General features: G+C 46.2%; 2 non-coding genes and 1 pseudogene across 2 annotated transcripts; 1 reads left to right on the plus strand and 2 right to left on the minus strand.

The window, feature by feature from the left end:
* The first annotated feature begins 9,073 nt into the window (after positions 1-9,073).
* On the plus strand, positions 9,074-68,189 carry LOC139235454 (zinc finger protein 420-like; annotated as a pseudogene).
* A 1,860-nt stretch (positions 68,190-70,049) lies between these two features.
* On the minus strand, positions 70,050-70,141 carry trnay-gua (transfer RNA tyrosine (anticodon GUA)). The gene is given in 2 exon segments: positions 70,050-70,085; positions 70,105-70,141. It is a non-coding gene; the product is annotated as a tRNA-Tyr (tRNA).
* Position 70,142: 1 nt separating this feature from the next.
* On the minus strand, positions 70,143-70,305 carry LOC139235736 (U1 spliceosomal RNA). The gene has a single exon (XR_011588496.1). It is a non-coding gene; the product is annotated as a U1 spliceosomal RNA (small nuclear RNA).
* Between the last annotated feature and the right edge of the window lie 73,874 nt (positions 70,306-144,179).

Below are 144,179 nucleotides of genomic sequence, written 5' to 3' on the forward strand. Positions count from 1 at the left end.
CGTGTCAGGCACAAGTTCCCCCAGGTCCCGTGTACTGCAGCAGTTTGCAATTTTTTTCCATTAAATAATAACTTGCTCTTTCATTTTTTCTGCCAAAGTGCATGACCTCACACTTTCCAACATTATATACCATCTGCCAAATTTTTGCCCACTCACTTATCCTGTCTATGGCCTTTTGCAGATTTTTTGTGTCCTCCTCACACATTGCTTTTCCTCCAATCTTTGTATCATCAGCAAACTTGGCTGCATTACATTCGGCCCCTTCTTCCAAGTTGTTGATATAGATTGTAAATAGTTGGGGTCCCAGCACTGATCCCTGCAGCACCCCACTAGTTACTGGTTGCCAACCTGAGAATTAACCATTTATCCCAATACTCTGTTTTCTGTTAGTTAGCCAATCCTTTGTACCTGCTAATATATTGCCCCCAACCTCCTCAACATTTCCTCATAAGTCAACCCCCTCATTTACGGAATGAACCTTGTGAACCTTCTCTGAACTGCCTCCTCTCTCCTCCACTGAAGATGCTGACTCTGTCTGGCTTCAGTTCTAAACTCACTGGTTCCCATCCCTCTCCTCACCTGAAGGTGCTTACTCTGGCTGGGTTGAGTTCTACACTCACTGGTTCCCCTCCCCTGAAGGTACTGACTCTGGCTGGGTTGAGTTCTACACTCACTGGTTCCCCTCCCCTGAAGGTACTGACTCTGGCTGCGTTCAGTTCTACAATCTCCTTCCCCTCCCTCTCCTCCCCTGAAGGTACTGACTCTGGCTGGGTTCAGTTCTGCATTCACTCGTTCCTCCCCTGTAGGTACTGACTTTGTCTGGGTTTAGTTCCACACTCACTGGTTCCCCTCCCTCTCCTCCCCGAAAGGTGTCAGCTCTGGCTGGATCAAGTTCTACAATCACTGGTCCCCTCCCCTTAAGGTGCTGACTTTGGCTGGAATCTGTTCCAAACTAACTGCCTCCCCTCTCATCCAATGCAGATGCTGAATCTGTCTGGTTTCAGTTCTGCACTCACTAGTTAACATAAGAACATAAGAAATAGGAGCAGGCATAGCCCATACGGCTCCTCGAGCCTGCTCCTCTATTTAATACGATCATGGCTGATCCGATCATGGACTAGAGTCCACTCCCCTGTCCGCTCCCCATAACCACTTATTCCCTTCGCGTTTATGAATCTTTGTTTCTGTCTTAAATTTATTCAATGTCCCGGCTTGCACAGCTCTCTGAGGCAGTGAATTCCACAGATCCACAACCCTCTGCGAGAAAAAATTTCTTCTTTTAAGTGGGCGGCCCCTTATTCTGAGATTATGCCCCGTAGTTCTAGTCTCCCCATTATCAGTGGAAATTCCTCTCTTCATCCACCTTGTCAAACCCTCCTCATAATCTTACACATTTCGTTATGACCACCGCTCATTCTTCTGAATTCCAATGAGTGGAGGCCCAACCTCAACCTTTTCTCATAAGTCAACCCCCTCATCCCTGGAATCAACCTTGTGAAAATTCTCTGAACTGCCTCCAAAACAAGTATATCCTTTTGGAAATATGGAAACCAAAACTCCACGCAATATACCAGGTGTGGCCTCACCAATACCCTGTACAACTGTAGCAAGACTTCCCTGCTTTTATACTCCATCCCCTTTGCAATAAAGGCCAAGATTCCATTGGCCTTCCTGATCACTTGCTGTACCTGCATACTATCCTTTTATGTTTCATGCACAAGTACCCCCAGTTCTCGCTATACTGCAGCACTTTGCAACCTTTCAACATTTAAATAATAACTTGCTGTTTAATTTTTTTCTGCCGAAGTGCATGACCTCACACTTTCCAACATTATACTCCATCTGCCAAATTTATGCTCACTCACAGCCTGCCTATGTCCTTTTGCAGAATTTGTGTCCCCGCCTCACACATTGCTTTTCCTTCCATCATTGTATCATCAGCAAACTTGGCTTCGTTACACTAGTTACTGATTGTCAACCCGAGAAGCAACCATTTATCCTGAATCTCTGTTTTCTGTTAGTCAGCCAATCCTCCATCCATGCTAATATATTACTCCCAACCCCGTGAACTATTATCCCCTCCCTGTCCTGTCCCCCCTGAAGGTACTGATTCTGGCTGCGTTCAGTTCTACACTCACTGGTTCCCCTCCCCTGAAGGTACTGACTCTGGCTGGGTTCAGTTCTACACTCACTGGTTCCCCTCCCCTGAAGGTACTGATTCTGGCTGGGTTCAGTTCTACACTCATTGGTTCCCCTCCCCTGAAGGTACTGACTCTGGCTGGGTTCAGTTCTACACTCACTGGTTCCCCTCCCCTGAAGGTACTGAATCGGGCTGGGTTCAGTTCTACACTCACTGGTTCCCCTCCCCTGAAGGTACTGACTCTGGCTGGGTTCAGTTACAGACATTGACATCATTCACTTTGTTCCTGCACCAAGATGGCCGCACATGCGCTCTGCTAATCACTGAATCAAAATAGCGGAGCGCTGAACCTGCCTTCCTGCACGAAGATGGCCGCCGTTAGCCTGGGCCTGTGACCGGGAGAAAACCTCGAAGCTGCAACCACCGATATTCCGGATATTATTCCGGGCTTGCAGCGGGCACCGGTTGTTTATGAAGCCTCCCCGGCTCCCCGCTGGTCCATTACTCCGCTCTTTCCCACTGAAAATGACACTTCTGAGGAGGCTGTACAAAACGTTTTGCCGCCACCATTACACACGCCGCGCATGCTCCAAACACAGCCAGGGCCCGCGCCTGCGCACTGAGCTCCTGTAGTCTGGGTGCAGCACATTCTCCCCCGCGGGGCATGCTGGGTACATAAGACCATGAGAAATAGGAGCAGGCGTGGGCCACCCCGACCCTCGAGCCTGCTCCCCATTCAATAAGGTCATGGCTGGTCTGATCATCGGCTCAGCTCCACTTCCCTGCCCACTCCCCAGAACCCTTCACTCCCTTACCACACCTGGAGACCTGTGCACTGTTTTGGTCTCCTTCTCTCAGGAAGGATATCCTTGCCTTGCTAAGATACAGAGTAAAGCTTCCTCAACACTATCCCACGAGACATTCAAGGGGAGATATGGAGTATATCTCCCTCAACCTGTCCCATGCTTTCCAGAGTGAATACTGCATTGGTTAGATAATGAATAAAACTCACTCTACACTATCCTATCAAACACTCCCAGGATAGGTACAGCACGAATTAAATATACAGTAAATCTGTGCCAAAGGAACTGTACCCCAGTGAGCGTCAGTGCCAGAGGAAACTACAGCATGGGATAGATACAGAATAAAGCTCACTCTACACTGTTCTGAACAATCCCAGGGCAGGTAAAGCACGAGTTAGATGATCATAGCTGGCCCCTCGAACGAGGATGATTTGCTTCCACATGAGTTCACAGATGTTTCAATGAGGGACCCAATGTTCCAGTCCTGACCTCCAATTGAGGAGGTGGAAGATGCCTATGGGTGGATTGTTTTTAACGTGTGGTGACCGTTGCACACCAGCCACGACATGGGCATGACAGAGCTAGGATTGGTCCAGTGGCAAGGGTTAATCAGGATTACTGGAGACCTGTTTTGCTGTACGGAGCTAGTGTGCACAAATATAAGTGTGGGCTGGTCCGTGCTGCCCCTGGGCTCTCGCCTCTTTTGCGCCCGGTACCCTCATTCGCTGCACCTCCGCCACGATCTCTCGCCACTCCTCCACCACAAACATTCACTGCACCTCCGCCACGATCCCTCTCCGCTCCCCCTCCAAAAAAACACTCGCCGCACCTCCGCCACGATCTCCTGCCACATCTCTGCACCAAACATTCACTGAACCTCCATCACGATCACCCACCAAATCTCAGGCATGCTCCCTCATCACTCCTCTGCCCCGATCACTGGTCGCAAGTCCAGCACAACCTTCCATGTTCCTCTGCTGTACCAGGGCCCTGCCGATGCTCCTGCCCACGCTCCAAGTGGCAATCTGGGCCCTGATGATGTCACCCAGTCGTCTACCTCGAAGCCGTCACACATTTGTGTCAGCTCACACTGAAGCTGCAGTGGCTCGCTCCTGCTCTTTTTATAGCCCCAACCTGTGGAGATGTTCTCTCGCAGGTTGGGGTGGCCCACGATATCCTAGAGCCCATTGGTCAATCTCTTTTTATAGCCCCAAACTGTGGAGATGTTCTCTCGCAGGTTGAGGTGGCCCACGATATCCTAGAGCCCATTGGTCGATCTCTTTTTATAGCCCCAACCTGTGGAGATGTTCTCTCGCAGGTTGGGGTGGCCCATGATGTGATACATGGGTTAGATACAGTGTGTAGAGCTCCCGCTACTCAACTTTGCCACATTAAATACTCTCAGGTGAAGTACAGCACGGTTTAAACAGAGAGTAAATCTCTCTCGACACGGTCCCATTAAACAGTCCCAGGGCAGGTACAGCATGGGTTATATCCAGAATAAAGCTCCCTCAACATTGTCGCAACAAACAGACGAGGGCTGGTACAGCACATATGGAGTACATGTCCCACAAACACTCCAGGCAGGAACAGCACGGGATAATTACTCCCTCTGCACTGTTCCAATAAAAAAATCCCAAGGCAGGTAAAGCACAACTATTTTGTTGTTGATCTGCAAATCAAGTGCCCCCTGATTAAAGCTGGGGCGGGAGGGTGGGGGGGCACTATAACCAACAAAATAAACCAATTAAACTTTGGACAGTAAACTTAAATCAAATTAAAATTTGGTTGCTGGGGGTGATGATGCACTCCAGTCACTCCGGCTGAGGAGCTCCTCCCGGAGTCACAGTGCACATTTCGTCCTCCAAGGGGTATAACGGATATGAGTAGGTACACAGTAAGGATCCCAATACACTGTCCCATCAAACTCTCTCAGGGCAGGTACAACATGGATTAAATACAGACCAAAGCTTCCGCTATACAGTTCCCAGGGCAAGTACAGTACAGGTTAGACACAGAGTACATCTCCCTCTAACGTCCCAGGCATTCCAGGGCAGATACAGCATTTATTAGATATTGAGGAGATCTCCCTCTATAATGTTCAACCAGACATTCCCAGGGCAGGTACAAGACAGGTTAGATACAGAGGAAAGTTCCCTCTACACTGATCTATCAAACACTCCCATCACAGGTACAGCACGGGTTAGATACAGAGTAAAACTCCCTCTACACTGTCCATCAAACACTCCTTGGGCACGTACAGCACTGGGTACAAACAGAGTAACATTCCCTCTACACTGTCCCAGAAAACATTCCCAGGGCAAGTACACAAATGATAGATACAGAGAAAATTCCCTCTACACTGTCCTATCAGCCACTCCACGGCAGGTACAGAAAGGGTTATAATGCAAAGTAAATATCCCTCTACATTGTCCCATTAACCATTCCCAGGGTAGATAAAGCACAGGTTAGATACAGAGTAAATCTCCCTCTACACTTTCCCATCAAACACACCCAGGGCAGGAACAACACGGGTTGCATATTGAGTAAAAATCACTCTACACTGTCCCGTCAAACACTCTGAGCGAAGATACAGCACAGAGTAGATACAGAGAAAAATGTGCTCTACACTATCCCATCAAAAACTGCCAGGGCAGGTACAGCAGGGGTTAGACAGAAATGTTTAGGCTGGATGTTCCAGAATTGAGGGCTGGGCAACAGAAGGCACAGCCACAAAAACCACCAATGGTTGAACAATTATAATCAGGGATACTCAGTAAGACTGATATCTCATGGGCGGGAGCGGCGGGCGTGGGCGTGTTGTGGAGGCAGTGTGAGCGAGAATTTTGAAATCAAGGCGTTGCTTCACTGGAAGCCAATGTAGGTGAGCGAGCACAGGGGTGATGGGTGAGCTGGACTTGGTGCGAGTTAGGACATGGGCAGCCGAGTTTTGGATCAACACTAGTTTATGTAGGTCAGAATGTGGGAGGAGTGCATTGGAATAGTCAAGTCCAGAAGTAAAAAAAGGCATGGATGAGGGCATCAGCAGTAGATGAGCTGAGGCATGAGCGGTGATGGGCGATGTTGCAGAGGTGGAAATAGGCATTGTTAGTTATTTTGTGGATATGTGGTCAAAAACTTATTTCAGGGTTAAGTATGTCACCAAGGTTGCGAACAGTCTGGTTCAGGCTCAGACAGAAGTTGGGGAGAGGGATGGAGTCGGTCACTCGGGAATGGAGCTTGTGGTAATGATGATTACAAATATCAGAATATTTCACAGGCTATCACGTGCAAAATGTGTGGATGAGTTTTTAATATTCAATTGGTTTCAAAAACAGGTTAACTGATCTACAAATTAACGGATTTCAAATCTTATGCAAGACAGTTCAATAAAGGGATGGTTCAAAAGATTTCAGCTGAGTTTAAAGTGAGACACTGCAGTTAAGTCTACTACAACCACAACTCATGTATGCAAATGGAACAAGTTTTGGGGTTTGATATGCTAGAAAGCGAACTAGGTGAGAAGTGATATAAGTTAGATTAAGAAAAAGCCCTAAAAGGGAACAGTCCATAACAGAACATCAATTAATCTCCTCTGATCATGGAGGAATCAAATATTCAACAAACTGTATTTGAAACAAAGATAATTTATTCAACATTTATAGAGGGTATTAATCTCCAGCTTTACAATCTATATTAACGACTTGGAAAAAGGGACTGAGTGTAACATAGCCAAGTTTGCTGATGATACAAAGATCGAAAGAAAAGCAATGTGTGAGGAGGACTGAACAAATCTGCAAAAGGACATAGACAGGCTAAGTGAGTGAGCAAAAATTTGGCAGATGGACTCTAATGTGGGAAAGTGTGAGGTCATGCACTTTGGCAGAAAAAAATGGCGAAAGATTGCAAAGTACTGCAGTACAGCAGGACCTGGGGATACCTGTGCATGAAATGCAACAGGATAGTATGCAGGTACAGCAAGTGATCAGGAAGGCCAATGGTATCTTGGCCTTTATTGCAAAAGGAATAGGGTATAAAAGCAGGAAAATCTTGCTACAGCTATATGTGAGGCCGCACCTGGAATACTGCGTGTAGTTTTGGTTTCCATATTTATGAAAGGATATACTTGCTTTGGAGGCAGCTCAGAGAAGGTTCACTCGGTTGATTCTGGGCATGAGGGGTTTGACTTATGAGGAACGATTAAGTAGGTTGGGCCTCTACTGACTGGAATTCAGAAGAATGAAAGGTGATCTTATCAAAACGTATAAGATTATGAGGGGGCTTGATAAGGTGGATGCAGAGAGGATGTTTCCACTAATAATGGGGAGTCTAGAATTAGATTGCATGATCTTAGAATAAGGGGCCGCCCATTTAAAAGAGAGATGAGGAGCAATTTCTTCTCAGAGGGTTGTAAATCTATGGACTTCACTGCCTCAGAGAGCTGTGGAGGTTGGGCCATTGAATAAATTTAAGACAGAAATAGACAGTTTCTTAAACGATATGGGAATATGGGGGCATGGGGAGCGGGCGGGGAAGTGGAGCTGAGTCCATGATCAGATCAGCCATGATCTTATTGAATGGCGGAGCAGGCTCGAGGGGCCGTATGGCCTACTCCTGTTGCTATTTCTTATGTTCTTATGTTCAGGTATAGAGGTTATTAAGATAACCAGAAACAAACAAGAGCTGCCAGAATGAACATGGTTCAGTGCCCAATGCAATCACAGTACATCGTGTTCTAGTCACAAATGCAATCGTTCTCCTCAACCTATTTAAAACTGAGATGAGAAGGAATTTCTTCTCTCTGAGGGTTGTAAATCTCTGGAATTCTCTGCACCAGAGAGCAGTGGAGTCTGGATCATCGTATATATTTAAGGTGGAGATAGCCAGATTTTTGAGCGATAAGGGAGTAAAGGGTTCTGGGGAGTGGGCAGGGAATGGAGCTGAGCCTATGATCAGACCAGCCATGACCTTATTGAATGGGGAGCAGGCCCGGGGGTCTGGGTGGCCCACTCCTGCTCCTATTTCTCATGGTCATATGTACCCAGCATGCCCCGCAGGGGAGAATGTGCTGCACCCAGACTACAGGAGCTCAGTGCGCAGGCGCGGGTCCTGGCTGTGTTTGGAGCATGCACGGTGCGTGTAATGGTGGAGGAGACGCGTTTTGTACAGGCTCCGAAGAAGTGTCTTTTTCAATGGGACGGAGCAGAGTAATGGACCAGCGGGGAGCTGGGGAGGCTTCAGAAACAATCGGTGCTCGCCGCAAGCCCGGAATAATAACCGGAATATCGGCCGTTGCAGCTTTGGGGCTTTCTCCCGGTCACAGGCCCAGGCTAACGGCGGCCATCTTGGTGCAGGAAGGCATGTTCACGCCGCCAATTTAATTTACTGAGCAGTACAGCGCATGCGTGGCCATCTTGGTGCAGGAACAAAGTGAATGATGTCAGTGTCTGGAACTGAACTCAGCCAGAGTCAGTACCTTCAGGGGAGGGGAACGAGTGAGTGTAGAACTGAACCCAGCCAGAGTCAGTACCTTCAAGGGAGGGGAACCAGTGACTGTGGAACTAAACCCAGCCAGAGTCAGTACCTTCAAGGGAGAGGAACCAGTGACAGTAGAACTAAACCCAGCCAGAGTCAGCATCTTCAGTGGTGGGGAAAGAGGGGAGGGACGGAGAGGACCCAGTGATTGCAGAAATGACCCCAGCCAGAGACCGCCCCATCAGGGGAGCAGAGGTAGGGGAACCAGTGAATGCGGAACTGAACACAGCCAGACTCAGCATCTTCAGGGGAAGTGGGGAACCAGTGAGTGTCGACCTGAACCCAGCCACAGTCAGAACATTCAGGGGAGGAGCGGGACGGGAACCAGTGACTACAGAACTGAACCCAACCAGAATTGGTGGTGAAAACTGGGAGTGGAGGAGAAACAGGCTAGAAATGTGTGTTTATTTGGATTTCAGCGCTGCAGGAGGGACAATGTGTGGGACAGGGATTTACAGCTTTGGAAGAACAAGAGAGGAAAGAATGTTCAATGGAAACTAGATGTGTCTATCCTGAATTTGTGTCTTGTACTGACAGTGATGAGTTTTGTTATCTTCTTTTACAGCGTATTAGAAGGGGAGATTTTCAGACAGGAAACACAAACCAAACATCGTGTCAAGATCTGATGGAGTCAATCGATTCATCAGGACCCGAATATCATCGGCCTTTGAAAGTGGAAGGAGAAATGTTTGTCTGTTCTGACTGTGCGAAAAGATTTCAAATATCTGTGTGACTGGAAAAGCACCGTGTTCCAGTGCACTGCCTGTGGAAAGAGCTTCAACCAGTTACACAGCCTGAAGAAACATTGCACCATTCACAGCGGGGAGAAACTGTAAACGTGTTGTGTGTGTGGGCGAGGCTTCAACTGATCGTCCAACCTGGAGAGTCACAAGGATACCCGCACCATGGAGAAACCGTGGAAATGTGTGGACTGTGGGAAGGGATTCAGATCACCATCTGTCCTGGAAATTCATCAACACAGTCACACTGGGGTGAGGCCGTTCACCTGCCCTGAGTGTGGGAAGCGATTCACTCAGTCATCCGACCTGCTGAAACACCAGCGAGTTCACACTGGGGAGAGGCCATTCACCTGCTCGGAGTGTGGGAAGGGATTCACTGCATCATCTAACCTGCTGAAACACCAGCGAGTTCACACTGGGGAGAGGCCGTTCACCTGCTCAGAGTGTGGGAAGGGATTCACTTGTTCATCCAACCTGCTGAAACACCAGCGAGTTCACACTGGGGAGAGGCCGTTCACCTGCTCAGAGTGTGGGAAGGGATTCACTTGTTCATCCAACCTGCTGACACACCAGCGAGTTCACACTGGGGTGAGGCCGTTCACCTGCTCGGAGTGTGGGAAGGGATTCACTCAGCCATCCATCCTGCTGACACACCAGCGAATTCACACTGGGGAGAGGCCGTTCACTTGCTCTGAGTGTGGGAAGGGATTCACTCAGTCATCCCACCTGCAGTCACACCAGCGAGTGCACACTGAGGAGAGGCCGTTCACCTGCTCGGAGTGTGGGAAGGGATTCACTTGTTCATCCAACCTGCTGGCACACCAGCGAGTTCACACTGGGGAGAGGCCGTTCACCTGCTATGAGTGTGGGAAGGGATTCACTTGTTCATCCCACCTGCTGACACACCAGGGAGTTCACACTGGGGAGAGGCCATTCACATGCTCTGAATGTGGGAAGGGATTCACACAGTCATCCAACATGCTGACACACCAGAGAGTACACACTGGGGAGAGGCCGTTCACCTGCTTGGAGTGCGGGAAGGGATTCACTCAGTCATCCACCCTGCTGAAACACCAGCGAGTTCACAAGTGACTGCAGAAGTTGGATTCTGCTGTTATTGAGGCTGTTAATCACATCCTGACTGAACCATGTTCATTCTGACAGTTGTGGTTTGTCTCTGTTGATGTTAATAACCCTGTAACTGGGCTGGACTTTAATATTCTGGATATATTGCTGATTGTTTTCTCGGGGCTGCAGTGTCCATTTAAGAAACACTGTTGGTTATCTTTCCCCTTAATTCAGCAATTCTCAACAGAAATTTAGTTTGCAATAAAATTATGAACTTTTACTTTAATCCTAAATTGATCTTTGGTACAAAATCTACAATAGTGTGTGAAAGTTTCCAGTGAATAAAATCTCCAATTGGAATGAGCTTGCTGACAATTCTTAATGACTTGCTCATTACACACAGTGGCCCCTCCATATCCACCAGAAAGAAGGGGAATAGGAATTGGTGGGGAATCAGTGTACCCAAATGTTGTCCTTCCCATCTGGGTGTGTCAATCCTCTCGGCACGAGAATGGAGACAAGTCCAGACCAAAACTGTGCGCAGTAGCCCAGGTGTGGTCTTACAGTTGTAGCAGGACTTCCTTACTTTTAGACTCCATTCCCTTTGCAATAAAGGCCAGCTGTACCTGCATGCAAACATTTTGAGTTTCATGTACAAGAATCCCCAGATCTCTCTGTATAACAGCATTTTATAATCGTCCACATCTAAATAATAATTTGCTTTTTTTTCCTACCAAAGGAAATCACCTGATATTTTACCACATTATAGTCCATCTGCCAGATTTTTGCCCACTCATTGAACCTATCTATATCCCTTTGTAGATTCTTTGCGTCCTCCTCACAACTTGCTTTTCCACCTATCTTTGTACCATCGGCAAATTTGGTTATGTTACACTCGGCCCCTTCATCCAAGTCATTAATATAAATTGTAATTAGTTGAGGCCCCAGTACTTATCACTGCGACGCCCCACTAGTTACTGTTTGCCAACCTGAAAATGACCCATTTATCCGGACTCTCTGTTTTCTGTTAGTTCAACAATCCTCTATCCATGCTGATATATTACACCCAACCCCGTGAGCTCTTAGCATGTGCAGTAATATTTTGTGTGGCACCTTATTGAATGCTTTCTGGAAATCAAAATATACAACATCAAGTGGTTCTCCCTTATCCACTCTGCTAGTTACATCCTCAAACAACTACAGCAAATTTGTCAAACATGATTTCCCTTTCATAAAACCATGCTAACTCTGCCTAACTGCAGTATGGTTTTCTAAATGTCCTGCTAGTACTTCCTTAATGATGAACTCGAGTATTTCCCACTGACAGATGGTAAGCTAACTGATGTATAGTTTCCCGCTCCCTGTCTCCCTCCTTACTTGAATAAGCGTGTTACATTTGCAGTTTTCCAGTCCACTGGGACCTCTCCAGAATTCAGGGAATTTTGGTGGATTACAACCAATGCATGCACTATCTCTGCAGCTAATTATTTTAAGACCCGAGGATGCATGCCATCAGGTCCAGAGGACTTGTACACCTTTAGTCACATTAGTTTGATTAGCACTTTATCTGTAGTGATAGTGATTGTTTTAAGTCATCCCCCCCAACTCCCCCTCCGCAATAGCTCCTTGGTTAGCAACTGTTGGGATGTTTTTAGTGTCCTCTACCGTGAAGCCTAATACAAAATATTCGTTCAAAATCTCTGCCGTTTCCGTGTTTCCCATTAGTAATTCTCCAATGTCATCCTCTAAGCGAGCAATGTTTACTTTAGATACTCGTTTCCTTTTTATATCCCTGTAGAAGCTCTTACTGTCTGTTTTTATATTTCTTGCTAGTTTGCTCTCATCTGCTATCTTCTCTGTCTTTTTCATTTTTTAGTCGTCCTTTGCAGGTTTCTAAAAATATCCAATCCTCTGGCCTTCCACTGTCCTTCACAACATTATCTGCCATTTTTTCCAATTTGATACCATCCTTTACTTCCATGACGACACTTGTTGCACACGTGATTGACCAGGACACGAGAAGTGTGGTTGCTCCACAACGACAGGGTTTCATCTGTTTCAACAGAAACAACTACACTGTGTTACTTCCTGAAATAATCCCCGCTGTCTGGCCTGAATGAATCCATGTCACTACCAAATGCTGCAATGTTTCCTCCACCCCACAGAGTTCCATCTGTTTAAAGCCACGACAGAAATGTCCCATTCCCTCCTGGAGTTTGACGGACATCAGCTTTAACAATGGGGCAGAGTTTCAGCCAATGAGCGAGATCCAGACCCAGCCCCGCCCACTGCGGGGCTGCAAGCCCCACCTCTCGTACACTGTGATTGGTTGGAGGATCAACCGCCTGCCTGGTCTTCCAGCCCCGCCCCCACTCTCCCTATTGGTCGGGAGCTGCTGTCAATCAGCCAGGCAGTGTGAGCTGTGCATTCACAGTGGGTGAGTCAGCAGGTGAGAGATGGGCAGAGGGAGGGAGCGGGTTAATAAAGAACGCGATTATTTGTACTGCCAAAATGGCCACCACGCTGCACCATTTGTCTATGATTGGTCCCTTGGAGGATAAGCCACACACTGAGATTTCACTGGAATGTGTAACTGGAACCACCCATCCCAAGGTCTCACTGACTTTGCAAATTGTAACTTGATCCACTTTGAATTCCTGAAGTGACAGAGGACAGAGCTCCCCATAAGATAGCAAGGGCCAGCCAAAGTACCTTGCCCCCATCCCAATGCATGCCTCCCCCAGCCGAAGTGCATTACCCCAGTCCCAGTACATGCCTCCCCCAGCCGAAGTACATTACTCCAGTCCCAAGATCTGCCTCCCCCAGCTGAAGAGCTTTACCCCAGTCCCAATACATGCCTCCCCTAGCAGAAGGGCTTTACCCCAGTCCCAGTGCATGCCTCCCCCAGCCGAAGTACATTACCCCAGTCCCAGTGCATGCCTCCCCCAGTCAAAATGCATTACCCCCATCCCAGTGCATGCCTCTCCCAGCCGAACTACTTTACCCCAGTCCCAATACATGCCTCCCCCAACAGAAGGGCTTTACCCCAGTCCCAAGATATGCCTCCCCCAGCTGAATGTCTTACCCCAGTACCAGTGCATGCCTCACCCAGCAGTAGTGCCCGACTCTAGTCCCATTGCATTTCTCCTCCCGCCAAAGTATCTTACCACCGTCCAAGTATATGCCTCCCACAGCCAAAGTGCCTTACCCCAGTACCAGTATAAGCCTCCCCCAGTTGAAGTGCCTTACCCCAGTCCTAGTCGATGCCTCCCCCAGGCAAAGTGCCTTACCCCAGTCCCAGTATATGCCTCCCCCAGCCGAAGGGCCTTACCAAAGTTCAAGTGCATGCCTCCCCCAGCCGAAGTGCCTTACCTCAGTCAGAGTGCATGCCTCCCCCAGCCAAAATACCTTACCCCAGTCCCAGTGCGGCCTCCCCCAGCCAAAGTGCCTTACCCTAGTCCTATTGCATTTCTCCCTCATCCGAAGTGTCTTACCACCATCCCAATATATGCCTCCCACTGCTGAAGTGCCTTACCCCAGTCACAATGTATCACTCCCCCAGCTGAAGTGCCTTACCAAAGTTCAAGTGCATGCCTCCCCCAGCCGAAGTGCCTTACCCCAGTCACAGTGCATGCCTCCCCCAGGTGAAGTGCCTTATCCCAGTCCCAGTGCATGCCTCCCCCCAGTCCCAGTGCAACCCTCCCCCAGCTGAAGTGCCTTACCCCAGTCCCAGTGCATGCCTCCCCCAGCTGAAGTGCCTTCGCACAGTCCTAGTGCACCTGCCCCCAGCCAACGTGCCTTGCCCAAGTCCGAGTGCAGGCCTCCCCCAGCCAAAGTGCCCTACCATCGTCCCATTGCATTTCACTCCCTGCCGAAGTGTCTTACCACTGTCCCAGTATATGCCTCCCCCAGGCAAAGTGCCTTACCCCAGTCCCAGTATATGCCACCCCCAGCCAAAGTGCCTTACCCCAGTCACAGTATATGCCTCCCCCAGCCGAAGTGCCTTACCCCAGTCCCAGTGCAGGCCTCCCCCACTCGAAGTGGCTTAATCCAGTCCCATTGCATTTCTCGCTCATCCGAATTGTCTGACCCCAGTCCCAGTATATGCCTCCCCCAGCTGAAGTGCGTTACACCAGTCCCAGTGAATGCCACCCCAGCCGAATTGCCTTACCCCAGTCCCAGTTTATCCCTCCCTCAGTTGAAGTGCCTTACCGCAGTCCCAGTGTTAGCATCCCCCAGTTGAAGTACCTTACACAAGTCCCAGGTATCCCTCCCCCAGTTGAAGTGCGTTACCCGAGTCGCAGTGTATCCCTCCCACAGCCGAAGTGCCTTACCCCAGTCCCACTGTGTCCCTCCCCAGATGAAGTGCTTTACCCCAGTCCCAGTGCATGCCTCTCCCAGTTGAAATGCCTAACCGCAGTCCCAGTGTATGCCTCCACCAGTTGAAGTGCCTTACTCCAGTTCGAGTGCACACCTCTGCCAGCCGAAGTCCCTTACACCAGTGCCAGTGCATGGCTCTCCCAGCCAAAGTACCTTGTCCCAGTCCCAGTACCAGTATATGCCTACACCAACCGAAGTGCCTTAAACTAGTCGCAGTTTATGCCTATCCCAGCCTAAGTGCCTTACCCCAGTCCCAGTGCACACCTCCCCCAGCCGAAGTGCCTTGCCACAGTGTGAGTGCATGCCTCCCCCAGCCAAAGTATTTTACCCCAGTCGCAGTGCATGCCTTGCCCAGCCGAACTGCCTCACCCTAATCCCAGTATATGCATCCCCCAGCTGAAGTGCCTTATCCCAGTCCCAGTGTATCCCTCCCCCAGTTGAAGTGCCTCAGCCCAGTCACAGTTTATGCCTCCCCCAGTTGAAGTGTCTTACTCCAGTCCCAGTGTTAGCATCCCCCAGTTGAAGCACCTTACCCCAGTCCCAGCACATGTGTCCCCCAGCCGAAGTGCCTTACCCCAGTCCCATTGCATGCGTCCCCCAGCCGAAGTGCCTTACCCCAGTCACAACATATGCCTCCCCCAGCCGAAGAGCCTGATCCCAGTCACAGTGCATGCCTCCCCCAGCCGAAGTGCCTTACCCTAGTTAGAGTGCATGCCTCCCCCAGCCGAAGTGTCTTACCCCAGTCACAACATATGCCTCCCTCAGCCGAAGAGCCTGATCCCAGTCACAGTGCATGCCTCCCCCAGCCGAAGTGCCTTAATGCAGTCCAAGTGAATGCCTCCCCCAGCCGACGTATCTTACCCCAGTCCCAGTTTATCCTTCCCTCAGTTGAAGTGCCTTACCCCAGTCCCAGTGCATGCCTCCCCCAGGTGAAGTGCCTTAGCCCAGTCCCAGTATCTCCTTCCCCCAGTTGAAGTGCCTTACCCCAGTCCCAGTGTTAGCGTCCCCCAGTTGAAGTGCTTCATCACAGTCCCAGTGTATCCCTCCCCCAGTTGAAGTGCCTTACCCCACTCCCAGTGTTAGCGTCCCCCAGTTGAAGTGCCTTACCACAGTCCCAGTGTATCCCTCCACCCGTTGAAGTGCATTACCCCAGTCGCAATGTATCCCTCCCCGAGCCGATGTGCCTTACCCCAGTCCCACTGTATCCCTCCCCAGTTGAAGTGCCTTACCCAATTCACAATATATGCCTCCCCCAGCCGAAGTAGCGTTTCTCAGTGCAAATGCATGCCTCCGTCAACCAAAGTACCCTCCCCCAGCCAAAGTGCCTTAAACCAGTCCCAGTGTATCCCTCCACCAGTTGAAGTGCCTTACCGCAGTCCCAGTGCATGCCTCCCCCAGTTGAAGTACCTTACACAAGTTCCAGGTATCCCTCCCCCCGTTGAAGTGCGTTACCCTAATCCCAGTGTATCCCTCCCCCAGCCGAAGTGCCTTACCCCAGTCCCAGTATATGCCTCCCCCAGCCGTAGTGCCTAACCCCAGTCCCAGTGCATTCCTCCTCAGCCAAAGTGCCCTAGCCCAGTGCCAGTATATTCTCCACTGGCCGAAGTGCCTTACCCTATTCCCAGTGCATGCCTCCCCCAGTTGAAGTGCCTTAGCCCAGTCCCAGTTTATGCCTCCCCCATTTGAAGCATCTTATTCCAGACCCAGTGTAGCCCTCCCACAGTTGAAGTGCCTTTCCTCCAGTCCCAGGGAATCCCTCCCCCAGTTGAAGTGCCTTACCCCAGTGCCAGTGTAACCCTCCCTTAGTTGAAGTGCCTTACCCTGGTCCAGTGTATCCCTGCCCCAGTTGAAGTGCCTTACCGCAGTCCCAGGGTATCCCTCCCCAGCTGAAGTGCCTTAGCCCAGTCCCGGTGTAAGCCTCCCGCAGTTAAAGTGCCTTATTCCAGACCCAGTGTATCCCTCCCACAGTTGAAGTGCCTTTCCTTCAGTTACAGTGTATCGCTCCCCAGCCAAAGTGTCTTACTCCAGTCCCAATGTATGCCTCCCCCAGTTGAAGTGCCTTACCCCAGTGCCAGTTTATCCCTCCCCCAGCCGTAGTGCCTTACCCCAGTCCCAGTGCATGCCTCCTCAGCCAAAGTGCCCTACCCCAATCCCAGTATATGCCATCCCCAGCTGTAGTGCCTTACCTCAGTCCCACTGTAACCCTCCCTCTGTTGAAGTGCCTTACCCCAGTCCCAGTTTATGCTTCCCCAGTTGAAGTACCTTGTTCCTGTCCCAATGTATCCCTCCAACATTTGAAGTGCCTTACCCCAGTCCCAGTGTATCCCTCCCCAGCCGAAGTGCCTTACCCCAGTCCAAGTGTATCCCTCGCCCAGTTGAAGTGCCTACCCCCAGTCCCAGTGCATGCCTCCCCCAGTTGAAGTGCATTGTTCCAGTCCCAGTGTATCCCTCCCCAGCCGAAGTGCCTTGCACCAGTCCAAGTGTATCCCTCGCCCAGTTGAAGTGCATTGTTCCAGTCCCACTGTATCCCTCCCCCAGTTGAAGTGCCTTACCCCAGTCCCAATGTATCCCTCCCCCAGTCCCAGTACATGTCTCCCCCAGCCGAAGTGCCTTCTCCAAGTCCTATTTCCCTGCACCACCTGCATGGAATGATTCGGGCCAGGAGGGGGCGGGGCTTGCCGCTTGTCAATCACAAAGTGCAGAACCAATAGTTTCCTGGGTTAATAAACCCGGGGAGTGAGAGGGGTCACACAGCCCGAGTGTGGGCCCAGGCCCGAGAGACAACACTCCGCACCATCCGCTTCACACACACCCGGGCTCGTCCCCAGGCCCCGAATCACAGCCTGCAGACCCCGTGTTTACCCACCGGTTACAGACACGGTCAATGAGCGTCCGGGGGAGTGGGCTCAGCGGCCATCATCTTGGTCAGGGCGGGGCGAGCAGGCTCAGCGGCCGCCATAATGGTCAGGTGGCGGGAGCGGGCTCAGCGTTCGCCATCTTGGTCAGGGTGGGGCGTGGGAGATCGTGCTGAGCGGCCGCCATCTTGGTCTGGGCGGGTCTCGTGGCGCATGCGTGGCTTTTTCAGCAGGGACAATGGATGGGCGGGGCTTCAGGTTGTCTGTCAGTTTGATTGGACCACATGTTTGTGACCAGGTCAGTGGCCCCTGAAAGGGAGTCTTCTTGTGCTGATTGTTGCCTGGTGACTCTGGGCCAGCCGGACTCACGCCATTGGGCCAGCCTGGGCTCACCCTATTGGTCCAGCCCAGGATCTCACTATTGGGCCAGCATGGGCTCATCCAATTGGGCAAGCATGGGCTGACCCTATTGGGCAAGCACGGGCTCACCCTATTGGGCCACTCAATTGCACTCTTTTGGGCCAGCCCAGGCTCAGCCTGCTGGCCAGCCCGGGCTCACCTTATTGGGGCAGCATGGGCTCACCCTATTGGACCAGCACAAAAGATGCAGTGTCCAGCAGAGAGAATCAGCAGCTCATTGATTTTATTTTCACTCTGTGCACAGCGGGTGCAGAACTGAACCCAATGTTGTAAACTGGAAATGCATCATCACAGTCACATTGGGGAGAGGACGTTCACTAGCTCTGAGTGTGGGAAGTGATTCACTCAGTCATCCAACCTGCTGACACACCAGCGAGTTCACAAGTGACTGCAGGGGTTAGATTCTGCTGTTATTGCTGGTGTTAATGGCTTCCTGACTGAATCATGTTTCTTGTGTTGGTTGGAATTTGTTTCTGCTGATGTGAATAATCCCTATAACTGGGCTGGAGTTTAATAATTTGATATTTTAAATAACAGAGTGTGTCGATATTTGATGTCTCCAAGATAAGAGAGGACTAAGTTATTTCCTGTTACCGACTGCACCATTTTGTGCATTTTCTACTTTTTAATTCTACATTATTTTAGTCTCATATCTTTGGTTACTCTCAGGGACAAGTCCCAGTTCCTCTTACCTTCCAGAGTACCTCTCCTTGCCTTGGTATCGAGCAAAGGTGTCAGAAACATGCCCGGGATCACTAAATACAAAACCCAGTCTCTTAATCACTTTCAGATACTGGACTGAGTGTGTGCCCCTGTTGGAGCGGATTTTTGGACATATACTTGACTAGTATACGGGACCAAATATTTGTTTTTATTTTCCCCTTGAATGTATTTTGTAAGGGACAATACTGATGCATTGTGCTTTATACAAAAAAAACACAGTTAGACTTCAAGGTATGCTGGCCTTGAGTTATGGAGATAGGAAAGTGAGATAATGAACGACTGGAGAGATAAGCAGGGGTATTCTTGTCTTTACCGATGCCAAAAAGACTGCCACTTGTTTTTTTTGTTGATAAAAGGGGAACTAATCCTCTTGGATGTATATAATTCCTCTCACAATGCGATGCTGGTTTATATCAAGAGCTCAGCCTTGGACAGTAATTGTATGAAAAGCTTTGTAAACCTTGTAATGCGATGAATGGACTTAAGGACGAGTGCTAAAGCACGTGATGTAAAATGACGTAATTTGTAAGATAAAAAACCTCACTGGAGATATCAAATTGAGAAGCTGGTTCAGGGGTCTCTAACACTTCTCCCAAAGCTTTGTCTCCGATTTAATAAACCTCTCTTTATATATTATACAGTCTCGGAAATATTTTTCCACAACAAAATGGCGTCACAAACAGGATACTGTCCGATCAGATGTGATCACTTAAGACAGTATCTGGAATCTGGTGTTAGAGACTGAGAGAGAGGTGTATGAGCACGATGGGATAGTGCATAAGATACGAGTAAGTAGATAGCAGGAGGAGGCTGACTAACCAGTTTGAGTTGTCCCTTTAGTAAATAAGGTCGGTGCAGAAGGGAGCTGATCACTCCAACCTAGAGGTGAAACTCCGGTGGTAAGGAAACACGCTAGCTTTGTTGCGAAGACAAAGGGTCTCCACAGAATAGTCATGGCCGTGAGTATTACAGAAACAAAGGGAAGCGTCCGAGACTGGCGAACATGGAAGGTAAGGAAGGGAATGTAAAACGCGGGCTGCCCGGGTCATTAATTAATTCCTATCATTAATTGTAACTTGCGTAATTACATAATGCCATAAGAAAGCTGATAGTGACTATCTTAAGTGACATATGGATCCAAAAATAGAACTGGCCAGACTTAAGCTTTGTTGAATGAAGAGAGACTTTTGTGATGCCTATTTTGAATGAGAATACTTGTGTGATTTTGACAGCGGAATGAATGAAAAACCTGTTTGGGAAGGTATGGAGTGGCTGACTGTTTTAGCTCCACCCACTTTTTCCAAACAGAGTGAAAGTTTTTTTAACTATTCGTAGTGTTGTCCTGTATGTGGGAAGTTTAAGAAAGTGTGAACCTTCTGGTATTACATTTTAAGTTAGAAACGCAGGTGTGGATATATACGGATAATAAGTTACAGAGCTAGGAAATGCACAAAGGATAGGTTTGTTGAATAAAATATAAAAATTCATGGTCCTGGTAGTAAAAGAATAAAGAATTTATTTGTCACGCTCACTTACTTGTCGAAAGAAAACATGCAATTGGGTTGAAAGACATAAATTTAGTCGAGGAATGAGATAAAGAATGCCTTTTAAAACGCTCGCATTTTCCTTTGTGTAAACCCTTGACACAAAAGCTTCTAGATCAGTAAAAAAAAAAGTTTTAAATCTAGAAATACCTTCAGGGATCAGGTCAAACTCCTGGGCGAGTGGTGAGCTATCTGTGAAGGTGTAAAATGGACTTTGCAAAAGACTAAAACAGTAAACTTTAGCAGTTTAGAAAAGAAAAAGATAAAGACGCAACTTTGAAAATAAACAAATTGAACGATTGGAAAGAACAAGTGTCTTCGATTGTCTGATGATTTTAAATACAAAACCTAAATTGAAGAAAGGTGATCTAAAAATACAAGACGTAATGCACTAATTAGGTGCTGGAAAAATAAAGTTGTTTGCGATGGATAAAGACATAACTTACTAAATACCAGTTGATATCAGCTGTGAAAAAGATATTGGTTTAATTGGGGAAAAAAAAGAATTTGAAGAGGTAAAAAACACTCTCCATTGATAATGATTTTAAATTATTAAAATTAAGTCAGTGTTGCTGGGGCCCGAGACGAACAGATAAGTATTGAGAAACTATACCAGGACACTTCTGAGGAGGAAATAGGTATGTGGACAAAACAGGGCGCAACGCAAGGGAAGGATAACGTTTGGAGACGAAACGACAAGGTAATGGCGCCTGAATGCATACAGAATATCTTATTGGAGTTGCATCATGGCCTGTCTCATTCAGGATGAGAGGCCATGACCGGGAGTCTTGTGAGAGATTGGTGGTGGAAAGGGATGGGGAGAGATATCACCAAACATTGCCATCGATGCATTACGTGCGCACAATATTATCCAGGCCGGCCCATTAAAATTAAAATGGGACACCAGCCCTGTCCACGGGGGCCATGGGAACACGTACACATTGATTTCACAGGTCCTTTGTCCCCATCCCATGGTAAAACGATATTGCCTAGTGATTATAGATCAACTTACCCGGTGGGTGGAAGTTATCCCCACACGTGATTGCACTGCCTCAACAGTGGTAAGGATATTCTGACCAAGGCACCCACTTCACCAGGAAGATTGTAAAAACAATATGCCAGCTGATGGGCATAAAACAAAAATTCCACATCCCCTACCACCCGCAGAGTTCTGGGATGGTAGAGCGCATGAACCATACCCTTAAGAACGCCCTGGAAAAGGCCATGCAAACGTCAGGTAAAACGTGGACGGAAGTATTACCCATTATTTTGATGAAGTTAAGAACCACGACAAACCGGACAACCGGATTAACCCCTTATGAACTAATGACAGGAAGGGCGATGCAATTACCAGAGAACATCATAACAGGTGGGGCCGATGTAGGCCCATTAAAAGACAAAATAAAACGGTATGTTTTGGAACTAAGTACTCAATTAAAAGGGATGCATAAATTAGTTAGGGACAATCAGGAAGAAAGAGACGCGGAAGCAGAGCTTACAAAGCTCCCTGAAGTCCCGTTGGCGGGAAGTCACGTTATGGTAAGGGTCCTCCCGGGAAAACTGGGGTTTGCCCCAAAATGGATAGGACTATATGAGGTTACAATCAGCAGGGACACTTGTGCCTGCATCGATGTTAAAGGGAACGGACAATGGAAGCATTGGACCCAGCTTAAGGTTTTTGAACCAGCCGTTTAGCACACGTATTAGTTGTTGTTGTTTGTCTATTTACAGATTGACAGCAAAAGATTCTTCAAGCAAGCCATATGGCCATTTTGACTATTTGTTTATTATAGAGTAATAAGATGAAACTATATATTGCGATCGGTGCGATTATCATAGTTCGTGTTTGGTCCGGCCTGCTAGCTAGACCGAAACGAGAGTTACATGTGAATACCTTTTTGTACATGTCTTATGTTTATGCGCAAAATGGGAACTTTTCCACTTGCTAGGTATGTTCGCACATCCCCATACATAACAAAGGAGGCATCCCTTTGAGGTCAATCTCCCTTAACATTTCGGAAGTAGCGGAGTGGGTAATAAAGAAACATGGAGATGGGGGGGGGGGTTACCTTTTGGATACATTGACGGATGGTACCAGCCAGAATACAATAGTTCGGTACGACCCCGTTCCTGGTTTTGACCAACACCTCAGAAGTTGGAAGACCCACCGCTGACATTTGTTTCACTCGAAACCTGACTGATGAGGAAACAGGTTTTGAGCAGGATATAGCAATTGTACGCAATACTTTAACCTCACCAGTTGGAACATAACAGACAGCGAAACAATAAACCAGGGGTTCCTTGAAATAGAGGTTTTGAAGAATCAGACAAGTAGCCAGGTATGGGACCTAAGATTAGGTGGCGACGGGAGCTGAGAGAGAGAGATTGGGATCGAATCTAACAGCATACAATGGCACTTATTTTGTGTGCGAGCACAAGGCCTATCCCTGGTTGCCACAGGACTGGAGGGGGTCCTGTTATTTGGGATATGTGGTCCCCTTTGTCAGACGGGTACATACTTTAGCAGAAGTACAGACACCAGGTCGAATAAGACGAGCTCTTACCCCGGTAGAGAGGTTACTTGGGGTCATGATGCTCCCATTCAGGATAGGACGTACCATGGATGAATTACGTAACCGAGATCGGGTACTGGAAGAGATAGTTAAAGACACTGCTGAAGCAATGGAGGGCATAACGGCTGAAATGGTAGCCATACGCACAATGGTACTCCAGAACCGTTTGGCCCTAGATACTAGCACAAAGTGGGGGCACATGTGCCTTAATTGGAGCTGAATGTTGCACTTACATTCCCGATAATTCAGAAAACATAACCAACCTCGGTGATCACATAAGAAGGGAGGTAAAGAAGTTATCCACGACAGCAGGAGGATCTGGCTGGTTTGACTGGCTGTTAGGGGAATCCTGGGGGTCCTATCTTATGCATGGAGTAATTATTCTGGTTGTAATAATAATTACTTGCTGTCTGATTATCGGGTGTTTTAATAAATGCTGTAAAGTTATGATGGCCCTACTGATCCAGTAGCCAGTGTAATCGCCGAAGAAGCAGCAGCACACCTGATGGAAATACATGAAAACACCAAGGATGAAGAAACAGACGACGTTGACACCGACCACTATCTTTGAAGGGTAGCCTGGAGCTACAGGCAAGGTGGACATACGGAACATCAGGGAAGTAACATATCCCAAAGGACGAATATATGACACCATGCTACTATCATTGTGGTCATCTGGATTTTGTGAACATCCTCCAGGACCAAAAGGGGGAATATTGTTGGAGCGGATTTTTGGACATATACTTGACTAGTATACGGGACCAAACATTTGTTTTTATTTTCCCCTTGAATGAATTTTGTAAGGGACAATACTGATGCAATATGCTTTATACAAAAAAACACAGTTAGACTTCAAGGTATGCTGACATTGCGTTATGAAGATCGGAAAGTGAGATAATGAACGACTGGAGAGCTAAGTGGGGGTATGTTTGTCTATACCGGTGCCAAAAAGCCTGCCACTTGTTTTTTTGTTGCTAAAAGGGGAACTAGTCCTCTTGGATGTATATAATTCCTGTCACAATGCGAGGCTGGTTTATATCAAGAGCTCAGCCTTGGACAGCAATTGTATGAAAAGCTTTGTAAACCTTGTAATGCGACGATTGGACTTAAGGACGAGTGCTAAAGCACGTGATGTAAAGTGACGTAATTTGTAAGATAAAAGAACCTCACTGGAGATATCAAATTGAGAAGCTGGTTCAGAGACAGGGGTATCTAACACTTCTCCCAAAGCTTTGTCTCCGATTTAATAAACCTCTCTTTATATATTATACAGTCTCGGAAATATTTTTCCAAAACACCTCACAGCATCTCTCTCTAAACCAATCACATCAAATAATTGGCAAAGGTTTCGAATCAACTAGATGAATAAGTAGACACATCATAGCCTAATAACCTAGCTCTATATTCACAGGAGAAAGTCTGTTATCTAATGCCTCGAATGTCAATTGGTGAGATGAGCGACTGAATCACTGTCCACGTGCAACAGCATCCATTCCCACTGTCCCCACATTTGCAGTGTTGAGTCAGGTGGGCGCACGAGTCTCACAGGCTGAACGATTGTTTAAGGTACATCCACACACACAACACGTGTCCTGTTCTCCCCTCTGTGATTGGTGTTTTTACAAAGGCTGATGATAAGGTGATCCTGATCAATCCAGGGAATCTGTCAAATCTTGACGTGATGTCTGGTTTGAGGTTCCCAGCTGCAGATCCTCCTCTTCTAATACCCTGCAAATGGTGGTTACAAACGTTGTTACTTTAAGTAAAGGATTGAAATTCAGAACACACTATTCCAGATTCTACAGAACATCCTGTCCTCTCCTGTCCCCGCTAAGCTGTAAATTCCTTATTCAAGGCTCTCCCCTCCATCCTCACTCTCTAAAATCAACATTCCTTTCATCGCCTGAGATGTATTATCTCCAGAAATGCTGAATCTGGCTGGGTGCAATTCCACAGACATTAGAAAACCTCTCGTGCCTCACCGTCAGTCGACACAGTGAGTGCCAGCAGGATTCCCACTGTGGTAGGCATCACAGCCTCAAATCCTGTCCTCAAATGACATCCACACACTTCCCAGTTGATGTCACTTGATCGGTCTGAAGAGAAGGGGCAGTGGCTGATTTTTACTCTTATTTAGCCAATGGTACTGAGGACAATTATAACCCCTGAACTGCTGCCTTGGCTGAGGTCAACCAACAGCCCAGATCAAGGATTGAACTTGGGACCTTCCCAGTCAGTATTGTAATGTTCTAACATTTTATGGGGTTGGGGAACGGTTAGAAAATAATATTTTGAAACAAATTTTACTCCACCTTTAAATGAAATCTTCGTCACACTGCACAAATCTGGACTCTTTCCAAATTATACAATTGGATCATCAAAATCAGTGAGTCATTTTAGAAATGCTCAAGTCACTGAAATGGACAGCTTTCCATTCACTGCACAGTACAGAAGGGAGTGACTGTTAATGGGAGCTCGGTTAGTGAAGTCCTCCGACAACCCAAGATAAACTGGACTGTCCCTTTAACTATAAAGTAGCAGAGAAAGGGGAGTCCCTGTCCCTTTAAATATCTGCCACATTCCTCCAGGCAGTGGGAGGAGGAACAGCGCACGGTCTCTTTGTATCCTGACCCAGCAAGCACCGCCGGATGGGCTGCCGCAGGGTCCTAAAATCCACATCGAACATTGTCGGGTTGAGCAGAACAATTGAAAAGGGCACACACAGAGTCTTTGCTATATATATAAATATTTATGTGTGTGTGTAAACGAAAGACGACACTCTTAATGTTTGATAGTCAATTGCACAGAGATAAATAATTATCTTCGCCAATTATTTTCCAACAATTTATTTCCATTTTGTTTACAATGCAATTGCGGGGTGTTTAATAACTTTACCATTTATTGATAACACATTGTCTTGTGTGCTCTTGTTCAAAAAGTGACGTCACACTGACCATTCTGTTACAAGGTGACCATGTCTGTCTGCAGTATTCAGTGGGAAAGCGGATTAAATCACATCGAGGATAATGAGCAGCCCCCCGCCCCCCGCCCCGCTCCTCCCCGCCGTCTCTGCGCTTTATTGCCCAGTGATCATCGCACCGTCACACAGAAGCTCCTGAGATTTACCTCCAGTGTGGATCATTGCTGTAACTGATGGTAAAAATGAAATTGTATGGGTGAAAGAGGAGCTGGGGTGAGGAGTTGTATTTAGAGAGGGAGTTGAAGAGTCGGGGTGAAGGAGGTGTATGAGTGAGGGCGATTTACTGAAATTAATCACTTCTGTTGTGCTTTGATGCGGTTCATTTTTATTTTAAAATGTTTAGAATTGCGTGTTTCACTGAAGTTAAATGTGGGGCAGCAGGTACTTGTGGGCACTGGGTTGTTTCTGTTGAATTAATGTGGACCGTGTTAATTGGGAATAGACTGAGTGGGATCATTCTGTGCTGAATGCAATGCTGGGCTGCGGGTTTGCACTCAGTCCCAGTGACGAGGTGCTTTCGACAACAACTCCAAAAGCTACTCGCATTGTGACACCAAATCCAGGGACCAATTACACTGAGACACCAAATCCAGGGACCACTTACACTGCGACACGAGATCCTTGGACCAGTTACCCTGAGGCACCAAATCCAGGGACCACTTACACTGAGACTACAAAATTACACAGGATATACGACACACAAATGGACCATTCGGAATAACCAGTCCATGCTGGCGTTTGTGCACCATTCGGGAATTAGAGAGTCTTAGTGTGGGCAATGGTCATGATGCTGAAACCAGCTCTAGTGATGGCAAAAGCTGAGTAATGGATGAAGATATGACGGTGGAATCACATGGTGACTCGTGGGGCCTGGTACAGGAACATAAGAAGTAGGAACAGGAGTCGGTCTCATGGCCGATGTAATCATGGACTCAGCTCCACTTTCCTGCCCGTTTCCCATAACCCTTTATTCCCTTATTGCTGAAAAATCAATGTATCTCCGCCTTAAATGTATTCAATGACCGAGCCTCCACAGCTCTCTGGGGCAGAAAATTCCACAGATTTACAACCCTCTGAGTGAAGAAATTCCTCCTCATCTCAGTTTTAAATTGGCGGCCCCTTATTCTGAGACTTTGCCCCCTAGTTTTAGTTTCCCCTGTGAGTGGAAATATCCTCTCTGCAAGCACATTGTCGAGCTTCCTCATTATCCTATATTTTTCAATAAGATCACCTCTCATTCTTCTGAACTCCAATGAGTATAGGCCCAACCTACTCAACCTATCTTCATAAGTCAATCACCTCATCACTGGAATCAACCTAGTGAACTTTCTCTGAACCGCCTCCAATGCAAGCATATTCCTCCCTAAATACAGAGATGAAAACTGTATGCGGTACTCTTGGTTTGGATTCACCAATACCTTGTGCAGTTGTAGCAGGACTTCTCAGCTTTTATAATCCATCCCCCTTTCAATAAAGGTCATCATTCCATTTGCCTTTCTGTTTACTTGCTGTATCTGCATAGAACGTTTTGTGTTTCATGCACAAGGACCCCCAACTCCCTCTGTATTGCAGCACTTTGCAATTTTTCTCCATTTAAATTATAATTTGCTTTTCAATTTTTTTCAATTTTGTAATAGGTTATTGTCAGAAGAACTTTTCAGACATGCTGATAATTTGATGTAACCAGCGCAGCAAATGTATCCGTCTGTTCTTGTTCCAAAATACCAAAATCGAATGTCACTAATTAAACGTTGGTTGAGATTTGTAGAGATGCGGAAGAAGGGATGAAATGAGGCTTGCAGGGAAGAAGGTTCTTTGAATGAACAATTTGTGAGGCAGTTTTGTGACTCGTTAGCATGAGGTTAAAGGCATGAAATGGAAAAGGACACGTCCAGTGACACTTATATTGTCAATAATGATTTCTAAGTTAATTGCTCATCATCATAGGCAGTTCCTCGGAATCAAGGAAGACTTGCTTCCACTCCTGTAGTGAGTTCTTTGGTGGCTGAACAGTCCGATACGAGAGCCACTGATTTGTCACAGATGGGACTGATAGTTGTTGAGGGAACGGGTGGGTGGGACTAGTTTGTATACGCTCTTTCTGCTGCCTGCACTTGATTTCTGCATGCTTTCGGCGTTGAGACTCGAGGTGTTCAGAGAATTACTATCTCCTAAGCCTCATCATCATCATCATAGGCAATCCCTCGAAATTGAGGAAGAATTGCTTCCACTCTAAAAGTGAATTCTCAGGTGATTGTACAGTGCAATATGGGAATTATAGTCACTGTCACTGGTAGGACAGACAGTCATTGATGGAAAGTCTGGGTGAGGAGTCTGGTTTCTCAGATGCTCCTTCCGCTACCTTCGCTTGTTTGCAGCATGCTCTCGGCGATGAGACTCGAGGTGTTCAGCGCCCTCCTGGATGCTCTTCCTCCACTTACGGTGGTCTTTGGCCAGGGATTCCAAGGTGCCTAATATTCTACTGACAATCCCAACCACTAACCCCAATCCTAACAAATAACCACAACCACTAAACCCTAAACTCGCACCCAAACCCAGTCCTGAACCAAAGGTTATTCACAGGGATCAGTGGAGGAGCTAAAGACCCGATAATGGAAATATTTAAACAATTATCTTGATGCAAGAAATTCTGCAAGCTATGTAAGTAACAAGAATATATATGAACAAAACTTTCAAAATCAACAAAGACAGTTACAAAGATCACACATTTCAAAGACTATTACATATAGTAACCACATTCAAAAATCGTTAAACAATGTACAAAATAATAGATTTCACGTCTAAAGCATCATAGTTCAATCAATAGTTGGTTGAAAGGAACATCATATGAGTGTAACGTGAGACACTCCGGTTCAATTTATGACACCCACAAGCCGTATACTCAAACAGAACAACCTTGGGATTTGATATCATAAAAGATGAACTGGGTGAGAAGTGAAATAATCTAGAGTAAGAAAAGGCCCAAAATGGAACAGTCGGTAACAGAACATTAAGTAGATATTATTATGGAGAAATCAAACATTCGACACACTGTGTTTGAACCAAGCTGATTTATTCAATATTTGTATAGAACATTAATCTCCAGCTCAGGTATAGGGGTTATTAAGATCAGCAGAAACAAACAATATCTGCCAGAATGAATATCGTTCAATGCCCAATGCAATCAAATTATATCCTGTTATATTCACCAATGCAGTTTTTAAATGGCGGGTTATTTACCCAGTATGCACCACGGACGAGAAGGTGCAGAACCCAAACTACAGGAGTTCAGTACGCAGGCGCGCGTCGTGGCTGGTTTTGGAGCATGCGCGGCGAATGTAGTGGCGAAGGCGAAAAGGGCAACATGATCTCCGCAGAAGCGTTCCATTTGAGCGGGAGGAGGGGCGCAATGGACCAGCGGGTCACTTGGAAGGCTTCATAAAGCACCGGTGCCCACCGCAAGCCCGAAATAATAACCGGCATATCGGCGGTTGCAGTTTTGGGGCTTTCTCTCGGTCACAGGCCCAGGCTAACGGCGGCCATCTTCGTGCAGGAAGGCGGGTTCAGCGCTCGGCCAGCTTGATTCGGTGAGTCGCAGCGCGCATGCGCGACCATCTTGGTTCAGGAACAAAGTGAGCGATGACAGTGTCTGTTTCTAACCGGGTCCCAGTGGGTAAAGGAATTGGTCAGATATTTTATTTTCACTCGAATTTCTCACCATCTCCCCTAAAGGCGATGCTTAGTACCGACCTTATGGGTTAAGTCCTACATAATTGTAACAGAGAAGGGCCAGAAATATTGAATCCTTGTGTTAGAATCCCCATGTTCAGTCCCAGGGTTAGAATCTCCATCTCATCATTATCATGGGCAGTCCCTCGGAATCGAGGAAGACTTGCTTCCACTCCTGAAGTGATTTTATTGGCGGCTGTACAGTCGAATACGAGAGCCACAGATTCTGTCACAGGTGGGACAGATAGTCACTGAGGGAAGGGGTAGGCGGGATTGGTTTGCCGCACGCTCTTTCCGCTGCCTGCACTTGATTTCTGCATGCTCTCTGCATTGAGACTCGAGGTGCTCAGCGCCCTCCCGGATGCACTTCCTCCACTTAGGGTGGTCTTTGGCCAAGGACTCCCAGGTGTCAGTGGGGATGTCGCACTTTATCAGGGAGGCTTTGAGGGTGTCCTTGTAACGTTTCTGCTGCCCACGTTTGGCTCGTTTGCCAAGAAGGACCTCCATAAAGAGCACTTGCTTCGGGAGTCTCATGTCTGGCATGCAAACTGTGTGGCCTGCCCAGCGGAGCTGATCGAGTGTGGTCAGTGCTTCAATGCTGGGGCTGTTAGCCTAGACGAGCACACTGATGTTGGTGCGCCTGTCATTCCAGGGGATTTGTCGGATCTTGTGGAGACATCATTGGTGATATATCTCCAACGACTTGAGGTGTCTACTGTACATGGTCCGTGCCTTTGAGCCATTCAGGATGGTGGGTATTACTACAGCCCTGTAGACCATGAGCTTGATGGTAGCTTTGAGGGCCTTGTCTTGGATCACTCTTTTCCTCCGCCGGCTGAATGCTGCACTGCCGCACTGGAGGTGGTGTTGAATATCCTCATCAATGTCTGCTTTTGTTGATAAGATGCTCCCGCAGTATGGGAAATGCTCCATGTTGTCGAGGGCTGCGCCGTGGATCTTGATGACTGGGTGGCAGTGTTGTACGTCGAGTACTGGCTGGTGGAGGATCTTTGTCTTACGGATATTTAACGTAAGGCCCATGTTTTCGTGTTCTCAGTAAATACGTCGACTATATCCTGGAGGTCAGTCTCAGAATGTGCGCAGACACAGGCGTTGTCCACATACTGTAGCTCAACGACAGAGGTTGGGGTTATCTTGGACTTTCTCCCGGAGGCGGCAAAGATTAAACAGCTTCCTGCTGGTTCTGTAGTTTTGTTCCACTCCAGCAGGGAATTTGTTGACTGTGAGGTCGAGCATGGCAACGAGGACAATTGAGAAGAGGGTGGGAGCAATGATGCAGCCCTGTTTGACCCTGGTCCCGACGTGGATTGGGTCTGTAATGGATCCGTCGGTAAGGATTATCACCTGCATGTCATCATGGAGCAGGCGAAGGATGTTGACACATTTTTGAGGGCATCCATATTGGAGAAAGACGCTCCATAGAGCCTCATGGTTCACAGTGTCAAATCCCTTTGTAAGGTTGACAAAACCCATGTATCACGGCTGGCGCTGGCCCCTGCATTTTTCCTGCAGCGGTCGCGCTGCAAAGATCATGTCCGATGTGCCCCGTGGGGCACTGTGACTCCAGGAGGAGCTCCTCGGCCACAGGGAGAAGACGGTTGAAGAGGACTCGAGCAAAAACTTTCCCAGTGGCTGATTAGCAGGGAGATTCCTCTGTAGTTGCTGCAGTTGAACTTGCCGCCCCTTTTTTAAAGATGGTCACGATCACTGCATCTCTGTGATCTCCAGTCATGCTCTCCTCCCTCCAGATGAGAGCGATGAGGTCATGTATTCGTGCCAACAGCGCATCTCCGCCATGCTTTAGCGCCTCAGTAGGGATTTCATCCGCTCCCGTAGCCTTGTTGTTCTTGAGCTGTCTTATGGCTTTTCGTACCTCATGCAACGTTGGTGTTTCACTGAAGTGGGGGCGGGACGCATGCTGTGGGATGGAATCGAGAACACTCGATTCAAAGTCAGAATCTCGATTGAGGAGATCTTTGAAGTGCTCCTTCCAGCGGGCCTTGACAACCTCGGTGTCCTTGATGAGTGTTTCCCCATTCTTGGCCAGCAGTGGGGTGGGGCCTTGGGAGTTTGGACCGTAGGTGGCCTTGAGTGATATAAATAATCCTCGCACATCATGGCTATTGGCCAGTTATTGTATCTCTTGTGCTGTTTCCATCCACCACCTGTTCCTTAGGTGCTAGGTTTTTTGTTGGACCTCAGCTTTGAGCCGCCTGTAGTGTTGCTTTGCTGCTCCTGAGTTGGGTTGTTGCTTGAGCCTCAGAAATATAAATTCTTGGATCTCTGATCATTCTCATCAAGCCAGTCCTCGTGTGTTCTGGTTGAATGACCAAGTGTCTCTTCACAGGCACTGGTTATGAGGCCTGGAGGGCAGACCAAGCACTGTGGGCGTTCAGCATCTCAGCGTCATCAAGGCACGTCAGGTTAGCTGTGAAACGTTGGCTGTATAGGGCTGTCTTAGCTGGGTCTTTAATTGCCCCAGCATTGACTTTCTTGCGGCACTGCTTCTGCTGTCCCCTCCACTTTGGGGTTAATGTCGATGATGGGTCAGGCGGTCGTCCGGCCTACAGTCGTCAGCTCCTATCATGACGTGGGTGATGCGCACACCCTTGCGATCCCTGGCTCGGACGAAGACATAGTCGAGCAGGTGCCAGCGTTTGGAGGAAGGGTGTTGCCACGATGCCTTGTATTTTTCCTTCTGGCGGAACAAGGTGTTGGTGATGAGAAGTTCATGTTCTAGATATTTTGTCAGGAGTAGGATAATGCTGGAGTTGGCTTTCCCTACCCCCTCACTGCTAATCACGCCTCCCCAGAGGGCTGTGTCTTTGCCGACCCTGGCATTGAAGTCACCGAGGAGGATCAGTTTGTCACCTGCCGGGACACAGGACAGGGATGTTTCGAGGTTGGAATAAAAACCCTCTTTGGTCTCATCCATTGCATCCAGTGTTGGGGCATACGCACCGATGACTGTGGCGCATTGGTTCCGGGATAGGATGAGTTGAAGCTTCAACAGGCGTTCGTTAACCCCACAGGGAGTGTCTTTGCAGCTGTCGACCAGCTCATTTTAATGGCGAAGCCGACTTTATGAAGGTGGCGTTCTTCCTCTGGTTTTCATTTCCAGAAAAAGGTGTAACCTCCATCTTGTTCCTTGAGCTGGCCTTCCCCTGCCTGCCGGATCTCGCTTAGGGTGGCGATGTCGATGTCAAAGCTTCTAAGTTCCCGGGCAACTATGGTGTTGCGGCATTCTGGCCTGTTGCTGTTGCAGTTGTCCAATGGGAGTCCTGAAGTTTCAGGTCCCGAACTTCATGTTAACGGAGTGGAAGATGCCTGTGTGTGAGTTCTTTTAATGTGGGGTGGCTGAGCTCAGCAAGGTCTTGGTCCAGTGGCAAGGGATCCAAGACGACTGGAGACCAGGCACTTCTGTATGAGCCTAATTGCCAAAGGCGAAATGTTGGTTGCAAGCTCGGCATTGAGGAGCACCCTTGTTGGTAGGTGGTCCGAGGCTTGGTTGGGGGCAGCCATTAGGAAATCAGTTGTCTGCTGCAGTTCCAAGTGGGAGGTCAGCAAGGAGTAGGAGGGTGAAAGAATCATAGCCAGGCCACCAGTGGGGAAGGAGAGGTCCAGCCATTGACAAGGAGAGACATATAGGCCCGCTGCTGGAGGAATGTAGACCCGCCGCAGGAGGGGCCGGGTGATGTCGCGGTCGGAGGCACACCTGCTTGCTGGGCATCGTCGTGAGTAACCTGGTTTCAAATGGCTGGAAATGATGCTAATAAAACACACCAAACTATTTTCTATTTAGATTGGGGTACAGTATTCAATTGCTTAATAAAACATTTTTAGAAGAAAATTATTCTTAAAGGTTCCTCCACGTTGTTTAAAAGTTTCTTCAGAAGTTTTAAAAGTTTTTCCCGGAGTTTTAAAAAAAGTTCCCCAAATTATTTAAAGTTTTCTCCAGAGATTTTAAACGTTTCCCCAAGTTGTTTAAAAGTTTCTCTTGAAGTTTTAAAAGTTTTCCCAAGTTGATTAAAAGTTTATAATGAAAGTCAGTAGTAAGCTACCTGCCTTCGTACTGTTCCATGGGTGCTGCCATCCCTCTGCCGCTGCACAAAGCCCTGGCTAGACCACACCTGGAGCACTGCGGGGAATTAGAAGCTCAGTCATCTCTGAAGGGGGCCCGAATGCCTGGACGCCATGTACAGTCCCAGGGTCAGATTCCCCATGTACAGTCCCAGGGTTAGAATCGCTCTGTACATTCCAAGTGTCAGAATCCCCATGTACAATGCCAGCATTAGAATCCCCATGTACAGTCCCAGGGTTAGATTCCCCATTTACTCTCCCAGGGTTAGAATTCCCACAATCTCGCCCAGGGATAAAATCCCCATGTGCAGTCCCAGGGTTAGAATCCCCATTTACAGTGCCTGGGTTAGAACCCCCATGTATGGTCCCAGGGTTCGAATCCCCATTTACTCTCCCAGTGTTAGAATGCCCAAGTACTCTCCCAGGGTTCGAATCCCCATGTACAGTCCCAGGATTGGAATCCCAATATACAGTCTCAGGTTTGGAAACCTGTGACTGCACACAGATGAAGAGAAAAATTGAGGCCTTGAATCTGAGTTGGGGAAAAATCATAGAAACATGATTCAATTTCTATCCTAAACTATTTGAAATCAAATAAAATGAATTGTTGCAATTAACACATTACTTTCATGCCAAATGGGAAACAAGTGATGTGTGGGCTGTGCAGGAGTGTTTGTGCCCGGTTACACAGCATGTCCTGGCTCTCCACTCTAAATGCACTTCTTTAGGTTCACAGTCTCATTGACACATCCAACTGACTAGATGGACCTCGCCCTTTAAACCCCATCAGAGAAATATCAGCATTTGATGTTTAATTTGCTAAACCTTTATAAAACACTGGTTAGGCCTCAGCTGGAGAATTGTGTTCAAGTTTGGGCTTCAAACTTTCGTAATGATGGCAAGCTTTTAGAGAAGGTGCAGAAGGAATGGTTCCAGGAAGATGAGACTTCCGTGATGTGGAGAGCCTGCTGAAGTTTTCTCCAGGGTGCAGGAAAGGGTAAAAAGAGATTTGATGGAGATGTACAAAATTATAAACGATTTAGATCGCGTAAATATGGAGAAAGTATTTCCAGTGGCATTAGGGTAGGTAACCAAAGGAGTCAGACATCCGATGATTGGCAAAATAACGAGAGATGAGATGTGGGATCATTGGTTACTCAGCGAATTGTTATGATCCAGATTGCACTGTCTGAAAGGGTTGTGGAAGTAGATTGAATTGTAACTTTTAAAAGGGAATTGGATAAATACTTGCTGGGAAAAATATCCCTAGCAATGGGTAAATAGCAGAGGAGTGAGACTCATTGAACAGCTTCACCAAAGAGCCGGCACAGACAGGATGGGCTGCATGGCCTCCTGTGCGTCCTCTCCGTGACAATGGCGGATGATCTTACCCAGAGTGCTCTGCCCATCGGAATACGCCCTATCTCCATCAGCAGGGGGGTAACGTGGGTAGGCCTGGTTCCTGGAGAGCACGCCCCTGTGCGGAGAGGCTCCTGGGGACTGATTGGAGCGAGCACGGCATCAGCATCACCAAGTGTGGCTCTCATGCGCCAGGCAACACCGAGTGTGACTCTCAGTCCCGGGCAGCACCGAGTGTGGCTCCCAGGCCCATGCACCAGGCTCCATGCATCACTGAGTGCGGCTCTCAGGACCCGGGCAACACCGAGAGTGGCTCTCAGGCCCCGGGCAACACCGAGTGTGGCTCTCAGGTCCCGGGCAACACCGAATGCGGCTCTCAGCCTGCGTGTCAAAGCCTCCGGGCCCGGCACCAGCAAACCCCGGGGGCAGTGTCTCCCCCACATCAAGAAAACAACTACTTGCATTTATACAGCATGTCCAGCAATTCCCAGCCGCTCCGTATCAGGGTGGGCACTGAATGCGGAAGTCACTCCCTGGCCTCCTGTACAGTATAGAATTAGGCAGTCCCTTGAATCGATGATGACCCGCTTCCACACCAAAACGGATGAGTTCACAGATGTTTCATTATGAGACCTGATATTCCAGGTCCCGAACTACATATTAAAGTGTGGAAGATGCTTGTGTGTGGATTCTTTTAACGTGGGTAACCGTTGCACACAAGCCACCACACGGGCTGAATCGAGTGAGGTCTTGGTCCGGAGTCAAAGGTTAACCAAGACGACTGGAGACCAAGCTCTGCTGCACAGACCTGGTGCACAAACTTGTACTGCCCATAGATCGCATTGTGGTCTGGCCCATGCTGTCCCTGGACCCTTGCCTATTCCGGGCCCCGAACTCGCGCCTCTTGTGGCCCCAATCTCTCTGCCCCAAACTCTCATCTCTCGTGGGGCCCAATCTCTCCGCCCCGAACTCTCGCCTTTCGTGGGCCCCAATCTCTCTGCCCGAAGTCTCGCCTCTCGTGGGACCCAATGTCGCCACCCAGAACTCTCGCCGCTTGTGGGCCCCAATCTCTCCGCCCTGAACACCAGTCTCTCCTTGGCCCCAATCTCTCCTCCCCGAACAGTCGCCTCTCCTTGGCTCCAATCACTCTTCCCCAAACTCTCTCCTCTCCTTGGCCCCAATCTCTCCATTCCGAACTCTTGCCTCTCCTTGGCCCCAATCTCTCAGCCCCGAACTCTCACTTCTTGTGGGCCCCAATCTTTCTCCCCCGATCTCTCGCCTCTCGTGGGACCCAAACCCTCCGCCCTGAACTGCCGCCTCTCCTTGGCCCCAATCTCTCCTCCCCGAACTCTCGCCTCTCCTTGGCCCCAATCTCTCCATTCCGAACTCTTGCCTCTCCTTGGCCCCAATCTCTCAGCCCCAAATTCTCGCCTCTTGTGGGCCGCAATCTCTCAGGCTCGATCTCCCGTCGCTACTCCACCCCGACCTCATCACTCCTCTGCTGCTTGCCGCATCGCCTGCTGTACCTGGTCCGTTTCGATGGTCCAGCCCACGCTCCAATCGCAGACCTGGATTCCGGTACAAAGCAAAATCATTAAGGAAGAAATAGCGGGACATCTAGATAGGAATAGTGCAATCAAGCAGACGCAGCATGGATTCATGAAGGGGAAATCATGTTTAACTAATTTACTGGGATTCTTTGAGGATATAACGAGCATGGTGGATAGAGGTGTACCGATGGATGTGGTGTATTTAGATTTCCAAAAGGCATTCGATAAGGTACCACACAAAAGGTTACTGCAGAAGATAGAGGTATGCGGAGTCAGAGGAAATGTATTAGCATGGATAGAGATTTGGCTGGCGAACAGAAAGCAGAGAATCGGGATAAATTGATCCTTTTCGGGTTGGAAATCGGTGGTTAGTGGTGTGCCACAGGAATCGGTGCTGGGACCACAAATGTTTACAATATACATAGATGACCTGGAAGAGGGGACAGAGTGTAGTGTAACAAAATTTGCAGATGACACTAAGATTAGTGGGAAAGCGGGTTGTGTAGAGGACTCAGAGAGGCTGCAGAGATTTGGATAGGTTAAGCGAATGGGCTAAGGTTTGGCAGATGGAATACAATGTCGGAAAGTGTGAGGTCATTCACCTAGGGAAAAAAAAGTAATGGGGAATATTATTTCACTGTGGAGAAATTACAACATGCTGAGGTGCAGAGGTTCCTGGGGGTCCTTGTGCATGAATCCCAAAAAGTTAGTTTGCAGGTGCAGCAGGTAATAAGGAAGGCGAATGGAATGTTGGCCTTCATTGCGAGAGGGATGGAATACAAAAGCAGGGAGGTCCTGCTGTAACTGTATAGGGTATTGGTAAGGCCGCACCTGGAGTGCTGCATGCAGTTTTGGTCACCTTACTTAAGGAAGGATATACTGGCTTTGGAGGGGGTACAGAGACGATTCACTCGGCTGATTCCGGAGATGAGGGGTTTACCTTATGATGATAGATTGAGTAGGCTGGGTCTTTACTCGTTGGAGTTCAGAATGAAGAGGTGTGATCTAAAAGAAACATTTAAAATCATGAAAGGGATAGACAAGATAGAGGCAGAGAGGTTGTTTCCACTGGTAGGGGAGACTAGAACTCGAGGGCACAGCCTCAAAATACGGCGGAGCCAACTTAAAACCGAGTTGAGAAGGAATTTCTTCTCCCAGAGGGTTGTGAATCTGTGGAATTCTCTGCCGAAGGAAGCAGTTGAGGCTAGCTCATTGAATGTGTTCAAGTCACAGATAGATAGATTTTTAACCAATAAGGGAATTAAGGGTTACGGGGAGAGGGCGGGTAAGTGGTGCTGAGTCCACGGCCAGATCAGCCATGATCTTGTTGAATGGCGGAACAGGCTCGATGGGCTAGATGGCCTACTCCTGTTCCTAATTCTTATGTTCTTATATTCTTATGTAAAATCTAGAATCTCAATTCTACAAATCTCGGGCAATTTAGAATAAATCGCCTCTCAACTATGCTGCAAATGTTAGAAAGTCGCTTTGGATACCTGGCCTCCTGTGTGGGTCAGTTTGTTGCATCTGTTTGAGCTGGAGTGGAGATGGAGGAAAAGCTGCTGGGTTTCGCCCCCAATATATCTGGGCCCAGTGAGACCAACAATTCCCCATGTTGGGCTGTCAATGGAGGTGGGTTCCCTTTCCTGCAGGACATTGATAAACCAGTTGGTTTTTTCCACAAACTGGCAGTTTTCATGGTTACTATTTCTAGTGCTGGCCCCACAAATGACCAAGTTCATTAAGCTCAATTTCAAAAAGTACCTTTGTGTTTTTGTGGGTTCTCTCTCATCCACCCTTTTTCTTGACTGAAATTCACTTTACAGGGTATTAAAAGGGGAGGATTTATTGACCGGAGGCTCAAACCAAACATCACATCAACATCTGACGAAGTCACTCGATTAATCGGGAATGGATTATCATCCTGCAACTATCGATGCAAAGGGGGAGAAAGTGTACACGTGCTCTGTGTGTGGACAAGGCTTCAGCCGATCATCCAACCTGGAGAGACACAAGCGCAGTCACACTGGGGAGAAACTGTGTAAATGTGGGGACTGTGGGAAACGTTTCAACTACCTGTCCCAGCTGGAAACACATCAGCGAGTTCACACTGGGGAGAAGCCGTTCACCTGCTCCAAGTGTCAGGAGGGATTCACTCAGTCATCCAACCTGCTGATACATCAGCGAATTCACACTGGGGAAAGGCCGTTCACCTGTTCCGGTGTGGGAAGGGATTCACTCAGTCATCCACCCTGCTGACACACCAGCGAATTCACACTGGGGAGAGGCCGTTCAGCTGCTCTGAGTGTGGGAAAGGATTCAATGAGTCATCCAATCTGCTGGCACACCAGCGAATTCACACCGGGAGGAGGCCGTTCATCTGCTCTGAGTGTGGGAAGGGATTCACTCGGTCATCCCATCTGTTGAGGCACCAGCGAGTTCACAAATGATTGTAGGGGTTGGATTATGCTGTTATTGCTGCTGTTAATCACAACCCGACTGATCCATGTTCATTCTGACAGTTTGGGTTTGTTTCCGCTGATGAAAACTCCTGTAACTGGACTGGAGATTAATATTTGGGATGTCGACAAATAAATTCGTGTTACTTTCAAGACATTGCTGTAGATTTTTCTCTTTCCCACCCGAGTGTTTAGCATCACCTGGCTAGAGCTCAGAGAGGACAAGCTGCGGGGAGGAACATATGGGGGAAGAACTTCAGCACGGACAAAATCCTTCAGGGTTATACTGAGAGTGGCAAATGGCACTTTGGTCTTTCTCATCTCTCTTCACTGACAGCAACCCGTGCGGGTTAATCTTGACAGTGTAAGGTGCGGATGATATCCACCCAAGGGTGCTAAAAGAGATGGGATGGGAGCTCTGCCAGCCTCTTGCCCATATCGCCAACAGCTCAGTAGATTCATGGGTTGTTCCCTGAGATTGGAAGGTAGCACATGTAGTTCCCATTTTTCAATTGTGCACAAGTCAGAGCTCGGAAACTCAAGGCCCATCAACGTGACCTCGATCACTGGGAAGGTGCTTGAAGGGATCCTGAGAGATGCTGTTTTCCATCATGGGGAAAGTGAAGGGGCCATTAGAGATACTGAACATGGATTCCGGAAAACAAGGTCATGGCTTACAAACTAGCTTGAGTTTGTAAAGAAGTTGTCAGGTTGTGGATGGGGGAATCCGGTTGACATTGTCTACCTCAGGATGTCAAACTCATTTTCTAGGGTGGGCCTGATCCAATAACCTGGCACTTGGCATGGGACACATTCAGCAAAAGCCATTAAAATAGGAATAAATGAAGATAAACTACATCGGAATTTGCATTTAGATTTTATTTACTGCCGCTGCTTCCAATCCCTGGCACCTCTTAGCTTGAGCGTTCATGAACTGACCATGCTCAAACCATAAGCACAAGGATATCGGTGCATGGTTCTGCCTCTGACCACAAGGCTATGTCACTGCCACATACAGATACCGTTTCCTTGTTTCACATCTCCATACAAACACCATCTCTTCACACATCCCCTTGCTACACAATTGCAGCAGACATGAGCAAGGACGTGAGGCTGATTAAAAGACACATTTCATTACAGCAAAGGTTACACTGGGAGAAATGTTCAGTTATTTTCCATTACAGGCAAAATGCCGGGCAAACCAGCAGCACACTGGCACCTGAAGAGTGTCTCATCGGCCTACAGGCTTTTCTTAAATAGATTTGCTGCGTGGAAATAAACTTAAACCAGCATTGCGGGCGTGATGCTCTATTCACACATTGAAGGCGAGAGAGATGCTGTCGGGCATACACTAAGTCAAGTAGCTGAAAGTGATTCACAAATTGGGTTTTGTGTTTCCTGATCCCGGGCGTGTTACCAATACCGGCAAAGATGAAGCCCATGGAATAAAAGGGACAATGGATACTGTCTCACTGTGAGCGAGTCGGAATGAGAAGCTTTAACAACAATCCATGATTCACAATGGGAGACCTCACCAGACGAAAGGACATTGGGCGTTTAATGAGCTCTTTTTGTCAGTGGGCTACAGGAGGCTATTTGTGTCAGAAGGAAAGCTGGTCACAGCAAACGAACAGTTTACTGGCCTGTCCAGGGCCCACTCTGACCCAACCTTCTCTCTCTCACTATTGATGGACACTGCTGCAGTAATTGCTCCTCTAACTTTTCCTCTCTTGTCCCTCCCACACCCCTAACCGGACACAATCTCCCTCCCCCTACATCCTCACTCAGCTGGAATCCACACCAGTCTCCCCATCTGCTCCTTGTTCTCTCTCTGGATCCTGAAACTACACAACTCGCTGATCCCTCCTGAAGTTACAGGCTCTAAAACTGAAGCTTGGTGGCCCTCAGTCCCTTCTCCTTGATTTACCTCCCCTTCTCTCCTCCTCTTTCCCCTTTGGTTGTGTTCCACACACTGGGCCTTGGGCCTTCCCCAGGTATTCTCAGTATGAACAGGGGGATGTGTGAGACAGGATGTCCCAGCTCTCCTCCTTTAAAGGGACATGCAGAGGACCAGCTGGGCTCATGGCCCTGCTTTATGACATCACTGCAGTGCCTAACAACGAACCTCCCGGAGCCCTGATCATTTTGGTCTGGGTTGAGCTCAGTGTTGTTACAGGAAGGGAAGCAGGAGCAGTATTTGACCCGTGTGAAGCCCAGGATTAATGGGAGAGGTACAGGATCAATTTATACCTTATTGAGTGCGAAATGTCATTGTCCCAGACACTCCTTGTCCCTCAGTATCTGTGTCGGGGAGCGACCGATGGGTTCACTCTGTCTCTAACCCGTGCTGTGCCCGACTGGAGAGTGTTTGATGCTAGCACGAGGTGCTCAGCTTAATGAGCACAACATTTAATCCAAAGATGATCAGATAAACCCATCTGCTTCACCCCTGGACACGGGTCCTGAAGGACAGGGAGTGTCTCTAATAATTTGGCTGGTATCCTTGATCAAATTTAAACACCTCACATCTCTTTTTAAAAATTCGTTCATGGGATGTGGGCGTCGCCTCTCATCTCTCATTCTTCTGTACGAGCGCGAATATAGGCCTAGTCTACTCAATCTCTCAAAGGACAATCCTCCCATCCCAGAAATCAGTCTGGCAAACTTTCATTGCACTCCCTCTATAGCAAGTTTATCATTCCTTACGTAAGGAGACCAAAACTGTACACAATACTCCAGGTGTGGTCTCACCAGAGCCCTTTATAATTGCAGTAAGATGTATTTACTCTTATACTCAAATCTTTTTGTAATAAAGGCCAATATACCATTTGCTTTCTTAATTGCTTGCGTATAAACTTTTAACGATTTGTGGACAAGAACACCCAGGTCCCTCTGAACACCAACATTTCCCAATCACTCACCATTTAAAAAAATCCTTTGCCTTTCTATTTTTACTCTCAGTTTATAACTTAACATTTCTTCACATTATATTCCATTTGCCATGTTCTTGCCCACTCACTGAATCTGTGTATATCCCGTTGAAACCTCTTTTCATCCTCCTCACAACTTACATTCCCAACTAGCTTTGTAGCCTCAGCAAACTTCCATATATTACATTTGGTTCCCTCATCCAAATTATTGATATAGATTGTGAATAGCTGGGGCCCAAGCACCGATCCTTGCAGCACCCCACCAGTTACAGCCTGCCAACCCAGAAATCACCCGTTTATTCCTACTCTGTTTTCTGAACGTTAACCAATCCTTGTTAATATATTACCCCTAATCTCACGAGCGATAATTTTGTTTAATAATCCCTTGTGTGGCACCTCATTGAATGCCTTTTGTAAATCTAAATAAACCACATCAAGTGGTTCGCCCTTTTCTATCCTGCGAGTGACAACCTCAAGAAATACTAACAGATTTGTCAAGTACAATTTCCCTCTCATAAATCCGTGTTCATTCTGCGCAATCGTGTTATTACTTACAACGTGCTTAATAATAGATTTTATCATTTTCACGACTACTGATATCAGAATTACCAGTATTGCACGGGTTAGATACAGAGTAAATCTCACTTCATCCTGTCCCAAACACTATCAGGGTTGATACAGAGTAAATCTCAGACTACAATATCCCAAATACTCCCAGGGCAGGTACAACTTGGTTTAGATACAGAGTAAAGCTCCCTCTACACTTTGCCATTAACCAGTCCCAGGGCAGGTGCAGTACAGGTTAGACATGGAGTATATTTTCCTCAACCCTGCCACAAGACATTCTCAGGGCAGGTACAGCACGGGTTAGATGGAGAGTAAAGCTCCCTCGACACTGTCCCATCAAACACTCCCAGTGCAAGTACAGCACGTGGTTAGATACAGAGTAAAGCTCCCTCTACACTGCCCCATCAAACACTCCCAGGACAGGTACAGCACAGGTTACATGGAGTACATTCTCCTTCTACCCTGACCCAGCAATTCCTTTGCAAATACAGCATTTGTTACATGTAAAATAAATCTCCCTTTACACTGTTCGATCAAACACTCCCAGAGCAGGTACTGCATTGGTTATTCACTAAGTAAAGCTCCCTCTACACTGTCGAAATAAACACTCCGAGGACAGCTACAGCACAGTGTAGATACAGTGTAATTCTCTCTCTAATCTCTCTAGAATCTTGCACAGTTTTGGTCGCCTTATTTAAGGAAGGATATATTTGCCTTGCTTAGAAACAGAGTAAAACTCCCTCAATACTCTCCCACCAGACATTGCAAGTGCAGGTACAAAGCAGGTTAGATACAGAGTATATCTTCCTCAATCCTGCCCCAAGCATTCCTGACCAGGTACTGCATTGGTTAGATTCAGATTAAAGCTCCTTCTACACTGTCCCATCAAACACTCCCAAGGCAGGTACAGCATGGGTTAGATACAGAGTAAAGCTCCCTCTATACTGTCGCATCAAGTACACCCACAGCAAGTAGAGCACGGGTAGATATGGAGTAAAGCCCCCCCTAGACTGTCCCGTCCAATGTTATTGAATGGGGAGCAGGCTCCGGGGGCCGGGTGGCCCCCTCCTGCTCTTATTTCTCATGGTCTTATGTATCCAGCATGCCCCGCAGGGGAGAATGTGCCGCACTCAGACGACAGGAGCTCAGTGCGCCCGTGCTGGTCCTGGCTGTGTTTGGAGTATGCGCGGTGTGTGTAATAGTGGAGGAGACACATTTCGGGCAGGCTCCACAGAAGTGTCCTTTTCATTGGGACGAAGGGGAATAATGGACCACTGGGGAGTAAAGGAGGCTTCATTAACAACCGGTACCCGCCGCAAGCCCGGAATAGTAACCAGAATATCGGCGATTGCAGTTTCGGGGCTTTTTCCCATTCACAGGTCCAGGCTAACGGCGGTGCAGGAAGTCAGGTTCAGCGCTCCGCCATCTTGATTCAGTTAGTAGCACAGTGCCATTTGCGGCCATCTTGGTGCAGGTACAAAGTGAATGATATCAGTGTCTGGAACTGAACGCAGCCAGATTAAGCAACTTCAGGGGTGGGGAACCAGTGATTGTAGAACTGAACCCAGCCACAGTCAACACATTCAGGGGAGGGGAACCAGTGAGTGTAGAACTGAACCCAGCCACAGCCAACTCATTCAGGGGAGGGGAATCAGTGAGTGTAGAACTGAACCCAGCCAGAGTCAGCACCTTCAGGGGAGGGGAAACATTGAGTGTAGAACTGAACCCAGCCAGAGTCAGCATCTTTAGGAGAAGGAAGTGTACCTGTTTGTGTAGAACTGAACCCAGCCAGTGTCAGCACATTCTGGGAAGGAGAAGGAGGGGAACCAGTGAGTGTAAACCTGAACCCAACCAAAATTGGTAGTGAAAACTGGGAGTAGAGGAGAAACTGTCTGGAAATTTGTGTTGATTTGGATTTCAGCACAGCAGGTGGGACAACGTGTGGGACAGGGATTTGTAGCTTTGGAAGGACAAGGGAGATAAGCTTGTTTCATGGAAACTAGATGAGTCTCTCCTGAATTTCTGTCCTGTACTGACAGCGATGAGTTTTGTTATCCCCTTTTACAGCGTATTAGAAGGGGAAATTTTCAGACAGGAAACACAAACCAAACATCATGTCAAGAGCTGACAGAGTCACTCGATGCATCAGGACCTGAATATCATCGGCCTTTCAAAGTGGAAGGAGAAATGTTTGTCTGTCTTGCCTGTGGGAAAAGATTTCAAACATCAGTGTGACTGGAAAAGCACCGAGACACACACTCCCGAGTGAGTGTTCCAGTGCACGGACTGTGGAAAGAGCTTTAACCAGTTACACAGCCTGAAGAAAACATCGCAGCATATAAAGCACCGAGAAACTGTAAACGTTTTGTGCATATGGGTTAGGGCCAACTGATCGACCAACCATGGAGATTCACAAGGACACCCGCACCACGGAGAAACCCTGGAAATGTGGTGACTGTGGGAAGGCACTCAGATCGCCGTCAGAACTGGAAATTCATCGACGTCGTCACATTGGGGAGAGGCCATTCATTTGCTCTCTGTGTGGAAAGGGATTCACTGCATCATCCCACCAGCTGAAATACCAACGAGTTCACACATGGGAGAACACGTTCACCTGCTCTGAGTGTGGGAAGCGATTCACTCGGTCATCCCACCTGCTGACACACCAGTGAGTTCACACTGGGGAGAGGCCGTTCACCTGCTATGAGTGTGGGAAGGGATTCACTCAGTCATCCGATTTGCTGACACACCAGCGAGGTCACACTGGGGAGAGGCTGTTCACCTGCTCAGAGTGTGGGAAGGGATTCACTCAGTCATCCACCCTGCTGACATACCAGCGAGGTCACACTGGGGAGAGGCTGTTCACCTGCTCAGAGTGTGGGAAGGGATTCACTCAGTCATCCAACTTGCTGACATACCAGCGAGTTCACAAGTGACTCAAGGGGTTAGAATCTGCTGTTATTGCTGCTGTTAATCACATCCCGACTGAACCATGTTCAATCTAACAGTTTGGGTTTGTTTCTGCTAATAATAACCCTGAAACTGGGCTGGACCTTAATATTCTGGATATATTGCTGATTGTGTTCTCGGAGCTGCAGTGTCCATTTAAAAACTGTGTGTGTTATCTTTCCCCTTAACTCAGCAACTCTCAACAATAAAATTATGAACTTTTACTTTAATCCTATCTTGATCTTTGGTAGACAATCTACAATAATGTAAACGTTTGTACTGAATATAATCTCCAATTAGAAAGAGCTTGCTGACAATTCTTACTGACTTGCACATTACACACAGCGGCCGCTCCATTATCCACCAGAAAGAAGGGGAATGGAAATTGGTGGGGAATCAGTGTCCACAAATGGTGTCCCCCATCTGGTGTAGCAAAACCCCTGGCACGGGAATGGAGTCAAGTCCAAACCAAAACTGTGTGCAGTACTCCAGGTGTGGTCTTACCAACGCCCTGTACATTTGTAGCAGGACTTCCCTACTTTTGTACTCCATCCCCCTTGCAATAAAGGCCAGCATACCATTTGCTTTCCTGATTATTGCTCTATCTGCATGCTAAATTTTTGCATTTCATGTACAAGAACCCCCAGATCCCTCCGTATTACAGCATTTGGTAATCGTCCCCATTTAAAGAATCATTTGCTTTTTAATTTGTACTACCAAAGGGGATAAGCTGACATTTTAACACATTACAATCCATCTGCCAGATTTTGCCCACTCACTGAGCCTTGCTATATCCTTTCGTAGATTATCTGCGTCCTCCTCACAGCTTGCTTTCCCAACTATCTTTGTATCATCAGCAAATTTGATTATGTTACACTCGGTCCCTCCATCCAAGTCATTAATATAAATTGTAAATAGTTGAGGCCCCAGCACTGATCCCTGTGGCATTCCACTAGTTACAGTTTGCCAACCTGAAAATATCCATTTATCCCGACTCTCTGTTTTCTGTTAGTTTGCCAATCCTCCATCCACGGTGATACATTACCCCCAATCCTATGAGCTCTTAGCTTGTGCAATAGCCTTTTGTGTAGCACCATATGGAATGCTTTCTGGAAATCCAAATATACAACATCAACTGGTCTCCTTTATTCAATCCGCTCGTTACATCCTCAAACAACTCCAGGAAATTTGACAACATGATTTCTCTTTCATTAAACCAAGCTGACTCTGCTTGATGGCAATATGATTCTCTAAATGTCCTGCTAATTTTCCTTAATGATGGACTCCAGTAATTTCCCACTGACAGATGGTAGGCTAACTGGTCTATAGGTTCCTGCTCTCTGTCTCACTCCTTTCTTAATTAGGGTTGTTACACTTGCGGTATTCTTGTCCACTGGGACCTCGCCAGAATTTAGGGAATTTTGTTAGATTACAACCGATGCACCCTCTATCTCTGCAGCCACTTTTTTCAGACCCTAGAATGCATGTAATCAAGTCCAGGGGACTTGTCCGTCTTTAGTCCCATTCGTTTGATTAGTACTTGATCTCTAGTGATAGTGATTGCTCCCCCGCTACCCCGCTCCCCGCAATAGCTCCTTTGTTAGCAACTATTGGGAAGTTTTTAGGTGCCCTCTACCATGAAGACCGATTCAAAATTATTTTAAAAATTGTCTGCCATTTCCGTGTTTCCCATTATTAATTCTCCAGTTTCATCTTCTAAGGGACCAACGTTTACTTCAGCTGCTCGTTTCCGTTTTATATCCCTGTAGGAGCTCTTATTTTCTGTTTCCATATTCCTTGCTAATTTTCTCTCATCTGCTATCTTCACTGTCTCTATCATTTTTTTCGTCGTCCTTTGCTGGTTTCTAAAAATTTCCCAATCCTCAGGCCTTCCACTGTCATTCGCAACATTTTATACCTTTTTTCAATTTGATACCATCCTTTACTTCCTGAGTTAGGCAGGGATGGTTCATCCTTCTCTTAGCATCTTTATTTCTCACTTGAATAAATCTTTGCTGAGAGTTATGAAATATCTCCTTAAATGTTTGCCATTGCATTTCTACAGTCTTACCCTCTAATATATTTTCCCAGTTCACTTGTTGTCAGTGACATGGGTTGCTTTATATCACATGGGAGGAACTTGGTGTCAGTGACTGAGGGTTTGGTTCAACATTCTTTGACATGACTAAGGCTTTTGACAAGGTCAACCATGAGGCGTTATGGAGTGTACTCTACAATTTCAGCTATCCATATTCCCAATACAAGCCTCCTGCAGCAAGTGCTCTATTCGGAGTTTCGACACGGCAGGGAAAATGGGTGGGCGGGGCTTCAGGGTGTCTGTCAGTTTTATTGGACCACATGTTTGTGCCCAGGTCAGTGGCCCCTGAAAGGGAACCTTGTTGTTCTGGTGTTTGTTGTCTGGTGACTCTGGGCCAAACTGGCTCACCCTATTGGGCCAGCCCGTGATCACCCTATTGGGCTAGCCCACGCCCACCTGGCCCAGGCCATCCCAGGCTCACCTCATTGGATCAGCCCGGGCTCACCTATTGGGCCAGCCTGGGCACGACCGACTAGGCCAGCCCGGCTCACACTATTGGGCCAGCCCGGACTCATCTATTGGGCCAGCCTGGGCTCACCCTATTGGGCCAGCCCGTCTCACCCTATTGGGCCAGCACAAAAGACCCATTGTCCAGCGGAGAGAATCAGCAGCTCATTGATTTTATTCTCACTCTGCGCACAGCGGATGCAGAACTGAACCCAACATTGTAAGCTGGAAATGCATCGTCACAGTCACACTGGGGAGAGGCCGTTCAGCTGCTCTGAGTGTGGGAATAATTCACTCAGTCATCCCACCTGCTGACACACCAGCAAAATCACACCGGGGAAAGGCCGTTCTCCTGTTCTGACTGTGGGAAGGGATTCATTCAGTCATCCAACCTGCTGAGATACCAGCTAGTTCACAAATGACTGCAGCGGTTGGATTCTATTGTTTCTGCTGCTGGTAATCGCATCCTGATTGAATCATGTTTGTTGTATCAGTTGGGGTTTGTTTCTGTTGATGTGAATAACCTATAACTGGGCTAGAGTTTAATATTTTCATGTTTCAAATAACACAGTGTGTCGATATTTGATATCTCCAAGATAAGAGCGGACTAATTGATGTCTTGTTACTGACTGCACCATTTTGGGCCTTTTCTCCTTTCTAATTCTGGATTATTACAGTTCTCATACCATCAGTTACTCTCCGGGACAAGTTCCCAGTCTATTAATCACTTTCAAAAACTGGACTTAGCGTGTGCCCCGCAGCATCTCTCTAACCTTCGATGTGTGAATGGAGCACTCCGCCTGAAAACCTGGTTTCAATTTAAATTTGAATCCACTCAGCAAATGCATTTAAAAAAAATATGTACATGTAAACTGATCACATGAAGTAATTGGCAAAGGTTTAGATTCACCAAGATGAATAAGTGAACACATCACGGCCCAATAACCCAGCTCTATATTCACAGGAGAAAGTCTGTTATCTATCTCCTCGAATGGCAGTTGGTGAGATGAGCGACTGAATCTCTTTCCATGCACAACAGCATCCATTCCCACTGTCCCCACATTTAGTGTTGAGTCAGGTGGGCGCACGAGTCTCACAGGCTGAACGATTGGTTGGAGGAGCATCCACACACAGAACATGTGTCCTGCTTCTCCCCGCTGTGATTGGTGTTTTTAAAAAGGCTGATGATAAGATGATCCTGATCAATCCGGGGAATCTGTCAAATCTTGACGCGATGTCTGGATTGCGTTTCCCAGTTGCAGATCCTCCCCTTCTAATACCCTGAAAATAAATGGTGGTTCCAAACGTTGTTACGTTAAGTACAGGATATAAATTCAGAATAGACAATTCTAGATTCTATGGAACATTCTGTCCCCTCCTGTCCCTCCTAAGTTCCTTATTCTAGACATTTACTGTCTAAAATCAACATTCATTTAATCGCCTGAGCTTTATTATCTCCAGAAAGTGCTGAATCTGGCTCGGTGAAATTCCACAAACAATAGATAACCTCTAGTGCCACACGGTCAGTCGATTCTGTGAGTACCAGCAGGATTTCCACTGTGGTAGGCATCACAGCCTCAACTCCTGTCCTCAAATGACATCCACACACTTCCCAGTTGTGATGAGGCCAATTATAACCTGTGAACTGCTGCCTTGGCTGAGCTCAACTAACAGCCCAGATCAAGGATCGAACTTGGGACCGTCCCAGTCAGTACTGCAGTGTTCTAAAATTTGGGGGGGGGGGTGTTGGGGAAGGGTGGGAACAGAATATTTTGAAACAAATTTGACTCTACCTGTAAATGAAACATTCATCACAATGTACAATTCTGAATTCTTTCCAAAGTAGACAAGCAAGTGAAATGGATCATCAAAAACTGTGAGACATTTTTGAATGGCTCAAGTCACTGATATAGCTTTACAATCATTGCACAGTATAGAAGGGAACGACTGGTAATGGTAGCTCGGTTCGTAAAGTCCTCCGACACAATATAAACTGGACTGTCCCTTTAACTATAAAGAGGTAGCGAAAGGGGAGTCCCTGTCCCTTTATGTATATATATATATATATATATATGTGTATATGTGCATGTATATATGCATGTATGTATATATGTGTGTGTGTCTACAAAGCACATCATTCTTAATATTTGCTAATCAATTGCACAGAGATAAATTATTACACGCACAGGCATCTTCCACCCTTCAACATGTAGTTCAGGATCCGGAATATTAGGTCCTTCATTGAAACACCTGTGAACTTATTCCTTTTTGGCGTGGAAGCAAATCATCCTCGTTTCGAGGGACTGCCTGTGAAGATGACGATAATGGAGCAAGATTACCAAGAGGGTTGTTTTAAATGGAAGTAACTTGAAGGTGTTACCGACCTTGAACTTTGCTGGAACAAAAGAGAAGAGCTCCAGTAATGTTCAGCTTCTTATATGCAGTAATGAATCTTGAATGCCACAGCATGGTAACAAAATTGAACTTAAGACTTTAAAAACAAATGCTTAGAATGAATGATTTGGCGTCATGTGTTATCTTCTACGACAGACTGCTCGAGGGGGAAGATAACAGACTTGCTGTAAACGCATTGCAGATAGCTTTTGTATTGTTAAATCACAAAGGCTGGACACGGGTTTTTGTGAAAATAAAATTGATGAGCTAAATAGATAGGAGTTCCTGCTCAAGCATTCGGGATGGGAAATCTAATTCAGATAAGCTAAGTTTGACCTCTGGAGGGAAGACCTCTCACAGAGCATTGATGTTTTTCCTTTTGTTTTTTTTCTTGCAGAAGCAAGTGGAAGCGAGGGCACAGGATGCAATATCGCAGCCAGCAAGGGCCAGGTGAACGAGGGAAGGTGTGTGTGTGTCTCGAATGCTGGGGAAGCATCGCTGACCTACATAATTCCCGGTTAAGCAATGTCTCGATTTCAAAATGTTCATGCTTGTTATCAGATTCCTGCATGGCCTCGCTGCTCCCTATCTCTGTAATCTCCTCCAGCGCCACAACCCCTGAGATATCTGCTCTCCTCTAATTCTGCCGTCTTGAGCATTCCTGATGATCATCGCTCAACCTTCTGTTGCCTTGGCCCCAAGCTCTAAAACTCGTTGCCTAAACCTCTCCGCCTCTCATTCCTCCTTTAAGATGCTCCTTAAAACTCATGTCTTTGACCAAGCTTTAGGTCACCTGTCCTAATATCTGCTTATGTGGCTTGGTGTCAAGTTTTTTCACTTATAATACTCTGTAAAATTCCTTGGGACGTTTTACACATTAAAGGCGTTATATAAATACAAGTTTAGTTTTTGTTTTTGCTGATACCCTTGATTTGACCTTTCACGGTATTTTATAGAACATGCAGCTCAGAAACAAGCCATTTGACCGAACTGGTCCACGTCGGGGTTTAAATGCCACACGACCCTCCTCCCACCCTATCAACATACCCTCCTATTCCCCTACAGTTAGCAGTTCCACAGTCACTGGTTGCCTTCCAGTGCCCATCCAAAGGGCAATGTGTGAGGGTATGCAGCGATTGTTGGCAGCTTATTCAACCTTGGGGGCATCATAGTCCCTTTGCAGACTTGGCCTTTGCTGCTGTGGTGAGTGGACAGTGACCAGTGGATGGAGCCCAGGGCGGTGAGGTTAACTGCAGTCTGCCCACCAGCAGCCCAGCCTGGGTCAGCTGACACCCCAACAGTGAGCAGCTGGAATGTGCACCCTCTCCTGGTCTGCACTGGGGAGCAAGGGAGGTCAAGGGTCACCACAGAATGTCATCAACCTTGACCTCCAGCCTCTCTCCCTCAGAAGAATCAAGTTGCATTGACGTCATGATGTCATCACGTTCCAGCGCGCGTAACACTCGGCCCCCACTGTTCCGGCGATCTCAGTCACCATTGGGTGGAAGCTACTGTCAATCAGGTCGTGGGCTCTGGTCACATGCCCCTGGACCATGGGCTGCCCAACGGCTGGAGGCGGAGAGAAGATTCCGGAACGGGGAGGCGGCGGGCAGCGCAGGGGAGCCTGGACCTGGCGGGGGGGCTTTCTAAACACCCGGGTTAGGCCTCAGGCCCCAAGCAAGAACCTGCAGCTCCGGCGTTTGCCCAGAGTTCGAGTGTGTCAGATGCTTCACGGAGGCGGTCGGAGATTGTAGGGGCGGGAAGGATGTGGATCTGCGTGTGGGTCGGGAGCCTCACACACATTCGTTGCAGGCCTCAGGCTCCAATCACAGCCCAGAGGCCCCGGGTATGCCCGGCGGTGACAGGCCCGGCTTAGCGGGGTCACTGGCCACCGTCTTGCACAGGGCGGGGTCACAGCACATGCGCGACCACCTTGCCCAGGAACAATAAGTTGGCGGGCCTTCAAGATCCCAGTGCCCGCGAGATGGAGTAACCTGGGCATCACGCTCTTCATCCCCACAACAATAACCTCGGCAACAGGCTCTTCATCCCCTCACAAAAATAACCTAGGCAACAGGCTCTTCATCTCCTCACAACAGTAACCTGGGCAACAGGCTCTTCATCACCCTACAAAAGTAACGTGGGCAATAAGCGAGTCATCACCTCACAACACCATCCTGGGCAACAGTTACAACATTAGCCTCGATTTATATAGTGCCTTCAACGTAGTAAATCGTCCAAGGGCACTTCATAGGAACGTTATTGGAGAATAATTTGACACCGAAGCGTAGAAACATAGAAAGTAGGTGCAGGAGTAGGCCATTCGCCTCTTTGAGCCTGCAGCTCCATTTAATATGATCATGGCTGATCATGCAACTTCAGTACCCCATTCCTGCATTCTCTCCATATCCCTTGATCCCTTTAGCAACATCTCACTCCATTTTCAATATGTCCAACGAATATGATTCAAAACTTTCTGTGGTAGATAATTCCACAGGTTCACAACTCACTGGGAAAAAGGTTCTTCTCATCTCAGAAGAACATAAGAACATAAGAATTAGGAACAGAAGTAGGCCATCTAGCCCCTCGAGCCTGCTCCACCATTCAACAAGATCATGGCTGATCTGGCCATGGACTCAGCTCCACTTACCCGCTCGCTCCCCGTAACCCTTAATTCCCTTATTGGTTAAAGATCTATCGATCTGTGATTTGACTACATTCAATGAGCTAGCCTCAACTGCTTCCTTGGGCAGGGAATTTCACAGATTCACAACCCTCTGGGAGAACAGATTCCCTCTCAACTCAGTTTTAAATTGTCTCCCCCGTATTTTGATGCTGTGCCCCCTAGTTTGAGTCTCCCCGACCAGTGGATACAACCTCTCTGCCTCGATCTTGTCTATCCGTTTCATTGTCTTAAATGTTTCTATAAGATCACACCTCATCCTTCTGAACTCCAACGAGTACAGACCCAGTCTACTCAATCTATCATCATAGGTTAACCCCCTCATCTCTGGAATCAGCCTAGTGAATCGTCTCTGTACCCCCTTCAAAGCTAGGATATCCTTCCTTAATTAAGGTGACCAAACCTGCTCGCAGTACTCCTGGTGCGGCCTCACCAATACCCTATACAGTGTGAGCAGGACCTCCCTGCTTTTGTACTCCATCCCTCTCGCAATGAAGGCCAACATTACATTCGCCTTCCTGATTACCTGCAGCACCTGCAAACTAACTTTTTGGGATTCATGCACGAGGACCCACAGGTCTCTCTGCACCGCAGCATGTTGTACTTTCTCCCCATTCAAATAATATTCCCTTTTATTGTTTTTTTTTCCAAGGTGGATGACCTCACACTTTCCGGCTTACCCCTTATCCTTATACTGTGTCCCCTGGTTATGGAATTCCCCAACATCGGGAACATTCTTCCTGCATCTAACCTGTCCAATCCAGTCAGATTTTTATGTTTCTATGAGATCCCCTCATTCTTCTAAATTCCAGTGAGTATAAGCTGAGCCGATCCAATCTTTTCTCTTATGTCAGTCCTGCCATCCCGGGAATCCGTCTGGTGGACCTTCGCTGCACTCCGTCAATAGCAAAAACGTTTTTCCTCAGATTAGGAGACCAACGCTGCACACAATAGTCAAGATATGGTCTCACCAAGTCCCTGTACAACTGCAGTAAGACCTCACTGCTCCTATACTCAAATCCCCTCGCTATGAAGGCCAGCATACCATTTGCTTTCTTTACTGCCTACTTTGCCTGCATGCCTATCTTCAATGACTGATGAACCATGACACCCAGGTCTTTTTACACCTCCCCTTTTACTGATCTGTCACCATTCAGATAATAATCTGCCTTCCTGTTTTTGCTACCAAAGTGGATAGCCTTAAATTTATCCCCATTATACTTCATCTGACATGCATTTGCCCATTCACCGAACCTGCCACTGTCCCCCTGCAGCCTCTTAGCTTCCTTCTCGCAGCTCCAACTGCCACTCAGCTTAGTGTCATCTGCAAACTTGGAGATATTACATTCAATTACTTCGTCTAAACCATTAATGTATATTGTAAATAGCTGGGATACCCGCACTGAACCCTGTGACACCCCACTAGTCACTGCTTGCCATTTTAAAAAGGACTCGTTTATTCTGACTCTTTGCTTCCTGTCTGCCAACCAGTTCTCTATCCACGTCAATGCATTACCCCCAATACCATGTGCCTTAATTTTGGACACTAACCCCTTGTGTGGGACGTTGTCAAAAGCCTCTTGAAAGTCCAAATACATCACATCCACTGGTTCTCCCTTGTCCACTCGACGAGTTACATCTTCAAAAAACTCTCGAAGATTTGTCAAGCATGATTTTCCTTTCATAAATCCATACTGAATTGGATTCATCCTGTCACTGCTTTCCAAATGCGCTGCTATTACATCTTTAATAATTGATTCCAGCATTGTCTCCACCAACGATGTCAGGCTAACCATTCTATAATTCCCTGTTTTCTCGCTCCTTCCTTTTTTAAAAAGTGAGGTTACATTAACTCCCCTCCAATCATTAGGAACTGAACCAGAGTCAATGGAATATTGGAAAATGGCCACCAATGCATCAACATTTTCTAGGGCCACTTCCTTCAGTACTCTGGGATGCAGACTCTCAGGCCGTGGGGATTTATCGGCCTTCAGTCCCTTCAATTCCCTAACACCATTTCCTGACTATTAAGGATTTCCCTCAGTTCCCCCTTCTCGCTAGACCCTCGGTTCCCTAGTATTTTCGTGAGGTTTTTCGTGTCTTCCTTCGTACAGACAGAACCATAGTATTTGTTCAGTTCGTCTGCCTTTTCCTTGTTCCACTTTATGAAGTCACCTGATTCTGACTGCAAGGGATCTACATTAGTCTTCACTAATCTTTTTCTCTTCACGAATCTACAGAAGCTTTTACAGTCAGTTTGTATGTTCTCTGCAAGCTTACTCTCATACACTATTTCACCCCTCCTAATTAAACCCTTGATCCTCCTCTGCTGAATTCTAAATTTATCCCAGTCATGAGGTTTGCTGTTTTTTCTGGCCAATTTAGATGCATCTTCTTTGGATTTAACCCTATCCTTAATTTCCCTATCTAGCCACGGTAGAGCCACCTTCCCTGTTTTATTTTTACTCCAGACAGGGATGTACAATTGTTTAAGTTCATCTATGTGATATTTAAATGTCTGCCATTGCCTATCCACCGTCAACCCTTTAAGTATCATTTTCCAGTCGATCCCAGCACGTTCACGTCTCATACCGTCGAAGTTTCCTTTCATTAAGTTCAGGATCCTAGCCTCTAAATTAACTGTGTCACTCTCCATCTTAATAAAGAATTCTACCATATTATGGTCACTCTTCCCCAAGGGGCCCGGCACGACCAGATTGCTAATTAATCCTCTCTCGCTACACATCACCCAATCTAGGATGGCCTGCTCTCCAGTTGGTTCCTCGACATCTTGGTCTAGAAAGCCATCCCTTTTTCACTCTAGAGGATTTACTGTGATTGAAAGGCTGCATTAGAGGGAGCAGGTTGCGGCAGCGCGGTCCCGGCCTGCAAGACCATCAGCAGGCCGGGGCCATCAGAGGTAACGGCGTGGGGCGGTGGCATACCACTGCAGGTGGTCGACGGCTGTGAAGCCAGGTCGCTCATTGCAGTGCGAGCAGGCACAGCAGGAGGGGCCAAGGAGCTGAAAGAGATTGTAGAGGAAAGTGACCCGGGCCCAGGAGAGGCGTGAGTCTGGGGCCCAGAAGAGGCGAGTGCCCAGAGGCAGCATGGACCTGCTCACACTGCTATATGCGTGCACGCTAGGTCCGTGCAGCAGAGCAGGTCTCAAGTCGTCTGAGGTAATCATTGCCATTGGACCAAGACCTAGCTCTATCAAGCCTTTTGGTGGCTGGTGTGCAACGGCCATCACACATTAAAAACACCCAAGCACAGGTATCGTACACCCTCCAAAGTGTAGTTCGGGATCTGGAATATTAGGTCCTTCATTGAAACACCTGTGAACTCAACACTTTTTGGCGCAGAAGCAAGTCATCCTCGCTTCGAGGGACTGCCTATGGTGATGATACACTCCAGGAAATCCTCCTCCACAGTATTGCTACCAGTTTGGTTAGCCCAATCAAATGATGGCTTAATGTCACCCATGATAACTTCTGTACCCTTATTGCACGTGTCCCTAATTTCCTGTTTGGTGCCATCACCAAACTCCCTACTACTGTTTGATTGTCTGCACACTACTCCCACTAATGTTTTCTGCCCTTTGGTGTTTCGCAGCTGTATCCATATAGATAAAACATCATCCACGCTAATATCCTTCCTTACTATTGCGTTAATCTCCTATTTAACCAGTAACGCTACCCCACCTCCTTTTCCTTCCTGTCTGTGCTTCCTGAATATTGATTACCCCTGGATGTTGAGTTCCCAGCCTAGGTTACCCTGGAGCCATGTCACCGTAATCCCAATTATCATATCCGTTAACAGCTACCTGCGCAGTCAATTCATCCACCTTATTACGAATGCTTCTCGCACTGAGAATCCGAGCATTCAGGCTTGTTTTTTTAACAGTCTTTGTCCTTTTAGAATCATGTTGTAGTGTGCCCTTTTGTAGGCCCTTTTTAATTTTTGCCCTTGATTTCTTTGCCCTCCATTCTTACATTTCTCCTTCCTACCTTTTGCTTCTGCCCCCTTTTTATTTCCCTCTGCCTCCCTGCACAGATTCCCATTACCCTGCATTTTAGTTTAAACCCTGCCCATTTAGAATCATAGATTTAAATCATAGAATCATAGAAATTTACAGCACGGAAGGAGGCCATTTCAGCCCACCATGTCCGTGCCAGCCGACACAGAGCTATGCAGCCTAATCCCACTCTCCAGCTCTTGGTCCATTGCCTTGTAGCTTATGGCACTTCAAGTGCACATCCAAGTACTTTTTAAATGTGCTGAGTGTTTCTGCTTCGACCATCCTTTCAGGCAGTGAGTTCCAGACCCCCACCAGCCTCTGGATGAAGACATTTCCCCTCAAATCCCCTCTAAACCTCTAGAGCTTTGGGCCTCGGCAGCAGAAGGCAGGACCACCGATGGTTACGTGATTATAATTACGGATCCTAAAGAGGGCAGAATTTGAGAAGCACAGATATATGGGGAGGGGATTGGGCTTTTGAGACTGAAGGATATTCCTGTGATAGGGAGGGACGAGGCCACGGAGAGATTTGTAAATAAGATGAGAATTTTGAAATTGATACGTTGCATACCAGGGAGCCAATGTAGGTCACATGGATGATGGGTGAACAGGACTTGGTGCGAGTTAGGACACGGGCTGCCGATTTTTGGATGAGCTCGGGTTTACTTAGTGTAGAACATGGGAGGCCAGCCAGGAGTGTGTTGGAATAGTCAAGTCAAGAGGTAATAAAGGCATTGTTGAGGGCTTCGGCAGCAGAGGAGCTGTGGCAGGGGTGGAGACGGACAATGTTATTGGGGTGGAAATAGGTGGATTTGTTTAAGGTGCGGATATGTGCTCGGAAGCTCATTTCAGGGTGAAAGTTTGCGAACAGTCTCGTTCAGCCTCGGCCAGATGCTAGAGACAGGGATGTAGTCAGTGACGAGTGAATGGAGTTTGTGATGGGGACAAAAGACAATGGCTTCAGTCTTCCCAATATTTAATTGGGGAAAATTTCTGCTCACCTGGTACTGGATGTTGTACAAGCAGTCTGACAATTTAGAGACTTGTGGAGGGGTCGAGAGAAGTGGTGGTGAGATACAGCTGGGCCTCGTTAGAATCATAGAATGGTTACAGCACAGAAGGAGGCCATTCGGCCTGTCGAACCCATGTCGGCTCTCTGCAAGAGCATTTCAGCTAGTCCCACTCACCTGCCTTTTCCCTGTAGCCCGAAAAATTTCTCTCCTTCAGATACATATCTAACTCCCTTTTGAAACCAGTGACTGAGTGAACCTCCACCATCCCTTCATGCAGTGCATTCCAGATCCTAACCACTCGCTGTGTAAAAATGTTTTTTCTCATGTTGCCTGTGGTTGTTTTGCCAATCACCTTAAATCTGTGTCCTCTGATTCTCTAACCTTCCACCAATGGGAACAGTTTCCCTCTAACTACTCTGTCCAGACCCCTCATGATTTTCAACACCACGATCAAATCTTCTCTGCTCTAAGGAGAAAGCCCCAGCTTCTCCAGTTTATCCACGTTACTGAAGGCCCTCATCCCTGGAATCATTATCGTACATCTTTTCTACACCCTCTCTAAGCCCTTCACATCCTTCCTAAAGTGCGGTGCCCAGAATTGGACACACTACTCCAGTTGAGGCCGAATCAATGTTTTATACATGTTCATCTTAATTTCCACACTTTTGTAATCTATACCTCTATTCATGAAGCCCAAGCTCCCGTAAGTTTTTTTTAACTGCTTTCATAACCTGTCCTGCCACATTCAACGATCTGTGCACATAAACCGTTAGATCTCTCAGATGTATTCTCGACCTGACATCTGTCATGCGCGCTCTTTTTCGGCTTCACCTTACTCCCAGGCCGCATGTGATGTTCGCGGCCTAGAGAAGTCCATGGGCCATGTATATATTCAGTGTGAGAGGTTGCAGCCCCTGAATAGTTACCTGAAGGGGCTGCTCACCGACTCTTGGTCACACTTAAGCCCCGTGCTCCTAATCTTTGGCCGCCTGGTGCTGAGGGGGGTTGGTAAGACGGAGGATCTTCTCCTGGACCTGCTCTTGGGCCTGGCTCAAACAGCAACTTGTAGGTCCGGCGTGGGCGAGGCCCAGAGGAGGATCACTTTAGCTGCCTGCCTCTCTTCCACGGTCAAGAAAGGAGGGAGAGAGAAAACGGGTACTACAGAACAGTTAACCTGACATCAGTCCTTGGGAAAATGCTGGAATCCATTACTACAGAAGTGGTAACAGAGCTTTTAGAAAATCATGGTATGATTAGGCAGAGTCAACGTGAATTTATGAAAGGTAATCGTGTTTAATACAGTTATTAATTTTTTTGAGGATGTAACTAGCAGGGTGCATGAAGGAGAACCAGTGGATGTAATATTTTAGAATTTCCAAAAAGCATTTGATGTGCCACATGAAATGCAACTTAAGAGCTCATGGAGTTGTGGGTAATATATTAATATGGTTAGAGGATTGGTTAACGGATGGAAAACAGAGAGTAGCGATACACGGGTCATTTTCCAGTTGGGAGGCGGTGACTAGTGGGGTGCCAGCACTTTACCTGAACTATTTACAGTCTATATTAATGACCAAGTGCATTGTATACAGGATTGCTGACGATTCAAAGCCAGAAGGGAAAGTACGTTGTGAGGAGGACGCAAAGAGCTGCAGAGGGATATGGACAGGTTAAGTGAGTGGGCAGTAAGGTGGCAGATGGAGTATAATGTGGGGAAATGTGAGGTTATTCACTTTGTTAGCAAGAATAGAAAAACAGAATATTTTGTTAATGGTGAAAAACAAATAAATGTTAGTGTTCAAAGAGATTTAGGTGTCCTTGCACAGGAAACTCAGAGAGCTGGCATGCAGGTCCAGCAAGCAATTAGGAAGGCATGTTGGCCTTGATTGCCATGTGGTTGGAGTACAAGAATTACAATGTTTTGCTACAATTGCAAAAGGCCTTGGTGAGACCACACCTGCAGTATAATGCACAGTTCTGGTCTCCTTAATCTGAGGGAGTGCAACAAAGGTTTGTCAGACTGATTAACGGGATGGGGGATTCTCCTAAGAGGAGAGATTGAGCAGAATGGGTCTATACTCTCAGGTGTTAATAAAATCAGGTGATTTCATTGAAACATATACAATTCTGAGGGGGATGAAAGGGTGGATGCTGAGAGGTTGTTTCCTCCGATTGGAAAGGCTGGAACTAGGAGGCATAGTCTCAGGATAAGGGGTAGGCCATATAAGACTGAGATGAGGAGGAATGTCCTCACTCAGAGATTTGCAAATATTTGGAATTCTCTACCCCAAAGGATTGTGAGTGCTGAGGTGTTAAATATAGTAAAGAATGAGACAGGTATAATTTTGGAATCTCGGGAAATCAAAAGATACAGAGAGAGGGCAAGAAAGTGGAGTTATGGTCAATGATCAACCATGATCTTATTAAATGACGGAACAGGCTCGAGGGGCTGTATGGCCTATTCCTGTGCCAAATTCTTGTGGTCTTTTGTGTTGTCGGTGCCCGGATGGCCCTGGAGCGAGAGCATGCATTGTGCACTGGTTCCTTAATGCCTTCCGCGACCAGTGGTACCTCAGGGTATGGAGGGTCTCATACACACTGGGAATTACATTCAGGTTTCATTGGGAAGGTTCCCTTTGCTTTTGTTGCTTATGTTGCCTTATTCTAGTTTGATTGGAACACATGTTTGTGGGAACGAGAGAGGAAAGAATATTCCATAGGAACTAGAATTGTCTGTTTTGATTTTCTATCCTGGACTTTTGTAAACTTCTTTTTCGCGTGTTAGAAGGGGAGGATTTACAGACAAGAAATTTAAACCAATCAAGATCTGACAGTCACTCGATTCATCAAGACCTGAATATCATCAGCCTTTGAATGTGGAAGAAGAAATGTTTGCCTGTTCTGTTCGTGGGAAAATATTTCAAACATCAGTGTGACTGGAAAATCACCGAGACATGCACACACACCTGAGTGAGAATGTTCCAGTGAAATGACTGTAGAAAAAGCTTTAATCTTTTATAGTGCCTGAAAAATATTCCACCATTCGCAGCGGGGAGTTCTACACTCACTGGTTCCCCTCCCCTGAAGGTACTGACTCTGGCTGGGTTCAGTTCTACACTCACTGGTACCCCTCCCCTGAAGATACTGGCTCTGACTGGGTTCAGCTGTACACTCACTGGTTCCCCTCCCCTGAAGGTACTGACTCTGGCTGGGTTCAGTTCTGCACTCGCTGGTTCCCCTTCCATAAAGCTGCTGAATCTGCCTGGATTAAGTTCTACACTCACTGATTTCCCTCCCCTGAAGTTACTGACTCTGCCTGGGTTCAGTTCAACACTCACTGGTTCCCCTCCCTCTTTGACCCTGAAGGTGCCGATACACTGTCTTTCACTATAAGCTTTTGCTCTGTAATTTTGGTGAGGTGCTCTCCTCAAATAATCACCAAAGTGCGGTTATTTACAGACTTTCCATGATTTACTTCCTGTCCTGGAGTTTGCTATGGGGCCGCTTTTTTGAGCTTCGGGCTGGAACGATGCAGGAGAAACCTGGAACTGGCGGCTGAGGGGAGAATAATGTTAGATACAGAGTAAAGCTCCATCTTCACTGCCCCAGCAAACACACCCAGGGTACGTACAGCACGGAGTTGGGTGCAGAGTAAAGCTCCCTCTACACTGTCCCATCAAACACTCCCAGGGCAGGTACAGCACGGGGTTAGATACGGAATAAAACTCCCTCTACAGTGTCCCATCAAACACTCCCAGGACACAAAAAGCACGGGCTTAGATACAGAGTAAAAATCAATCTGCACTGTCCCATCGGACATACCAGGGCTGGTACAGCACGGGTTAGATACAGAGCAAAACTCCATATACACTGGCCCATGAAACACTAACCAGGGCAGGTACAGCACGCGTTAGATACAAAGCAAAGCTCCATCTACACTGCCCCAACAAACATTCCCTGGGTAGGTACAGCACGGGGTTAGATACAGAGTAAAGTTCCCTCTGCACTGTCCCATTAAACACTCACAGGAAAGGTACTGCGCGGGTTAGATACTGACACCAATCCCCACCTGTCTGATATAAACCAACCCCACAGTCACTGACACCAATTTCCTCCTGTCTGATATAAACCAACCTCACAGTCACTGACACCAACCCCCTCCTATTCGATATAAACTAACCCTATAGTCACTGACACCAATTTCCTCCTGTCTGATATAAATCAACCCCAGTCACTGACACCAATCTCCTCCTGTCTGATATAAACCCACCCCACTGTCACTGACACCAATCCCCTTCTATCTGATATAAACCTACCCCACAGTCACTGACACCAATCCCCTCCCGTCTGAAATAAACCAACCCCACATTCAGTGACACCAATACCCTCCTCTCTGATATAAATCAACCCCTCAGTCACTGACACCAATCCCCTCCTGTCTGATATATATACCAACCCCACAATCACTGACACCAATCCTCTCCTGTCTGATATAAACCAACTGCACAGTCACTGACACCAATCCCCTCCTGTCTGATACAAACCAACCCCACAGTCATTGACACCAATCCCCTCCTGTCTGATATAAACCAACCCCACAGTCACTGACACCAATCCCCTCCTGTCTGATATAAACCAACCCCATAGTCACTGACACCAATCTCCTCCTGTCTGATATAAACCAACCCCACAGTCACTGACACCAATCCCCTCCTGTCTGATATAAACTAGCCCCACGGTCACTGACATCAATCCCCTCCTGTCTGATACAAACGAGCCCCACACTCACTGACACCAATCGCCTCCTATCTCATATAAACCAACCCCACAGGCCCAGAAGGATTAAACTCAGCCCGTTACCTGGATTGGACTTGTCTCCAGAGCAGGAGTGCAGCAGCATAGAATGGCATTTGTGAGTTTAGTAAGTGGGTGAGTTTTAAGGGTTATTCTCTTTAAATCATTTGGAGGCTGGAGTAAATTGTTAGTGGCAATTGCCAGTAGCTTCTAAGTAAGTAGCAGTTTAATTTAAAAGGCAAACGTTAAATAGTTGGGAATCTTTCAGATTTAGACAGAGAAAAACAAGGTAACTGTCTAGTAGGAGGCAATTAGCAGTTAGTTAAAATCAGTTCTGTAAACGACTGACCAGTAGTGAGTCAACTGACCTAGATACAGTTTAAAAAGAGGCAGCTCGTACAGAGCACGGAGTGCAGCAGCATAGAGTGGCACTTATGAGTTTGGTAAGTGGGTGAGTTCGGGCAAGTTGGGGTGGCTGGTGCTGTTTTGTCTTATTTTTCCTACCAGTGCTGACACTAGAGCAGCTGACAAGCAGTGCGAGAGTAGCAGACGGAGGCCCAGAGTCAAGCCCAACCAGCTGCAGATATAGATAGAGGGGTGTGAAATCGAAAGGTGACGTCACAGCCTAGCTGGTAAGTGGTTGGCTGTTCGACTGGTAAGTATAACTCTCTTTTACACTAACTTTTAGATTGGTTTAATTGGCAGCGAACTACTAAGCAGCTGTTTAGTGTTTAAGTAAATTTTAGTAAGTAAATTAATTTAAGGGTTAAGTCATGGCAGGAGAGCTCGGACCCATGTCATGCTCCTCCTGTGCTATCTGGGAAATCAGGGACGCTTCCAGTGTCCCTGACTACTATGTGTGCAGGAAGTGTGTCCAGCTGCAGCTCCTGACAGACCACATGACGGCATTGGAGCTGCGGATGGACTCACTCTGGAGCATGCGCGATGCTGAGAATGTTGTGGATAGCACATTTAGTGAGTTGGTCACACCGCAGGTAAGGTTTAGGACAGATAGTGAATGGGTGACCAAGAGACAAGGCAAGAGCAGGAAGGTAGTGCAGGAGTCCCCTGCGGTCATCTCCTCCAAAAAAAATATACCATGTTGGATAATGTTGGGGGAGATGACTTACCAGGGGAAGGCACCAGCAGCCAGGTTAATGGCAGCATGTGTGGCTCTGCTGCACAGAACGGCGGGAAAAAGAGTGGGAGAGCTAAAGTGATAGGGAACTCTATTGTAATGGGAATAGATAGGAGTTTCTGCGGCTGCAATCGAGACTCCAGGATGGTATGTTGCCTCCCTGGTGCAAGGGTCAAGGATGTCTCGGAGCGGCTGCAGAGCTTTCTGGAGAGGGAGGGTGAACACCAGTTGTCGTGGTTCATGTAGGTAGCAGCGCTATAGGTAAGAAGCAGGAAGAGCTCCTACAAGCTGAATTTAGGGAGCTAGGAGTTAAATTAAAAAGTAGGACCTCAAAGGTAGGAATCTCTGGATTGCTACCAGTGCCACGTGCTAATCAGAGTAGAGGGAGCAGGATAGTTATAATAAATACGTGTCTTGAGCAGTGGTGGAAGAGGGAGGGTTTCAAAATCCTGGGACATTGGAACCAGTTCTGGGGGAGGTGGGACCTGTACAAAAGGGACAGTCTGCACTTGGGCAGGACTGGAACTGATGTCCTAGGGGTAGCATTTGCTAATGCAATTCGGGAGTGTTTAAAATAATATGGAAGGCGAATGGGAACTTATGCAGTTAGACAGGGCGAAGTAATATGGAGCCAGAAACAGACGGTAGAAAGGTAAAAAGAAATAGTGGAAGGCCGAGTAAACAAAGGCAAGAAACAAAAAGGGCCACACGACATAATAATTCTAAAAGGACAAAGGGTGTTAAAAAAAACAAGCGTGAAGGCTTTGTGTTTTAATGCAAGGAGTATCCATAATAAGGTGAATGAATTAACTGTGCAAATAGACGTTAACGGATATTATGTGATTGGGATTACAGAGACGTGACTCCAGGATGATCAGGGCTGGGAACTCAACATCCAAGAGTATTCAACATTCAGGAAGGATAGAATAAAAGGAAAAGGAGGTGGGGTAGAATTGCTGGTAAAAGAGGAGATTAAAGCAATAGTTAGGAAGGACATTAGCTTGGATGATGTGGAATCTATATGGTTAGAGCTGCAGAACATCAAAGAGCAAAACATATTAGTGGGAGTTGTGTACAGACCTCCAAACAGTAGCAGTGATGTTGGGGATGGATTCAAACAGGAAATTAGGGGTGCATGCAATAAAGGTGCAGCAGTTATCAATGGTAACTTTAATATGCATATAGATTGGGCTAACCAAACTGGAAGCAATACGGTGGAGGAGGATTTCCGGGAGTGCATAAGGGATGGTTTTCTAGACCGGAATGTCGAGGAACCAACTATGGGGGAGGCCATCTTAGACTGGGTGTTGTGTAATGAGAGACGATTAATTAGCAATCTCGTTGTGCGAGGCCCTTTGAGAAAGAGTGACCAAAATATGGTGTAATTCTACATTAGGATGGAGAATGAAAGAGTAAATTCAGATACCATTGTCCAGAACTTAAAGAAGGGTAACTTTGAAGGTATGAGGGGTTAATTGGCGAGGCTAGATTGGCGAATGATACTTAAGGGGTTGACTGTGGATGGGCAATGGCAGACATTTCGAGACGGCATGGATGAACTGCAACAAATGTACATCCCTGTCTGGCGTAAGAATAAAAAAGGGAAGGTGGCTCAACCGTGGCTATCAAGGGAAATCAGGGATTGTATTAAAGCCAAACAAGTAGCACACAAATTGGCCAGAAATAGCAGTGAACCCGGGACTGGGAGAAATATAGAACTCAGCAGAGGAGGACAAAGGGTTTGCTTAGGGCAGGTAAAATAGAGTACGAGAGGAAGCTTGCAAGGAACATGAAGGCGGACTGCAAAAACGTCTTTAGATATGTAAAGAGAAAAAGGTTAGTAAAGACAAGCGTAGGTACCCTGCAGTCAGAATCAGGGGAAGTCATAACGGGGAACAAAGAAATGGCAGATCAATTGAACAAGTACTTTGGTTCACTAAGGAGAACACAAACAACCTTCCAGATATAAAAGGAGTCAGAGGGTCTATTAAGAAGGAGGGACTGAGGGAAATCTTTATTAGTCGAGAAATTGAGTTGGGGAAATTGATGGGATTGAAGGACGATAAATACCCAGGACCTGATTGACTGCATCCCAGAGTATTTAAGGAGGTGGCCTTGGAAATAGCGGATGCATTGACAGTCATTTTCCAACATTCCATAGATTCTGGATCAGTTCCTATGGAATGGAGGGTAGCCAATGTAACCACACTTTTTAAAAAAGGAGAAAGAGAGAAAACAGGGAATTGTAGACCAGTCAGCCAGACATCGGTAGTGGGTAAAATGATGGACTCAATTGTTATGGATGTCATAGCAGCGCATTTGGAAAGAGGTGACATGATAGGTCCAAGTCATCATGGATTTGTGAAAGGGAAATCCTGCTTGACAAATATTCTGGACATTTTTGAGGATGTTTCCAGTAGAGTGGACAAGGGAGAACGAGTTGATGTGGTGTATTTGGACTTTCAGAAGGCTTTCGACAAGGTCCCACGCAAGAGCAAAGTTAAAGCACACGGGATTGGGGGTAGTGTGCTGACGTGGATTGAGAACTGGTTGGCAGACAGGAAGCAAAGAGTAGGAGTAAATGGGTACTTTTCAGAATGGCAGTCAGTGACTTGTGGGATACCGCAAGGTTCTGTGCTGGGGCCCATCTGTTTACATTGTACATTAATGATTTAGACGAGGGGATTAAATGTAGTATCTCCAAATTTGCGGGTGATACTAAGTTGGGTGGCAATGTGAGCTGTGAGGAGGATGCTATGAGGCTGCAGAGCGACTTGGATAGGTTAGGTGTGTGGGCAAATGCATGGCAGATGAAGTATAATGTGCATAAATGTGAGATTATCCACTTTGGTGGTAAAAACAGAGAGACAAAATATTATCGGAATGGTGACAGATTAGGAATAGGGGCGGTGCAACGAGACCTGGGTGTCATGGTACATCAGTCATTGAAGGTTGGCATGCAGATACAGCAGGTGGTTAAGAAAGCAAATGGCATGTTGGCCTTCATAGCGAGGGGATTTGAGTACAGGGGCAGGAATGTGTTACTATAGTTGTACAGGGCCTTGGTGAGGCCACACCTGGAGTATTGTGTACAGTTTTGGTCTCCAAACGTGAGGAAGGACATTCTTGCTATTGAGGGAGTACAGCGAAGATTCACCAGACTGATTCCCGGGATGGCGGGACTGACATATCAAGAAAGACTGGATCAACTGGGCTTGTATTCACTGGAGTTCAGAAGAATGAGAGGGGATCTCATAGAAATGTTTAAAATTTTGACGGGTTTAAACAGGTTGGATGCAGGAAGAATGTTCAAAAATGTTGGGGAAGTCCAGAACCACGGGTCACAGTCTAAGGATAAGGGGTAAGCCATTTAGGACAGAGATGAGAAGAAAATTCTTCACCCAAAGAGTGGTGAACCTGTGCAATTCTCTACCACAGAAAGTTGTTGAGGCCAATTCACTAAATATAGTCAAAAAGGAGTTAGATGTAGTCCTTACTACTTTGGGGATAAAGGTGTAAAGCGAGAAAACAGGAATGGGGTACTGAAGTTGCATGTTCAGCCATGAACTCATTGAATGGCGGTGCAGGCTCGAAGGTCCGAATGGCCTACTCCTGCACCTATTTTCTATGTTTCTATGTTTCTATTCCCCTGCCGAGGAGATTGCTGCACCAGACGGAGGGTCAACATTTGGGACATTGATTCTCCACCAATTCCCATTTCCCTTCTTTCTGGTGGATAATGGAGGGGCCGCTGTGTGTAATGTACAAGTCAGTAAGCATTGTCAGCAAGGACTCATCAGCACTTTCTAATTGGAGTTGTGCATCAGTGAAATCTTTCAGACACAATTATAGATTTTGGACCAAAGATCAATTTAGGATTGAAGGAAAAGTTTATAAATTTTATTGTAAACACATTTCTGAAGAGCATTCTGAGGAACAGTCATCAAACTGAAGCGTTAACACTGTTTCTCTCCAAAGATGCTGCCTGACCTGCTGAGATTATCAGCATTTTCTGTTTTTATTTCAGTTTCCAGGACAGAATAGTTCAGGACGTGACGTTCCAGGATTCTCACAGACAGAACACACAAATATTTTTCCTTCCACATTCACAGGCCGACTATATTCAGGTCCTGATTAATCGAGTGACTCTTGACGCGATGTTGGTTCGAGTTCCCTGTCTCCAAATCCTCTCCTTCTAATGCCCTGTAAAAGGAGTTTTCAAAATACATCACTGTAAGGACAGGATAGAAATTCAGACCAGACAATTCTCGTTTCTATGGAACATTGATTCCTCTCTTATTCCCCCAAACCTGTAAATCCCCTCCCACACACTCTCCTTCCTCCCTGTGCTGAAATCCAAACCCATTGCACCATCTCCGACGTTTCTTTCCTGCACTCCCAGTTTTCTCCTTCTCTCTGCTTTGGATAGGTTCAGTTCTTCACCCGCTGTGTGCAGAGTGAGAATAAAATCAATGAGTCAATGATTTTATCTCCTGGTCACTGGTACCCGAAATCCCTGCCCACTCTTCGTTCCAGTTCCAAGATGGCCGCACTGCGAGGGGAACCAGTTGCTCTTTCCTGCACCAAGATGGCTGTCCGTAACGGGCCTGTCACCAATAAAAAGCCTCACGGGCGCCGTCGGATGGAACAGAGACCGGGCCGCTGGTTCACTTTCAGGCCTTGAGGCTGTTCTCCAACTTTATAAATCGTGCGGTGCGGCCTACCCGCAGTTTATTAATCACCCGCTCCCGCCCACCCACACTATTTTGCTTGTGTTTTATTGCCCGTGTTGCTCAAGATCCAAATCTGGAAACACAGAATGAGCAATTCAGATCTCATTGAAAGCTAAATGATTCTGAGGGGGGTTGACATGTTGGATGCTGAGAGGTTCTATCCCCTGGCTGGAGAGTCTACATCTAGAGCGCATAGTTTCTTGAAAAGATGTGGGCCATTTAAGACAGAGAAGAGGATGAATTTCATCACTCAGAGCGTTGTGAATCTTTGAAATTCTCAATCCAAAGGCCTGTGGATGTTGAGTTGTTGAGTATATTCAAGGCTGAGATAGATAGATGTTTGGACTGTAGGATAATCAAGGGATATGGGGATATTGCAGCAAAGTGGATTTGAGGTAGATGATCAACCATGATCTTATTGAATGGCAGAGCAGGCTCGAGGGGCCGTATGGCCTACTCCTATTCCTAATTCTCATGTTCTTATATAACTTCCCATTAAAACCTCCTCAGAATTGAGAATGCTAATTGTGTTCTTTGTCGCTTAACTCCGCCTGATCTCTTGGCTCTCTTATGGTTTGCTCTGAGAAACTCCTCTGGCTGACCGTCACTGGGAGAATGCAAGTTGTTGTGTGTGGAATTATATAATCATGTTTAAAAAAATGCTGGCGCCTGCAGTATAGGAATAGTGCAATCAAGCATACGCAACACGGATTCATGAAGGAGAAATCATGTTTAACTAATTTACTGGAATTCCTTGAGGATATAACGGGCATGGTGGATAGAGGTGTACCGATGGATGTGTTGTATTTAGATTTCCAAAAGGCATTCGATAAGTTGCCACACAAAAGGTTACTGCAGAAGATAGAGGCACGTGGAGTCAGAGGAAATGTATTAGCATGGATCGAGAAAGCAGAGAGTCGGGATAATTGGGTCCTTTTCGAGTTGGAAATCGATGGTTAGTGGTGTGCCACAGGGATCGGTGCTGGGACCACAGCTGTTTACAATATACATAGATGACCTGGAAGAGGGGACAGAGTGTAGTGTAACAAAATGTGCAGAAGACACAAAGATTAGTGGGAAAGCGAGTTGGGTAGAGGACACAGAGAGGCTGCAAAGAGACTTAGATAGGTTAAGCGAATGGGCTAAGGTTTTGCAGATGGAATATAATGTCGGAAAATGTGAGGTCATCCACCTTGGAAAAAAAACAGTAAAAACAGTAAAGGGAATATTATTTGAATGGGGAGAAATTACAACATGCTGCGGTGCAGAGGGACCTGGGGGTCCTTGTGCATGAAACTCTTTTTGGTTTTTTAAAAGTACACTAGCTCCTTCGAGCCAGAATTGAACCAGCGACCTAAGCATGACTTTGCTGAGTATTCCACTACAGTCCTCCGCTCTACCAACTGAGCTATCGAAGGGAAGGGGCTAGAGCGCGAACGCAGTCCCCAACTACCACAATTTTTGCAGTCGAGTATCCCGCATTTGGGGACATCGCAGGCGTCAGCACACCCGAAGTGCAATGGGCTAGCCTCATCCTGGGAAAACCACCTTCTTGATCATGGTTACTCCCCTGTGCATGAATCCCAAAAAGTTAGTTTGCAGGTGCAGCAGGTAATCAGGAAGGCAAATGGAATGTTCGCCTTCATTGCGAGAGGGATGAGTACAAAAGCAGCGATGTCCTGCTGCAACTGTATAGGGTATTAGTGAGGCCTGGAGCACTGCGTGCAGTTTTGGTCATCTTACTTAAGGAAGGATATACCAGCTTTGGAGGGGGTACAGAGACGATTCACTAGGCTGATTCTGGAGATGAGAGGGTTACCTTACGATGATATATTGAGTAGACTGGGTCTTTACTCGTTGGAGTTCAGAAGGATGAGGGCTGATCTTATAGAAACATTTAACATAATGAAAGGGATAGACAAGATAGAGGCAGAGAGGTTGTTTCCACTGGTCGGGGTGACTAGAACTAGGGGGCACAGCCTCAAAATACAGGGGAGCCAATTTAAAACCGAGCTGAGAAGGAATTTCTTCTCCCAGAGGGTTATGAAGCTGTGGAATTCTCTGCCCATGGAAGCAGTTGAGGCTAGCTCATTGAATGTATTCAAATCTCAGATTGATAGATTTTTAACCAATAAGGTAATTAAGGATTACGGGGAGCGGGCGGGTAAGTGGAGCTGAGTCCACGGCCAGATCAGCCATGATCTTGTTGAATGGTAGAGCAGGCTCGAGGGACTAGCTGGCCTACTACTGTTCCTAATTCTTATGTTCTTATGTTCTTATGTTCAGTCGATGTTTATGATCAGCAGGTGGCGACAGTGAGCTTATTGAAACAGGAATCATGCAGAGGCTGCTGTTGCTAAGCAGATGCGTCACCGTCTGCATGGTCAGAACAAGTTATATAATTGTTATCAATCAATAATTACAAATACTCAGAATACTGCTCAGTCTAATTTTAAGAGAGCATGCATCCTTATCATTAATCTTATAGAACAATAGAAATTGAATGAATTTCAAACAAGACTTTGGGATGTATATCAAGTCCGTGAAGATGGTGCAGAAAAGATTTACTAGAATTCTGCCAGGAATGTGGTACTTCAGTCATGCAGAGACGAGGGAAACTGTAATTGAGCAGAGAAGGTTAAAGGATGATTTAATAAAGGTGATTAAAATGATGAAAAGTTGTGACAGAATCATCGAGGTTTATGACACAGAGCGAGGTCTTTGTGCCCATCATGTCCGGGTCGGCCGAAATACAGCGATCCGGCAGAATCACACTTTCCATTGGTCCATAGCTCTGTATGTTATGGCACCTCAAGTGCATATGCAGGTACTTTTTCAATGAGATGAGGATTTCTGCCTATACCTCCATTTTAGGCAGTGAGTTCCAGACCCCCACCACCCTCTGGATTAAAAGGAATTCTCCTCCATCCGCTCTAATCCTTCCACCAATTACTTTACATCTATTTTCCCAGGTTATTGACCACTCTGCTCAGGGAAATAGTTCCTTCTGAGCAACTCTATCTCGGCCCCTTATTCTAGAAACATAGAAACGTAGAAATTTACAGCGCAGATGGAGGCATTTCGGCCCATCGTGTCCACGCCGATCGACAAAGAGCCGCACAGGCCTTGGTCAGCAGTCCTAAAGTTTACATATAAACCTATGAAGAATGATCGAAAGGCAAAGAGCACCCAGCCCAACCAGTCCGCCCCACACAACTGTGACACCTCTTATACTGAAACATTCTGCACTCCACCTCAACAGGAGCCATGTGATCTCTAAACCAGAGGCAAAAACCAGATAAAATCCTGGGCCAAATTAGGGAGAAAAAATCTGGGAAAATTACTCTCTGACCCATCCAGGTGATCGAAATTATTCGGACAGGTCACCCTGGCCGTATTCTGTTCCCCACAGTACTTACCATTATATCTGCTCCGTCCAACAAAAGGTCGGCCAGTTTACTCCCAACTATCAGCTCTCGGTCTGTAACCCTGCAACTTACGGCACTTTAAGTGCCCATCCAACCATCTCTTAAAAGTGGAGAGGTTCTCTGCATTCACCACTCTTCCAGGCATAGATTTCCCGATCCCCAGAACCCTCTACGTAAAGAAACCCCCCTTTCAAATACCCTCTAAACTTTCCACCAACCATCTTAAAGGTATGCCTCCTCTTAATATGCCACCAATGGAAATAGGCCCTTACTATCCACTATATCCAGGCCCCTCAATATTTTGTACACTTCAATGAGGTTTCCACTCAACATCCTCTGTTCCAATGAGAACAAATCCAGCCTATCCAATCTGTCCTCATAACTAAGTTTCTCCATTCCAGGCAGCAACCTAGTAAATCTCACCTGCACCCTCTCAGAAATCACGTCCTTCCTATAACATAGCTAACAGAACTGCACATAGTACTCCAGCTGTGGCCTAACCAAAGTAGTATACACTTTAAGCATAACCTCCCTGCTCTTATATTCTATGCCTTGGCCAATAAAGGCAAGCATTCCGTATGCCTTATTGACCACCTTATCAACCTGGCCTGCTACTTTCAGGGGTCTGTAGACAAGCACTCCATAGTCCCTTTGTTCATCTACACTATTAAGTGGCCTACCGCTTAATGTGTATACCCTTTCCTTATTAGCACTCCCAAAGTGCATCACCTCACACTTCTCTGAAATAAATTCCATTTGCCACTGCTCTGCCCAGCTGACCAGCAGATTGATATCCTCCTGCAGCACACGACTTTCCTGTTCCTAATTAACCACAATTTTAGTGTCGTCTGCAAAATTCTTAATCATACTCCCTATTTTCAAATCTAAATCGTTGATAGTGTAGTGTATGGAGAAAGAGTCAGACTGAACACTGTGAGCTCAAAGTAAAGTGTGAGCTTAATCTTTTATTGCAGGTCTCCAGAGTGCTTCTCCAACCTGTGAAGCTTTCTTAAATACCTGTGCTCCCAAGGGATTATGGGTGGTTGTACAGTGTAAATACAAGTCCACAAATATAACAACACTCCTGCCCAAAGTCAATAGGGTAACTATTTATAATGTGAGTCGATCTGGGTCCCTTTTTGCACTGGTTGATCATCTCGGTGAGAAAGTTGGTGTTGTTGAATCATTTGTTGGGCCCTCGCTGGGCTCTGTGCAGCTGGCCTTGCTGGGCTGCTGGTGTGTTGGGCTCTGCAGGGCTGGTGTGGATGATGGGTTCTGCTTCGTGGTCAACCGTGGTGTCAGTCGTCACTGGTTATGGATCTAAAAAAATAGGGTCCAAGGTGGGTTGCTCAGGGTAGTCCGTGAATGTGAGTTTGATTTGGTCCAAGTGTTTCTGGTGAATGAGTCCATTTGAAAGTTTTACCCGAAACACACTGCTCCCCTCTTTGGCCACGACAGTTCCGGAAAGCCACTTGGGACCTTGTCCATAATGTAATACAAATACAGGATCATTGACTTCAATCTCGCGTGACACATTTCCGCTATCATGGTTTGCACTTTGTTGAAGACGCCTGCTCTCTACCTCTTCTTGTAGATCAGGGTGAACAAACGAAAGCCTTGTCTTAAGTGCTCTTTTCATGAGCAGTTCAGCAGGTGGGATCCCAGTGAGTGAGTGGGGACGTGTGCAGTCGCTAAGCAGGACTCGGGATAGGCGAGTCTGCAGTGAGCCTTCAGTTACCCTCTTCAAGCCTTGCTTGATGGTTTGCACTGCTCTCTCTCTGCCTGACAATTGGACGCTGGTTTAAACGGGGCAGATGTGACATGTTTGATCCTGTTACGGGTCTTTAAATCTTTGAACTCAGCACTGGTAAAACATGGCCCGTTGTCGCTCACCAGAACATCGGGTAAGCCGTGAGTGGCAAACATGGCCTGCAGGCTTTCAGTGGTGGCAGCGGACGTGCTAGCCGATATTATCTCACATTCAATCCACTTGGAGTACACATCTACAACCACACGGAACATTTTAACCAAGAACAGGCCTGCGTAGTCGACGTGTACCCTAGACCACGGTTTGGAGGGCCAAGACCATAAACTTAGCGGCGCGTCCCTGGGTACATTGCTCAACTGCGAGCATGTACTACATCTGTGAACTCAGGATTCTAAATCCGCATCGATACCGGGCCACCACACGTGAGATCTGGCTATCGCTTTCATCATTATGATGCCTGGGTGGGCACTGTGAAGGTCATTGATGAAGGTGTCTCTGTCCTTCTTAGAGACCACTACTCGATTGCCCCACAGAAGGCAGTCTGCCTGTATAGACATTTCATCTTCGCGCTGCTGGAACGGCTTTATCTCTTCCTGCATTTCCACTGGGACACTGGACCAGCTCCCGTGAAGCACACAGCTTTTGACTAGAGATAATAAGGGGTCCTGGCTTGTCCAGGTTTTGATCTGCCGGGCAGTGACGGGTGATTGCTCATTCTCAAATGCTTCAGTTACCATGGCTGGATCTGCAGGCTGCATCATATCCACCCCCGTCGTGGGCAACGACAGCCTAATGAGATCATCGGCACAGATGTCTGTGCCTGGTCTGTGGCGAATGGCGTAATTGTATGCGGACAACGTGAGCGCCCATCTCTGGATGCGGGCCGATGCGTTGGTATTTATGCCATTACTCTCGGAAACCAGGGATATAAGTGGCTTATGGGAAGTTTCCAATTCGAATTTTAGCCCAGATATGTTTTGATGCTTTTTTTTTACCATTGACACACGCTAACGCTTTCTTTTTAATCATCCTGTAGCCTCTCTCGGCCTTAGACAGACTTGTGGATGCTTAAGCAACCGGTTGCAGTTTCCCGAAATCATTAGCTTGTTGCAATACACACCCGACGCCATATGACGACGCATCACATGCTAGTACCAAATGCTTACATGGATCATACAACACAAGCAATATGTTTGAGCACAATAATTTTCTCGCTTTTACGAAGGCATTTTCTTGGCTTTTGCCCCAAACACATTCGCCCCCTTTTCGTAGGAAGAACTGTAGTGGTTTTAGCAGTGTGATGAGACCCGGTAGGAAGTTATCAAAGTCGTTCAAGAGTCTCAAAAACGACCGCAGTTCGGTCACGTTCTGTGGGCTCGGTGCATTCTCGATTGCGCTCACTTCGAGCGTTTTAACCTGAGCCCCACACGGTTGAGTCGACGAAGAACCTCCTCCAGGTTCTGCAGGTGCTCAACTGTGTTCCGACCTGTGACCAACATTTCGTCCTGGAACACCATGGTTTGTGGGACCGACTTCAGTAAACTTTCCATGTTTCTCTGGAATATTGCCGCCGCTGATCGAATTCCAAACGGACATCTGTTATAAACAAAAAGACCTTTGTGCGTGTTGATGCAGGTGAGGGCCTTCGATGATTCCTCCAGTTCCTGCATCATATAGGCTGAAGTCAGATCCAGCTTCGTGAACGTCTTTCCTGCCGCCAGCATTGCAAAGAGGTCGTCGGCTTTTGGTAGTGGTATTGGTCGTGCAGGGCGAAACGATTGATAGTTACTTTGTAATCACCATAGATTCTGACGGTGCCATCCCCCTTGAGGACTGGGACAATAGGACTGGCCCACGCACTGAACTCGATCGATGAAATGATGCCCTCTCTTTGTGGCCTGTCTAGTTCGATCTCTCCCCTTTCTCTCATCATGTACGGTACTTCTCTCGACTTGTGATGGATGGGTTGCGCCCCTGGAATTAGGTGGATCTGCATTTTTACTCCTTGGAATTTCCCGAAGCACGGTTCGAACAACGAAGGATATGTGTTTAAGACCTGGGCACAGGAAGTATCGTCAGCGGGTGATAGCGCTCGGATGTCGTCCCAGTTCCAGCCTATCTTTCCCAGCCAGCTCCTGCTGAGCAGCGTGGTACCATCGCCAGAGTGGTAGTTTGTGCACCGCTCAATCGCAAGAGACCTTTACGGTAGCACTGCCGATTACAGGAATCAGTTCTTTATGTGTAAGTTCTTAGTTTCCTGTGAATTAGAGTTAAGACTGGCCTTGAGGCCGTGTTGCTCCACAACCTTTCAAAAGTCTTTTTGCCCATAATGGACTGGCTTGCACCCGCGTCCAGCTCCCTTGACACCGCGAGTCCATTTAATTCAACATTCAGCGTTATCAGGGGACAATTCGTGGTAAATGTGTATACCTCATGTACCTCTGCCTCCTCTATCTGAAGCTCTGTTTCGTCATGATCCTCCTCTGTAACCTGGTGGTTTGCAGGTTTAACAGGCTGAGCAGCTCACCTGCACACTCGTCGGAGGTGTCCCATTGTTCCACAGCCCTTGCAAGCTTATCCTTTGAATCGGCATGAATGGAAATGATTATCACCCCCGCAGTGCCACAAGGTGTTAATGGCCTTGATGTTAGACTCTGAGACATCTGCCGACGTGTAGCTGCAGGTATGTGTGCCCTATCCTGTACGTTCCATTTCGAAAACAACGTGACTTTGTTCATCATACTTGTAGCAGCACTAACTGTATCTCGTCGCCAGTTTAGTGTATGGAGTAAGAGTCAGACTGAATACTGTGAGCTCAAAATGAAGTGTGACCATAGTCTTTTATTGCAGAGTGCCTTCTTAAATACCTGTGTCCCAAAAGATTATGGGATCCCTTGGGACTCCGGGGAATGAGCCCTCTGGTGGCTGTACAGAGTAAATACAAGTCCACATATTTCACAGATATATACCACAAAAAGCAAGGGACCAAGTACTGAGCCCAGCGGAAACCCACTGGAAACAGCTTTCCAGTCAAAAAAAATCCATCAATCATTACCCTTTGCTTCCTACCTCCAAGCCAATTTTGCAGACAACTTGCCACTTTGCCCTGAATTGTCATGCTCTTTATACTTCATGACCAGTCTACCATGTGGAATCTGATTGCATTTTTTGAGGAGGTAACCAAAAGGGTCGATCTTCCCTTAAGAAATCCGTGCTGACTGTCCCTTATTAATCCTTGCCTTCCAAGTGTAGATTCATTCTGTCTTTTAGGACCTTTTTCCACTAATTATCCCACCACAATAATCTTGTACACGGCAATTAAATCTCCTCTCAGCCTCTTCTGTTCCAAACTAAACAACTCCAACCTGTCCAATCTTTCCTATGGCTGAAATTCTCCAGTCCTGGCAACATCCTCTTCAATCTCCTCTGTACCCTCTATAGTACAATCACATATTTCCTGTAATGTGGTGACCAGAACTGCAAACTGTGGCCGAACTAGTGTTTTATAGTGTTAATGCCTAACCACGCTGCTCTTATATTCTATGCCATGACCACTAAAGGCAGGTATTCTGTATTCCTTTTTAAAACACCTTATCTGTCTGGCCTGCTACTCTCAGGAATCTGTGAACCTGTACTCCAAGGTCCTGGAATAATGGAGCAGTTTGGGTCTCCTTATCTAAGGAAGGATATACTTGCCTTGGTGGTGGTGCAACTGAGGGTCACTAGATTAAATCCATGGATGAGAGAGCTGTCTTATGATGAGAGATTGTATAGAATGGGCCTCTGCTCTCTGCAGTTTAAAAGAATGAGTGGTGCTCTCATTGAAAGATGCAGGATTCCGAAGGGGATTGAAAGGTTCGATGCTGAGAGGTTGTTTCCCCTGGCTGGAGAGTCTACATCTAGAGGGCATAGTTTCAGGATAAGGGGTCGGTCATTTAAGACAGAGAATAGGATGAATTTCATCACTCAGAGCGTTGTGAATCTTTGAAATTCTCAATCCAAAGGACTGTGGATGCTGAGTCGTTGAGTATATTCAAGGCTGAGATAGATAGATTTTTGGACTGTAGGAGAATCAAGGGATATGGGGATAATGCAGCAAGGTGAAGTTGAGGTTGATGATCAGACATGATCTTATTGAATGGTGCAGCAGGCTCGTGGGGCCGTATGGCCTAATCCTGCTCCTAAATCTTATGTTCCATGTAACTTCACACCCTCCCATGAAAACCCCCTCAGAATTGACTAAACGAATTGTGTCCTTTCTCCCTTAACTCTCCCTGATCTCTTGGCTCTCTTGTGGTTTGCTCTGAGAAACTCCTCTGGGCGAACGTCACTGGGAAAATGCAAGTTGATGTGTGTGGAATTAAATAATTATGTTTAAAAAAAACTATGGCGCCTGCAGTAGATGTTTATCACCAGCAGATGGGGACAGTGAGTTTATTGAAACATTATTCATGCAGAGGCTGCTGTTGCTGAGCAGATAAGTCACAATCTGCATTCTTAGAACAAGTTATATAATTGTTATCAATCAATAATTCTAATACTGAGATTATTGCCCAGTCCAATATTAAGAGAACATGAATACTTAGAATGAATCTGGCGGAACAATAGAGATTGAATTAATTTCAATCCAGACTTTGGGAAGTATGTCAAGGCCTTAAGATGGTGCAGAAGAGATGAACTAGAATTCTGACATGAATGAGGTATTTCAGTTATGCAGAGACTAGGGAAACTGGGATTGATCAGAGAAGGTTGAAGGATGATATAATAAAGGTGATTAAAATGACGAAAGGTTGTGACAGAATCATAGATGTTTACAACACAGAGGACGGGAATTGCACCCATCGTGTCTCTGCCTCACGAGAAACAGCCATCTGGCCTAATCGCACTTTCCAGCTCTTGATCCATAGCCCTGTAGGTTACGGCACCTCACGTGCATATCCAGATATTTTTCAATGAGATGAGGGTTTCTGCCTGCACCTCCCTTTCAGGCACTGAGCTCCATACTCCTACCACCTTCTGGATGAAAAGTATTTCTCCCCGATCCCTTATAAGCCTTCTACTAATTACTTTACATCTATTCTCTCTGGTTATTGACTACTCTGCTGAGCGAAATAGCTCCTTCCTATCCACTCTATCTAGGCCCTATATAATCTGGAACATGTCAATTAAATCTCCCGTCAGCCTGCTCTGTTCCAAAGAAAACACTCCAGCCTATCCAATCTCTCCTCATAGGTAACATTCTCCAGTCCAGGCGACATCCTCGTTCATCTCCTCTTACCCTCTCTAGTGCAATCACATCTTTCCTGTAATTTGGTGACCAGAACTGAATGCCTTACTAAGTAGCCTTACTAGTGTTTTATGGATTTAATGCATAACCTCTCTGCTCTTATATTCTATGCCACGACTAATAAAGGCACGTATTCCATCAACCTTTTTAACCACCTTATCGACCTGTCCTGCTACCTTCAGGGATCTTTGGCCCTGCACTCCAGTGTCCTGGAGCATTGGGCCGTTTGTGTCTCATTATCTAAGGAAAGATATAATTGCCTTAAGGTCGTGCAACGGAAGTTCACTAGATTGAATCCTGGGATGAGAGACATGTTTTATGATGAGAGATTGTATAGAATGGGCCTATGCTCTCTGCAGTGTAGAAGAATGAGAGATGCTCTCATTGAAAGGTACAATATTCTGAAGAGTATTGACAGGGTAGATGCGGAGAGGTTGTTTCCTCTGGCTGGAGAGTCTAGAACAAGAGGGCATTGTTTCAGGATAAGGGGTCGGCCATTTAATACAGAGAAGAGGATGAATTTCTTCACTCAGAGAGTTATGAGTCTTTGAAATTCTCAATCCAAAGGACTGTGGATGCTGAGTCGTTGTGTATATTCAAGGCTGAGATAGATAGATTTTTGGATTGTAGGAGAATCAAGGGATATGGGGATAATGCAGCAAAGTGGAGTTGAGGTCGATGATGAACCATGATCTTATTGAATGGCGGAGCAGGCTCGAGGGGCCATATGGCCAACTCCTGCTCCTAATTCTTATGTTCTTATATAAATTCACACGTTCCCATGAAAACCTCCTCAGAATTGATAACACGAATTGTGTCCTTTCTCCCTTAACTCCCCCTCATCTCTTGGCTCTCTTGTGGTTTGCTTTGAGAAACTCCTCTGGGCGAACGTCACTGGGAAAATGCAAGTTGTTGTATGTGGAAATGAATAAACATGTTTAAAAAACTCTGGCGCCTGCAGTAGTTGTACATGATCAGCAGGTGGCGAGAGTGAGCTTATTGAAACAGGAAACATGCAGAGGCTGCTGTTGCTGAGCAGACAAGTCACCATCTGCATTGTCAGAACAAGTTATATCGTCTTTATCAATTAATAATTACTAATACTCAGTTTACTGCTCAGTCCGATTTTAAGAGATCAAGAATCCTTATAATTAATCGAACGGAACAATAGAGATTGAATTAATTTCAGTCCAGACTTTAGGAAATATGTCACGGCCTTGAAAACGGTGCAGAACAGATTAAACATAGAAACATAGAAAATAGGTGCAGGAGTAGGCCTTTCGGCCCTTAGACCCTGCACCACCATTCAATAAGATCATGGCTGATCGTTCACCTCAGTACCCCTTTCCTGCTTTCTCTCCATATCTCTTGATCCCCTTAGCCATAAGGGCCATATCTAACCCCCTCTTGAATATATCCAATGAACTGGTATCAACAACTCTCTGCGGCAGGGAATTCCACAGGTTAACAACTCTCTGAGTGAAGAAATTTCTCCTCATCTCAGTCCTAAATGTCCTACTCCTAATCCTAAGACTTTGTCCCCTGGTTCTGGACTTCCCCAACATCGGGAACATTCTACCCGCATCTAACCTGTCCCATCCCTTCAGAATTGGGGCAAATTCATGCCCTAAAATTTCTTCACAGGAGCGTTATCAAACAAATTGTGGCACCGAGCCACAAAATAAGATATTGGGACAGGTGATCAAAAGCTTGGTAAAATAGGTCGGTTTTACGGAGCGTCTTAAAGAAGGGAAGACAGGTGGAGAGTGTTCGGGAGGGAATTCCAGAGGTTAGGGCCTTGGCAGCTGAATGCACGGCGATGGTGGGGTGATTAAAATCACGGATGCTCAAGAGTCAAATATTGGAGGAGCGCGGAGCTCTCGGGAGGGTTGTGGGACATAACACAGCGGTTCCTACATGGAGCTTCGACACGGCAAGCGAGCAGAGGAAACATTTCAAGGACACCCAAAAGGCCTCCTTGATAAAGTGCAACATCCCCACCAGCACCTGGAACTCTCTGGCCAAAGGCCACTCTAAGTGGAGGAAGAGCATTCGGGAGGGCGCTGAGCACCTCGAGTCTCATCGCTGAGAGCATGTAGAAACCAAGCGGAAAGAGCATGCGGCAAACCAGACTCCTTACCCACCCTTTCCTTCAACCACTGTCTGACCACCTGCGACAGAGACTGTAGGTCCCTCATCGGAATCTCCAGTCACCCGCGAACTCACTTTTAGAGTGGAAGCAAGTCATCCTCGAATGTAATTCTACCAGGAATGAGATATTTCAGTTATGCAGAGACTAGAGAAATTGCGATTGAGCAGGGAAGGTTAAAGGTTGATTTAATAGAGGTGATTAAAATGCTGAAACGTGGTGATAGAATCATAGACGTTTACTTCACATTAGACCCTGTCTCTGTTTATATTCCACTAGACCCTGTCTCTGGTTTAATACTCTAGACGTTGACTCTGTTTATATTCCACTAGACCCTGTCTCTGTTTATAATACACTAGACCCTGTCTCTGTTTGTTTTACACTAGAAACATAGAAACATAGAAACATAGAAAATAGGTGCAGGAGTAGGCCATTCGGCCCTTCTAGCCTGCACCGCCATTCAATGAGTTCATGGCTGAACATTCAACTTCAGTACCCCATTCCTGCTTTCTCGCCATACCCCTTGATCCCCCTAGTAATAAGGACCTCATCTAACTCCTTTTTGAATATATTTTGTGAATTGGCCTCAACAACTTTCTGTGGTAGAGAATTCCACATGTTCACCACTGTCTGGGTGAAGAAGTTCCTCCGCATCTCAGTCCTAAATGGCTTACCCCTTATCCTTAGACTGTGAGCTCTGGTTCTGGACTTCCCCAACATTGGGAACATTCTTCCTGCATCTAACCTGTCTAATCCCGTCAGAATTTTAAATGTTTCTATGAGGTCCCCTCTCATTTTTCTGAACTCCAGTGAATACAAGCCCAGTTGATCCAGTCTTTCTGTCTCGGTTTATTTTACACTCGGCCCTGACACTGTTTATATTACACGAGGCCCTGACACTGTTTATATTACACTAGACCCTATCTCGGTTTATTTTACACTCGCCCCTGACACTGTTTATATTACACTAGACCCTGTCTCGGTTTATTTTACACTCGGCCCTGACACTGTTTATATTACACTAGACCCTGTCTCTGTTTATATGATACTAGACCCTATCACTGTTTATATTACACAACACCTTGTCTCTGTTTATATTACACTAGACTCTGTCTCTGTTTCAATTACACTGGGCCCTGTCTCAGTTATTACTGCCCTAGACCATGTGTGAAATCATTTGCAGTACAACCTGCCCCTGTTCATATTGCACTCGACCTTGTCCTAGTTATTACTGCACTAGACCATGCATCTTTTTATAATATGCAAGGCTGCGTCTTAGTTACATTTACTGAGGTGATTAAAATGATGAGAGGTGGTGATAGAATCATAGACGTTTACATTGCACTAGACCCTGTCTCTGTTTACATTAAACTAAAAACTCTCTCTCTCTGTTTATCTTACAAGAAAATCTGTCTCAGTTATTACTGCACTATAACATGACTCTGTTTATACAGTGTGCGGTAGCATAGTGGTTATGATACTCGACTAATCCACAGATCTAGAAGAATAATCCACAGACGTGATTTCAAATCCAGCTACAACAGCTGGGTGAATTTAAATTCAGTTAACTGAATATAAAATTGGAATCATAAGCTAATATGAGTAATGCTGACCATGAAACTACCGGATTGTCCTTTAGGGAATGAAATCCGCCATCCTTACCCGGTCTGACCTATATGTGACCCACAGTAAAGGTCTCTTAACTGCCCTCTGGAATGACCCAGCAAGCCACTCAGTTGCATCAAATCGCTAGAACAAAGTCAGCACTGAGTACTTTCACCACACGCACTGCAGCGGTTCAAGAAGGCTGCTCACCACCACCTTCTCAAGGGCAAGTCGGGATGGGCAATAAATTCTAGCCTTGCCAGTGAAATCCAGACCCCATGACGAAGAAATAAAAAAGATTACATTAGGCAGTACCTCAGTGATTACAGCAAAATGATATTTATTATATAGAAATACCTGTCTCAGTTATTACTACACTATATCGTATCTCTGGTTATATTACACAAGGCCCTGTCTTTGTTTATATTACACTAGGCCCTGTCTCTTTATATTATTCTAGAGACTGTCTCTTTATATTATTCTAGACCCTGTCTCTGTTTATATTACACTAGACCCTGTCTCAGTATTACTGCACTAGAAGATGTCTCTGTTTATATTACACTAGACCCTGTCTCTGTAAGATGGAGAGACAGATGATAGATAGATACTGATAATCGTCATGATATATATTTGCGTGTGTGAGAGAATGCAATTATTTTTTTTTTACTTAGGACCACATTTATTCTTGTTAACAGCAATCAACAGCAGTGGGCAATGTCCTAGTGATCTGGTATTGTGACGGTAATATTTGTGTTGAGAGGATGGGGTAAATCTTGTAACAAAATCCCAGAGATGGACCGGGATTGAGGGACAGGACTGAAGGTGAGCAGTTCACTGCACTTTGCATTACTTAGTGGCACTCTGTCTGTTAAATGTTACTAATTCACACTTGTGTTGCCCTGTGCCAATTGCTCACAGTTTTTAATGTTAAGGATTGTTTTTCCTGCAGTATTTTCCATTCAGCTTTCACATGGCGCACTGATTGTGTCAGACAGAGCCTGGAACCGTGACCTCACAGCACCGTCGGATGGGTAGCCGCAGGGTCCTAATGTCCACTCAGTTCAACTGCTCTCAGTTTGTTGAGAGGAAACAAAAACAACACACACAAGGTGTTTGCTATATAAGAACATAAGAACTAGGAGCAGGAGTGGGCCATTCGGCCCCTCAAGCCTGCGCCGCCATTCAATCAGCTTATGGCTAATCTGATATTGGCCTCAGCTCTACTTTCCTGCCTGTACCCCTAACCCTTGACTCCTCTGTAGTTCAAGAATCCCTCTGTCTCAGCCTTGGATGTATTCAATGACCCAGCTTCTACAGCTTTCTGAGGTAGAGAATTCCTCAGATCCACGACCCTCTGATAGAAGAAATTCCTCCTCATCTCCGTGATAAATGGGTGACCCCTTATTCTGAAACTGTGCCCTCTAGTTCTTGATTCCCCAACGAGGGGAAATATCCTCTCAGCATCTGCCCTGTCACGCCCCCTCAGAATCGTATATCCACCAATAAGATCACCTCATGTTCTTCTAAACACCAATGAGTACAGGCCTAACTGCTCAAAATTTCCTCATAAGGCAACACATTCATTTCAGGAATTAACCTCATGAACCTTCCCTGAACTGCCTCCAATGCAAGTATGTACTTTCTTAAATAAGGAGACGACAACTGTAAGCAGTACTCCAGGTGTGGTTGGAGCAGGACTACCCTACTTTTATACTCCATCCCCCTTGCAATAAAGCTCAACATTCCATTTGCCTTCCTGATTACTTGCTGTACCTACATGCTAACTGTTTGTGTTTCATGTACAAGGACACCAAGACCCTCTGTTGCGCAGCATTCTACAGTCGCTCTCCATTTAAACAGTATTTTCCTTTTCTATTCTTCCTACCTAAGTTGATATCCTCACATTTTCCCACATTATCCGCCTGCTGCCATTTTTTTTGTCCACTCACTGAGCTTGTCTACATTCCTTTGCATACTCTTTGTGTCCTCTTCACAACTTGCATTCCCACCCATCTTTGTATAATCAGCAAAGTTGGCAAAATTACACTGTCATTTAATCCAATTCATTAATATAGATTGCAAATATTTGCGGCCCCAGCATTGGTCCCTGTGGGACCTCACTAATTACAGTTGCCAATCTGAAAATGCCCATTTTATCCCAAACCTGTTTTCTGTTAGTTAGCAAATCCTCCATCATTATTACCCCCAAAACCATGACCTCTTATCTTGCGTAGTAACATTTATGTGGCACCTTATCGAATGCCTTTTGGAAATCCAAATACACCCCATCTACCAACTCCCCTTCATCCACCCTGCTCGTTATATCTCAAATAACTCTAATAAATTTATCAAACACGATTTCCCTTTCATAAAACCATGCTTATGCTGCTTGATTGCAATTATGATTTTCTAAATATCCTGCTACGACTTAATATATTTAAGGTGGAGTTAGATAGATTTTTGAATGATAAGTGGGTGATGGGTTATGGGGAGCCGGCAGGGAAGTGGAGCTGAGCCCAGCAGCAGATCAGCCATGATCTTATTAAATGGTGGAGCAGGCTCGAGGGGCCAAATAGACTGCTCCTGCTTCTATTTATTATGTTCTTACGGCCCCTCGAGCCTGCTCCACCATTCAATAAGATCATGGCTGATCCGATCATGGACTGAGGTCCACTTCCCTGTCCACTCCCCATAACCCCTTATTCCCTTATCGTTTAAGAAACTGTGTATTTCTGTCTTAAAGTTATTCAATGTCCCGGCTTCCACAGCTCTCTGAGGCAGCGAATTCCTCGGATTTACAGCCATCTGAGGGAAGAAATTCCTCCTCATCTCAGTTTTAAATGGGCTGTCCCTTATTATAAGATTTTGCCCTTTAGTTCTAGTTTGGCAGAAAAAAAATCAAAGATCAAGTTATTATTTCAATGAAGAAAAATTGCAAAGTGCTGCAGTACAGCGGGACCTGGGGGCACTTGTGCAAGAAACGCAAAAGATTAGTATGCAGGTAGAGCAAGTGATCAGGAAGGCAATCGAATCATGGTCTTTGTCGCAAAGGGAATAGAGTATAAAAGTAGGGAAGTCTTGCTGCCGTTGTACAGGGTATTGGTGAGGCCACACCTGGAATGTTGTGTGCAGTTTTGGTTTCCATATTTACGACCGGATGAACTTGCTTTGGAGGCAGTTCAGAGAAGGTTCACAAGGTTGATTCCGGAGATGAGGGGTTGATTATCAGGAAAGGTTGAGTAGTTTGGGCCTCTACTCATTGGAGATCAGAAGAATAAGAGGTGATCTTATCGAAACGTATAAGATTATGGGGGGCTTGACAAAGTGGATGCAGAGAGGATGTTTCCACTGATAGGGGAGACTAGAATTAGAACGAGGGGTTTTCAGTCAGAACTGAAAACTGACTGCAAAAGCTTCTATCGATAGGTGAAGAGAAAAAAATTAGTTAAGAGAAACGTAGATCCCTTGCAGTCAGATTCAGGTGAATTTATAATGGGGAACAAAGAACAGTTGAACAAATGCTTTCGTTCTGTCTTCAAGAAGGAAGACACAAATAACCTTCATGAAATACTGGGGGAACGAGGGTCTCGTGAGAAGGTTATTAGGCGGGAAATTGTGTTGGGGAAATTGATGGTGTTGAAGGCCGATAAGTTCCCGGGGCCTGATAGTCTGCATCCTGGAGTACTTAAGGAAGTGGCCCTCGAAATAGTGGGTGCATTGGTGATCATTTTCCAACGGTCTATCGACTTTGGATCAATTCCTATGGACTGGAGTGTAGCTAATGTAATAACACTTTTTAACAAAGTAGGGGAGAGAAAACGGGTAATTATGGACCGGTTCGCATGACATCAGTAGTGGAGAAAATGTTGGAATGAATCATTAAAGATGAAATAGCAGCGCATTTGGAAAGCAGTGTCAGGATCGGTACAAGTCAGCATGGATTTAGGAAAGGGAAATCATGCTTGACAAATTTTCTAGAATTTTTTGAGGATGTAACAATAGAGTAGACAAGGAATAACAAGTGTATGTGGTGTATTTGGAATTTCAAAAGGCTTTTGACAAGGTCCCACACAAAAGATTGAGGCGCAAAATTAAAGTGCATGGTATTGGGGGTAATGTACTGACGTGAATTGAGAACTGTTTGGCAGACAGGAAGCAGTGAGTCGAATAAATGGTCTTTTTCAGAATAGCAGGCAGTGACTAGTGGGGTGCTGCAGGGCGCAGTGTGGGACCTCAACAATTTACAATATACATCAATGATTTAGATGAAGGAATTGAGTGTAATATCTCCAAGTTTGCAGATGACACTAAGGTGGTGGCGGTTTGAACTGTGAGGAGGATGCTAAAAGACGACAGGGTGACTTGGACAGTTTAGGTAAGTGGGCAAGTGCATGGCAGATGCAGTATAATGTGGATAAATGTGAGGTTATCCACTTTTGTGTCAATAACACGAAGGCAGAATATCATCTGAATGGCGGGGGATTAGGAAAAGGGGAGTTGCAACGAGTCCTGGGTGTCATGGTACGTCTGTCATTGAAAGTTTGCATGCAGGTACGGCAGGTGGTGAAGAAGGCAAATGGTACGTTGGCCTTCATAGCGAGGGGATTGGTGAATAGGAGCAGGGAGGTCTTACCGCAGTTGTACAGGGCCTTGGTGAGGCCTCACCTGGAGTAATCTGAGGAAGGACGTTTTTGCTATTGAGGGAGTGCAACTGCTCCTATTTCTTCTGTTCTTATGTTTTTATTACAGGTGATGGATCCTGCGACAGGGTTTCCGCCCGAGCGTGACGATGAACATGACTCCCAGGGCCCTTAGTTTAAACACAGAAGGAAGCCATTTGGACCACTGTGTCTGTGTGGTTGAAAAACAGCTATCAAGCCTAATCCCACTTTCCAGCTCTTGGTTCATAGCCCTGTAGGTTATGGCACTTGCAGTGCATATCCAAGTACTTTGGCAAATGCGATGAGGGTTCCTGCCTCTACTATTGTTTCAGGCAGTAAGTTCCAGACTCTGGAGGTTATGCTAGGACCGTGTAAAACACTAGTTAGACCACAGCTAGAGTATTCGCACAGATCTGGTCACCACAGTGCAGGAAATATTTGATTGCACTGAAGAGGGTACAGATGAGATTTACCTGGACTGGACTGAAGAATTTTAGCTAAAGAATGTTTAAATGTGCTGGTGTTATTTTCTTTGGAATGGAGGAGGCTGAGGATAGAATTGGGTAAAAAAATATGAGGGTCCCAGATGGAGTGGATAGGAAGGATATTAGAACATAAGGGAAAATAAGTAGGAGTAGGCCATCGGACCCCTCGAGCCCACTCCGCCATTCAATAATATCATGGCTGATCGGATCTTGGCCCCAACTCCACTTCCCTGCCATTTCGCATAAACTGTCGACTCCCTTATCGATCAGAAATATGGCTATCTCCACCTTAAATATGTTCAATGACACAGTCTCCACAACTCTCTCGGGTATAGAATTCCAAAGGTTCACGACCCCCTGGGAGACGAAATTCTTCCTCATTTCCATTTTAAATGGACAACCCCTTATTTTGAAACTATGCACTCTAGTTCTAGTTACCCGCACGAGAGGAAACATCCTCTCTGCATCGACCCTGTCAAGCCCCCTCAGCATCTTATACATTTCAATAAGATCACCTCTCAGTCTTCTAAACTTCAATGAGTATAGGCCCAACCTGCTCAATCTATCTTCATATGACAACCCCTTCACCTCAGGAATCAACCTTATGAACCTTCTCTGAACTGCCTTGTGAACCTTCTCTGAACTGACCTATTTCCCTTCGCAGAGATGTCAATAACCAGCGAGCACAGATTTAAAGTAATTGGTAGAAGGATTAGAAGGGAGTTGAGCAGAAACTTTTCACCCAGAGGGTGATGGGGGTCTGGAACTCACTGCCTGAAAGGGTGATAGAGGCAGAAACCCTCACCACATTTGAAACATACTTGGGTATGCACTGGAAGTGTCATAACCCACAAGGCTGTGGAGCAAGAGCTGGAAAGTGGGATTCGGCTGGATAGCTCTTTTTCGACCGGTACAGACACAGTGGGCCGAATGGCCTCCTTCTGTGCTGTAAATGTCTATGATTCTGTGGTCGTTGAAATCCTCGACTATTGCTGCCCTATTGGTTTTGGACTTCTCAGAAACCTTCCTCCATATTTGCTTTTCTATCTCCCTCTGACTGTTTATAGTACACTCCCAACATTGTGATTGCCCCACTTTTGTTCATCAGTTCAACACATATGGCTTCATTTGATGATCCTTCCAACATCTCATCCCTCCTCACTGCTGTAACAACACCTCAGTGCAAGTTTACTTTCGCAATCGATCTTTCCTTTCTTTATTGCTTTCTTCGTCATTCTTTGCTGTCGTTTAAAATTTTCCCAATCTTCTAGTTTCCCACTAACCTTGGCCACCTTATACGCATTGGTTTTTAATTTGATACTCTCCTTTATTTCCTTGGTTATCCACGGCTGGTTATCCCTTCTCTTACCTCCCTTCTTTTTCACTGGAATATATTTTTCTTGAGCATTATGAAAGAGCTCCTTAAAAGTCCTCCACTGTTCCTCAATTGTGCCACCGTTTAGTCTGTGTTCTCACTCTACTTTCGCCAACTCTGCCCACATCCCACTATAGTCCCCTTTGTTTAAGCATAGTCTGCTCGTTTGAGACACTACTTCCTCACCCTCAATCTGTATTACAAATTGGACCATACTGTGATCACTCATTCCGAGAGGATCTTTTACTAGGAGATCGTTTATTAATCTTGTCTCATTACACAGGACCAGATCTAAGATAGCTTGCTCCCTTGTTGGTTCTGTAACAAACTGTTCGAAGAAACAATCCCATATGCATTCTATGAATTCCTCCTCAAGGCTACCCCATGCGAATTGATTTGACCAATCGATATGTGGGTTAAAATCCCCCATGATTACTGCCGTTCCTTTTTCACATGCCTCCATTATTCCCTTGATTATTGTCCGCCCCACCGTGAAGTTATTATTTGGGGGCCTATAAATACGCCCACCAGTGACTTTTTCTCCTTACTATCTCTAATCTCCACCCACAATGATTCAACATTTTGTTCATTGGAGCCAATATATTCTCTCTCAACTGCCCTGATATCATCCTTTATTAAGGAAGGATATACCAGCTTTGGAGAGGGTACAGAGACGATTCACTAAGCTGATTCCGGAGATGAGGGGCTTACCTTATGATGATAGATTGAGTAGACTGGGTCTTTACTCGTTGAAGTTCAGAAGGATGAGGGGTGATCTTATAGAAATATTTAAACTAATGAAAGGGATAGACAAGATAGAGGCAGAGAGGTTGTTTCCACTGGTCGTGGAGACTAGAACTAGGGGGCACAGCCTCAAAATATGGGGGAGCCAATTTAAAACCGAGTTGAGAAGGAATTTCTTCTCCCACAGGGTTGTGAATCTGTGGAATTCTCTGCCCAGGGAAGCAGTTGAGGCGAGTTCATTGAATGTATTCAAATCACAGATAGATAGATGTTTAACCAATAAGGGAATTAAGGGTTATGGGGGGCAGGCGGGTAAGTGGAGCTGAGTCCACGGCCAGATCAGCCATGATCTTGTTGAGTGGTTGAGCAGGCTCGAGGGGCTAGATGGCCTACTTCTGTTCCTAATTCTTGAACAGTCACTTGGTGGGTGTAGTCTATAAGACCCCTAACAGTAGCAACTTGTTGGTCGAAGTATAAACCAGGAAATAGTGGGGGCTTGTAAAAAGGGAACAGCAATAATCATAGGTGATTTTAACCTCCATATTGATTGGAGAAATCAAATTGGTCAGGTAGCCTTGAGGAAGAATTCATAGAATGCATAATAGATGGTGTCCTTTAACAGTATGCAACGGAACCAACAAGGGGGCAGGCTATCTTAGATCTGGTCCTGTGTAATGAGACAGGATTAATAAACAATCTCCTGGTAAAGGATCCCCTTGGAATGAGTAGCATGATTCAATTTCAAATTCAGGTGGAGGATCTCTAACCAGCGTACTAAGCTTAAATAAAGGAGACTATGAAGGGATGAGGGCTGAGTTGGCTAAAGTGGACTGGGAAAATAGATTAAAGTGTAGGATGGTTGGTGTACATTTAAGGAGATATTTCACAACTCTCAAGAAAAATATATCCCAGTGAGGAGGAAAGGGCATAAGAGAAAAGATGGCCATCTATTGGTAACTAAAACTATTTCGAAATTCTGATCATTTGAGCCAATATCGTTTCTCACTATGGCAGTGATTCCATCTTTTATCATCAGAGCTACCCCACCTCCTTTTCTTTTATGTCTGTCCTTCCGGATTGTCAAGTACCCTGAAATGTTAAGTTCCCAATCTTGGTCACCTTGCAACCCAGTCTCTGTAATGGCGATCAGATCATACCCATTTGTAACTGGTGTTGGTCGTAAACCCTGAATAAGAAGCTGGAGCTCGCACGTTTGCAGCTCCAGGACATTTTCACGGGAACAGGCACAGGTTGGCGGCCTTTGTAAAGGAATGCCGCAGGTTTGTGCATCGCTATCGCTCTTCGTCAAGCCGTAGAACGCATGTGTGGCCATCTTTGTAAACGAACACAGAGTGCTTGAGTCTTCAGGGTCCCAGTGAGTGTAGAAGTGAACCCAGCCAGAATCAGCACCATCTGGGGAGGAGAGGGAGGGGAAGCAGTGAGTGTAGAACTGAACCCAGCCAGAGTCAGCACCATCAGGGGAGGAGAGGGAGGGGAAGCAGTGAGTGTGGAAGTGAACCCAGCCAGAGTTAGCACCATCAGGGGAGGAGAGGGAGGTTAGGCAGTGAGTGTAGAAGTGAACACAGCCAGAGTCAGCACCATCAGGGGAGGAGAGGGAGGGGAGTCAGTGATTGTAGAAGTGAACCCAGCCAGAGTCAGCACCATCAGTGGAGGAGAGGGAGGGGAACCAGTGAGTGTAGAATTGAACCCAGCCAGAGTCAGCACCATCAGGGGAGGAGAGGGAGGGGAACCAATGAGTGTAGAAGTGAACCCAGCCAGAGTTGGTGGGGAAAACTGGGAATGGAGGATAAAATGTCTTGAGACGTGCGATGTGTTTGGATTTCAGCACAGGGAGGAGGCAGCGATTTACAGCTTTGGAGGAACAATGGAGGAAAAATTTTTCCATAGAAACTAGAATTTATTGTTCTGAATTTGTTTTCGGTACTTATGGTGATGAGATCTGTAAACTCCTTTTACAGTGTATTCGAAGGATTTGGAAACGGAAAACTCAAACCAAACATCACACCAAGATCTGACGGAGTCACTTGCTTCCTGAATGTCATCGGCATTTCAATGTAGAAGGAGAATTGTTTGTCTGTTCTGATTGTGGGAAAATGTTCAAACATCAGTGTGACTGGAGAAGCATCGAGACACACACACCCGAGTGAGTGTTCCAGTGCACTGACTGTGGAAAGAGCTTTAACCAGTTACACAGCCTGAAAAAAACATCGCACCATTCACAGCGGGGAGAACCGTACACGTGTTGTGTGTGTGGACCAGGCTTCAACTGATCATCCAACCTGGAGAGACACAAGGATACCCACACCATGAAGAAACCGTGGAAATGAGGGAGGGGATTTAGTTCCCCGTCTAACCCGGATATTCATCGGCGCTGTCACACAAGGGGAAGGGATTCACTCAGCCATTCAGCCTGCAAACACACCAGTGAGTTCACATCAGGAACAGGCTGTTCACCTGCGCCCAGTGTGGGAGGGGATTCACTTGGTCATCCCACCTGCTGACACACCAGCGAGTTCACACTGGGGAGAGGCTTTCTGCTGCTGAACTTAGCGTGTGCCCCATAGCATCTCTCTCACCTTCGATGTGTGAATCGAGCATCATGCCTGCAAACCTGGTTTTAATTTAAATTTGAATCCACTCAGGAAATGTATTTTACAAAAGACGAACAAGGAAACCGATCACATCAATTAACAGGCAAACCTTTAGAGTCACCAAGATGAATAAGTAAACACATCACAGCCCAATATTCCAGCTCAGTATTCACAGGAGAATGTCTGTTATCTAACTGATCGTGTGGACAGAATATAGAAAGACCATAAGTCTAAGAATCTGTTGTAAATATATTTCAAATCCTGACTGGTCCAATCTCTTGGTTTCCTTTCAATTGAAATGAATGGAAGATGAGAGGGGTTTAAGAGGAGGGGTAAGTGAGGGTGGAGAATAAGGGTGAAAGGAGTTGGGATGAAGATGGTTGGAGAGCAGAGGTGCAAGAGGAGCTGGGATGGGGGGTTTGGTGAATAGCAGTGTTTCAATTTCACTGAATAAAATATAATTACAATCACCATTACGAGTTAAGTCAAAGCTTTCTGAACTTAGGCATGAAAGGGCTAATTGGCACAGACCCAAAAAGTTAACAAATGGACTTGACGGATAGTAATTAATCAAAATTTTGTTCAGTGGAACTGGGATCCGGAGATCTGTGGCCAATTAGTTTTACTTAGCCAGGCTTTCAATCCACGATGGAGAATTTCTGGCAGATGGATGAATAATCTCCTACCAGTAGTTGAGCGATGTGTTTGCTAAGCATAGCTAACCTGACAGAGCGTGCCAGGGACAATGAACATGGGATTCTGCTCCCTACCACTCACTTCCCATCATTCCTCGCGAGTCCACAAGGTGACTCATACCGAAAGCGGTTGATTAGGTCCAGAGTCAAATTGACGAGGGCAAGTCCCAATTTGACAAAGGGAAGCATATATTGGCTTATGCAACCCACCTCTGCGCACAGACTTGAGAAATTAACAGGTGAGAGAGGAGAAGCATAAGGAACAGGCGAGACAGAGAGGGAAAAAGATCTAAGGTGCAAGTTAAGTCATCTGAGAACTCAACAAAGGAAAGAAAAAACAGAATTAGGGAATAAGTTGCTGAGATGACAATTTAAAAGGCGAAAAAAGGAAACTTAAAGTTGAAACCAACACAGAAGCTGTCAGTTTCTTTGCCGAGAAAAAGAAAGCACAAGATTAATGAGTGAAAGGAACCTTAAAGGGTGCTGGAATTTCAGTTTGTGTGAATTGTGTTAGAGTGGAAGTTTTCCTGACCATGAATGTTTAAGAATTTACAGTATTTCTTTGTCTGAAAGTCTGTCTTTGAAAAAAGCGTTTGTTATGTTTGTTTTAGCTTCACCCACTTTTCTCTGCATGGAGCTAAAAGCCGTTTAACCCTTTGTTGTCTTGGATATTGGGTGTTTTAAGGAAGTGTGGATATGTTGAGTATGTTCATTTCAATTCAGATTGTGGAACTAGTAGCAGGGGATCTTTGTGATTTACATTTTGAAGTTAAAGACGGCGCTATGGATATATTTTGACTGGGGAAAGCTGTGCAACTCTGAAAGCCAGGCGAGTTTGTTTTACAAAAGATAAGCTTCAGCCTTGAAGTTACGGTTGCCATGTTCCGGATACTTGGTTTGAATTTCCAAAGCACTTTGTTTTTTCAATTTAAACAAATTAAATCAATGTTTGTCTACTCATATTCAGTATTTTTAGTCATTTGTAAAAGCACCTGAATGTAACAATGATGTAATTTACTGTGTTCTGTAAGCATGAGCTATTTTGTTTTATTTTATCTGTTCTGTACTGTTTAGTTAATAAAATATTGGTCCGAATTAAATAGGAGCTATTGAAATTAACTAAGCTATGTTTTATTCAAGGTTAATAATGATAGCTTTACTTATGATTTCTGCTGGTTTGACTGATTTTTAATTCCTAAGGAAGTTTTGAAGTTCCAAACTTAAAAAAAAGAAACAAGTGTTGATTTAAAACGAACTTCTGTTTGTTCACTTGAGTCGTAACGAATTCAATCTTCTGTTTATAATCAATTTATTCTTTACCTTCAGCATGAAAAGCAATTTACAAGTGGAGTATAGTCAAAGATGGAGCACGTGTAACCAGGCACGGGTATCTCCATGCTAATGAACAAAGGAAATAGCTTACATTTATAGACTGTTTTCTTATCAAACTGGAACCGGCTTTGCCAAATATGTTAGTCTCTGGCTACTGCAAGTCCAGAGACACAAGTTTACATCAGCAACATATTGAGAAGCATTGCGGCCTGGCTACGATGATCATAAACCACTACTTCTGGACTTTTCTTACCCTAACAATATTTCTAATCCATTCTATTATGAATATCGAAGCCTGGTTGGTCGCAAAACACCAGCTGTTGCTAAGTGAAATCTGTCTCTCTCTCTCCCTAATAATACGAACCCCATTTTTTCCTCTATCTAATTAATTAAACATAATTCCCTTTCAGAAGCTGAATTAACCAGGGTCCACATGTCAACCATTCCCGCAGGTTTTTTTATGGGTTACATTACCTGTTGACAAAGAGTTTTATATCCTTCTTTGTCTTTACTAATCCTGGTTTCCTCTCAGCGTCCTTCCCTTTCCTTATATTTTCAATTTCCCTTATTGACTTCCTTACAGCATAATGCAATGACCAGAATCCCTGAAGCTATTACCCGTGCTATCACCAATCCCAGCTGGAATAATCTAACTAGATTCTACTTTCCACCATTCCTGATTCGCAAGTCTCGGGATTGCCCATTCTGTCTCTCTCTTCCTCTATATGATTTGCACTCTGTGTTTCTGGGATGTCCTAATTCGCTGAATTATGAACTTAAAGCCAGAAACAGGGAGAATATAGTGTCCTATATGTGGAATGACTCGAATGGCTTTATCCTCCAGAGGCAGTCTCATCTGCATAAAAGTTGCATTATGATGATGTACCAGAACCAACGTTTAGCACCGATACATGTGTTCCTCGGTGGAATCAAGCAAAAGTGATGTTCTAGTGTGGGGCATCAGGTTGAACTCACAGTCATATACGTGACAGTAGTAGTCACACAATACTGTCCTTTTCCTTTATACACGGAATTAGTTTGGCCTTCGCCCCATTTACTTATTTCAATCTGGCATTCTGGAGATTCTTTGTTGAGGGTGAACCCACAAGCTGGAACATCTACAAACCCATGTTGTCCCTTTCAGAGTACAACACTGTATATCTGGTGCTATCGAAGTTCCTCCCTTCTTAATCAGATATCTTGGATATTCCGCATACCGTTTATGGATCGGACCTAACTCAGTTTTCCACGCTTGCAAACGGTTCTACCCTATACACCGTCCAAGGTTCCGTTTCATTACCATTTTTCCTTGGCATAGGCAAGGCCACTCCCATTGGTCTAATATCTTCACTTCTTTCTCCATCCCTCAGGACCAAAATCCCCATTCCTATTGGCTGCATCACATCAAAGCCTATGACTTGGTTCCCCTAAACCATGTTCTCAGTTGTTCTTCATGAATAAACAAAGGGATTTGATTACTCTCTCTCTTGTCTAGTCCCTTCTGTACCACATTCATCATAAATGTCACAGAGGCTACACACAATACCACCAGTAAGCCACATCGTGTTCCCATTCACTTTCTATATCTATTCTGTTTATTCCTGCTAACCTTGCTGTGGCTCCTATTCTGAGCTATCCTGTCAGTTCTCACTTTCCTTGCGATTTAAACTGATTCTCCTTGTGTTCCCCATCTTCCTCATCCCTTGTTTCCTGTTTTTTACTCCTTACTAACACATCCTTTACTAATTCTCTTCCCATTTTGTCTATTAATTGTGAATATCTCCCTTCACATAATCTAGTTGATAGATTCAAACTCATGTTTAAAACTTTTGATTTCAATGAAGAATTTAAAAACACACATTGTTATATAATACATTTCGTGATTCAGTTACTTCTCGTCCATTCGTTCATTTACTGGATGGGACAGGTAGAGCTCTTTTTGTGAGGTGGAATGTCATTTTATTTAAGTCCCACATATGATGAACACTATCAGCGTTTGTCCTTGGCAAACCAAACATTACTGATCAACATACGACATTTCTTACCTTAAAATAACCTGTCGTTATTACGTTTTACGTTTGTAATAAAGTATTTTATACTTATTACTTATTTTCCTGGTGTGCTACTAACTCTTTAAGGGAACACTATTAATTTAGTATTTGGGGTCAGGATGTGTCCCAACCCACCTGGTTCAGGAAAGTCTTCCTGGTCTCCCAATCTTCCCAAGGAGCACGCTTTAGGGATCTTTCGCTATTACCACCAAAATTATGCTTTTGAGGGTCGAAACCTCGGTTTATCACGGATTCCAAAACTAACCCTTTTGAGGTCCTCTGCTTCCTCCTGGAGATCGCCTCTCACTTGGATCCATGTTTTGTTATGGAGCCTGTAAGATCTGGCCTCCTTATCTCCCACCTTCAGCTTGTAGCTGATCTGTACACACCCATGGCCACCTTGTCCAGATAGAGACATGCTGATTTTTTTTGTTTTTAGCCTCCCTCCAAGCTTTCTTTGTTCAGTACTTAGTGGAGGCCTTGAAACTGATGACCATTCTAGCTGCAACGAAATCCTAATTTGATCAGCATTATCACTACTATTAATTCTAATGCCTCTGAGAGGTAGCAGTGTGTTTAACTCTATCCTGATTATTTCAAAGTCGGTTTCTCTATGGAGAATGTGTCATGGCCTTGATGGTTTGAAAAATTCTCTCACACTCCTGAGCCACATTCGACATTTCATGTTGTGCTGTTCTCAATAACTGAGCATGCCTGAGACTCGTTCACACACACACGCAGCGGTATCCCAATATCATGCCACATGTGACATCTGATCCAAGCCATTTGAGGTGATCTTATCAAAAGATCGTGGGGTGTCTGAAGATCTTTGCTCATCTCCCTCTGCATGGTTCCGATGTCTCAGGTAGTAGCCAGGCGATCAAATTCAGTTTTCTTATTGTTCAGTATAGGCAATGACACAAACATCTCAGAGAAATATTAGCTATTTCCTACACTTCCCTGACTTTAACAAGAATTTACATTAACACCAGATTGTACGCAGGTGATTTATGACAATTCGCCCAGGAACAATGAGTGAAGAAACATTTCTATTTGGAGGTGTAACTTTCCCGTTTTTCTCTTATATCCTCACTCAATTCATCTCATTACATTTTATACAGTGTTCACCATTTCATTCATGATCCAGGAGGAACTTTACTTTCAAATACAATATTATCATACTGTCTTTAAACATCGATCAAACATTCCCACTTGGTCCAAGTTTTGACCCAGTTTCTTTGTTTAATTTTATTTAACCGAACCTCTTCTTGGACCTTTTATTGTCCAAAATATGCCAGAGAGCAATTCAGTCTACAAGAGGAAGGATGTTAGTTACCTTTAGCATAACAGTCGCCCCCAAAAACTTATTTCTGAATACATAGTTTGGACAGAACCACAGAGACGGGACTTTTTCAAAAATAAAATTTAATTATCTCAATTTTCAGCTACATTTTCCTTCCCATGTGTTTGACCAGCGACGCTTAGCTATATATACATATATATATATATATATATATATATATATATAAAATCAATTTTAATTTCACAAACAAATTATGCCCAGATTTTGTCATTTTACAAAGACGACAAAAGTAACAATTGCGTTTGGATGCAAGTCATTTATCTTCCACTTCGAGCAGTGTGTCCTGGACAATAGGATTACATCGAATATACGACACAGAAACAGGCCATTCGGCCCAACCAGTCCATGCCGGCTTTTATGCTCCACTCGAGCCTCCTCCCTTCTTTCCTCATCTAACTATATCCACATAACCATCTTTTCCCTTCTCCCTCATATACTTGTCTAGCCTCCCCTTTAATGCATCGATACTATTCGCTTCAACCACTCCCTGTGGCAGCGAGTTCCACATTCTCACCACTCTCCGGGTAGAGGTTTCCTCTGAATTCTCTATTTGATTTCTTGGTGACTATCTTATGTTGGTGACCTCTAATTTTGCTGGTCCCCACAAGTGGAAACACTGTGTCTACTCTATCAAAACCTATCATCATTTTAAAGACACTAGGTCACCCCTCGTCCTCCTTTTTTCAAGAGAAGAGCGACCCGGCCTGTCCATCCATTCCCGATAGGTATACGCTCGCCTTTCTGGTGTCATCCTTGTAAATCTTCTCTGCACCCTCTCCAGTGCCTCCATATACTTTTTATAATATGGTGACCAGAATTGCACACACAAAGACTAACCAAGTTTCGATACAAGTTTAGCATAACTTCACCACTTTTCCATTCTACAACAATTCAATTCTATAACAATCGATCCCAATAATTGAACTCAATACTTTAAATTCTTAAGTCCAACTTTGTCAGCATGCTGCGACATTCGATGTCTGCAGATAACTGGAGATAATTTTGTTTTAACTGCTGGATCTTTTGCTATGCCATCAACCTATTATCCAACTGGAATTGGCATTGCCTAATATGGTAGTCTTTGGCTACGGCATAGTCCAGAGACACAAGTCTGCATTTTCTTCAATATACATCAACAACGTTAGAAGCAGGTAAAACATTGGTCTTCCTGTGGCAAGCACAAACCAATCGTCTCTGAACTCTTCGTATTCTAACATAATATTGCTAATCTAAACATTCGATTATGAAAATATCCACGGCCAGTTGATTGCAAACACCAACTGTTGCTCAGTGAAATCTCTCTCTGATAACAACCACATTTTCCCAGATATGGAATGAACTAAACATGAACACCTTTCAGAAGCTGAATTAACTGAGTTCCCTATGCCAACACCCCTCCCATCTTCCATTCACTTCAACTGAAAGGAAAACGCCAGATTGCATCAGTCGGGATTTGAAAGATATTTACAACAGAAGCTAGATATTCTTAGAGTTAGCATTGCTCGCTATTCTGTCTCCTCGAGGAGTTTGATAACAGACTTTCTCCTGTGAATGTAGAGCTGGAATATTGGGCCGGGATGTATTTACATGTTCATCTAGTTGACTCAAAACATTTGCCAATTAATTAATGTGATCTGTATTTTCTTAAAAACATTTCTTAAGTGGATTCAAATTTAAATTGAACCCAGGTTTGCAGGCGTGATGCTCCATTCACAGATCGAAGGTGAGAGAGAAGCTGTGGGGCACACGCTAAGTCCAGTATCTGAAAGTGATTCACTGACAGGGTTTTGTGTTTAGTGATCCCAGGCATGTTATCGACACCTTCCCTCAATACCAAGGCTGGGAGAGGCACTCTGGAAGGTAAGGGGAACTGGCACTTGTCTACGACAGTAACCGAAGGTATGAGAACTGAAATAATCCAGAGTTAGAAAGGAGAAAAGGCCCCAAAATGGTGCAGTCAATAACAGGACATCAATTAGTCTCCTCTTAACTTGGAACATTAAATGTCAACACACTGTGTTATTGAAACATCAAATATTATATTCTAGCCCAGTTATCGGGCTTATCATCAGCAGAAACAAACTTCAACTGTCGGAATTGACACGATTCAGTCGGGATGTGATTAACAGCAGCAATGATAGCATAATCCAACCACTGCAGTCACTTGTGAACTCGCTGGTGTTTCACCAGGCTGGATGACACAGTGAATCCCTTCCCACATTCAGAGCAGGTGAACGGCCTCTCCCTAGTGTGAACTCGCTGGTGTGCCAGCAGGTCGGATGATTGAGTGAATCCTTTCCCACATTCAGAGCAGGTGAATGGCCTCTCCCCAGTGTGAACACGATGGTGTCTCAGCAGGTCGGATGACTGAGTGAATCCTTTCCCACATTCAGAGCAGGTGAATGGCCTCTCCCCAGTGTGAACACGCTGGTGTCTCAGCTGTTCGGATGATCGAGTGAATCGCTTCCCACACACGGGGCAGGTGAACGGCCTCTGCCCAGTGTAACTGTGTTGATGAATTTCCAGCGCAGACGGGTAGCTGAATCCCGTCCCACAGTCCCCACATTTCCATGTTTTCTCCATGGTGCGGGTGTACTTCCGTCTCTCCAGGTAGGACGATCAGTTGAATCCTCCTCTACACACAACACGTTTACTGTTTCTCCCCGCTGTGAATGGTGCGATGGTTTTTCAGGCTGTGTGACTGGTTAAAGCTCTTTCCACAATCAGTGCACTGGTACACTCTCACTCGGGTGTGTGTGTGTCTCAATGCTTTTTCAGTCAAACTGATGTTTGTAATCTTTCCCCACAGACAGAACAAAAAAACATGTCTCCTTCCACATTCAAAGGACGATGATATTCAAGTCCTGATGATTCGAGTGAGTCTATCTGATCTTGACGTGATGTTTAGTTTGAGTTTCCCTCCTTCAATTCCTCCCCTTCTAACACCCTGCAAAACGAGTTTACAAAAGTCATCACTGTAACTGCAGGATCGAAATTCAGAAGAGACAATTCTAGTTTCTATGGAACATTCTTTCCTTCTGCTGTGTGGTTTTAAGTATTGATTTAATAAAAATAATAAAGAGGGAGGAGATAGATTGAGATTAAACTGGCAAGAAATATGAATACTGTCAGAGCTTCTACAGCTGTATAAAAAGGAAGAGATTGCTAAAATAAATGTTGGTCCCTTAGAGGATGAGACGGGGAATTAATAATGGGAAACGGGGAAAGGCAGAGACTTTAAACAAATATTTTGTATGGTCTTCATAGTGGAAGACACTAAAAACATCCCAATAATAATAGATAATCAAGGGGTCACAGGGAGCGAGGAACTTGAAACAATCATTATCACTAGAGAAAAAGTACTCGACAAACTATTGGGACTAAAGGTGGACGTCCCCTGGAACTGATGGCCTGCAGCCTAGGCTGCAGAGAAAGTGGATGGATTGGTTGTAATCTACCAAAATTCTCTGGATTCTGGCAAGGTCCCAGTGGATAGTAAAACCTCAAATGCAACACCCCTATTCAACAAGGGAGGGAGGGAGACAGAAAGCAGGAAACTATAGAGCAGTTAGCCTAACATCTACCATTGGGAAAATGCTGGAGTCCATTATGAAGGAAATGATAGCAGGACATTGAGAAAAGCATAATAGTCAAGCAGAGACGGCATGGTTTTATGAAAGGGAAATCACGTTTGACAAATTTGCTAGAGTTCTTTGAGGATGTAACGAGCAGGGTGGACGAAGAGGAACCATCAGCAGTTGTGTATTTGGATTTCTAGAAGGCATTCGGATAAGGTGCCAGATAAATGTTACTGCACAATATAAGAGCTCACAGGGTTGGGGGTAAACAATTTTGCATAGATGTGGGATTGGCTAACTAACAGAAAACAGAGAGTCGGGATTAAATGGCTCATTTTCAGGTTGGCAAACTGTAACTAGTTGGGTGCCACACGGATCAGTGCTGGGGCCTCAACTATTTACAATCTATATTAATGACTGGGATGAAGGGACGGAGTGCACTGCAGCCAAATACGCTGCTGATACAAAGATAGGTGGGAAAGCAAGTTGTGAGGAGGACACAAAAAATCTGCAAAGGATTATAGACAGACTCAGTGAGTGGGAAAAAATTTGGCAGATGGAATATAATGTGGGAAAATATGAGGTTATGCACTTTGGTAGGAAGAATAAAAAAGCAAATTATTTAAATGGCAACTACAAAATGCTGCGGTACAGAGGGATCTAGGTGTCCTTGTGCATGAAACACAAAAAGTTACCATGCAGGTACAGCAAGTAATCAGGAAGGCAAATGGAATATTGGCCTTTATTGCAAGGGGAATGGAGTATAAAAGTAGAGAAGTCCTGCCTCAACTGTGCAGGGAATTCGTGAGACCACACCTGGAGTACTGCGTACAGTTTTTGTCTGTGTATTTAAGGAGAGATATACTTGCATTGGAGGCAGTTCAGAGAAGGTTCACGAGGTTGATTCCTGAGATGAAGGGGTTGTCTTATGAAGTAAGCTTGAGCAGGTTGGGCCTGTACTCATTGGAGTTTCGAAGAATGAGAGGTGATCTTATTGAAACGTGTAAGATTCTGAGGGGGCTTGACAGGACAGATGCAGAGAGGATGTTTTCCCTCATGGGGGAATCTAGGAGTAAGGTGCATAGTTTCAGAATAAGGGGTCGCCCATTGAAAACGGAGATGCGGAGGAATTTCTTCTCTGAGGGTCGTGAATCTTTGGAATTCTCTACCCCAGAGAGCTGTGAAGGCTGTGTCATTCAATATATTTAAAGGGGAGATAGACAGATTTTTGAATTATAAGGGAGTCAAGAGTTATGGGGAGCAGGCTGGAAAGAGGAGTTGAGGTCAAGATCAGATCAGCCATGATTTTATTGAATGACAGAGCAGGCTCGAGGGATCAAATGGCTTACTCCTGCTCCTATTTCTTATTGTTAATCTGTGAATCTTGACCTGAACGTTCCAAAATGTTACTGATTTTGAGAAATAGACAAAACATCTAAGCATTGATAAATGCATCATCTAACATCTCCAACTGAGCTCACCTGCTCTAACTATGTCAGTATTTGTGTCAGCTGTGACTCAGTGGGTAACACACTTGGCTCTGGGTCACAAGATTGTGGGTTGACGTCGCAGTCCAGAGACATGAACACAAAAATCTCGGCTGATGCTCCAGTGCAGTGCTGAGAGACTACTGCACTGTCGGAGGTGCTGTCTTTTGGATAAGATGTTAAACCGAGGCCCCGTCTGCTCCCTCAGGTGGACGTAAAATGTCCCATTGCACTATTTCAAGCAGAGCAGGGGAGTTATCCCCGATGTCCTGGCCAATATTTTCCCTTAACATCAGTAAAGCAGATTATCTGGTCATTATCACATTGTAAATTGATTGCTGTGTTTCCTACATGATGATCGCGACTACACTTCAAAAATAACTTAATTGACTATAAAGCTATTTGGGGCATCTGGTGGTCGTCAAAGATGCGAAATAAATGCAAGTCTTTTTATTTTCTCTATGTCTTTTATTACTCTACCTTCTCCCATTGTGCCTTCTTTTGTCTGCTGTCAGTTCCCCCCCTTCTCTTCCCCACCCAACTTTACAGTTCATTTCTTGTGTACATGGTCTCTCTCTCTCTCCTTTCCCTCACTCTATCGCTCCCTATAAGCTGTCATTCTGCCATATCTCCCAGTCCTGATCAAATGCTCTCCCTGACCCATCACCATTTCTCCTTCCTTTATAGACAACAGCAACTTTCATTTATGTAGCGCCATTAAGAACATAAGATTTCAGAGCAGGAGTATGCCATTCGGCCCGTCGAGCCTGCTCTACCATTAAATGAGATCCCCACTGATCTTCTACCTCAACTCCACTTTCCTGCACTATTCCATATCCCTTGATTCCCTTAATATACAAAAATGTATCGATCTCTGTCTTAAATATACTCAAAGACAGGGCCTCCACTGCCCTCTGGGGTAGAGAATTACAAAGATTAATGAGTGAATTAGTTTCTGCTCATCTCAGTCCTAAATGGACAACCGCTTATTTTGAGACTGTGACCCCTGGTTCTAGACTCCTCAGCCAGAGGAAACATTCTCCCTGCATCTATGCTGTCAAGCCCGATAAGCATTATGATTGTTTCAATTATATCATCTCTCATTCTTCTAAACACTAGAGAATACATGCCTAGTCTACGCAATCTCTCCTCACAAACAATCCTCCCATCCCAGGAATTCAGTTTGGTGAACCTTCGTTGTCATCTTCAATGGCAAGTACATCCTTCCTTAGGTAAGCAGCCAAAACTGTACACAATACTCAAGGTGTAGTCTCACCAGGGCCCTATATAATTGCAGTAAGACGTCTTTACTCTTGTACTCAAATCCTCTTTAATAAAGGCCAACATACCATTTGCTTTCTTCATTGCTTGCTGTACCTGCATATTAACTTTCAGTGATTCGTGGACAAGGACACCAAGGTCCCTCTGAACACCAACGTTTCCCAATCTCTCACCATTTCCAGTAGCTGTTTACAGTCCACTTTGGCTAAATCACTTCTCAGCTTAGTAAATTGGCTTTTCCCCAATTGAGAACTTTTATTCCTGGTCTATCTTTGTCCTTTTCCATAACTACCTTAAATCGAAATGAATTATGATCACTAGCACCGAAATGCTGTCCCATCGATACCACTTTAACCTGCCCAGCTTCAGTCACGAATACTAAGTCCAGAACTTCCCCCTCTCTTGTTGGGCTAGCTTCGTACTGGCTAAAATGTTCAGCTGGAGTGACCTATCAAAAGCGTACCGGTGCAGCGACAGCGGGAGAGAAAGCAAAATAGAAGTAGAAGGGAACCAAAAAGTGACGTCACAGCCAATGGGGTAAGTGATTGTCTGGCGATTGGTGAGTAACTTTTCTTTTTATTTTTTATATCAGTAAGTGAACTTTAGCATTGTTACTACCAATTTAAGTGTATCCAAGGGTTAAGACATGGCAGGAGAGCTCGGTCACGTGATATGCTCCTCCTGTACCATGTGGGAACTCGGGGACACTTCCGGTGTCCCTGGGCGCTACGTGTGTGGGAAGTGTATCCGCCTCGAACTCTTGATGGTCCGCGTTGCGGAATTGGAGCTGAGGGTGGATTCACTCTGGAGCATCCACGATGCTGAGAATGACGTGAGTATCAAGTGTAGTGAGTTGGTCTTACCGCAGGAGAAGGGTCCACAGCCAGATAGGGAATGGAAGACCAGCAGGAAGAGTAGTGCAAGAAAGATAGTGCAGGGGTCCCCTGTGGTCATCCCCCTGCAAAACAGATACACCACTTTGAGTACTGTTGGGGGGGATGACTCGTCAGGGGAGGGCAGCAGCAGCAGCCAAGTTCATGGCATTGTGGCTGGCTCTGCTGCACAGAAGTGCAGGAAAAAGATTGGGAGCGCGACAGTGATAGGGGATTCGATGGTGAGGGGAATAGATAGGCGTTTCTGAGGCCGCAACCGAGACTCCAGGATGGTATGTTGCCTCCCTGGTGCAAGGGTCAAGGATGTCTCGGAGCAGGTGCAGGACATTCTGAAATGGGAGAGAGAACAGCCAGTTGTCGTGATGCACATTGTTACCAACGACATAGGTAAAAAAAGGGATGAGGTCCTACGAAAAGGATTTAAGGAGCTAGGAGCTAAATTAAAAAGTAGGACCTCAAAAGTAGTAATCTCGAGATTGCTACCAGTACCACGTGCTAGTCTGAGAAGGAATCGCAGGATAGCGCAGATGAATACGTGGCTTGGGCAGTGGTGCATCAGGGAGGGATTCAAATTCCTGGGGCATTGGAACCGGTTCTGGGGGAGGTGGGACCAGTACAAACCGGATGGTCTGCACTTGGCCAGGACCGGAACCAATGTCCTAGGGGGAGTGTTTGTTGGTGCTGTTGGGGAGGAGTTACGCTAATATTGCAGGGGGATGGGAACCTATGCAGGGAGACAGAGGGAGACAAAAATAAGGCAAAAGCAAAAGACAGAAAGGAGATGAGGAAAAGTGGAGGGCAGAGAAACCCAAGGCAAAGAACAAAAAGGGCCACTGTACAGCAAAATTCTAAAAGGACAAAGGGTGTTAAAAAAGCAAGCCTGAAGGCTTTGTGTCTTAATGCAAGGAGTATCCGCAATAAGGTGGATGAATTAACTGTGCAAATAGATGTTAACAAATATGATGTGATTGGGATTACGGAGACGTGGCTCCAGGATGATCAGGGCTGGGAACTCAACATCCAGGGGTATTCAATATTCAGGAAGGATAGTAAAAAAGGAAAAGGAGGTGGGGTAGCATTGCTGGTTAAAGAGGAGATTAATGCAATAGTTAGGAAAGACATTAGCTTGGATGATGTGGAATCTATATGGGTAGAGCTGCAGAACACTAAAGGGCAAAAAACGTTAGTGGGAGTTGTGTACAGACCTCCAAACAGTAGTAGTGATGTTGGGGTGGGCATCAAACAGGAAATTAGGAGTGCATGCAATAAAGGTGCAGCAGTTATAATGGGTAACTTTAATATGCACATAGTTTGGGCTAGCCAAACTGGAAGCAATACAGTGGAGGAGGATTTCCTGGAGTGCATAAGGGATGGTTTTCTAGACCAATATGTCGAGGAACCAACTAGGGGGGAGGCCATCTTAGACTGGGTGTTGTGTAATGAGAGAGGATTAATTAACAATCTCATTGTGCGAGGCCCCTTGGGGAAGAGTGACCATAATATGGTGGAATTCTGCATTAGGATGGAGAATGAAACAGTTAATTCAGAGACCATGGTCCAGAACTTAAAAAAGGGTAACTTTGAAGGTATGAGGCGTGAATTGGCTAAGATAGATTGGCGAATGATACTGAAGGGGTTGACTGTGGATGGGCAATGGCAGACATTTAGAGACCGCAAGGATGAATTACAACTATTGTACATTCCTGTCTGGCGTAAAAATAAAAAAGGGAAGGTGACTCAACCGTGGCTATCTAGGGAAATCAGGGATAGTATTAAAGCCAAGGAAGTTGCATACAAATTGGCCAGAAATAGCAGCGAACCTGGGGACTGGGAGAAATTTAGAACTCAGCAGAGGAGGACAAAGGGTTTGATTAGGGCAGGGAAAATGGAGTACGAGTAGAAGCTTGCATGCAACATTGAGGCGGATTGCAAAAGTTTCTATAGGTATGTAAAGAGAAAAAGGTTAGTAAAGACAAACGTAGGTCCCCTGCAGTCAGAATCTGGGGAAGTCATAACGGGGAACAAAGAAATGGCAGACCAATTGAACAAGTACTTTGGTTCAGTATTCACGAAGGAGGACACAAACAACATTCCGGATATAAAAGGGGTCAGAGGATCTTGTAAGGAGGAGGAACTGAGGGAAATCTTTATTAGTCGGGAAATTGTGTTGGGGAAATTGATGGGATTGAAGGCCGATAAATCCCCAGGGCCTGATGGACTGCTTCCCACAGTACTTAAGGAGGTGGCCTTGGAAAAAGCGGATGCATTGACAGTCATTTTCCAACATTCCATTGACTCTGGATCAGTTCCTATCGAGTGGAGGGTAGCCAATGTAACCCCACTTTTTAAAAAAGGAGGGAGAGAGAAAGCAGGGAATTATAGACCGGTCAGCCTGTCCTCAGTAGTGGGTAAAATGGTGGAATCAATTATTAAGGATGTCATAGCAGCGCATTTGGAAAATGGTGACATGATAGGTCCAAGTCAGCATGGATTTGTGAAAGGGAGATCATGCTTGACAAAACTTCTGGAATTTTTTGAGGATGTTTCCAGTAAAGTGGACAAAGGCGAACCAGTTGATGTGGTATATTTGGACTTTCAGAAGGCTTTCGACAAGGTCCCACACAGGAGATTAATGTGCAAAGTTAAAGCACATGGGATTGGGGGTAGTGTGCTGATGTGGATTGAGAACTGGTTGTCAGACAGGAAACAAAGAGTAGGAGTAAATGGGTACTTTTCAGAATGGCAGGCAGTGACTAGTGGGGTACCACAAGGTTCTGTGCTGGGGCCCCAGCTGTTTACATTGTACATTAATGATTTAGACGAGGGGATTAAATGTAGTATCTCCAAATTTGCGGATGACACTAAGTTAGGTGGCAGTGTGAGCTGCGAGGAAGATGCTATGAAGCTGCAGAGTGACTTGGATAGGTTAGGTGAGTGGGCAAATGCGTGGCAGATGAAGTATAATGTGGATAAATGTGAGGTTATCCACTTTGGTGGTAAAAACAGAGAGACACACTATTATCTGAATGGTGACAGATTAGGAAGGGGGAAGGTGCAGCGAGACCTGGGTGTCATGGTACATCAGTCATTGAAGGTTGGCATTCAGGTACAGCAGGCGGTTAAGAAAGCAAATGGCATGTTGGCCTTCATAGCGAGGGGATTTGAGTACAGGGGCAGGGAGGTGTTGCTACAGTTGTGTCGGGGCTTGGTGAGGCCACACCTGGAGTATTTTGTACAGTTTTGGTCTCCTAACTTGAAGGACGTTCTTGCTATTGAGGGAGTGCAGCGAAGATTCACCAGACTGATTCTCGGGATGGTGGGACTGACCTATCAAGAAAGACTGGATCAACTGGGCTTGTATTCACTGGAGTTCAGAAGAGTGAGAGGGGACCTCATAGAAACGTTTAAAATTCTGACGGGTTTGGACAGGTTGGATGCAGGAAGAATGTTCCTAATGCTGGGGAAGTCCAGAACCAGGGGTCACAGTCTAAGGATAAGGGGTAAGCCATTTAGGACCGAGATGAGGAGAAACCTCTTCACCCAGAGAGTGGTGAACCTGTGGAATTCTCTACCACAGAAAGTAGCTGAGGCCAATTCACTAATATATATTCAAAATATATTAGATGAAGTCCTTACTACTCCGGGGATCAAGGGGTATGGCGAGAAAGCAGGAAGGGGGTACTGAAGTTTCATGTTCAGCCATGAACTCATTGAATGGCGGTGCAGGCTAGAAGGGCTGAATGGCCTGCTCCTGCACCTATTTTCTATGTTTCTATGACCCCTCTGCGAAGGGAAATATCCACTCTATCTAGGCCCCTCATAATTTTATACACCTCATTAATTTCTCCCCTTCAGCCTCCTCTGTTCCAAAGAAACAAACTATTAAGAGGGTTGGTGGGCTGGAGGAGGTTACAGAGATAGGGAAGGGTGGGACCCTGGAGAGATTTGAACAAGAGTATGTGTATTTTAAAGGCTGATGCCACCAGCCATCTCACCCAGCACAGAATGTGACGCTCTACCAACAGGAAGGATGTTACTTTAACTACTACAAATGCATAATGTGGGGAAATCAATCTCTGTCCCTTTTACAAACAGTAACATGGAAAGAGGGAAATGAATGACTTTTATACACCTGGTCCACTTGGCACTGAAGTGTCTGGAACTCATAATAGGAAATCTAGGAAAACAAAATACTGAAAATGTTAAATTGTTTTGTTAACAAAATAAATCTCGATTTAACTTTTAAAAGATAAATTGTTTAACAGGGGTTCACACAGACTCACTTGACAGTCCGACTCAGGATCCACCCCTCAAGCAACACGATTGGTTGCAGAGCACGCTGCTCAATTGGCCCTACGGCCTCTCTTCCTGTTGGTTCTCAGAGCAATCAATCACCACTCGACAACATTATGCTGACAGATTAAGTTGCGGGGCTCGGGGGAAGAAATAAAATGAGGCCGTGAATCTGAGTTAAGAAATAAAATTAGAAAAGCGTGATTAAATGAATGAGGAGAGGCAATATAAACTAAAGGTCCATTCCTAAAGAGGGTGCATGAACAGTGAGACCTGCGGATATTTGTGCACAAATCGCTGAAGGTGGCAGGACAGGTTGAGAAAGCAGTTAAAAAAACTTACAGGATCCTGGACATCACAGAGTACAAAAGCAAGGAGGTTATGATGAACCTTATAAAATACTGGTTTGGCCTCAACTGGAGCATTGTGTCCAATTCTGGGCACCGCACATTAGGATGTGAAGGCCTTAGAGAGGGTGCAGAAAAGATTGACAAGAATGATTCACGAGATGAGGGACTTCAGTTCCGTGGATTGACTGGAGAATCTGGGGTTGTTCTCCTTGGAGCAGAGAAGGTTGAGAGGAGAATTGATAGAGGTGTTCAAAACCATGAGGGGTCCGGACAGAGTAGATCGAGAGAAACTGTTTCCATTTGTGGAGGGGTCGAGAACCAGAGGAGAAGAATTTAAGGTGATTGGCAGAAGAACCAAAGGCAACGTGAGAAAAATTTACTTTGTTCAGCGGGTGGTTAGGACCTGGAATGCACGGCCTGAAAGGGTGGTGGAGGCAAAATCATTCACAGCTTTCAAAAGAGAATTGGATAAGTCTCTGAAAGAAAACATTTGCAGGACTGGGGAAAAGGGCAGGGCAGTGGCACTAGCTTGGAGCAGGCAAGGGTTCGACGGGCCGAATGGCCTTCCGTGCTGTAACCATTCTCTGATTGTGTGAGCAGAACCACTCTGTTCCCTGACTCAATCTAAAGCCTTCCTGATTGTGAGCACCTCTGTTAAACCTGCCCTGCACCTTCACTGCTCCAAGGAGAACCACCCCAGATGCTGCAGCCATCATCTTATTGAAAGGCGGCAGGCTCGAGGGGCCAAAGGGCCGACTCATCTCCTATTTCTGATGTTCTCATGTGTTCATGTCACTGGTCCCCATCCTGCCCCTGCAGTAAGATGGCCGCCGTGCATGCTCCCTGACCTGCAGCGGGACAATGGAAAGCATCGTAACGTCCAGGAAGCCCCATCCCTGTGGCTCCCTGCTCCCCGAGGCGGGCGGGACCTCGGCCAAACTCCCCACAACCCCCGACAGTAACCAAGGCATACGCCCCCCGAAGGTACCCCTCAGCCAACACCCGCCGACTTGACGGCCAAATCTCCCCGCCCGCGCGTGTCCGTGAGTATGTGAGTGTACAGGGAGGATGCACGTGCTGCTCATCCATCCTCCGCGGCCGCGGCAAAACGTCGTCTGTTCGTCTGTCTGCGGCCAATCTCCTACAATAGGCTGGCCCCGCGCCTGTGCACAACACCGCCCCGCCTCACCCGGCCCGCCAAGCTCAAAAGCCGCGAGTGGAGCCCGCCAACCGCCCTCCCGCTGAACTCAGCCCGCAGCCAATGGCGAGGCGGCGCGGGGCACCAACCCAACCAGCGCATGCTGCTCCGCACCAACCAGTCAGTCAGTGGTTCCCCTCCTCTGGAGGTACTGACTCTGGCTGGGTTCAGTTCTCCACTCACTGGTTCCCCTCCCCTGCAGGTACTGACTCTGGCTGGGTTCAGTTCTCCACTCACTGGTTCCCCTCCCCTGAAGGTACTGACTCTGGCTGGGTTCAGTTCTCCACTCACTGGTTCCCCTCCCCTGAAGGGACTGACTCTGGCTGGGTTCAATTCCAGACACTGACAACATTCACTTTGTTTCTGCACCAAGATGGCCGCGCATGCGCTGTGCTACTCACTGAATCAAGATGGCGGAACGCTAAACATGTCCTCCTGCACGAAGATGGCCACCTTTAGCCTGTGCCTGTGCCTGTGACGCGGAGAAAGCCTCGAAGTTGCAACCGCCGATATTCCGGTTATTATTCCGGGCTTGCGGCGGGCACGGGTTGTTTATGAAATCTCCCCGGCTCCCCGCTGGCCCATTACTCCTGCTGAAGAGGACACTTCTGAGGTGCCTATCCAAAACATGTCGCTTCTGCCATTACACGCACCGCGCATGCTCCAAACACAGCCAGGGCCCGCGCCTGCGCACCGAGCTCCTGTAGTCTGGGTGCGGCATTTCCCCCCGCGGGGCATGCTGGGTACATAAGACCATGAGAAATTGGAGCAGGAGTGCTCACCCGGACTCCCGAGCCTCTTCCCCATTTAATAACATTTGATGGGACAACGTACAGGGAGATTAACTCTATCTAACCCGTACTATACGAGTTCTGCAGTGTTTGATGGGACAGCGTACAGGATGATTAACTCTGTATCTCACCAATGCAGTACCAAGCCTGGGAATGTTTGGAGAGGCTAGAGGGAGATTTAATCTTTATGTAACCCGTGCTGCACCTTCCCAGGGATTGTTTGTTGGGACAGTGTAGAGTGAGAAATTACTCTCTATTTATCACGTTCTGTTCCTGCCATGGAGTGTTTTGGGAAGATATACTCCGTGTCTATCCTGTGCTGTACTGGCCCTGGCAGTGTTTGATGGGACAATGCTGAGGGGGCTTTACTCTCTATCTAACCTGTGCTGTGCATGCGCTGGGAATGTCTGGGGGGACAGTGCAGAGGGATCCTTACTGTGTATTTAACCTGTGCTGTCCTGCCCTGGGAGCGTTTAATGTGTCAGCCTACATGGAGCTTTAAATTGAGACGAACCCTTGCTGTACCTGCCCTGGGATTCTTCAGGACAATGCAGAAGGAGCTTTACTCTGTATATAACCTGTACTGTACCTGCCTTGGAACTGGGTAGGGAGAGATTTACTCTGTGTTTAAACCGTGCTGTACTTCACCTCACTGTTTGATGCAGCAGAGTAGAGGGAACGTTACTTGGTAACTACCCTGTGAGTGTTTGATATGTCACGTAGAGGGAGATTTAGTCTGTGTTTAACCCATGTTGTAATTGCCCTGGGAGTGTTTGTTGCAGCATTGTAGAGGGAGAAATTACTTTGTATTTATCCCGTTCTGTTGCTGCCATGGAGTGTTTTGGGGAAGATATGCTCCATGTCTAACCTGTGCTGTACTGGCTCTGGCAGTATTTGTTGGGACAATGTTTAGGGGGCTTTACTCTTTTTCTAACCCATGCTGTACCGGCCCTGGCAGTGTTTGATGGGACAGTGTAGAGGGAGCTTTACTCTGTATCTCACCAATGCATTATCTACTCTGGAATGCTTGGGACAGTGTCGAGGGAGATATACTCCATATTTAACCTTTGTTGTACTTGCCCTTGGAATGTCTGGTGGGACAGTGTCGAGGGAGCTTTGCTCTGTATCTAAGCAAGGCGAGCATATTCTTCCTTAGATTAGGAGATCAAAACTGTGCACAATACTCCAGTTATGATCTCACCAAGGCCCTTTATAATTGTACAGCAAGGTTTGAGAGTGGATTACCTTGTAACTAAATTATACTGTACCGGCCCTCGGAGTGTTTATTTGGAAAGTATAGAGGGATCTTTACTTAGTATCCAACCAAAGCAGTACCTGCCCTGGGCGTGTTTGATTGGACAGTGTAGAGTGAGCTTTACTCTGTATCTAACCTGTGCTGTGCCTGCCCTGGGATTGGTTTATGGGACAGTGTAGAGGAAGCTTTACTCTGCATCTAACCCGTGACGTACCTGCATTGGGAGTGTTTGTGATGGGACAGTGTAGAGAAAGCTTTACTCTGTATTTAACCCATGATGTACCTGCCCTAGGTGTGTTTGATGGGGCAATGTAGACGGAGCTTTACTTTGTATTTGAGTCGGGATAAATGGGCCATTTTACGGTTGGCAAACAGTGACGACTGGGGTGCTGCAGTGATCAGTGCTCAGTCCTCAACTATTTACAATCTTGGATAAAGGGACCAAGTGTAATGTAGAAAAGATTGCTGATGATATAAAGATGGATGGGAATGCCTATTGTGAAGAGGACATAAAAAATATGCAAAGGGATGTGGACAGGCTTATTGAGTAGGCATAAAATTGGCAGATGGAGTATAACCGGGAAAATGTGAGGTTACTTACTTTGGCAGAAATAATAGAAAAGCAAATTATAATTTAAGTGGAGAAAAATTGTAAAGTGCTGCATTACAGTGGAACCTGGGGGTCATTGTGTATGAAACAGAAAAAGTTAGTGTGCAGGTACAGCAAGTGATCAAGAAGGCAAATAGAATGTTGGCCTTTATTGCAAGGGGGATAAAGTATAAAAGCAGAGAAGTCCTGCTACAACTGTACAGGTGATTGGTGAGGCCACACCTAGAGTACTACGTACAGTTTTGGTCTCTGAATTTAAGGAAGGATATACTTGCATTGGAGGTTGTACAGAGAAGGTTCACTAGGTTCATTCCGGAGATGAGGGGATTGACTTATGAAGATAGTTTGAGTAGGTTGGGCGTATATCATTGGAGTTCAGTAGAATGAGAGGTGATCTTATCAAAACATATAACATAATGAGGGGGCTCAGCAAGTTGAATGCAGTGAGGATATTAGCACTCACAGGGGATAATAAAACTCGGGGACATAGTCTCAGAATAAGAAGCCGCCCAATTAAAACTGAGATGAGGAGAAATTTCTTCTCTCAAGGGTTGTAAATCTATTGACTTTCTGCCCCAGAGAGCTGTGCAGACTGGGTCATTGAATATATTAAAGGCGTAGATAGACAGATCCTTGAGCGATAAGGGAATAAAGGCTTATGGGGAACGGGCAGGAAATTGATCGTGTGCTCTGCTCCAATCAGCCATGATCTTACTAAATGGTAGAGCAGGCTCGAGGGGCTAAGTGGCCTATTCCTGCTCCTATTTCTTCTATTATAATCTACCCTATGTTGTAACTGCCCTGGGAGTGTTTGATGGGACAATGTAGACGGAGCTTTACTCTGTATCTAACCCGTGCTGTACCTGCCCTGGTATTGTTTGTTGGGACAGTGTCGATGGAGCTATATTCTGTATCTATCCCATGCTGTACTTGCCCTGGGAGTGTTTGATGGGACAGTGTAGAGGGAGCTTTATTCTGTATCTATCCTGTGCTGTAGTTGCCCTAGAATGGTTGGGATAGGGTAGAGGGAGATATACTCCATATCTATTCTGTGTTGTACCTGCCCTTGAAATATATGGTGGGATAGTGTTGAGGGAGCTTTACTCTGTATCTAAGCAAGGCAAATATATCCTTCCTTAGATAAGGAGACCAAAACTATGCAACTGTCCAGGTGCGGTCTCATCAAGGCCCTGTACAATTGTAGTGAGAGAATAGAGTGAGAATTACACTATCTAAATTATGCGGTACCTGCCCTTGGAATGTTTATTTGGACAGTGCAGAGGGAGCTTTACTTAATATCTAACCAATGCCGTACCTGCCCTGGGAATGTCCTGTGCAATAGTATATAGGGAGATTTAGTCTGTATCTAACTCATGCTGTTCCTGCCCTGGAATGGTTGGGACAGGGTAGAGGGAGATGTGCCCTGTGTCTAACCTGTGCTGTACCTGCCCTGGAAGTGTTTGATGCGACATTGTAAAGTGAGCTTTACTTTGTATATATTCCGTGCTGTATCTGCCCTGTGATTTGATGCAACAGTGTAGAGGAAGTTTTATTCTATATCTAACCAATGCAGGATCTACTCTGGAATATTGGAACAGGGTAGCGGGAGATATACTCCGCATTTAACCTGTGTTGTACCTGTCCTTGGAATGTCTGGTGGGACAGTTTCGAGGAAGCTTTACTCTGTATCTAAGCAAGGCAAGTATATCCTTCCTTACATAAGGTGACCAAAAACTGTGCACAATTGTAAAGAGAGATTAGAAAGAGAATGACACTCTATCTGATATGTGCTGTAGCTGTTCTAGGAGTGTTTATTTGGACAGTATAGAGGGAGCTTTACTTAGTGTCTAACGAATGCAGTACCTGCCCTGGGAGTGTTTGATAGAACAGTGTAAAGGGAGATTTCCTTTATATCTAACAAATGCTGTATCTGCAAAGGAATGGCTGGATCAGGGTCGAAGGAGATGTACTCTGTGTTTAACCTGTGCTGTACCTGCTCTGGGAGTGTTTGGTGGGATGGTGTAGAGGGAGCTTTACTCTGTATCTGACCTGTGTTGTACCTGCCCTGGAAGTGTTTGGGATATTGTAGACTGAGATTTACTCTGCACCAAATCAGGTAGTGTTGGGGACAGAATTGAGTGAGATTTACACTGTATCTAACCCGTGCATTACTGGTCGTCCTGACTTGCGAAAAAGTTAAAATCTATTATTAACCACGTAGTAATTAATAACAGGATTGGGCAGAATCTACACGGATTTATGAAAGGGAAATTGTACTTGACAAATCTGTTAATGTTTTTTGAGGTTGTAACCAGCAGGATAGATAAGGGGGAACCACTGGATGTGGTGTATTTAGATTTACAGAAGGCATTCGATGAGCTGCCTCACAAGAGATTATTAAACAAAATTAGGGCTCATGGGATTGGGCGCAATATATGAGCAAGGATTAAGGATTGGTTAATGGACAGAAAACAGAGAGTAGGAATAAACGGGTGATTTTCGGGTTGGCAGGCTGTAACTGGTGGGGTGCTGCAAGAATCGGTGCTTGGGCCCCAGCTATTCACAATCTATATCAATAATTTGGATGAGGGGACCAAATGTAATATATCGAAGTCTGCTGAGGCTACAAAGCTAGTTGGGGATGTTAGTGTGAGGAGGATGAAAATAGGTTTCAAACTGATATGTACAGGCTCAGTGAGTGGGCAAGAACATGGCAAATGAAATATAATGTGAAGAAATGTTAAGTTAGACACTTATAGTAAAAATAGAAAGGCAGAGTATTTTTTAAATGGTGAGAGATTGGGAAACATTCTGTTCAGAGGGACGTGGGTGTTCTTGCACACAAATCGTTAAAAAATTAATATGCAGGTGCAGCAAGCAATTAAGAAAGCAATAGATTTATTGGCCTTTATTACAAGAGGATTTGAGTATTTACGTCTTACTGCAATTACACAGGGCCCTGGTGAGACCACACCTGGAGTACTGTGTGCAGTTTTGGTCTCCTTACCGAAGGAAAGATAAACTTGCTATAGAGGGAGTGCAATGAAAATTCAGCAGACTGATTGCTGGGATGGGGGGATTGTCCTATGAGAGATTGAGTAGACCAGGCCTATATTCTCCAGCGTTTAGAAGAATGAGAGGTGAGAGACGAGACACACATCCCATGAACAAATTTTTAAAAAGAGATGTGAGGTGCTTAAATTTAATCAAGGGCACCAGCTAAATTATTAGAGACACACCCGGTCCTTCAGGGCCTGTGTCCAGGTGAGAAGCTGATGGGTTTATCTGATCATCTTTGGGTAAAATGTTGTGTTCATTGAGCTGAGCACCTCGTGCCAGCATCAAACACTCTCCAGTCGGGCACAGCACGGGTCAGATGCAGAGTGAACCCATCGGTCGCTCCCCGACGCAGATACTGAGGGACAGGGAGTGTCTGGGACACTGACATTTCTCACTCAATAAGGTATAAATTGATCCTGTACCTCTCCCCATTAATACTGGGCTCCACACGGCTCGAATCCTGCTCCTGTTGCCCTTCCTGTGACAGCACTGAGCTCAACCCAGCCCATAATGAGCAGGGCTCAGGGAGAGTGGTTGCTAGGCGCTGCAGTGATGTCACTAAGCAGGGCCATTCAACCAATCTGGTCCTCTCCTTGTCCCTTTAAAGGTGGAGAGCTGGGACATCCTGTCTCAACACACACACGCTGTTCATGCTGAGAATCCCCAGGGAAGGCCCAAGGCCCAGAGTGTGGAACACAACCAAGGGGGAAAGAGGAGGATAGAAGGGGAGGTAAATCAAGAAGTAGGGACTGAGGGCCACCAACCTTCAGTTTTAGAGCCTGTAGACTTCAGGAGGGGCAAGAGTTAGTTAGAAATATAGAAGCATAGAAAATAGGTGCAGGAATAGGCCATTCGGCCCTTCGAGCCTGCACCACCATTCAATAAGATCATGGCTGATCATTCACATCAGTACCTCTTTCCTGCTTTCTCTCCATACCACTTGATCCCTTCAGAGGTAAGGGCCATATCTAACCCACTCTTGAATATATGTAATGAACTGACATCAATAACTCTCTGCGGCAGAGAATTCCACAGGTTAACAACGTTGAGTGAAGAAGTTCTCCTAATCTCGGTCCTAAATGGCTTAACTCTTATCCTTAGGCTATGTCCCCTGGTTCTGGACTTTCTCAACATCGGGAACGTTCTTCCTGCATCGAACCTGTCCTGTCCCGTCAGAATCTTATATGTTTCTATGAGATCCCCTCTCATTCTTCTAAACTCCAGTGAATACAGGCCCAGTCGATCCAGTCAATCATCATAGGTCAGTCCTGCCGTCCCGGTAATCAGTCACGTGAACCTTTGCTGCACTCCCTCAATAGCGAGAATGTCCTTCTTCAGAATAAGATACCAAAACTGAGCACAATATTCCAGGTGAGGCCTCACGAAGGCCCTGCACAACTGCAGTAAGACCTCCCTGCTCCTATACTCAAATCCGCTTGCAATGAAGGCCAACATACCATTTGCCTTTTTCACCACCTGCTGTACCTGCAAGCCAACTTTCAATGACTGATGTACCATGACACGCTTGTCCCATTACAACTCCCCTTTTCTTAATCTGTCGCCATTCAGATAATATTCTGTCTTCATGTTTTAGCCATCAAGTGGATAACCTCACATTTATCCACATTATACTTCATCTGCAATGCATTTGCCTGTCCAAGTCACCCTGCAGCCTCTTAGCATCCTCCTCACAGCTCACACCGCGATCCAGCTTAGTATCATCTGCAAACTTGGAGATATTACACTCCATTCCTTCATCTAAATCATTGATGTATATTGTAAATAGCTGGGGTCCCAGCACTGAGCCATGCGGCACCTCACTAGTAACTGCCTGCCATTCTGAAAAGTACCCGTTTATCCAGACTTTATGCTTCCTGTCTGCCAAATAGTTCTCTATCCACATCCATACATTAACCCTAATAACATGTGCTTTAATTTTGCACACCAATCTCTTGTGTGGGATCTTGTCAAAAAACTTTTGAAAGTCCAAATACACCACATCCACTGGTTCTCCCTTGTCCACTCTACTAGTTACATCCTCAAAAAATTCTCGAAGATTTGTCAAGCATGATTTCCCTTTCATAAATCCATGCTGACTTGGAAAGTTCCTGTCACTGCTTTCCAAATGCGCTCCTATTTCATCTTTAATAATTGATTCCAACATTTTCCCCACGACCCTCGTCAGGCTAACCAGTCTATAATTACCCGTTTTCTCTCTCCCCTCTTTTTTAAAAAGTGATGTTACATTAGCTACCCTCCAGTCCATAGGAACTGATCCCGAGTCGATAGACTGTTGGAAAATGATGAGCAATGCATCCACTATTTCTCGGGCCACTTCATTAAGTACAGTGGGATGCAGACTGTAGTTTCAGCATCCAGGGAGAGAACAAGGAGCAGATGGGGAGATTGGCGTGGACTCCAGCACAGCGAGGATGTCGGGGGAGGGAGATTGTGTCGGGTCGTGTATTAAGGGTGTAGGAGGGAGAAGAGAGGAAAAGTCAGAGGAGCAATTACTGCAGCAGTGTCCATCAATAGTGAGAGAGAGAAGGTGGGGGTCAGAGTGGGCCTGGATTGGCAGGTAAACTGTTTGTTTGCTGTGAACAGCTTTCCTTCTGTCACAATTAGCCTCCTGTAGCCCAGTGACACAAACAGCCCATTAAACACCTCCAATGTCCTTTGGTCTGGTGAGGTCTCCCTTTGTGAAACATCAGCTGTTGTTAAAGCTTCTCATTCTGACTCGCTTACAGTGAGACAGTATCCACTGTCCCTTTTATTCCATGGGCTTCATCTTTGCTGGTATTGGTAACACGCCCGGGATCACTAAACACAAAACCCAGTCTGCTAATCACTTTCAGCTACTGGATTAGTATGTTCCCCACAGCACCTCTCTCATCTTCTATGTGTGAATAGAGCATCACGTCTGCAAAGCTGGTTTAAGTTTATATCCAGGCAGAAAATCTATTTAAGAAAAGCCTGTAGGCCGATGAGACACTGCTCAGGTGCCAGTGTGCTGCTGGTTTGCCCGGCATTTTGCCTGTAATGGAAGATAACTGAACATGTCTCCCAGTGTAACCTTTGCTGTAATGAAATTTGTCTTTTAATAAGCCTCATGTCCTTGCTCATGTCTGCTGCAATTGTGTAGAAAGGGGATGTGTGGGTGATGGTGTTTGTATGAAGATGTGAAACAAGGAAACGGTATGTGTGTGCGGCAGTGACACAGCCTTGTGGTTACAGGCAGAACCATGCACCGATATCCTTGTGGTTATGGTTTGAGCAGGATCAGTTCATGAATGCTCAAGCTAAGAGGTGCCAGGGATCGGGAGCAGAGGCAGTAAATCAAATCTAAATGTAAATTCCGATGTAGTTTATTTCATTTATTCCTATTTTAATAGCTTTTTCTGAATGTGGCCCATGCCAAGTGCCAGGATATTGGATCAGGCCCAACATAGAAAATGAGTTTGACACCTTGAGGTAGACAATGTCAACCAGATTCCCCCATCCACCAACCTAACAACTTCTTTACAAACTCAAGCTAGTTTGTAAGACGTGACCATGTTTACCGGAATCCATGTTCAGTATCTCTAATGGCCCCTTCCCTTTCCCCATGATGGAAAACAGCATCTCTCAGGATCAAGCACCTTCCTGGTGATTGAGGTCACGTTGATGGGCCTTCAATTCCCGAGCTCTGACTTGTGCCCAATTTGAAAAATGGGAACTACGTGTGCTACCTTCCAATCTCAGGGAACAACCCATGATTTTACTGAGCTGTTGGAGATATGGGCAAGGGGCTAACAGAGCACCCATCCCATCTCTTTAAACATACTTGGGTGGATATCATCCGCACCTTACACCGTCAAGATTACCCCACACGGTGACTTTGCTGACAGTGAAGTGTGATGAGATAGACCAAAGTGCCGTTTGCCCATCTCAGTGTGACCCTGAAGGATTGTGTCCATGCTGAAGGTCTCCCCCATACGATCCTCCCCACAGATTGTCCTCACTGAGCTCCAGTCAGGTGATGCTAAACACTCGGGTGGTAAAGACAAAAATCCACAGCAATATGTTGAAAGCAACACTAATTTATTTGTCTATATCGCAAATATTAAACTCCAGTCCAGTTACATGAGTTATTAGCATCAGCAGAAACAAACCTCAACTGTCAGAATGAACATGGTTCAGTCCGGATGTGATTAACTGCAGCAATAACAGCAGAATCCCACCCCTGCAGTCACTTGTGAATACACTGGTGTTTCATCAGGGTGGATGACTGAGTGAATCCCCTCCCACACTCAGAGCAGGTGAATGGCCTCTCCCCAGCTTGAATTCGCTGGTGCCTCAGCAGGTGGGAGGACCGAGCGAATCCCTTCCCACAATCGAAGCAAGTGAACGGCCTCTCCCCAGTGTGAACTCGCTGGTGTATCAGCAGGTTGGATGGCTGAGTGAATCCCTTCCCACAATCGGACCAGCTGAATGGCCTCTCCCCAGTGTGAACTTGCCAATGTGTTTCCAGTTTGAAACATTTCCCACAGTCCCCATATTTACACAGTTTTTACCCAGTATGACTGCACTTGTGTCTCTCCAGGTTGGCTGATCGGCTGAAGCCTTGTCCACACGCAGAGCACGTGTACCATTTCTCCCCACTGTGAACAGTGCTTTTTGCTTCCATGGTCAAAGGCCGATGATATTCCATTCCCAATGAATCAAGTGACTCCGTCATATCTTAATGTGATGTTTGGTTTGAGCCTCTGGTCGACAAATCTTCCCCTTTTAATAACCTGTAAAGTGAGTTTCAAACAGAAAAAAGGGTGGGTGAGGGAGAACCCATAAAAACACAAAGGCAGGTTGTGAAATTGAGCTGAATGAACCTGGCTATTTGTGCGGCCGCCAACAGAAAAAAAGTGACCACGAAGGCTGCCGGATTGTCATAATAACCCAACTGATCACCAATGTCCTTCAGGGAAGGGAACCCACCACCCGGTCTGGGCCTACACAAGACTCTGGCCTCTATGGGAGGAGGGAGAGGTGGTCAGGGCGAAGAGGAGGGAATTTAAACATCTGTAACTCGACCAGAACTTTGACAGAACCTCCCAAACCCACAACCTCTCCCACCTAGATGGACCAGGGCAGCAGGTGCTTGGGAAATCCATCACCTCCAAGTTCCCCTCCAAGTCTCACACCATCCTGACTTGGGCATATATCACCGTTCCTACATCGTCACTGGGTGAAAATCCTGGAACTCCTCACCTAACAGCATTGTTGGAGGGCCTTCACCACACGGACTGCAGCGGTTCGAGAAGGCCCACCATCACCTTGTCAAGGGGAAAATGGAAATTGGAAATATATTCTGGCCCCATGAGCGACAGCCACATCCTAAGAATGGATTCAAACAAATCTGTATATTGAAAGCCTCTATAGAAATACTTGTTCCTAAAACAATATGCTTCTACATTGTGCGGGCAATGTCTGTTTCACAACCTAATCTCCCCTAGAATCCACCGCCGTTGATAGTCTCTCATCGGAAATTGTTGGTCCCAACTGGTCCCAGAGGTACTGGGGGTTAAACCCAGCAGCTTCTCCCCCCTCTCCAATCCAGCTCAAACTCTTGCAACAAACAGACCCACACAGGAGGCCAGGGAGCGACTTCGGCATCCAGCGCCCACCCTGATACAGAGCGGCTCTGGATTGATCGCCCCATATTTCCAGTATCGATGGACTTACGATCACCATATGAGGGAGAAGTGAATAGAGGCTTATGCTGAGAGAGTTAGAACCATAGAATGAGAGAACGGTTACAGCACGGAACAAGATCTTTTGGCCCGTCGAGCCCGTGACAACTCTCTGCAAGAGTACCTCAGCTAGTCCCACTCCCCCACGCTTACCCCACAGTCCTGCAAACGTTTTTCTTTCAGGTACTTATCCAACTCCCTTTTGAAAACCGTGATTGAGTCTGCCTCCACCACTCTTTCAGGCCGTGCAATCCAGATATTAAACACTCGCTACGCAAAAAGGTTTTTTCTTGTGTCGCCTTTGGTTCTTTTGCCAATCACCTCAAATTTGTGTCCTCTGGTTCACGACCCTTCTGCCAATGGGGACAGTATCTCACGATCTACTCTGGCAAGACCATTCATGATTTTGAACACCTCTATCAAATCACCTCTCAATCTTCCCTGCTCTAAGGGGAACATAAGAAATAAGAATGGGAGTCGGCCATTTGCCCCTCGAGCCTGCTCTGTCATTCAATACAATCATGGCTGATCTAATCATGGACTCAGCTCCACTTCCCCGCCCGCTCCCCATAAACCTTTACTCCCATAATCGCTAAAAAATCTATCTATCTTCGCCTTAAATATATTCAATGATCCGGTATCCACAGCTCTCTGGGGCAAAGAATGCCACAGAATTAGAACCCTGAGAGAAGAAATCCCCCCTCATCTCAGTTTTAAATGGGCAATCCCTTATTCTGAAACTATGCCCCCAAGCTCTAGATTCCCCTATGAGTGGAAATATCCTCTCTGAATGCACCTTGTCAAGCCCCCTCAATATCTTATATATGTTTCAATTATATCACCTCTCAGTCTTCTGAACTCGAATGAGTATAGGCCCAAGCTACTCAATCTTTCTTCATAAGTCAACCCCCTCATGTCAGGAATCAACCTAGTGAACCTTCTCTGAGCTGCCTCCAATGAAAGTATATCCTTCCTTAAATACAGAGATCAAAACTGTACGCAGTACTCCAGGTGTGGCCTCATTAAAACCCTGTACCGTTGTAGCAGGACTTCTCTGCTTTTATACGCTATCCCCCTTGCAACCTCAGCTGCTCCAGTTGTCCAGGTAACTGAAGTCCCTCATCCCTGGAATCGTTCTCGTAATTCTTTTCTGCACCCTCTCCAAGGCCTTCACATTATTCCCAAAGTGTGTTGCACACAATTGGGCATAATACTCCAGTTGAGGCCGAACCAGTGTTTTGTACAGGTTCATCATAATATCCACCCGTTTGTACTCTATACTTCTATTTTTCAGCAGTGATACTGTCTAGTGTAATATAAACAGGGACAGGGTCTAGTGTAATATAAACAGAGGCAGGGTCGAATGTAATATAAACCGAGACAGGGTCATGTGTAATTATAAACAGTGACATGGTCTAAGGTAATATTTAAAATTACTCCTGGTGCCATGAGTTAGTGAGTACAGAAATAGGAGGATAGAGCAGATTAATGCGTGGCTGGAGAGATGGTACAGGAGGGAGGGCTTTAGATTCCTGATGCATTGGGACCGCATCTGGAGGGAGGTGGGACCAGTACAAGCTGGACGGGTTGCACCTCAACAGAGCCGGGACCAATATCCTCGCCAAGGGTGGGGGGGGTTTGCCAGTGCTGTTGGGGAGAGTTTAAACGAGCTTGGCAGGGGAATGGGAACCTGAGAATAGATTCAGTCGGTAGGGAAGTAAAGCTGGAATTAGAAAGCAAAAATGTAGAAAGTGAGTTTGAAGGACAGAAGAAAAAAGCAGGAAATACAGGTAAAAAAACAAATTTAAAAGTTCTTTGCCTAAATGCACATAACATTCGTAACAAAATAGATGAGTTGACGGCACAAATAGATACAAATGGGTATGATCTGATAGCCATTACAGAGACGTGGTTGCAAGGTGACCAGGACTGGGAACTAAGTATTCAAGGATATTTGACAATTCGGAAGGACAGACAGAAAAAAAAAGGAGGTGGGATAGCTCTGTTAATAAAGGATGAGATCAGTGCGTTAGTGAGAAACGATATTTGCTCAGAGCATCAAGATATTGAATCAGTTTGGGTGGAGATGAGGAATAATAAAGGGAAAGTCACTGGTGGGCAGAGTCTATTGGCCCCCGAGCAGTAGCTACACTGTTGGACGGAGTATAAATCAAGAAATAATGGAGGCTTGTAATAAAGGAACGGCAATATTTATGGGTGATTTTAAACTTCATATTGATTGGACAAAGCAAATTGGCCAGGGTAGCCTTGAGGAGGAGTCCATAGAGTGTATCCAGGATAGTTTCCTTGAACAATACGTTGTGGAACCAACCCGGGAGCAGGCTATCTTAGACCTAGTACTGTGTAGGATTAATAAATGATCTCGTACTAAAAGATCCTCTTGGAATAAGTGACCATAATATGGTTGAATTTCAAATTCAGCTGGAGGGTGAGAAAGTTGGTTCTCAAACTAGGGTCCTGAGCTTAAATAAAGGAGACTGCAGAGGTATGAGGGCAGAGTTGGCTAAAGTGTACTGGGAAAATAGATTAAAGAATGGGACGGTTGATGAGCAGTGTCTGACATTTAAGGAGATATTTCATTACCTGCAACAAAAATATATCCCAATGAGAAGGAGAGACTAAGATAAGGGATAACCATCCGTGGCTAACTAAGGAAATAATGGAGGAATCAAATTGAAAACAAAGGCATATGGTGTGGCCAAGACTAGTGGGAGGCCAGAGGTGTATGACATTTTTAAAAGCCAGCAGAGAACGGCTAAAAAAATGATTGAGAGGGAAGATAGATTATGAAAGTGAGCTAGCACAGAATACAGTAAGAGTCCTTCATGGTAGAAGACACTAAAAAATCCCAGCAGTGGATAAGCGAGGGGCTATAGGTAGGGAGTTACATAATACAATCGCTAATGACGTAGTATTAGGTAAAATAATGGGACTAAAGGCAGAACAGTCCCCTGAACATGATGGCTTGCATCCGAAGGTCTTAAGAGAAGTGGCTGCAGAGATAGTGGAAGCATTGTTTGTAATCTACCAAAATTCCCTGGATTCTACTGCGGTCCCAACAGATTGGAAAGCGCAAATGTAACTTTCCGATTTGAAAAAGGAGGCAGACAAAAAGCAGGAAACCATATACCAGATAGCCTAACATCTGTCGTTGGGAAAATGCTGGAGTCCATTATTAAGGAAGCAGTAGCAGGACATTTGGAAAAGCATGATTCATTCAAGCAGATTCAACATGGTTTTATGAAAGGGAAATCATGTTTACAAATTCGCTGGAGTTCTTTGAGGATGTAACGAGCAGGGTGGATAAGGGGGGAGCAGTGGATGTGATGTATTTGGATTTCCATAAGGCATTCGATAAGGTGCCAGCTAAGAGGTTACTGCACAATATAAAAGCTCACTGGGTTGGGGGTAATATATTTACGTGGATAGGGGATTGGCTAACTAACAGAAAACAGAAGGTCGGGATAAATGGGTCATTTTCCAGTTGGCAAACATGACTAGTGGAGTGCCGCAGGAATTGGCGCTGGGTCCTCAACTATTGACAATCCATATTAATGACTTGGATGAAGGGACCGAGGTTGCAGTTGTTACAAAAATTGTGTGGAAGACACAAAAAATCTGCAAAGGGATACAGGCAGGTTTAGTCAGAGGGCAAATATTTGGCAGATGAAGTATAATGTGGGAAAATGTGAGGTTATCCACTTTAGCAGAAATAATAGAAATGCAAATTATAATTGCAAAGAGCTGCATTACATTGAGACTTGGGGGTCTTGTGCATGAAACACAAAAAGTTAGTATGCAGGTACAGCAAATAATCAAGAAGGCAAATGGAATGTTGGCCTTTATTGCAAGGGGATAGAGTATAAAAGCAGAGAAGTCATGCTACAACTGTACAGAATAATGGTGAGGCCACACCTGGAGTACTGCGTACAGTTTTGGTCTCCGTATGTAAGGAAGGATATACTTACATTGGAGGCTGTTCAGAGAAGGTTCACTAGGTTGATTCCAGAGATGAGGGGGTTGATTTCTGAGCATAGCTTGAGTAGGGTTAGCCTCTACACATTGGAGTTCAGAAGAATGAGAGGTGATCTTATTGAAACTTAATGATAATGAGGGGGCTCGCCAAGCTGGATGCAGAGGGGATATTTCCATTCATCGGGAAAACTAAAATTAGCGGACATAGTCTCAGAATAAAGAACCGCCCATTTAAAACTGAGATTTATTCTCTGAGGGTTGTAAATCCATGGAATTAGCTGCCCCAAAGAGCTGTGCAAGCTGGGTCATTGAATATATTTAAGGTGGAGAGAGACACATTTTCAGCGATAAAGGAGTAAAGGGTTATGGGGAGCGGGCACGGATGTGAAGTCGAGTCCATGATCAGATCAGCCATGATCTTATTGAATGGGGAGTCGGCTCGAGGGACCAAATGGCCTACTCCTGCTCCGATCTCTTATATTCTTATGTTATAGACAGCTTCAACTGCACTCCCAATTTTCCCCACCAATTCTGGCTGCGTACAGTTCGACACTCACTGGCTCCCTTCCTCCCTTGATGGTGCTGATTCTGGCTGAGTCCAGTTCTACAATCACTGGTTTCCTCTCCCTCTCCTCCAATAATGGTGCTAACTGTGGCTGTGTCCAGTTCTACACTCACTGGTTCCCCTCCCCTGAAGGCACTGACTCTGACTGGATTCAGTTCTACACTCACTGGTTCCTCTCCCCTGAAGGTGCTGACTGTGGCTGGGTTCAGTTCTACACTCACTGGTGCTCCTGCCCTGAAGGTGCTGACTCTGGCTGGGTTCAGTTCCAGACACTAACATTCCAACACCAAGATGGCCGCGCATGCGCTCTGCTACAAACTGCATCAAGATGGCGGAACGCTGAACATGCTTCCTGTACCAAGATGGCCGCTGTTACCTTGGGCCTGTGACCGGGAGAAATCCTCGAAGCTGTAACCGCCGATATTCTGGTTATTATACAAACATAGAAACATAGAAAATAGGGCAGGAGTAGGCCATTCGGCCCTTCGAGCCTGCACCGCCATTCAATGAGTTCATGGCTGAACATGCAACTTCAGTAACCCATTCCTGCTTTCTCGCCATACCCCTTGATCCCCCTAGTAGTAAGGACTACATCGAACTCCTTTTTGAATATATTTAGTGAATTGACCTCAACAACTTTCTGTGGTAGCGAATTCCACAGATTTAGCACTCTCTGGGTGAAGAGGTTTCTCCTCATCTCGATCCAAAATGGCTTAGCCCTTATCCTTAAATTCTGACCCCTGGTTCTGGGAACATTCTTCCTGCATCTAACCTGTCGAAACCCATCAGAACCCCTCTCATTCTTCTGAACTCAAGTGAATGCAAGCCCAGTTGATCCAGTCTTTCTTGATATGTCAGGCCCACCATCCCAGGAATCAGTCTGGTGAACCTTCGCTGCACTCCCTCTGTAGCAAGAATGTCGTTCCTCAAGTTAGGAGACCAAAACTGTACACAATACTCCAGGTGTGGCCTCACCAAAGCTCTGTACAACTGTAGTAACACCGCCATGCCCCTGTACTCAAATCCCCTCGCTATGAAGGCCAACATGCCGTTTGCTTTCTTAACCGCCTCCTGTATCTGCATGCCAACCATCAATGACTGATGTACCATGACACCCAGGTCTCGTCGCACCTCTCCGTTTCCTAATCTGTCACCATTCAGATAATAGTCTGTCTCTCTGTTTTTACTACCAAAGTGGATAACCTCACATCAATCCACATTATACTTCATCTGCCATGCATTTGCCCACTCACCTAACCTATCCAAGTCAATCTGCAGCCTGATAGCATCCTCCTTGCAGCTCAGGTCCCACTTCCCCCAGAACTGGTTCCAATGTCCCAGGAATTTGAATCCCTCCCTCTTGCACCACTGCTCAAGCCACGTATTTATTCTAACTATCCTGCTCCCTCTACTCTGATTAGCACGTGGCACTGGTAGCAATCCAGAGATTACTACCTTTGAGGTTCTACTTTTTAATTGAACTCCTAGCTCCCTAAATTCAGCTTGTAGGACCTCTTCCCGCTTCTTACCTATATCGTTGGTACCTACATGTACCACGACAACTGGCTGTTCACCCTCCTTCTCCAGAATGCTCTGCAGCCGCTCCGAGACATCCTTGACCCTTGCACCAGGGAGGCAACATACCATCCTGGAGTCTCGGTTGCGTCCGCAGAAACTCCTATCTATTCCCCTTACAGTAGAGTCTCCTATCACTATAGCTCTCCCACTCTTTTTCCCAGTGCCGTCATGCGGTCTGTCAGGAGCTGCAGTTGGACACACTTCCCACACACATAGTAGTCAGGGACACTGGAAGCGTCCCTGACTTCCCACATAACACAGGAGGGGCATGACACGTGTCCGAGCTCTGCTGCCATGACTTAACCCTTAAATTAATTTACTTACTAAAATGTACTTAAACACCAAACAACTACTTATTGGTTGGCTGCCAATTAAACCAATCTAAAAGTCAGTCTAAAAGAGAGTTATACTTACCAGTCAAACAGCTAACCACTTACCAGCTTGGCTGCGACGTCACCTCTCGATTTCAAAACCTCTATCTTTGTCTGCAACTGGTTGGGCTGGTCTCTGGGCCTCTGTATCCGACTCTCGCATTCATAATCAGCTGCTCTAGTGTCAGCACAGATAGGAAAAACAAGACAAAGCAGCATCTGCCACCCCTGCTTGCCCGAACTCACCCACTTCCGGGCTTGCAGCGGAATCCGGTTGTTTATGAAGCCTCCCCGGCTCCCTGCTAGTCCATTATTCCGCTCCGTCCCGCTGAAAACGACACTTCTGAGGAGCCTGTCCAAAACATGTTTCCTTCGCCATTACACACACCGCGCATGCTCCAAACACAGCCAGGAACCGCGCCTGCGCACTGAGCTCCTGTAGTCTGGGTGCAACACATTCTCCCCCGCGGAGCATGCTGGGTACATAAGACCATGAGAAATAGGAGCAGGAGTGGGCCACCCAGACCCCCGAGCCTGCTCCCCATTCAATAAGGTCATGGCTGGTCTGATCATAGACTCAGCTCTACTTGTTAGGAAGCTCAGGTTTGAAGACTAGAAGTATCATCTGTTAGTTGGGAAGGGACTGTCGTTTCTCTCCGTTCTGTTCCTTGTGGAAATATATCCTGCAGTATTCTGACTATTATGGGCTTCTGAACTCGCACAGATGTTCTGACCACTGGGCAGAATAATGCAACGCTCCAATCTATGGGTGTGGCATTGTTGCTGGCAGGTATCAATCAGTCACATGCTGATTGCCAATTTAGGTCTAAGAGCAAAGCAATTTGAGAGTTGTTCAACCATGATTGGACAGCAATTTCAGTCCAATTGTATGGGTCGACATTTAACAGACAGAACCTTCTCCAGGCCAAAGCCTGGACCCATGTAAACCATAAAGCCACACCAGACTTCTAAGCTGCTATTCTGAAGCATGAGACAGAACAATCAATGAGTTACTCAAGCAAAATGTTGACACTTCTATGAGCGCAGAAGGGTGCTCAAGAATAGACCTGGTGTCTCGCTGTACAGATTACAGAATCAGACATCAGTACCTCACTACTTCTTACAGTTGTCTTATTTGTTTCCACTGATGGTGTAGTTGGTATAGCTAGTGTGCAGCTGAGCCCAAGAGGTGAGATAGTCCCAGGTTCAATCATTGCTTTCCGCAGAGCTAGCTGGTCTCAGACAGCAGTTTGGAGATACAGTTGGTTTCGGTGCCCCTGGACTCAGGAAACTAGAATTTCGGCCAGATCCACTGATCCCTACTTGCAAGAAAACTTGTCAAATTTGGACTCTGTTGTGATACCCATGGTCAAGTTCCTTTCGGACATTTACTGAAGGATTGCCACTTGGGACAGTAGCATACGGCACCCATGTGCTGTCAAACTGTCCCCAGCACGAGTTAGCGCCTTGAGGGGACAGGGCAGGACAGTGAAGAAAGTGCCTTGTACATTTAAGGAAAATAGGATCCAATGTCAGGATTGAGTCAGATGGCATTTTCTTTTCAGACTCGTTAGCCAAATGATGGAACAAAATCTCCACCAAGCGCAGCTCTCCACCAGCTGGAGTGACGGCTGTCCTGCAGGAGCTGCTGCTCAGGAATCCGGACTTCCACTATCAAGGTTTTAGGTGGCAGTCGGACGAGAGGGCTGTGGCTGGCGAGGTGACCATGGTCAGGGACCTGCTGGATGGTGGAGGAGCAGGCTGGATGGCGCCAGACATGCTGGCATGGCGCCTAAATTCGGCCGACGTCCACTGCGTGGCCGATGCCATCAAGTCGCTAAAAGCAGCTCTGGGCCCTGACTCTGTTAGGTGTGTCGAGGAGGCTCAAGCACGTGGGGAGATCCCGTCCAAACTGACCCCCATCTGGACGGAATTCCTTATCGGCGCCAAATCCCGGAACCTCCCTCGGGAGCCGGTGCCTCACAACTTGAGCCGCCTCAAGGAAATCCCCTCCGTGCCTTTCAGTTCCGCGCGGTGGGGTTTCCTGTCCGGGCTGCTCCTGCACACTCTCAACCTTGCCATCCTCGTCTGCCATCCGGACACGCCATGGCGTACCATCTTGCCATCCGGAGGAGGCGGGGGTCCCCGATGGAGTGCACTCTACGCAGGAGTCCTCCCGCTATTTATCGGGAACTTGGCCTGGAGGGTGGTGCACGGAGCAGGCCCGTGCAATAAATTTTTAAGTCGGTTCATGGGCTCCCTGACCGCCTACAATTTCTGCGGTCTGGAAGAGTCTGTGTTCCACGTTTTAAGTGAATATACGAGGTTGCAGCCCCTGTTCCATTATTTAAATGAGCTGCTCCTCAATTTCTGGCTGCACTTCAGTCCCACACTCCTGATCTTTGGGCACCCTGTGCGGAGGGGAGCGGGTAGGTCCGAAGGCCTACTTGTAGGACTGCTCCTGGGCACTACCAAGGGTGCCATCAGCCGGTCCAGGCAGCGGGCGTTCGAGGGGGTCGTTCAGCCTGACTGCCTGCCTCTCTTCCGTGCTTACATCTGGGCCACGGTGTCCCTGGAGATGGAGCACACGGTGTCCACTGGTACGCTCACGGCCTTCCGCGAGAGGTGGGCACCGGAGGGACTGGAGTGCATTGTCACCCCCGGCAACCAAATTTTAATTTGCTTTTATATGTTTTAAAGTTTAATTTGTTTTAATTGCTGGGTTTTAGTGTCCCCCTCCCCTTTTATAGGGGGCACTTGTAAATTATCGTTTTACTACCCAAAAAAAAACAACAAAAAAACCCCACAAAAATCACAAAAAAAAAGGGCACGTGAAAAGTGTTTGGAGTGTCCCCCAGATTGGGGGGCACTGGGATTAATTTATTATGTTTTCCCCAAAAGAATTGTTAGCCAAATGTTCCCACGTGGATATGTCGACTAGTTCAAAGAGTCAATAACGAAAAGGAAATCTAACAAAAAAGAATCGAGCTCTGATTATGACGATATTAGTCTACTGATGTACAACCAACCACTCAATGGCACCTCGATGCAGGCAGACAGCTGAGCAGTGTCCTGGAAAGGAATTGTCCAACTTAACCCTGTGTTGAAAAAAAAAGTCTTATTCTTGTCTCCAGTGGCCAAAGGTTCATCAACACTCTTTTGACCATTTGATGCTGCAGATCTCATCGAAATAATGTATTAATTTTTTCAGATAGGTTTCAGCCCTCAGCAAGAGGACCTAATTGCCCTGAAATGTGTAGGGATGCAAGGCTGAAGAAGTAACATGCAAAATAAGCAAGCTCATACTATCCCAGCAGAATGTTTGTGATCTGTGTTTGTGTCGAGTTACAGGTACCGAAGTGTTGGTACAGGTGTCAAGCTGCTTGTGTTTAAAAGATCATTTCAGTGTCTCATTGCATTTTATTGCAAGGATAGTGTTACTGATCTGTAGGGAAAGCCAAGGACTTTAACATTCTACCATTAGGTCATCAACTTAAATTTCATTAAATTTTACAGCACAGAAGGAGGCCATTCAGCGAATCACGTGCCGGCTCTTTGAAAGAGCTGTCCAAATTAGTCCCACGACCCTGCCCTTTCCCCCCATAGCCTTGCAATTTTTTCCATTTCAAATATATATCCAATTCCCTTTTGAAAGTTACTATTGAATCTGCACCAGACTGATTCCCGGGATGGCTGGACTGACATGTGAGGAGAAACTGGATCAACTGGGAATTTATACATTGGAGTTTAGAAAGATGAGAGGGGATCTCATAGAAACATATAAGATTCTGACGGGACTGGACAAGTTAGATGCGGGAAGAATGTTCCCGATGTTGGGGGAGTCCAGAACCAGGGGACACAGTCTTAGGATAAGGGGTCGATCATTTAGGACTGAGATGAGGAGAAACTTCTTCACTCAGAGAGTTGTTAACCTGTGGAATTCCATGCCGCAGAGAGTTGTTGATGCCAGTTCATTGGATATATTCAAGAGGGAGTTAGATGTGTCCGTTACGGTAAGGTGATCAAGGGGTATGGAGAGAAAGCAGGAAAGGGGTACTGAGGGAATGATCAGCCATGATCTTCTTGAATGGTGGTGCAGGCTCGAAGGGCCGAATGGCCTACTCCTGCACCTATTTTCTATGTTTCTATGTTTCTATGATTCCCTGCCCACTCCCCGGAACACTTTACTCCCTTATCGCTCAAAAATCTGGCTATCTCTTCCTTAAATATATTCAATGACCCAGCCTCCACTGCTCTCTGAGGCAGAGAATTCCACAGATTTACAACACTCTGAGAGAAGAAATTCCTCCTCATCTCAGTTTTAAATGAGCTGAGCAAAAAGGCTGCATTTGTGACTCGAACAGGATTTACTGTGATTGCTTTGGGCACTGAACCATGTTCATTCTGGCACCTCATGTTTGTTTCTGATGATCTTAATAACCCCTATACCTGAGCTGGAGATTAATATTGTGTATAAATGTTGAATACATTATCTTTGTTTCAAACACATTGTGTCGAATATTTGATTCCTCCATGATCAGAGGAGACTAATTGATGTTCTGTTACTGACTCTTCCATTTTAGTGCTTTTTATTAATCTAACTTATATCACTTCTCACCTAGTTCGCCTTCTATCAAACCCCAAACTTGTTCCGTTTGAGTACATGGGTTGTGGTTGTTGTAGACTTAACTGCAGTGTCTCACCTTAAACTCAGCTGAAATCCTTTGAACCACCCCTTTATTGAACCATCTTGCATAAGGTTTGAAGTCTGTTACTTTCTGTAACCCATTTTTGCAACAGATTGGATTTTAAAAACTCATCCATGCATTTTGCACGTGATAGCCTGTGAAATATTCTGATATTTGTAATTGTCATTGCCACACACTCCGTTCCCGAGTGACAAACTCCATCCCTCTCCCCAACTTCTGTCTGAGCCTGAACCAGACTGTTCGCAACCTTGGTTTCATACTTAACCCTGAAATAGGTTATTTGATCAGATATCAACAGCATAATTAAGACTGCCTATTTCCACCTCTGTAACATCATCCGTCCCCGCTCTTGCCTCAGCTCATCCACTTCTGAAGCCCTCATCCATGCCTGTGTGACTTCTGGACTTGACTATTCCAATGCACTTCTCCCACATTCTATTCTACATAAACTAGTGTTAATCCAAAATTCGGCTGCCCATGCCCTAACTCGCACCAAGTCCAGCTCACCCATTACCCCAGTGCTCACTGACCTACATTGGCTTCTAGTTGAGCAACGCCTTGATTTCAAAATTCTTATACTTATTTTCAAATTCCTCCGTGACCTTGCCCCTCCCTAGCTCTGTAAATTCCTCCAGCCCCACAACCACCGCTGACACCCGCTCACCCATGAGATATATGGCTTCCTGAGCATCCCTGATTATAATTGGTGGCTGTGCCTTCTGTTGCCCAGGCCCCAAGTTCAGGAAAACCCAGCCTAATCCTTGCTGTCTAACCTGTGCAGTACCTGCCCTGGCAGTTCTTGATGGGATAGTGCAGAGCAAGCTTTTCTCTCTTATCTAAACTGTGCTGTATCTTCCCTCTGAGTGCTTGATGGAACAGTGTAGAGTGAGCTTTTCTCAGTATCTAACCCGTGTTGTTCCTGCCCTGGGAATGTTTAATGAGACTAGCGGGAGTTTTACTCTGTATCTAACCCGTGCTGTACCTGCAATGAGAGTGTTTGATGGAGCAATCTATGGGGAGCTTTACTCTCTGACTGACCCGTGCTGTGCCTGTTGTGTGAGTGTTTGATGGGACAGCGTAGAGGGAGATTAACTCTGTATCTAACCGATGCTGTACCTACCCTGTGAGTGTTTGGGACAGGCTAGAAGGAGACTTAACCTTTAATAACCCATGCTGTGCCTACCTGGGAATGTCTGGTGAGACTTTGTAGAGGGAGCTTTACTCTGCATCTAACCTGACTTGTCCTCCTCTTCATCATCATCATCATCATAGGCAGTCCCACGGAATCGAGGAAGACTTGCTTCCACTCCTGAAGTGAGTTATTTGATGTCTAAACAGTCCAATATGAGAGCCACAGACTCTGTCACAGGTGGGACAGATAATCATTGAGGGAAGGGGTGGGTGTGTTTGGTTCGCCACATGCTCTTTCCGCTGCCTGCGCTTGATTTCTGCATGCTCGTGGCATTGAGACTCGAAGTGCTCAGCAACTTCCCGGATGCACTTTCTCGAATTAAGGTGGTCTTTGGCCAGGGAATCCCAGTTGTCAGTTGGGATGTCGCACTTTATCAGGGAGGCTTTGAGGGTGTCCTTGTAACGTTTCCGCTGCCCACCTTTAGCTCATTTGCCATGAAGGAGCTCTACATAGAGCACTTGGTTTGGGAGTCTTGTGTCTGGCATGCGAACTATGTGGCCTGCCCAGTGGAGTTAATCGAGTGTGGTCAGTGCTTCAATGCTGGGGACGTTAGCCTGGACAAGGACGCTGATGTTGGTGTGCCAGTCCTCCCAGGGGATTTGTAGGTTCTTGCAGAGACATTGTTGGTGATATATCTCCAGTGACTTGAGCGTCTACTGTACATGGTCCATGCCTCTGAGCCATACAGGAGGGCGGGTATTACTACAATCCTGTAGACCATGAGCTTGGTGGTACCTGCCCTGCGAACGGTTGATGGGACAGTGTAGAGGGAGCTTTACTCTGTATTTAACCCATGCTGTACCTACCCTTGCAATGTCTGGCAGAACAGTGTAGAGGGAGATTTTCTCTATATCTATCCGATGCTATATCAGCCCTGGAATGACTGGACAAGTTAGATGGAGATGTAGTCTGTATCCAACTTGTGCTGTACTTGCCCTGGGAATGACTGATGGAACAGTATAGAGGGAGCTGTATCATCTTTGTTTAACCCATGTTGTACTTGCTCTGGGAATGTTTGATGGGACACTGTGGAGGGAGCTTTACTCTGTATCTAACCCATGCTGTACCTTCCCTGCAAGTGTCTGATGGGACAGCGTATTGAGATCCTTACTGTGTACCTACTCATGTCCGTCATACACCGTAGTGGACGAAAACCACACTGTGACTCCGGGAGGAATTCCTCAGCCACAGGGAGAAGACGGTTTGGGAGGATTCTAGTGATGGCTTTCCCAGTGGCTGATAACAGGGCGATCCATCTGTAATTGCCGCAATCGGACTTGTCCCCTTTGTTAAAGATTACTGCATCTCTGAGATCTCCAGGCATGCTCTCCTCCTTCCAGATGAGAGAGATGAGGTCATGCATTTTTGCCAATATTGCCTCTCTGCTATACTTTCGTGCCTCAGTGGGGATTTCATCCGCTCCCATTGCCTTGTTGTTCTTGAGCTGGTGGATGGCCTTTTCTATCTCGTGCAGGGCTGGGGTTTTGCGGAGATGTTGGCGGGTAGCATGCTTTGGGTTGGAATCGAGGACACTCGAGTCAAAGGCAGAGTCTCAGTTAAAGAGATTTTCGAAGTGCTCCTTCCAGCGGGTCCTGACTGCCTCAGTGTCCTTGATGAGTGTTTCCCCATTCTTGGCCAGCAGTGGGGTGGGGCCTTGGGTGCTTGGGCCATAGGTGGCCTTGACTGCGATGAAGACTCGTCACACATCATGGCTGTCGGCCAGCTGCTGAACCTCCTGTGATTTCTCGACCCACCATCTATGCTTTAGGTCACAAGTTTTTTCTTGGACCTCGGCCTTAAGCCGTCTGTAATGCTGCTTTGCTGCTCCCGAGTTGGGTTGTTGTTTTAGGTTCAGAAATGCCCTGTGCTTGCTAACAATTAGCTCTTCGATCTCCTCGTCATTCTCATTAAACCAGTCCTGGTGTTTCCTCGATCAGACCAACATCACCAGCATCAAAGCACTGACCACACTCGACCAGTTCCATTGGGTGGGCCACATTGTTCACAACTATTTTAAGTAAAACAATAATCAAGTGTCCCCTGATTAAAGTGGGGAGGGGCGTCACACTCCAGAAACTTTCATTAAAGTGCCCCTTTATTATTTTTGAGAGCACCAAAAACAAAACTTAACAATTCAACATTAAGAGAAGCTTTGTCAAATCAAATCAAATTCATTAAAATTAAAATTCAGTTCCCTCTTGAAATGATGCACTCCAGTCTCTGCGGTGCCCATCTCTCGTGGATACCGCATGCTCCATCTCCAGGGACACACATAGAAACATAGAAAAATAGAAAATAGGTGCAGAAGTAGCCCATTCGACCCTTCTAGCCTGCACCGCCATTCAATGAGTTCGTGGCTGAACATACAACTTCAGTACCCCATTCCTGATTTCGCGCCATACCCTTTGATCCTCCTAGTAGTAAGGACTTCATCTAATTCCTTTTTGAATATATTTAGTGAATTGGCCTCAACAACTTTCTGTGGTAGAGAATTCCCCAGGTTCAGCACTCTCTGGGTGAAGAAGTTTCTCCTCATCTCGGTCCTAAATGGCTTACCCCTTATCCTTCGACTGTGACCCCTGGTTCTGGACTTCCCCAACATTGGAACATTCTTCCTGCATCTAACCTTTCTAAACCCATCAGAATTTTAAACGTTTCTATGAGATCCCCTCTCATTCTTCTGAACTCCAGTGAATACAACCCCAGTTGATCCAGTCTTTCTTGATATGTCAGTCCCGCCATCCCGGGAATCAGTCTGGTGAACCTTCGCTGCACTCCCTCAATAGCAAGAATGTCCTTCCTCAAGTTAGGAGGCCAAAACTGTACACAATACTCCAGGTTTGGCCTCGCCAAGGCCCTGTACAACTGTAGCAACACCTCCCTGTCCCTGTACTCAAATCCCCTCACTATGAAGGCAAACATGCCATTTGCTTTCTGAACCGCCTGCTGTACCTGCATGCCAACCTTCAATGACTGATGTACCATGACACCCAGGTCTCGTTACACCTCCCCTTTTCCTAATCTGGCTTGCCACATTGTTCACATGGTTCACACAAGACTCCCAAAGCAAGCGCTCTGCTCAGAACTTCTACATGGCAAGCGAGCTCAAGGTGGGCAGATGAACCATTTCAAGTGCACCGTCAAAGCTTCCTTGATAAAATGCAACATCCCCACTGATACCTGGGAGTCCCTGGCCAAAGTCCACTCTAAGTAGAGGAAATGCATCCGGGGAGGGCGCTGAGCACCTCAAGTCTCATCGCTGAGCGCATGCAGAAACCAAGCAGAGGAGCATGCGGCAAACCAGTCCCACCCACCCTTTCTTTCAACGACTGGCTGTCCTACCTGTGACCGAGACTGTAATTCCCGTATTCGACTATTTAGTCACCTAAGAACTCACCTTTCGAGTGTAAGCAACTCTTCCTCGATTTCGAAGGACTGCCTATAATGATGATGATGTGTACCTAACCTGTGTTGTGCCTGTCCTGTGCAATTTTGGATTGCCTGTTTAGAAAGACATTTACCCTGCATCTAAATTATGCTGTACTTGCCCTGTGAGTGTTTGATGGGACAGTGTAGAGGGAGATTCACTCTGTATCTAACCCATGCTGTGCTTGCACTGGGAGTGTTTGATGGGACAGTGCAGAGGGAGCTTCACTCTGTATCTAACCCCTGCTGTACCTGCCCTGGGAGTGTTGGATTGGTGAATGTAGAGGGAGCTTTACTCCGGATCTAACCCATGCTGTACCTGCCCTGGGAGTGTTTGATAGGTCACTGTAGAGGGAGCTTTACTCTCTATCTAACATGTGCTGTACCTGCCACCAGTACGCTTGCGGCCTTCTGTAAGAGATCAGCACCAGACGGACTGGAGTGCATCATCACCTCCAGCAACTAACTGTTAATTTGATTTAAGTTTACCGTCCAAAGTTTAATTGGTTTATTTGTGTCTCCTCCCCCCTTTAATCAGGGGGCTTTTTATTTACAGATTAACAACAAAATACTTGTGCTGTACCTGCCCTGGGATTGTTTCTTGGGACAGTGCAGAGTGAGCTTTATTCTGTATCTAACCCGTGCTGTAAATGCCCTGGGAATACCTGGTGGGACAGTGTAGCTGGATCCTTACTGTGTATTTAATATGTACTGTACCTGCCCTGGGAGTGTTTGATGAGTCAGCGTACAGCAAGCTTTAAATTGTAACTAACCCGTGCTGTACCTGCCCTGGGATTGTTTAGGACAATACAGAGGGAGCTTTACTCTGTATATAACCGTGCAGTATCTGGCCCACTCCTGCACCGATTGAACATGATCTTCTGTACCCAGCGTGCCCGGCGGAGAAGAAAGTGCCGCACCCAGACTACAGGAGCTCAGTGCGCAGGCGCGGGCCCTGGCTGTGTTTGGAGCATGCGCGAGGCTTGTAATGGCGGAGAAGACATGTTTTAAGAAGGCTCCTCAGAAGTGTACTTTTCAGCGGGACAGAGCGGAGTAAGGGACCAGCGGGGAGGTGGGGAGGCTTCACAAACAACCGGTGTCCGCCGCAAGCCCGGAATAATAACCGGAATATCGGCGGTTGCAGCTTCGGGGCTTTCTCCCGTCACAGGCCCAGGATAACGGCGGCCATCTTCGTACAGGAAGGTAGGTTCCGCGTTCCTCCATTTTGATTCAGTGAGTAGCACCGCGCGTGCGCTGCCATCTTGGTGCAGGAATAAAGTGAATGATGTCAGTGTCTGGAACTGAACCCAGCCAGAGTCAGTACCTTCAGGGGAGGGGAACCAGTGAGTGTAGAACTGAACCCAGCCAGAGTCAGCACCTTCAGGGAAGGGGAACCAGTGAGTGTAGAACTGAACCCAGCCAGAGTCAGTACCTTCAGGGGAGGGGAACCAGTGAGTGTAGAACTGAACCCAGCCAGAGTCAGTACCTTCAGGGGAGGGGAACCAGTGAGTGTAGAACTGAACCCAGCCAGAGTCAGTACCTTCAGGGGAGGGGAACCAGTGAGTGTAGAACTGAACCCAGCCAGAGTCAGTCCCTTCAGGGGAGGGGAACCAGTGAGTGTAGAACTGAACCCAGCCAGAGTCAGTACCTTCAGGGGAGGGGAACCAGTGAGTGTAGAACTGAACCCAGCCAGAGTCAGTACCTCCAGGGGAGGGGAACCAGTGAGTGTAGAACTGAACCCAGCCAGAGTCAGCACCTTCAGGGGAGGGGAACCAGTGAGTGTAGAACTGAACTCAGCCAGAGTCAGTACCTTCAGGGGAGGGGAACCAGTGAGTGTAGAACTGAACCCAGCCAGAGTCAGCACCTTCAGGGAAGGGGAACCAGTGAGTGTAGAACTGAACCCAGCCAGAGTCAGTACCTTCAGGGGAGGGGAACCAGTGAGTGTAGAACTGAACCCAGCCAGAGTCAGCACCTTCAGGGAAGGGGAACCAGTGAGTGTAGAACTGAACCCAGCCAGAGTCAGTACCTTCAGGGGAGGGGAACCAGTGAGTGTAGAACTGAACCCAGCCAGAGTCAGTACCTTCAGGGGAGGGGAACCAGTGAGTGTAGAACTGAACCCAGCCAGAGTCAGCAACTTCAGGGACCAGTGATTGATTGGTGCCCGGCCCCGCCCCCCGCCACTGATTGGTGCGGAGCAGCGCGCTGGGTGGGCTGGTGCCCCGCGCCGCCTCGCCATTGGCTGCGGGCTGAGTGTTGCGGGCGGGCGGTTGGGGGGTTTGTTGCTGGGCTCCGCTCGCAGCCTTTGAGCTCGGGGCCCAGGTGAGGCGAGGCGGAGTTGTGCGCAGGCGCGGGGCCAGCCTATTGTGGGAGATTAGCTGCGGACGGACGATGTTTTGCCCCACGCGGAGGATGGATGAGCAGCCCGGGCAGCGCGCTCAGCCTCCCTGAGGACCCACATTCTCACGGACACGTGCGGGCGGTGAGATTTGGCCGCCGAGTCGGCGGGTGGTGGCTGTGGGGCACCTTCGGGCGGGGACGGACCTTGGTTACTGTCGGGGTTTGCCGGGAGTTCGGCCGCCATCTTTGGGCAGCACGGGGCCGCCCGCCACGGGGGGCGGGGCTTCCTCAATGTCACAATACTTTCCATTGTCCCGCTGCAAGGCAGGGAGCATGCGCGGCGGCCATCTTACTGCAGGGAGCAGGTGCAGGATGGGGACTAGTGACATGAATACATGAGAACATCAGAAATAGGAGATGAGTCGGCCCTTTGGCCCCTCGAGCCTGCCGCCATTCAATAAGATGATGGCTGCAGCATCTGGGGTGGTTCTCCTTGGAGCAGTGAAGGTGCAGGGCAGGTTTAACAGGTGCTCACAATCAGGAAGGCTTTAGATTGAGTCAGGGAACAGAGTGGTTCTGCTCACACAATCAGAGAATGGTTACAGAACGGAAGGCCGTTCGGCCCATCGAACCCTTGCCTGCTCCCAGCTAGTCCCACTGCCCTGCCCTTCCCCCAGCCCTGCAAATGTTTTCTTTCAGATACTTGTCCAACTTTTTTTTTTGAAAGCTGTGATTGAGTCTTCCTCCACCACCCTTTCAGGCCGTGCTTTCCGGATCCTAACCACTCGCTGCGTAAAATAGATTTTCTGATGTCACCTTTGGTTCTTTTGCCATTCACCTTAAATCCATCTCCTCTGATTCTCTCCCCTTCTGCCAGTGGGAACAGTATCTCTCTATCTACTCTGTCCACACCCCTCATGATTTTGAACACTTCTATCAATTCTCCTCTCAACCTTCTCTGCTCTAAGGAGAACAACCCCAGCTTCTCCAGTCAATCCACGGAACTGAAGTCCCTCATCTCGTGAATCATTCTTGTCAATCTTTTCTGCACCCTCTCTCAGGCCTTCACATCCTAATGTGCAATGCCCAGAATTGGACACAATGCTCCAGTTGAGGCCGAACCAGTGTTTTACAAGGGTTCATCATAACCTCCTTGCTTTTGTACTCTGTGATGCCCAGCTACCTGCAAGCTTTTTTAACTGCTTTCCCAACCTGTCCTGTCACCTTCAGTGATTTGTCCACATATACCCGCAGGTCTCACTGTTCATGCACCCCCTTTTCGGATTGTACCCTTCAGTTTATATTGTCTATCCTTGTTCATTTCATCATGCTTCTCTAATTTTATTTCTTCACTCAGGTTCACGCTCTTGTTTTATTTCTTCCTCCAAGCCCCTCAACTTAATCTGGCAGTGTAATGTTGGCGAGTGGTGATTGATTGCCCTGGGAACCAACAGGAAGAGAGGTCAGAGGCCGGAGTGCCCAGGGAGCAGCGAGTTCTGCAACCAATCGCGGTGCTTGAGGGGTGGATCCTGAGTCAGCCTGTCGGGTGAGTCTGTGTGAATCCCTGTGAAACAATTTATCTTTTAAAAGTTAAATCAAGATTTCTTTTGTTAACAAAACAATGTAACATTGCTCAGTTTTTTGTTTTCCTGGAGCTCCTATTATGAGTTTCAGACACTTCAGTGCCAAGTTAATCAGGTGTTTAAATGTCATTAATTTCCCTCTTTCCATGACGCTGTTAGTTAAAGGGACAGAGATTGATTTCCCCGCATTATGCATTCTTAGTATTTAAAGTAACATCCTTCCTATTGGTAGTGAGTTACATTCTGTGCTGGGCGAGATGGCTGGTGATATCAGCCTTTCAAATAGGCATTCTCTTGTTCAAATCTCTCCAGGGTCTCACCCTTCCCTATCTCTGTAACCTCCTCCAGCCCACCAACCCTCTTTGGAACAAAGGAGGCTGAGGGGAGATCTTAATGAGGTGTATAAAATTATGAGGGGCCCAGATAGAGTGGATAGGAAGGACCTATTTCCCTTCACAGAGGGGTCAGCAACCAGCAGAACTTTTTAGCCAGTACGCAGCAAGCCCAACAAGAGAGGGGGAAGTTCTGGACTTAGTATTAGGGACTGATGCTGGGTAAGTGGAAGGGGTATCGATGGGACAGCATTTTGGTGCTAGTGATCATAATTCAGTTTGATTTAGGGTAGTTATGGAAAAGGACAAAGACAGACCAGGAATAAAAGTTCTCAATTGGGGAAAAGCCAATTTTACTAAGCTGAGGTGTGATTTAGCCAAAGTGGACTGGAAACAGCTATATGAGTTGGTGAGAGATTGGGAAACGTTGGTGTTCAGAGGGACCTTGGTGTCCTTGTACACGAATCACTGAAAGTTAATATGTAGGTACAGCAAGCAACGAAGAAAGCAAATGGTATGTTGGCCTTTATTACAAGAGGATTTGAGTACAGGAGTAAAGACATCTTACTGCAATTATATAGGGCCCTGGTGAGACTGCAGCTGGAGTATTGTGTACAGTTTTGGCTGCTTACCTAAGGAAGGATGTACTTGCTGTTGAGGATGGCAACAAAGGTTCACCAAACTGAATTCCTGGGATGGGAGGATTGTCCAATGAGGAGAGATTGAGTAGACTAGGCATGTATTTTCTAGAGTTTAGAAGAATGAGAGATGATCTCATTGAAACAGACAAAATTCTTACAAGGCGTGACAGGATAGATGCAGGGAGGATGTTTCCTCTGGCTGAGGAGTCTAGAACCAGGGGTCACAGTCTCAAAATAAGGGGTTGGCCATTTAGGACTGAGATGAGCAGAAACTTATTCACTCATTAATGTTTGTAATTCTCTACCCCAGAGGGCTGTGGAGGCTCTGTCTTTGAGCATATTTAAGACAGAGATCGATAGATTTTTGTAAATTAAGGTAATCAAGGGATATGGAATAGTGCAGGAAAGTGAAGTTGAGGTAGAAGATCAGCCATGATCTCATTGAATGGCAGAGCAGGCTCGAGGGGCCGAATGGCTTACTCCTGCTCTGAAATCTTATGTTCTTTTGTTGAAGTTAAATCAGTCTCAGAGCAGTGGGAGGCATTCAATGAAGAGATAATGAGGGTTCAGAGGAAGTATGTTACCTTAAAGAAAAAGGGTGGGACTAATAAATCTAGAGTCCCCTGGATATCAACATAAGAAATAGCGG

The sequence above is a fragment of the Pristiophorus japonicus genome, chromosome 23 (genome assembly GCF_044704955.1).
Source record: "Pristiophorus japonicus isolate sPriJap1 chromosome 23, sPriJap1.hap1, whole genome shotgun sequence".
NCBI classification, from domain to species: domain Eukaryota; kingdom Metazoa; phylum Chordata; class Chondrichthyes; family Pristiophoridae; genus Pristiophorus; species Pristiophorus japonicus.